Consider the following 121,896-nt stretch of genomic DNA (forward strand, 5'->3'; position numbering starts at 1 on the left):
AATCACACCATAATGGGAGTGGTCGTAAGAATCCCGGTGATGGGAACCTCGGCACGACCAGCTCCTCTGTACCGAGTGGAGAACGTGGGAGTTGTTCGTGGGGGGGTGCATATTCGCTACGGGAAGGTCCCGCCCTATGTCATAGTGAGGGAGCAAGCTGTGACAGGCATTGACCTTTTGGGTTGTCGGAGCCGGGGAGCACAGGTAATCCTGTGTCCCCAGCACATGGGCGCTGAGGCTAGGCCTCAGTGTGGGTTCAGGACTGTTGGGGCACAGCCTATAAACTGCACCATGGAGGCGATGGCGGCAGACCATGTCCCTCCACAGGTGGCGTATATAGGCAGTGGGACGTACTGTGTCACCACAAGTGCCCAGCGGTATCAGCACGGATCACAGCTGTGGTGCCCGATACCGCACAGCAGCTTCTGCTTTAAACCCAGGGCAGAAGTCCATGTGGCACAGCAGCGAATGTTACCCATCCCGGAACCTTCTTCGGTTCACCTCTCGGTACGAGAAAATGTAACTGACTTATTTAACTATGTTGCCCATTTTGGGTATGATATTCCCCCAGTGAATGAAAAAATTAAAAGAGTTGCTGGTGGCGGTCGAGTTGTCGCACAAACACTTCTTCTCCCTGGAACAAAAGACTCTGGATATCGCCAGGGAGATCGAAGAGATCAAGTCTCCAAGTTGGTGGGACCTGGAGTCCTGGATCATAGTTCCAGCATGGGTCCGCATCGTGTCCCATGTTCTGATCATCTGCCAGATGATAATTGTGGTGTATTTGCTATGCATTAATTGCAAATTTAAAAGGCGGAGGAGGATGGCCAAATTACAACAGCTGGTAAATCGAGCCGCCCGACGTCACCGTAACGACACCCCATCACTGTAAAAATGTCTGTACTCTAGTGCAATAGTTTTTGTACATAAGTTGTAATCCCTGCATTTTCAGGGAATGGTCGTGAGGGTACTGTATGGTTTGTGGGATTGATGTAAAGTAAAAGGTGTATAGTGTAAGTTAATGTGCTTCGAGGGCCTAGTTTAGCGATTAAGGGGGCTTTCGGGGTACATAATTTCACCTTCTCACCAGGAGTGTTTACAGCTCTTGAGGCTGGAGGATTGCCCACTAACTTTGTCAATCGACACGGTCCGTGCAAGCCTGGACGTATCGTAGGGGCATGTAAGTTATTGGGGCCAATCCGGACTTGGATAAGGACATGGATATTTTAAAAGACAAATTTGCTGGCTGCAACGGAAAAACCCCCCCAATCCACAGAAAGAATCAAACCCGTCTGGCCTGTGGACTTGGACATCACACAACGGTGTGAACAGGAAAGGCTGAGACGGAGATAACGAGATTCTCTTGGATACACAAAGGAAGGAACCAAGCCTCAGCAGACGGTGGTAAACAGGCCAGCACAAGCACAATCACCATCGGGGATGATAACGATCAGGCTGAGGGATCATGACATCAGCAAACCCCTTATCATCGGAAGCCTATTGTTCATGCCAGATCGAAACTGGGAAACATCAAAAGAACCCCTTTTATCCAGAGGACCACCTGGGGGTTTCAAAGGAGGCTCAGGTATAAAAGTCGAAGTCAAGCCAGAACTCTCTCTCTCTTCCTGCTCTTCCTGCTCTGCTGGACAGCCCGTGAGCCTGCATCGACCTAAGCTGTGAGTATCCTGGTGACCTGGTGAAAATTCCCGAAATAGGATAGAGGTCGAGGGGGAGTAACTTGTGTTAAAGTAAGTTTCACGACGTGCCCGTTAGTTTTCCGTTCATAGTCTTAGTTTAAAGCATAAGTTTAGCCACGTATTGTGTAGTGTTGGTGAGATTCGATTTCTCATTGTTTAATAAAGCCTGTAAATTTTAGACTTGCTTTGAGTCCATCTTGGTTACTGTTTTCTCTCATCGGCACACTCTGGTCAATTCAACCTTTTATCATATCCCACCATAATTCCGAGGTCTAGAACCTAGGGGAATCCCTTTTGTGGAGTAAAGGGAAACGCAAAACCCCTACAACATGCAGCAGCACAGCTGCCAAGAATGTTTATCGCGAGTGACCTTTGTCAAATCCAGGGCCGGATTTACGTATAAGCTTGACAAGCTTAAGCTTAGGGCCTCGAGATCTAGGGGGGCCTCGCAGAGCCGGATTTACCACTAGGCTTCATAGGCTGAAGCCTAGGGCCTCGAAGTATAGGCGGCCTCCGGCCAAGGCAGGGCACCTGCCGTTCAACTCTGGGCGGGCTCCCCCCTCTCTATCTCTCTCTGTCTGTCAATCTCCATCTCCGTACGCCATGCGTATCCGTATCCGGGCCGCCTGGTCTCCGCTCTCCGCTAGCTCCTCATCCACCGGCACGGCAGGCCGACTTGCACATACGTACTGCTACGGCCAGCACATCCTGCCCCTGCACATGCGCACAACCACGGCCAGCGCATCATCGGCCGCCCTGCACATGCGCACAGCCACGGCAACTGGTCGGCAATGGGCACTTTCTCCCTCGCTTTGAATTGTGGGAAATCTGGCCGCCATTGCTATCCAGTCGCCGTCTCGCCGCGACCGTTGAAAACCAACGCAGAATCACTCCATGACCCTGGATCTGGAGTAACTCCCTGGAGTAACTCTTGCTTCTGGTTTCCTGGTTCTCCATAAATATTCCAAATGGAATTTAAAATGGAGGTGGTGGAGGACTGAACTAAAACAGCCTATTGCATTTTATCTGTTTATTTATTGTGTATATATATGGTCTATGGCATATAAACACACTGAACATACCTCCTGTTCTGTATTATGTTCACATATTCTGTTGCACTGCAGCAAGCAAGAATTTGATTGTCCTATCTGGGACACATGGCAATAAAACTCTCTTGACGCTTGACTTGGGCTTAAGCAAAAAAGTGTTCTTGGGGAAAAAAGAGGTATCTTAAATTTAGTTGCGTCTGGTAGGGTAACTATGGTAGGGTGAAGACTATTCCATGCTTTAATTGTGCGGGGGAACGTCATGGAGCAGCCAGCTACTCTGGATAGAAGAAATTGGGTGACGTTTCGGGTAGAGACCCTTCTTTAGACCCCCTCTGGTTGTAGTGTTTTTAGTTTAATTTAAAGATACAGCGTGGAAACAGGCCCTTCGGACCACCAAGTTCACCCGTACACTAGTAGAAAACACGTGCGATCAAAGGGAAAAGGAGCAAACTCCATACAGCCAGCACCCATATTCAGGATCAATTCCGGTTCCCTGGCACTTTTAGGCAGCAACTTTATGGCCAATGTACTGCCCCATAGTCTTGAACTTAATTAAAACATACAGCAGCTGTAAAGGTGGACATAGCGTCACTTGGAGATTTAAGACTGAAAATGGATATTTTCATTTTTTTAGTAACCAAAGTTATCAACGTATATTATTTGTGTGTTGGAAAACAAAATATAGTGGCACAGCTGGTAGACTTGCTGCCTCACATGCCAGAGATCTGTGTTCGATCCTGTCCTCGGGCACTGTCTTTGTTGAATTTGCACATTCTCCCTGCAAGCGTGACGGGAAGAAGAAAGGAAGAGGCGGAGACAGTGGGCTGAGGGAGAGCTGGGAAGGGAAGGAGAAAGCAGGGATTACCTGGAATTAGAGAAGCCAATGTTCATTCCGCTGGGGTGTAAACTACCCAAGCAAATATGAGGTGCTGCTCCTCCAATTTACGGTGGGCCTCACTCTGGCCATGGAGGAGACCCAGGACAGAAAGGTCGGATTCGGAATGGGAAGGGAAGTTGAAGTGTTGAGCCACCGGGAGATCAGCTTAGTTATTACGAACTGAGTGGAGGTGTTGTGCGAAGAGATTGCCAAGCCTGCACTTGGTCTCACTGAGGTTGATCATACGCTGAATAATCCAACCACATTTTTGTTTAGAAATGGAAAGAAATAAAAGAAATTGCATTCATTGCAACGTGTAAAAATAGTTGAGACACTGTATTATAATTTTGGTGCATGTCATTGTGGTATATATCATGTCTTGATTGGCGAATATGTTTAGTTTGTGACTTTATTTGAAGCAGAAATAATATGTGAATGCTTCATTGAGCATAATTCCGACTGGTAACTACGCACTTTGTCCGAGCACATTATCGCACGCGTCATGCAAACCATTTTAAATGACCACCTAAACTGTCATTTGGCAACTTAAAAAGCTGCCAAGTTGCCCGGCTGACAACAGAGAAAAACAAATAAGTGAGAGCCCTGCAAGGTGTATAATATTTTTGACACTGTCATAGGCCTTTCTTACATATGCTGTCACAATGCACTGTAGTCTCTAAACAACCCTTCAGTAATTTTCCTTGCCCTCCATTTCAGAATAATAGTGTTTTAAGCCAATGACACTAGCACTGGCAATAAATAAATGAAGCACAGCTTTCAAGCCCCTTATCTCATTGGCCACGCTCGGCTGCAAATCAATGTCAATCTGGTGGACCATCTTCCTCTAGTCGTGGGGGTGGGGGTTTGGTGTGGGCCTCACAAGTGGACCAGCTTAGGCCCTCTCTTCATCTAAATCCGGCCCTGGTCAAATCCCATGATTCCTTGCATTTTTCGGAATACTGAACTTGCTTATTAAAGGGACAAATATGCTGAGAAATTGCAGACAGCTTCAAGACTAATAGGATTGTCATAGTAGGGGATTTTAACACTCCCAATATAGACTGGGACTGCCACAGTTCTATTGGCTTTAAAATAACTATGGATAGTACAGGGATGGTCCATAAATTAAAGTTCTAAATTGGGCAGAGAGAACTTTAATGGTATTAGACATGAGTGGGTTGTTTAGGGGCAAAGGGATGTTTGGAAAGTAGAATGCTTTTAAAAGTGCAATAGAGAGAGTTCAAGGCATGCAGATTCTTTTGGAGTGAAGGGCAAGTCAGCTAGCTGTAAAGAATCCTGTACGATGAGTGAAATTGTGGCTCCAGTCAGGAAACAGGCCTGGGTCAAAGGTTCAAAGATCAGTTTATTGTCACATGTACCAAAGGAGGCACAGTGAAACTTGAATTACTCAGGTATAGGTAGCGGTGATCATGTGTATTCCTCTAGGAGTATAGGGGATTCAGAAGTATACTTAAGAATGTAATCAGGAGAGCAAAAACCAGACATGCAATAGTTCTAGTAGATAAGATTTAGAAGAATCCGACGGCATTTTATGTAAATAAAGAGAGAAAAAGGTAACTAGAGAGAGAATAGGGTCTTTCAGAAACAAAAGTAGTCTTCTATTTGTGGAGCCGCAGGAGATGGACAATCTCCTCAATTAATATTTCTCCTCTGTTTTACTGTGGAGAAAGACAAAGACTTGTGAACTTGGGAAATTAAATGGAAATATATTGAGGACAGTCCGTATTACAGTTGAGGAAGTGCTGGACATCCTAAGAGATGTGAACATTGATAAATCTACAGGACATGATTAGGTATATCCAGCAACACTGTGTGAAATTTGACAAAATTGCAAGAGTCCTAGCCAAGATAATATAAATCAGTGTTAGACATGGGTAAAGTGCTGGTAGACTAGAGTATGGACATGTTGTACCTCGTTTTAAGAAGGGCTGCAAAGAAAAAACTGGGAACTATAGATTAATAAGCCAATCATCAGTGGTACGAAAGTTATTGGAGAGGATTGTGATGGGTGTTTCCGTAAATCCGGCAATCAGTAGTGAAATTGAAGGTTTCCAAACTTCCAGGACATTTTCCGTTTTTTATGTAATATTCCCATTGCTTCATATCCTGTATTTTAAGTAGTATAGATCATGGTGCATAGCCAAAATAATGAGAAGAAGCAAAAATAAATTTTTAAAAAATGTTACAAAGAAAAATCAGATATGTCCCTGTGTTTTCTTGCCTTTTTTTGTGACATTTTTCAAGTGGGATTTCATCAAATCCTTAGGCTAATTTATACCAGAAAGATTACATTAATTTTGCAATTAAATAACTATAAGCCAAATTCAGATTATGCTTATGATTTTTATTATTTATTACCCGATAAGATGGTTTTCTGATGCCCCAAGTTTTTGCAGCAGAATGTGAGTTGCAGTGTCAATTTAGTCACGTGTTAAATGTGTGAATTAGAACCAGAGTAATGGATTTTATATTTATTGTTTCTTTTTTTATTGTTTATATTCTGTGTTTAAACTATCCATTGAAATACTCAATCTATATCCGGTTTTGGCTTTCTGTGCTGCGGTTTCCGAGAGTACGCCGCCACCTACGGCCGTCATTTTTGGCCACCTCGCTCAGAGCCCCCCTCCGCCGCACGTGTGCCGAGGATTTTTCCCGTCGATGAAAATTGACAGAGATATTAATGTTTTTACAACATTCCCCATTCTCTCTCCTGCCCCCGCTGGAGGGAGGGGGAGGGACTATAAAACCAGGAAGTGGTGTGCCTCAATCAGTCTCTGCAAGTGGTGTGCCTCAATCAGTCTCTGCAAGTGGTGTGCCTCAATCAGAGCTTTGAATGACACTGACAAATGTCTACAGCACTGTGAGTACCCTTAATTTGGTTTGAAAATGAAAATATGGTTAGAGGTAAAAAAGCACTGCCTGCAAATGGTGGTTTGGGTTTGGGTTGAAGTAAAAAGGCACTCTCTCTCCCCCCCTCCCTCTCCTCTCCTCTCCCCCCCCCTCCTCCATCTCCTCCCCCCCCCTCCCTCTCCTCGTCCCCCCTCCCTCTCCTCTCCACCTCTCCTCCTCTCCCCCCCCTCTCCTCTCCCCCCCTCTCCTCTCCCCCCTCTCCTCTCCCCCTCATCGTCTTTCCCCCCCCCTCTCCACTCCGCCCTCTCCTCTCCCCCTCCTCTCCCCCCTCTCCTACCCCCCCTCTCTCATCTCCCCCCCTCTCCTAACCTCCCCTCTCTCCTCTCCCCCCTCTCGTCCTTTCCCCCCCTCTCCTCTCCCCCCTCCCTCTCCTCTCCCCCCCTCCCTCTCCTCTCCCCCCCTCTCCTCTCCCCCCCTCTCCTATCCCCCCTCTCCTCTCCTCTCCCTCTCCCCCTCCTCTCCCCTCTCTACTCCCCCCCATCTCCTCCCGCCCCCTCCTCCCCCCTCTCCTCCAACCCCCCCCTCTCCTCCCCCCATCCCTCCCCCACCGTCCCTCCCCTCCACACATCCCTACCCCCTCCCTGCTCCCCACCTCTCCCCCGCCCCTCATCTCACCCCTCTCAGCCTCCCTCTCTCTCCCCCCCTCTCTCTCCCCCCCCCCTCTCCCCCCCCCTCTCTCTCCCCCCCTCTCTCCCCCCCTCTCTCTCCCCCCCCTCAGCTTCTCCCCTCCCTCTCTCTCCCCCCCCTCTCTCATCCCCCCCCTCTCTCCCCCCCCCTCTCTCTCCCCCCCTCTCTCTCCCCCCCCTCGCTCTCCCCCCCTCCTCCCCCCCCCGTCTCTCTCCCCCCCTCGGCGTCCCCCTCCCCCCTCTTCTACCCCCCCTCTCTCCCCCCCTCCTCTCCCCCCCTCTCCTCCCCCCTCTCTCTCATCTCTCCCCCATCTCTCTCCCCCCCTCTCTCTCCCCCCCTCGCTCTCCCCCCTCGCTCATCCCCCCCTCGCTCTCCCATCCCCCCTCTCTCTCCCGCCCCTCTCATTCTCCCCCCCTCTCTCTCCCCCCCTCTCTCTCCCCCCCCTCGCTCTCCCCCCCCTCGCTCTCCCCCCCCTCGCTCTCCCCCCTCCTCGCTCTCACCCCCCCTCTCTTCTTCCCCCCCCTCTCTCCCTCCGCCCCCTCGCTCTACCCCCCTCGTCTCTCTCCCCCCCCTCTCTCTCCCCCCTCTCTCGCCCTCCCTCCCCCCCTCTCACCCCCCTCTCTCTCCCCCTCTCTCTCCCCTCTCTCCCTCTCTCCTCCCCCTCTCTCTCTCTCTCCTTCCCCCTCTCTCCCCCCCCCTCTCCTTCTCTCCCTCTCCCTCCCCCCCCCTCCCCCCCCCTCTCTCTCTCTCCCCCCCTCTCTCTCTCTCTCCCCCTTCTCCCCTCCATTAGCGTGAGTGCGGGAGGGGGGGGGTAGTTAGTGTGTGATGCTGCCTCCCCCCCCCACAGCCGCACGTTGGGGAACAGACCCAACGGGTCTGCACTTGGTCTAGTAATGAATAGAACTTAAAATCATGAAATCAAAATCTAATTTCCTCATCTATTTTAGCAATGCCTCATTCTGTTGTGTCCCTTCTCCCCCCCCCCCCCCCCCCCCCCCCCCGCTTTGAGTAACGTCGTGAATGCTATTTACAGCGCTATAATGGGTTTTTTTTGCACTCGTTACACGATTATCAAATAATTCAAACAACGTGATTATAATGGCGTGAACAACGGGCCTCGTGGTGGGTTAGGTGCCGACATTTTGTAAGGGAGCATAGAAATTAGTAACTGCCCCATATGTTTATGTTTTATTTAAAAAAAATTCTCGTTTATGTTTTCAAATTTTGAAAATATTAAATTTTGGTCGATTTTGATCACAGATTAGCTCAAAAGGCCAATTTTTAATCCTATGGTATTTCATTATGATTTAAGAACTTTCAAATGTGGTCACCAATGTCACAGGTTGGTACCCTTACAGAAACACCCAAATGCATTTGGGATGATGTGTGTTGATCAGGGATAGTCAGCATGGTTTTGTGCGTGAGAAATTGTGTCTCACAAAATTAATTAAACTTTTCAAGGAAGTAACCAAGAAGGTTTATGAAGGCAATGCTTCAGCAAGGTCATTCATAGGTTTCTACATGGTAGACTGTCCTTAAACAAAAAATATTGTTTTCATAGAACTGGTTAAAATTACAGTTGTGATTCATCCATTCCCTCTGATACACCAATCACACTCCTATCAAATTTGTTCAAGGAGTTTCTGTCAGGCTTAATGTATTGACCTTCCAAAGTTCTTCATGCCCACATTTTACTGATAGCTTCCCCAAACAAGATATAGTCCAGATATTATTTTTTTTTTAATTAGCTGAATTACTGAACATGACTTTGTAGAATCCCTTCTAAATTAAGTGAAGCATCAGACGACTAACTTACCCTGTTCTAAATAGGATGTCTTCTCACTTTCATTTTTAGATAACTCCTCCATGTCACAATATGCTCGAGCCAGTCGCCAGCAGTAACCTGGCGTCAAACTGTACTACAAATAAAAAAAGGCATTTAATAAATTTGTGCACTGTATTTTTACAATAAAGTTTGCAATCAACATTAATCAAGCTTTAGCTGCTGGAGAACAGCACCAACTCTCCCAAAAAATATTATTGGTGAATTAGTTTTTCTTATGAGATTGGCAGACTTTATTACATCCAACCTTCACCAGACAGCAGGTTTCAGTTGTTGACTAGATCTAAGAAAAGCATATGCTTAATTTAAAACTGCCAACAGACTAACCACCTGCATCACACAGGCAGGAATTGAACCAATAATACCCAATATTATATATTTCATACCTTCAAGGTTGGCAGAAGAGCGGCAGGTGAAGGAGTGAGTGCGGGGATTGACTGAGAAGGTAAGCTCTTGGGAGTTTTTTCAGTGTTTTTTTCAGGAGCGGTTGATTTAAAAATCGGTCGGGGCCAGCCTGCAACACATACCTTCAAGGTCAGTAGAGGAGCGGCAGGTGAAGGAGTGAGTGCGGGGATTGGCTGAGAAGGGGAGCGGCCTGTCGGGGAGCGGCCTTGTCGAGGGAAGTGCCTTGTGAGAAAAGTGCAAGTCTTTGGCTCGAGAGTCTTCGGAGAGGAGGCTGAGGGAGGAGACTACACCAAAAGTCGGAAAGGGTGAGACGCAGTGAAGAGATGACAGGTGTAGGAGCCATTCATGTTTAGGCTAGTTACTGTTGGCATATTATATTATTTTGTCTAGATACTTCTAGCAGTATTATTTTGAACGCTTGGGGGTGGGTATTTGATGCATAGATGGGCGTTACATATATCATAGTTGGAGAGGGAATGGCCAGATCAGACAAGCCACGGGAGTTGGAAAGAACACAGTTCTTATCAGATAGTAAGAACGAAAAGCTACAATTTATATAAGAATAAAGATGATCTGGTATGTTCATCTTTTTGTCTGTACAACTACTTCAATAAAGAACTAATTAAGCTGGAAATAACTGGAAGATCCGTTATTTTAATCTGCATAAGATCACTCCCACTTACCCGTGTAGTAATGGCAACAGAAAGTTGGACATTGAAAAAGTTAGATATTGCCATTGCATTAAAGTAAGAACTGGTCTCTAGGAGTGAAACTGGAGCTTGTGAAACCTGGGAACAAAGGATTGTTTTATTTCTCAAGCCTGATGCAGTCATTCTCGATCAATTGGACAAGGTCGCCACCTGCACTAAGCTGAATAACGAAGATTGGAAACTTCAAAGCCAACGCACAGGGAATCGTAAGTACGCACTGTATTAAGCTTTATTGGAAAGGCTAAAAGAACAGCTGAACGTACTGCATTAAGCTGTATTGGAAAACGGCTGCTAAAATGGAGAATTGAAAGTGACCTTGAGAATCACAGCGATAGCTTTTGCTTTGAAATACCAGGTAGTTGTTTTGAACTCCAATCCACAGGCACACGGCTTTACGTCTATACATCTTAAAGGGATAGTGAGCCAGTATGTCTAAAGCTCAGCCACAAGAGGGCGAAGTGGAACAGGATCCTGGAAAAGGAAGAAGGATTATTAAACACACCGACAAAGGTCGGGAATTGTTCATGGAAAGGTGTCAAAAGTCAAGAAACACGATATGTTAAAAAGCTAATACGTTAATTGAAAAGCTGAAGGAGCTCATGAAATCAGATGAGAATGTGAGTGAAGTACAATCTAACCTGGTTCAATTAATCAAGCTCTGCAATGGTCAGAGAAAACCACGAGTCACTGCCCCTGCCTGAAAAGGAGCTTGAAAGGCAAAATCTGTGGTTTCAGGAAAGAACAGAACCTTTTAATGGTTTTATACAAGATGTAGATAGGTGGTTATCTGTAGTTGGACAGCAAACTGCACACTCTATAGTTGTAAGTGCCATACACCAAAGTGTTGTAGAATCAGAAGAAATTGGACCTGAAGAGTGTTTCAAATGTCTCAAAACGAAGATCAAGCCACAAATCTGGTTCTGCATCATGTGCATCTTCAAGGGTCTCTACTGGTATTGAAGTTCAGGCAGACAGTGCTGTTCTCTTGGAACGGGCTACTGCCATGAGAAAAAGGCACAAGCTTGAGGTACAAAAGGAACAATTGAAAATAGAGACTGTTCTGGCAGCAACCAATGCCAAGCTAGAGCTTGAGCTTGAGGCACAAGAGGAACATTTGAAAAGAGAGATGGAACAGTTGGAACTAGAGACTGAGCTGGCGACAACCGATGCAAGGTTTAATGTATTTGATGCCAAAGGGTCAAGAAGTATCTCACGGCAGGAGCTCTTATGTGAGAAAAAGAGCTGCTCAAAGAGAAACATCAGCTAAATTAAATCTACAGGCAGATGAATATTTGCCTGATCAGGTGCAACAGGTTGTAAAACCAAAACAAACAACTCATGAACCACCTGTTAGAACTCATGTTATGACCCACCCTCTCTTCAGAGACGAAATGTACAGACTCATATGAGCAATGGTGTACAGGGGCATGTGAGCACGACTCCCCCTGTACTGAATGATGGAAACCTACGTGAAATCTGGAACTTAATGAAGAAGCAGAATGAGATTATTACTCTTCTGGCTCAACAAAATCTCTCTTCTACTTTACCACCAAGAGACATTCTTATTTATGATGGTGATCCTTTGCAGCATGAAGTTTTCATAACGGCATTTGAGAAAGAAGTGGAAATAAAAACTAATGATAATAGTGATTGCTTGCATTTTCTAGAGCAATACACAAGAGGGCATCCAAAAGACAGTTCACAGTTGCCGACATTTGTCCCCAGCCGAGGGCTATCAAAAGGCAAAAGATTTGCTTAAAGAATATTTTGGTAATGAACATAAGATTGTCAATGCATACCTGGTCACGGCCTTTGCTTGGTCAAGCAAGAGGATATGAAGGAATTGCATGTGTTCATGCTGTTTCTTCGAGGTTGTTGCAATGCTATGGAATATCTCACCTATATGGAGGAAATTAATGTTGCTTCCAATATGAAGACCATCCTTCTAAAACTGCCTTACAAGCTCAGAGACAAGTGGATGGATAAGGCTACAGGATGAACATGGACGTTAAGCTACATTTTCTGATCTGGTGGACTTCATGGAGAAGCAAGTGAGGATATTGTCAGATCCACTTTTTGGAAACATTCAGGATCCTAGACCAATAGCAACTGTCAAAAGTTCTACTTTTGCTAAACCAAGAGAAAGATCAGGACCGAAAGGAAGCAGTTTTGCAACAACTGTAATACCTGTAGAAACAGCAGTGCAAGAAAATCCGACACAGGTGAAACGAGATGTATCTACTACTAAGCGAATCCCGCCTGGAGTGCATACTGTCGTTGTGTCCTTGGGCAAGACACTTCACCCACCTTTGCCTGTGTGTGAATGTGTGTGAGTGATTGGTGGTGGTCGGAGGGGCCATAGGCGCAGATTGGCAGCCACGCTTCCGTCAGTCTGCCCCAGGGCAGCTGTGGCTACAGAAGTAGCTTACCACCACCGAGTGTGACTGAGGAGTGAATGAATAATAATAATAATAATAATAATAACTTTATTTATAAAGCACTTTAAACAACTGCAGTTGCCACAAAGTGCTGTACATGAGAATTCATGGACAAAAAGCTATTACAAACAATTAAAAACCATTAAAAACCGTAAAACGAAGGACTATAAAAAACACACAAAAAATTAAAAGACATTAAAAACACTAAAAACAGGAGCAATGCCTCAGCCAGTGTCGAAAGCCAAAGAATAAAAATATGTTTTTAGGGAGGATTTGAAGATGGACAGTGAGGGGGGGCCTGTCTGATGTGCAGCGGCAAGGTGTTCCAGAGTGCCGGAGCAGCAACAGAAAAGGCTCTATCCCCTCTGAGCTTCCGCTTAGACCTTGGTACCTCAAGGAGCAGCTGATCAGCTGACCTGAGGCACCGGGCAGGAGCATATAGGTGGAGCAGCTCAGAGAGGTAAGGCGGGGCGAGCCCATTCAACGATTTAAAAACAAATAAAAGAATTTTGAAACGAACTCGAAAGTGTACTGGGAGCCAGTGAAGGGAGGCCAAAATTGGCGTAATGTGCTCCCTCTTTCGAGTTCCGGTCAAAAGGCGAGCGGCAGCATTTTGAACAAGCTGGAGACGAGCCAATGAAGCTCGTGCGACTCCAGAGAATAATGCGATGTAAAGCACCTTGAGTATTAGAAAGGCGCTATATAAATCCCATCCATTATTATTATTATTGTTGTTGTGTCCTTGGGCAAGACACTTCACCCACCTTTGCCTGTGTGTGAATGTGTGTGAGTGATTGGTGGTGGTCAGAGGGGCCGTAGGCGCAGATTAGCAGCCACGCTTCCGTCAGTCTGCCCCAGGGCAGCTGTGGCTACAGAAGTAGCTCACCACCACCGAGTGTGACTGAGTGTATGAATAATGCGATGTAAAGCGCCTTGAGTATTCTAGAAAGGCGCTATATAAATCCCATCCATTATTATTATTATTACTAATACTCAAGGTTCGTGTTTGTTTTGTAATAAAAGTGGTCACACATTGGGTCGGTGTCTCCAAATCAGGAAGAAGGGGCACAAAGGAAAGATAAACATCTTAAGAGAGAAGGGAGTCTGCTTTGGGTGTTTGAAGAAAGGGCACATGGCCAAAGAAGGCAAGAGTCGTATGACTTGTAATGTGTGCAACCAAGATCACCCTGCAATACTTCACATTGAACAGAAGGAGAAGAAGTCGGAGCATGCAGAACAGAATGAGAAGCCAATTGTGAGTAATGCTGTTTCCTCATCTGAGATGTGTGGGTATATTGGGGCCGGTGAAGAAACCTGCATCTTCTCCATCATACCAGTACAGGTAACGAGCCACAAGGGGGACACAGTGTTGCAAACATATGCATTTTTGGATCATGGAAGTTCAACTACCTTTTGCACAGAAAGCTTGATGAAGGCTGAACATTACAGGACAAAAGACTAAGATTTTCTTGCATACCATGAATCAAGAAAAGCCTGTGATCAGTCATCATATCTCAGGTTTATAAATATCTAGTCTGGACAAGGACAATTTTACACAACTATCTGATGTGTTCATACATAAGACCATGCCTGTTTCTCATCTAAACATTCCCGGACAGAAAGACCTGAAACAATGGCCTTACTTGAAGGATATCAAGATTGCTGTAATAGATTCTGGCATCGACCTACTCATCGGAACTAATGCTTCGAAGGTATTGGAACCGTGGGAACTGATCAACAGCCAAGGGGATGGACCATTCGCCATAAGGACCTACTGGGGTGGGTCATCTAAGGTCCCCTGCAAAGAGACAATGACAGCAGGGATGAAAATGGTTAACCTGCTGCTGCTGCTGTAAATCGAACATCTATTGTAAACTTAGAGGAGCTACTGGTCAAGCAATACAATCAAGACTTCAGTGAAATAACCAGCAAAGAAACAGGAAATGTCCAGAGAAAAGGTAAAATTCTTGGATATTATGAATTGCTCAGCAAAGATGATTGACGGACATCATTGTCTGGAATAAACTTTCAAATAAGAAAGTGTCAGTTTGCTGAAAAACCGTTGCATTGCAGAGCAGCACATCCAGAGCCTGAAATTTCATGAAGAATATTCATTTTACCTCACAGAAATGATTGATAATGGTAATGCTGAAATGGTACCAGTGGACCAACTGTATCGAAGTGATGGAGAACTCCCTCACCATGGGGTGTATCACTCAAGGAAAGGAACCTTTAGAGTAGTCTTTGACTGTGGGGAAGTCTTCAAAGTATCACTTAACTGCCAACTGATGCAGGGTCCAGACCTTACCAATTCACTCATTGGAGTTCTCATCAGATTCAGACTAGCACCGACCGGTTGCTTTGATTGCTGATATCAAAGCAATGTCTCATCAGGTCAAGGTATCAGAAAAGCATATTGACTATTTCCGATTCCTGTGGTGGCCGCCGGGTGATGTGCAGCAAGATCTTGTTGAATACCGGATGAACATACATCTTTTTGGAGCAGTGTCATCACTAAGTTGTGCAAACATTGCATTAAGGAAGACTGCTGAAGATAACAAAGCTTACTTTTCAGCAGAGATGACAAACACAGTAAAGAACAACTTCTATGTAGATGATAGTTTAAAATCTATGCCTTTGGAACAGGAAGCAGTTCGATTGGCAAGTGACCTGACTTCCCTCTGCCAAATGGGAGGATTCATGCTGTCAAAGTGGATCAGCAACAGCCGTTCTGTATTGGCAACCATTCCACAAGAAAATAGAGCCAAGGAGACCAGGGAATTGGTCTTGGACAAAGACAATCTGCCTATGGAAAGGGTACTGGGATTGCACTGGTGCATTGAAACAGATGTGTTCAAGTTCAGAATTGCGGTACAGAAACGACCATACACAAGACGGGGCATCTTGTCCGTGGTTGGCTCTATAAACGATCCTTTAGGATTTCTAGCACCATATATTCTGCCAGCCAAGCTGATTATGCAGAAGCTCTGTAAGGAAAAACTCAGATGGGATGAGAACATTCCCCAAACCTTCTCTCAGTGACGGACAGGATGGTTAGCAGATCGCAACAAGATGTCGGAATTTAAAGTGGACCGGTGCATGAAGCCTACAAACTTTAGTCAAATCGGATATGTACAGCTGCACCACTTTTCAGACGCAAGCAAAAGTGGTTACGATTCTGTTTCATATCTAAGACTGGAAGATGATAACAAAGAGGTGCATGTTGCATTCATCATGGGAAAAGCCAGAGTGGCACCATTGAAGCAAATGACAATTCCCAGAATGGAGCTTACAGCTGCAGTCCTAGCTGTCAGAGTTGACAATGCTGCAAAAGGAATTACAGATACCACTGGACCAATCCATCTTTTGGACTGATAGCACAACAGTGCTTAAGTACATCAACAACAAAACCAAATGCTTCCAAACATTTGTAGCAGAATATCTCTTTTTTAAGGGATGCTACTGATGTATTACAATGGAGATTGGCACAAAGGAAAATCCTGCAGGTGAAGCCTCTAGAGGATTAACAGCCGACCGCTTCTTAAGCAATACGAGATGGATCAAGGGACCAAAGTTTCTCTGTAAACCAGACAGAGAATGGCCAAAGCTTAACTTGGAATCTGCAATTTCTGCTAATGATCCAGAAATCAAGCAAGATATCACAACGAATGTCATGTGAAGGACCCATTGAACCCCACAGACTCTCTAATCACTTATTTCTCATCATGGAAGAATCTGAAGAATGCGGTAGGTTGGTTTCTTAAAGTAAGGACAACATTTTTGAAGTTGACTCGAAAAAGAAAGGACATTCAGACTTCCATGTGTCGCTTTGAAAAGAATCCTGGCAAACTAAAGGAAAAGGTTGATAAAGAGATGCAAGTCTTTAAAGCAACACTCCCCAGACAGTGTCTATGTCCTGAAGATCTTCTCCAAGCAGAAAACCCAGTCGTCTCTTTCAGTCAAAGATATGTCTGCTCCAAGAAGCCAAAGAAGAAGTCAAAGAAGAAGGAAGAGAAGATTGAAGAATCACCAAAGAAGATTAAATGCCAACACATACTACGTACTTTTGGTTTTGATAATATGTAAAGCTTTTACACCTCCTTTTAATGTTAATTGGTAATTGTTCGTTATATACCTAGAACAATTAGGGGCCGGTGTGTTGGAGGCATTCATGCCTAGGCTAGTTACTGTTGGCATATTATATTATTTTGTCCTGATATTTCTTGCAGTATTATTTTGAACACTTGGGGACGGGTATTTGATGCATAGATGGGCGTTACATATATCATAGTTGGAGAGGAAGTGGCCAGATCAGTCGAGCCACGAGAGTTGGAGAGAACACAGTTCTTACAAGATAGTAAAAATGGAAAGCCACAATTTGTATAAAAATAAAGAGGATCTGGTATTTTCATCTTTTTATCTGTACAACTACTTCAATAAAGAACTAATTAAGCTGGAAATAACGACTGGAAGATCCGTTCTTTTGATCTGCGTAAGATCACTCCCACTCACCCGTAATGGCAATGGAAAGTTGGACATTGAAAAAGTTAGAAATTGCCATTGCAACAGGTGAGCTGATTCACTGTGATGTTTGCAGGATGTAGGAGGTCAGTGATACCCATGGTGCCTCTGGCTGCTACAACTGTGAAAAGTGTGTTGAGGTTCAGCTCCTGAAGGACCGTGTTGGGGCACTGGAGAGGCAACTGGATGACCTCAGGATCATCCGGGAAAACGAGTGTTTCCTGGACAGGACCTACAACGGGATCGTTACACCGAAGATACCGGAAGAGGGAAGGTGGGTGATGATGAGGAAGGGAAGGAAGCTTGGAGTACAGGAGACCCCGGGGGATGTTCCTCTTGAAAACAGGTTCACCTTCTTGGAAGCTGTCGGGACAGAAGACACAGCCATTCTGAGTTAGGGACCGGTCTGCGAGTCAAAACGTGGTGCTGAAGCAAAGCCGAAGAGACAGACATGAAGCAGAGCCGTGGTAATTGGGGACCATCGTGAGAGGTACAGACAGGGGTTTCTGCGGCAACAGGCGGGATTCACGAATGGTGTGTTGCCTCCCAGGTGCCAGGATCCAGGACGTCACGGACCGATCGCAGGGCATCCTCAAGGGTGAAGGTGAGCAGCCGGAAGTGGTAGTGCATGTCGGCACAAATGACTTCGGGAAGAAGAGGAAATAGATTCTGCAGTGTGACCATAGAGAGCTCAGAAGAAGGCTGAAAAGCAGGACCTCCAGGGTGATTATCTCTGGTTTGCTTCCAGTTCCTCGTGCTGGTGAGGGCAGGAACAGGGAGATAGGGGATCTGAATGTGTGGCTGAGGAGCTGGTGCAGGGGGCAGGGATTTAGGTTTTTCGACCGCTGGGATCTGTTTTGGGGTAAGGGTGAATTAGGTTTGCCACTAATACACGGGTGGGTTTAAACTAAATAGTGGGGGGGGGGAAGAGACATATTGGAAATACAAGGAAGGATCTAAAGGGAAAGAGAGTATAGGAAAAGTTAAGAAAGACACCAGAATTAATCGGGTAGAAAGCTCAGGAAGGGATAGGAGAGTATGGCCAAGTGAAATAGGAATCGATGTGAAAGGTGAAGTGAGTAATGGTACAAAAATATTATATATGAATGCACAAAATATAAGAAGTAAAGTGGATGAGCTTCAAGCTCAGTTAGAGATTGGTAGATATGACATTGTGAGAATTACAGAGACATGGCTGCCAGAGGACCAGGGCTGGGAACTGAAGATTCAGGGGTATACGTCCTATCGAAAAGACAGACAGGTGGGCAGAGGGGGTGGGGTAGCTCTGTTGATAAGGAATGAAATTCAGTCCCTTGCGAGGGTTGACATAGAATCAGGAGATATAGAATCAGTATGGATAGAACTGAGGAATTGTAAGGGTAAAACAACCTAATAAGAGTTATCTACAGGCCCCCAAACAGTAGCCCGGATGTAGGGTACAAGTTGAATCAAGAGTTAAAATTGGCACGTTGCAAAGGTAAAGCTACGGTTGTTACGGCAGATTTCAACATGCAGGTAGACTGGGAAAATCAGGTTGGTACTGGACCCCAAGAAAGGGAGTTTGTGGAGTGCCTTCGAGATGGATTCTGAGAGCAGCTTGTACTGGAGCCTGGGTACACAAAATTGCTGGGGAAACTCAGCGGGTGCAGCAGCATCTATGGAGCGAAGGAAATAAATGGAGTACTGGAGCCTACCAGGGAGAAGGCAATTCTGGATTTAGTGTTGTGTAATGAACCGGATTTGATGAGGGAACTCAAGGTAAAGGAGCCATTATGAGGTAGTGACCATAATATGATAAGTTTTAATCTACAATTTGAGTGGGAGAAGGGAAAATTGGATGTGTCAGTATTGCAGTTGAGCAAAGGGGACTATGGAGGCATGAGGGAGGAGCTGGCCAAAGTTGACTGGAAAGATACCCTAGCAGGGATGACGGTGGAACAACAATGGCAGGTATTTGTGGGAATAATACAAAAGGTGTATGATCAGTTAATTCCAAAGAGGTTAAAGATTCTAAGGGGAGTAAGAGGCGACCGTGGCTGACAAGGGAAGTTAAGGACTGTATAAAAATAAAAGAGAAGTATAACATAGCAAAGATGAGCGGAAAGCCAGAGGATTGGGAAACTTTTAAAGAGCAACAGAAGATAACTAAAAAGGCAATAGGAGGAGAAAAATTGAAGTACGAAGGTAAGTTAGCCAAGAATATAAAGGAGGATAGACAATAGACAATAGACAATAGGTGCAGGAGTAGGCCATTCGGCCCTTCGAGCCAGCACCGCCATTCAATGTGATCATGGCTGATCATCCCCAATCAGTACCCCTGTTCCTGCCTTCTCCCCATATCCCCTGACTCCGCTATTTTTAAGAGCCCTATCTAGATCTCTCTTGAAAGCATCCAGAGAACCTGCCTCCACCGCCCTCTGAGGCAGAGAATTCCACAGACTCACCACTCTGTGAGAAAAAGAGAGTAAAAGCTTCTTTAGGGATGTGAAGAGGAAAACATTAGTTAAGGCCAAAGTTGGACCCTTGAAGACAGAAACAGGTGAATTTATTATGGGGAACAAGGAAATGGCAGATGAGTTGAACAGGTACTTTGGATCTGTCTTCATTAAGGATGACACAAACAATTTTCCAGATGTACCAGTGGGCAGAGGAGGAACTGAAGGAAATTCACATTAGGCAGGAAATGGTGTTGAGTAGACTGATGGGAATGAAGAATGATAAATCTCCAGGGCCTGATGGTCTGCATACCAGCATACTTAAGGAAGTGGTTCTAGAAATCGTGGACACGATCTATAGATTCAGGATCAGTTCCTGTAGCTAATGTTATCCCACTTTTAAAGAAAGGCAGGAGAGAGAAAACAGGGAATTATAGACCAGTTAGCCTGACATCGGTTGTGGAGAAGATGCTGGAGTCAATTATAAAAGATGAAATAGCGGCACATTTGGATAGCTGTAACAGGATCGGTCCGAGATAGCATGGATTTACGAAGTGGAAATCATGCTTGACTAATCTTCTGGAAATTTTTGAGGATGTAACTAGGAAAATGGACAAGTGAGAGCCAGTGGATATAGTGTACCTGGACTTTCAGAAAGACTTTGATAAGGTCCCACATAGAAGATTAGTGGGCAAAATTAGAGCACATGGTTTGGGGGTAGGGTACTGACATGGATAGAACATTGGTTGGCAGACAGGAAACAAAGAGCAGGGATTAACGGGCCTCTTTCAGAATGGCAGGCAGTGACTAGTGGGATACCGCAGGCTCAGTGCTTCGACCGCAGCTATTTACAATATATATTAATGATTTAGATGAAGGGATTAAAAGTAACATTAGCGAATTTGCAGATGACACAATGCTGGGTAGCAGTGTGAACTGTGAGGAGGATGCTAAGAGGATATAGGGTGATTTGGACAGGTTGGGTGGGTGGGCTGATGCAAGGCAGATGCAGTTTAATGTGGATAGATGTGAGGTTATCCACTTTGGTGGCAAAAACAGGAAGGCAGATTATTGGTGTGGGCGGCGTGACTCTCGTCAGCAGCGGCCTCTGCAGTCCGTCTGTGTTTTATTATTTTTTGTCTCGTTTTTATGTAGTTTTTGTTATTTTTTTTGTTGGGGTATGTGTGTGGGGGGGTGGGGGTGGTGTGGGGGGGAGGGGGTAACTTTAAAATCTTTCCCCTGCACGGGAGACCCGACCTTTTCTTTGTCGGGTCTCCGTTGTCGTTGGGGCTGCAACGTGGAGCGGCCTCCAACAGGAACGACCTGGGGTTCCGGCTGCGGAGCTGCCGACTACTCACCGTCACGGGGCTGGCCGAGTCCGGAGCGGGTGGAGCTGTGGTGGAGCGCTGCTGCCACCCGACCTCCGGAGTTTCGGAGGCTGCAACTGCGGGTTTGGCGGACGGCGGCACCGGGAACCCGCGGGTCCCTGCTGGGTGACCGCTTTTCGGGGCTTCCGCAACGGCGACTTCTCCCGCCCGAGTTGCGGGGTTGAAGATTACCTGAGCGGGGCCTTACACCATCGCCCCGCGCGGCTTGGAATGGCCGCGGGACTCTGCGAGCGCACGCTCTAACATCAAGACCCGGTGCGCGACCTTGCATCACCCGGCGTGGCTTTAATGGCCGCGGGACAATCGCCATCGCCAGCCGGGGACTTTGATTCTGACTGACATGGGGGGGAGAGTGCAGTGGAGAGATAAGTTTTTTTTGCCTTCCATCACAACGATGTGATGGATGTTTGTGTAAACTGTGTTGTGTCTCGGGTCTTTTTGTTTTGTAATGTATGGCTGCAGAGACGACATTTCGTTTGGACCTCAAGGGGTCCAAATGACAATAAATTGAATTGTATTGTATTGTATTGTATTACCTGAATGGTGTCAATTTGGGAAAAGAAGTACAACGAGATCTGAGGGTCCTTGTTCATCAGTCACTGAAAGTAAGCAGTGGAGTAGAGAGCTGCTCACCCGCTGAGTTCCTCCAGCAATTTTGTGTACCACTGAAAGTAAGCATGCAGGTACAGCAGGCAGTGAAGAAAGCTAATGGCATGTTGACCTTCACAACAAGAGCAGTTGAGCATAGGAGCAAAGAGGTCCTTCTGCAGTTGTACAGGGCCCTAGTGAGACCACACCTGGAGTATTGTGTGCAGTTTTAGTCTCCAAATTTGAGGAAGGACATTCTTGCTATTGTGGGAGTGCATCGTAGGTTCACGAGGTTAATTCCCGGGATGGCGGGACTGTCATATGTTGATAGGATGGAGCGATTGAGCTTGTATACACTGGAATTTAGAAGGATGCGAGGGGATCTTATTGAAACATATGATTAATAAGGGATTGGACACACTAGAGGCATGAAACATGTTCCCAATGTTGGGGGAGTCCAGAACCAGGGGCCACAGTTTAAGATTAAGGGTTAGGCCATTTAGAACGGAGATGAGGAAAAACGTTTTCACCCAGAGTTGTGAATCTGTGGAATTCTCTGGAAGGTAGTGGAAGCCAATTTTCTGGATGCTTTCAAGAGAGAGTTAGATAGAGCTCTTAAAGATAGTGGTGTACTGATTGTGGATGATCAGCCATAATCACAATGAATGGCGGTGCTGGCTCGAAGAGCCAAATGGCCTACTTCTGCATTTATTGTCTATTTTATATTTAGCAATTCATTACCCATAGCATTCGATCAGGTGGAATAGGAATACCTTTTTAAAGTATTACAAACATTTCAAATGGGAGATATATGATAAGCCAACGGCTAGAATACTAATAACATACCATCCCCGAAATTTCAACTATCCAGGGGCAATAGATAGGGATGTGCTTGATCACCCCTTCTATTTGCTCTGGTGATAGAGCCCTTAGCAGAAAATATAAGAATGCACCCTAATATTCACGGTTACAATACTAAAAACTCTAATAATAAAATATCATTATATGCAGATGATGTATTATTATACATTACAAAATCACAAATTAGCATACCAAATTTATTAAATTTAATAGAAGAATTTGGTTCCTTTTCAGGATATAGAATAAATTGGAATAAAAGCGAAATAATGACGATAAAACCTCAAGAGTCAACACATCTTTTAAAATACCCTTTTAGAATTACTACAGAAAGATTTAATTATTAGGGTATTCAAATTACTAGAACATATAAATCTCTATTCAACACAAATTACCTGCCCTTACTTACTAAATTACAAACGTTGATCCAATTTTGGAAAACTCTACCGATGTCCTTAATAGGCAGAATAAATGCCATTAAAATGATTTTTCTTCCACAAATACTGTATTTATTCCAATCAATACCTACATACATACTTAAAAACTTTTTTTTTTTAATTGACTCATACATTACAAATTTCATATGGGACTATAAATTCCATAGAATTCAAAGTAGACATTTATGTAATCCTAAAGAATACGGTGGACTCATAATTTTATGTACTACCATTGGGCAGTGAACATTAAAAATATAATGTACTGGTTGGACAGTTCAACACAACAGGCAGAATGGACAATAATGGAGGAGGATTGCACTCCTTTTAATATAGGAGCGATCCTTTTCTCTCCAATAAAGCTGAAGAACACAATATATAAGAGAAACCTGATGATTCACAGCACAATACGAATTTGGAGACAAATAAAGTCCTCTCTTAAATTAAGAATCCTTTTGCTTCTCTCACCGATAGCTAACAACCCGGCGTTTGAGCCATCGACTATTGACAAAACGTTTACTCTCTGGGAACGATTAGGAATTAAGACTTGTATGAAGTGGGAAAACTTTTACCATTCCAAGATTTACAGCTTAAATATAATTTGGAAAGTAACCAATATTTTAGATACTTACAAACCCGAGATTATTTGAAAAAACACTCACAAGATGATCAAAATTTGAAGTTGGAATCTCTAGAGCAAGGCATGAATAGACAGGTAATTGGATCACTTAAAATCGTATTTTTATAATACTATTTTAAATATAGATATACCTTCGACAGAAGATATAAGAAAAGAATGGGCACAAGAATTGTCTATAGAAATTCCCTAGGACAGATGAGAAGATTATTTGTTATATGTACACAAATGTTCGATTAACGTTAGACATACATTGATCCAATTTAAAATTGTACACAGATTATATTACTCAAAAACAAAACTAAATAAAAATTTACAAATGTCTCTCCCATCTGTGATAAGTGTTTAACGCAAGAGGCAACAACAGCACACTCATTTGTTTCCTGTGCAAAACTTCAGAAATTTTGGAAGGAAATTTTTGAAAGCATTTCAAAAATATTTAAATTAAGACTGGACCCAAATACAGAATTGATTATTTTCGGAGCAATGGAAGCCTGTTCTGAACTAACTATATTTCAAAGATGTTTCCTAAACTATGGTTTGATAACGGCAAAAAAACTTATACTTAAACTCTGGAAAAACGCTCCTATCCCAACGTTCAAAATGTGGATCACAAATATGTCGGAAATATTACATCTCGAGGAAATGAGACTCGTTCTAGCAGGAAAACAAGAACAATTCTTAAGAATATGGTCACCTTTCATTGATCTGTTACAAGTGTAATATGGTGCAACATAACCCTGGAAAGTAATTGTTTTAGAACTAGGTGATGGGTGTGAATCGTTATGAATTAGGCACATTCCCTTTCTTTTTTGTTTAGCTCTACCTTCTTTGGATTCTTACTTATTTCCTTTCTTTTCTTAAGGCCCTCTTCTCTTTGGGGCCTCTGTTTTGTTTTTTTTTAATTAAACTTTTTTTTTCTCACACTTTCAAGCACGCAGTTTACTTAACCATCATCATTCATTTAACGCCAACTACTGCGGACTACACTCCACTACTATCCTCATTCTTCTTTCTCTTTTCTCTTTTTCTATTACTGGTTAAAGTTTTAAAAAAAAGAAGTTGTACATGAAATGTATTATGTTGCATATCATGATTAAGGTGTATGTACATTGCTTCTAATAAAAAATAAATATATATTTTTTTAAAAGCAACTCATTACCCATTATCTCCAAGAGGCAGAATCAGACAAAACCAAGTTTGCTTTTCTGGCAGATTTCATTGATTTGTCGACATTGGCCCAAGATCCATGAACTTCAATATCATAGTTTTATGGAACAAATATAATACTCTTAATTCTATTTGATACAGCCCAACAGATTGCCAATAGAGAATTAAAATTAATGTAATATTGAAAGAAAAAGTGAATGCTATTTCCTGGCAAACTATGTTCTATGGAGGGTACACAAAATTGCTGGAGGAACTCAGCGGGTGCAGCAGCATCTATGGAGCGAAGGAAATAGGCGACGTTTCGGGCCGAAACCCTTCTTCAGACTGAAGTTCTATGTTCTATGGAGTATCTGAGTTCAGCTTATATTTATCAAAAGAAACAAGTTACTGGAAATTTGAAATAAAAACAGAAAGTACTGGAACATTGTCAGCAAGCTTGTCAATGTTATGAAAGTAGAAGGAATTAATGCTTAAAACTGGAAGTTACAGATCAATGGCCTTTATGACAGGGAAAAATAGATAAAGTCAGTAAATAACAAATTTGTTTTTAGGTAGAGCGGGGGGAAGAATTAAAAGCCAAAGTGAATCAGAGCACAATAGAAAAGGAGGAGCAATTGGGAAAGTAACAGACAACAAATTAATCGAGAAAATTGATCAACCAATTGTTGACAATAAAACCATTACAACTCTTGCTACTATGAATGAAATATGAGCTACAGTGGAGAAAGAACAAAGTACATCACAGGAACAGGCCCTTCAGCCCACAATATCTGTGCCGAACATGACACCAAGTAAACTAATGTCCTCTGCCTGCATGTGATTCATACCCCTCCCATCCTTGCATATCGATATGCCTGTCTAAAAGTTCGTTAAATGCCACTATTGTATCTGCTTTCACCGCTGCTCCTGGCAGCATATTCCAGGCACCCCATTTTGTGTAAAACAAACAACCTCACACATTTTCTTTAAGCTATCCCCCTCTGACCTCTTGTCTTTAACATTTCCACCCTGGGAAGAAGGTTCTAACAGTCAATCCTATCTCTGTCTCTCATAATTTCTTATACTTTTATCAGGTCTCCCTTCAACATCCTGAGAAAACAATCCATTCCTGTCCCCCAAATGTGGCAAAACCAAAATTTTATACAGCTGCAACATTACTTCCTGACTCTGCAACATCTCACACTTGCTCAGATTAAACTCCATTTAGTCATAGAGTGATACAGTGTGAAAACAGGCCCTTCGGCCCAACTCGCCCACACTGTTGCAGCTACACTAGTCCCACTTACCTGTGCTTGGTCCATATCCCTTCAAACCTGTCCTATCCTTGTATCTGTCAATAACAGTTTATTAAATGATGGAATAGTCCCAGCCTCAACTACCTCCTCTGGCAGCTTGTTCCATACACCCACCACCCTTTGTGTGAAAAAGTTACCCCTCGGATTCCTATTAAATCACCTTGAACACATGTCCTCATTTGCCATTTCTCCACCTGTGGGTGAGTGGTGGAATATTGCGTTGGGGGAACGGGTGAATGGTGGAAACGGGTTGCGTTGGGGGAACAGGTGAGTGGTGGAATATTGTATTGGGGGAACGGGGCCCAACGGGTCCCACTTGGTCTAGTAGATTATAAAGGCACTGCCCAGGCTCACTGCTCTCCCAGTTTCATCAGTCAGTGTGACACTGGGAAGATGAGCAAGAACAAGGGAGTTGGTGGAGAAAAACTCCTGGTCGAGTCGCCTACAGCTTCCACAAGCTACATCAGCAAGCCTTTATTCACCAGCTACCGCACCGTCCGGTTGACACAGCTGTTGCTGTGGCGCACATTTCAGCCCATGGCCAACAGCACTTTGTTCAGGCAACCACTACTGACAGGTCGTACTCAGCCACCGTGGGGCTCCTTCCCCTCTCATCAGCTGCCACTTATTTCTGTTAGCTTCCCCATCCTCCTCCTCCTTCTCCCCTGCAGTTTCCTCCTCCTTCACTCCCGCATCTTCCACTTTGGACTCCAGGGTAGGAGGAGAAGAAGGCACCGGTGGAAGGGGGAAGTGGCAGAGTGGACAAAGCGATGGGACGAGGTGGCGGTGGAGGGGGAGCAGACAAAACAACAGCTGTTAAGAAAAACGCCAGCTGGTCAGAATGGAGGTAGCCCCAGGGAGACCGTGCACATCCTGTCGGTGGTGGTGGCCTGAAGAAAGTGCTGTCAGCCAGACTGGCAATATGACCCACAACAACAGCCATGTCAACTGGACGGTGCAGCAGCTGCTGAAGAAAGGCTTCCTGGTGCAGACTGTGGTTATTCTGCTGTTTAAATAACTGAAGTCTTACACCATGATAAAGGTCCAAAGACTTCATTAATGTTGCAGCATTGGTAACCATACTAGCACGTTTCTCTAAGAGTGTGGCAACAAGGCAGGGAGGCTACAGTAAAGCTAGTGGGCATAGCTACAAAGTATGACTCATAACATGAGTGACACTGATCTACAAGACCAGTGCCATCGGTACCTACTTTAGAGATACAGCGTGGAAACAGGCCCTTCCGCCAACCGAGACCAGCAATCACCCCGCACACTAGCACTATCCGACGCACTAGATGCAATTTACAATTTTACCGAAGCCAATTAATCTACAAACCTGCACGTCTTGAGTGTGGGAGGAAACCGGAGCACTCGGAGAAAACCCACACAGTCACGGGGATAACACACAAACTCTGTACAGACAGCACCCGTAGTCAGGATCGAACCAGCGTCTCTGGCGCTGTAAGGCAACAACTCTATCAATGCGCTACTGTGCCATCTATTTCTTAAGTAAAACAACACAAAGTGGTGGCTTAACTCAGCAGACTGACTCGGTCTGAAAAAGGGTCCTGACTTGAAACGTCACCTGTCCATGTTCTCCAGAAATGCTGCCTGACCCGCTGAGTTACTCCTGCATTGTATGTTGTTTTGTGTCAATTAACCAGCATCTGCAGTTCTTTGGTTCTACCTAGTTTTAAGTTGGTTCAACGTGTAAAATCTGACGTAACTTTTATGTAAGTTGAGGGGGAGTGTCTGTATATCACAGACAACGGCACAGATCCCTGCAGAACATCAGATCACAGACCTCCAGCCATAATAACTTTCTAGCACTACCCTCTGATTTCAAACTGCCCTTGCACATTAGTATACCCCACAATGATCTTATTGTCCTTCAAGTCCTTTCTCCTTGGTGAATACAGATGCAAATTATTTGTTTAGTCTCTTGCCTACTTTAGTATAAATTCCCTTCTTTATCCTTGAGTAGTCCTACCTTCTCCTTACTTGCCTGCTTGATTTTGAAGTACATTTTAAAAGCCTTGGGATTTTCTTTCATCCAACTTGCCAATTACATTCCATAGGTCCTTATGGCCCTCTATATCCTGCTTCTTTACTGATTGCTTTATATTCCTCAAAGGTGTTGTCTAATTTCATTTTCCTAAACCTTGCATATGCTTCCTTTTTCTTTCTGACCAAATTTACAACCTCTCTGGTCATCCAAGGTTCACTTATCTTGTCCTCCTTATCCTTCTTCCTTGCTGGAACATGCCAGTCCTGAACTCTGAATATCTATCTGAACTCTGAACAGCTGGTCATTAAACAACTCCCACAAGTCCAATGTGAACTCACCAAAGTACTTTCAATAGCTCCTGCCTAATAATGCAGTAATCTGTTTTACCCCAATTTCGTACCACCATCCCACCCCCTCCCCCCTACTAAAGCACCAGTTATCTTTATTCACAGCTATCTTGTGGAGTTGTGACCACTGTCCCCAAAATGCTTCCACTGAAACACCAGTCACCTGGCCAGTCCCATTTCCCAATACAAAGTCCAGTATAGTCTCTCCTCCAGTTGGACTATCCACATACTGTTTCAATAAGCGTTCTTCGATGCAACTTAACAAATTTTGCCCCATCTAAGCCTTTTGCATTAAAGAAGCCCTAGTCAATATTGGGGAGGTTATAGTCAACCACTATATTATTCATAATACTCCTTGGATTGAACTCAACACACGTCAGCCCATCAGTTTCATTCTTCATCTCACTGGCAAGTGGCACTCCTGGCAACCCTGAGATCACAATACCCGAAGTCCTGCTTTTTAACTGTAACACAACTCACTAAATTCTCTGCCGGACTTCATCTCCTTTCCTACTCATTTCATTGGTACCAATAAGGATCATGACCTCTGGGTGCTCACCCTCTCCTCTCAGAATGTCTTGTACTTATTCTAAGATCCTTGACCATTGAGGCAATACACCAAAGATAAATTCAAGACAAATCACTATCCAATTCAAATGCAAAACTGCAAGTTGATGGAAGAAAGAGTTAAAATTGAAATAAATCTCATCATTAATAATGCAACAGAGAACATAGAGATGTTTAAGAAACGGTCACCTGAACAAGATACCAGAGGACTGTATAGGACTGTACAAAAATCAATATGTTCCGTGGATAGAATAGAAAAGAGAAAAACGACTATAATTTAAATGATTTACATAAAACATGCAACAATAATCTAACAAAGCATTCTGTGTATATCCTCCCTTGGGAGCAAAGGCAAAAGATTTGTGGAGAATTGGCATCACCTTCTCTATTTCTAGCACCTTCATCCTACTCACTCATTCTCAAAAATCTTAAGACATGGTGTTATGAGGCTGACCTACCGGACGTGAGCACACAGTTAGCTGCAGACTCCGCCCAGGACAGGAAGGCTCTGCAGGAACGGAAGGGACGTCACGACCGCGGTGCCACAGGTGCTGTCGCCGAGGGAGGACGGACGGAGCCGCGGCTCGAGAGACTCGAGAGACTAACCGAGACTAACAGAGGCAAAGAGGTTTGCCACGCACTGCAAGGGAGCAGTGGACCAGATAGGAAGAGCGGAAGGAATTACCACTAGACAGCCAAACCAGTAGGTAATTTACGGCTGGGGTGAGTACTTTCCCATTTATAGGAGGTAGGATTATATAAATAAGGGGTGTATCAATACAGTAGGGGATTCTTAAATAGGACCAGTTAATTACTTATATAAGATGGGCGGTCAGGAGATGTGCCAATACTGCGAGATGTGGGAATTTGTCGACACCATTGATGTAGAAGATCCCTACAGCTGCAGTAAGTGTTTGAGGCTAGAGGAACTCCAGCTCCGCATTGATGAGCTGGAGACCCAACTTCATACGCTGCGGTACATCAGGGAGGGGGAGTATTACCTGGATGTTTTGTGCCAGGGGATGGTCACACCGACCAGTTTAACTAATTCAGTAGGCAGTGAGCAAGGAAAGGAAGGTGTGGCCATAAGCGAGGCAGGTAGGGGGAACCAGGAGGAGATGCGGCAGGAGCCACAGCCCTTGTCCCTGACGAGCATGACCGAGGCTCTTACTCAATGTAAGGACGGGATCAGGGGCTGTGGGAGGGATGAGCAACCTGGCTGCAGCACCGTGGATCAGGAGGCCATTCAAGAGGGGGGAGTTAGAAGAAATGCCGTAGTGATAGGGGATAGTATTATTCGGGGGGTAGATAAGGTTCTCTGCGGCCAGCAGAACATGTCCCGAAGGCTGTGTTGCCTACCCGGTGCTAGGGTTAAGGATATCTCTGCGATGCTGGAGAGAAATTTGCAGTGGGAGGGGGAGGATCCAGTGGTCGTGGTCCATGTGGGGACCAATGACATAGGAAGGACGAGGAAGGAGGATCTGCTGAAGGAGTTTGAGCAGTTAGGGAATAAATTAAAAAGCAGAACCTCGAGGGTACTGATCTCCGGATTGCTACCTGAGCCACGGGCCAAATCGGCGAGGGTACGTAAAATTAAAAAGCTAAATGCGTGGCTCAAAGACTGGTGTGGGAATAATGGGTTTGGTTTCTTGGGCCACTGGCACCAGTACTGGGACAGGGGGGATCTGTTCTGTAAGGACGGACTTCACCTGAACGGTGCTGGGACTGGGGTCCTGGCAAATCATATAACTAGGGCAGTAGAGAGGTCTTTAAACTAAGTAGCGGGGGGGAGGTATCAAGGGGGGTAATAACGGCAGGGGTAGAGGAAATAGAGCAGGGTATCAGTGGGGAAGCGGTAAGTCAAACTGAGACAGGAGACAGAATGTGTGAAGATAAAGCTCTAGATGTAAAAGGGGCAAAAACGGAAAGGAAGGGTAGTAAAAATCATCTGAAAGTGCTTTATCTAAATGCACGGAGTATTCGTAATAAGATAAATGAATTAACGGTGCAATTAAGTATATATAGTTATGATATCGTGGCCATTACGGAGACATGGCTGCAAGGGGATCAGGACTGGGAGTTAAATATAGAGGGGTACTCGACAATTAGGAAAGATAGACAGGAAAGAAAGGGAGGAGGGGTGGCCCTTTTAATAAGGGAGGGAATAACGGCAATAGAGAGGAAGGATATTGCGTTGAAGGATCAGGATAGTGAAACAGCTTGGGTACAGATAGAGAATAATAAGGGGAAAAAAACACTAGTGGGTGTAATTTATAGACCTCCAAATAGCTGTGACGCTGTTAGTCAGAACATAAATCTGCAAATAGTTGACGCATGTAAAAAGGGAACTGCTGTAATCATGGGGGACTTCAATTTTCATATTAATTGGGCAAACCAAACTGGGCAGAGTAGACTAGAGGAAGAGTTTATAGAATGTATTAGAGACGGGTTCCTAGAACAGTATGTCACAGAACCGACAAGGGGGGAGGCAATCTTGGATCTGGTCCTGTGTAATGAAGCAGGATTAATTAAAAATGTCATAGTTAGGGACTCGTTGGGAACAAGTGACCACAATATGGTCGAATTCCATATTCAAATAGAAGGGGAGCAGGTTGAAACTCAGGCTAGGGTGCTTAGTCTAAATAAGGGGGATTATGAAGGTATGAGGACTGAGCTGATCAAAGTTGACTGGGATAGCAGACTCAAGAATAAGACGGTACATGAGCAGTGGTGTACGTTTAAGGGTATACTGTATAACCTTCAAGAAAAATTTATTCCTATGAAGAAAAAAAGGGGTAAGGGTAAGAACAGTCAGCCATGGCTCAGTAAAACTATAAAGGATAGTATTCGGCTGAAGGCAAGGGCATATAAGGTAGCCAGAGATAGTGGGAGGGTAGAGGATTGGGAAGCATTTAAAGGTCAGCAAAAAATAACTAAGAGATTAATTAAGACGGGGAAAATAGACTATGAAAGGAATTTAGCGAACAACATAAAAACTAATAGTAAGAGTTTTTATAGCTATATAAAAAGAAAAAGGGTGGCTAAGGTGAACGTTGGTCCATTGGAGGGTGAGACTGGAGAGTTGTTGGTGGGGAACATGGAAATGGCAAAGGCATTAAACGAGTATTTTGTATCAGTCTTCACCATAGAAGACACAAAAAATATTCCAACGCTGGATAAACAGGGGGCGGTAGGAATGGAGGAGCTAAATACTATTAAGATCACCAAGGAGGTGGTATTAGGGAAATTAATGAGACTGAAGGAGGATAAATCCCCTGGGCCTGATGGATTACATCCAAGGGTCTTGAGGGAGATAGCGGTGGGGATTGTGGATGCATTGGTGATAATTTTCCAAAACTCCCTGGAGGCAGGAACGGTCCCAGTGGATTGGAAAATGGCCAATGTAACACCTATATTTAAAAAAGGAAGTAAACAGAAGGCGGGTAACTATAGACCGGTTAGTCTAACATCGGTGGTGGGTAAAATGTTAGAGACAATTATTAAAGAAACACTAACGGGGCACTTGGATAGACATGACTTCATCGGACAGAACCAGCATGGTTTTGTGAAGGGGAAGTCCTGTTTAACGAATCTGCTCGAATTCTTTGAGGAAGTAACAACCCGGGTGGATAAAGGGGAACCGGTGGATGTGGTATACTTGGACTTCCAAAAGGCTTTTGACAAGGTGCCACATAAGAGACTATTGCTAAAAATAAAAAATTATGGGATTGGGGGTAATATATTAGCATGGGTAGAGGATTGGCTAACAAATAGGAAGCAGAGAGTGGGGATAAATGGTTCATACTCGGGATGGCAACCGGTAACTAGCGGGGTTCCGCAAGGGTCGGTGCTGGGACCCCAGTTGTTCACAATTTATATAAATGATTTGGAGGAGGGAACCAAGTGTAATATATCAAAATTTGCGGACGATACAAAAATGGGAGGAAAAGTAGGGGATGAGGAGGATAGGAAGAGTCTGCAAAAGGATATAGATAAGCTAGGTGAGTGGGCAACAACTTGGCAGATGAAATTTAATACTAATAAATGTGAAGTCATTCACTTTGGGAAAAAAAATGATAGGGCAAGTTATTTTCTAAATGAGGAGGAGCTGCGTTGTAATGCAACGCAAAGGGATCTAGGGGTATTAGTACATGAATCACTAAAAGTTAGTATGCAGGTGCAGCAAGCAATCAGGAAGGCCAATGGAGTTTTGGCCTTTATTGCTAGGGGGATTGAGTATAAAAACACGGAGGTCTTGCTGCAGCTGTACACAGTATTAGTGAGACCACATTTGGAATACTGTGTACAGTTCTGGGGTCCATACTTAAGAAAGGATGTACTAGCCCTGGAGGCAGTGCAGCGAAGGTTTACAAGATTAATTCCTGCAATGAGGGGATTGACATATGAGGAAAGGTTAAGTAGGCTGGAACTCTACTCTTTGGAGTTTAGAAGAATGAGAGGCGATCTCATTGAAACATATAAGATCGTGAGGGGCCTTGATCGGGTGGATGCACCGAGGATGTTCCCAATGATCGGGGAAACTAGAACTAGAGGACATAGTTGCAGAATAAGGGGGGGCTCTTTTAAAACTGAGATGAGGAAGAACTTCTTCACCCAGAGGGTGGTTAATTTATGGAATTCACTGCCCCAGGGAGCAGTGGAAGCAGAAACTTTAAATATATTTAAGACTAAAATAGATGTTTTTTTAGCTGCCAAGGGGATAAGGGGCTACGGGGAGAGGGCAGGGATATGGACCTAGGTATGGTTAGTATAGTAAGACCTGAGTGATCTCCTGGACAAGTGTCGATCGCCTGGATTGGGGTCGGAGAGGAATTTCCCGGATTTTTTTCCCGAATTGGACCTGGGTTTTTATCCGGTTTTTTGCCTCCCCCGGGAGATCACGAGGTTCTTGGGGTGGAGAGGGGTGATAGCGGTATAAAGGGGAGGGTAGTGTCTTGTGTTCTGTGTCTTGTGTCTACTGTTTGTGGGTAAGTGTGTCTGTTTAGTGTTCAGCCATGAGCGAATGGCGGTGCGGGCTCGACGGACCTGGTGGTCTACTCTCGCACCTACTTTCTATGTTTCTATGTTTCTATGATGTCACTGGCAATCAGGACAATCAGAACCGAGTTATGCATGGTCATTGCACATACCTCTTTGCTTCAGATTATTTAAGATAGATAACAATAACCATTGCAAGTAATTACTATTAGAAACAACACCGTCAGCTAAAGTCTTGGACAGTTTACTGATAAATGGCCACAACCTAGATAAAATAAACTAGGTTATATTATTAGAATAGAAGTGCAATACTGCAATGCCAATATTAACAAAAAAAATCTGCACTTATTGTTATAAAGGGCACAAAAATGAAATTTAGCATTGACTTGTATATTCCTACAATAGCAAACAGCAGTACATTATAATTGAACACAATGCCATCATGAAATCAAAGATGATATAAAACTGCCATTAACTATTATGACCCTTCTAGATAATGTGATCTTTCGTTGCTGATTGTAACTTAATTCAGTTTTCAATACTACAGAGCCTTCCATAATGTTTGGGACAAAGACCCATCATTTATTTATTTGCCTCTGTACACCACAATTTGAGATTTGTAATAGAAAAAAAAATCACATGTGGTTAAAGTGCACATTGTCAGATTTTATTAAAGGCCATTTTTATGCATTTTGGTTTCACCATGTAGAAACTACAGCAGTGTTTATACATAGCCCCCCCCCCCCCCATTTCAGGGCACCATAATGTTCGGAACACATGGCTTCACAGGTTGTTGTAATTACTCCTGTGTGTTTAATTGCCTCCTTAATAGGTATGGGAGAACTCTCAGCACCTAGTCGTTCCACCAGTCTTGCCATCACCTTTGGAAACTTTTATTGCTATTTATCAACACGAGGACCAAAGTTATGCGAATTAAAGTCAAAGAAGCCATTATGACCAAATTTCGTTTGAACTTCATGTGAGATTCAAATGACAAATAAACGGTATTATTATTATTATGAGACTGAGAAACAAGAATACAAATGTTAGAGACATCAGCCAAACCTTAGGCTGACCAAAATCAACTGTTTGGAACATTATTAAGAAGAGAGCACTGGTGAGCTTACTAATTGCAAAGGGACCGACAGGCCAAGAAAGACTTCCACAGCTGATGACAGACGAATTCTCTCTATAATAAAGAAAAATCCCCAAACACCTGTCCAACAGATCAGAGACACTCTTCAGGAGTCAGGTGTGGATTTGTCAATGACCACTGTCCGCAGAAGTGTTCATGAACAGAAACACAGAGGCTACACTGCAAGATGCAAACCACTGGTTAGCCGCAAAAATAGGATGGTCAGGTTACAGTTTGCCAAGAAGTACTTAAAAGAGCAACCGCAGTTCTGGAAAAAGGTCTTGTGGACAGATGAGTCGGATTAACTTATATCAGAGCGATGGCAAGAGCAAAGTATGGAGGAGAGAAGGAACTGCCCAAGATCCAAAGCATACCACCTCATCTGTGAAACACGGTGGTGGCGGTGTTATGGCCTGGACATGTATGGCTGCTGAAGGTATTGGCTCACTTATCTTCATTGATGATACAACTGTTGATGGTCGTAGCATAATGAATTCTGAAGTGTACAGACACATCCTATCTGCTCAAGTTCAAACAAATGCCTCAAAACTCATTAGCAACAAAGCTAAAAAATGGTAAATTCTTGAGTGGCCAAGTCAATCACCCAATCTGAACCCAATTGAGCATGACTTTTATATGCTGAAGAGAAAAGTGAAGGGCACTAGCCCCCAAAACAAGCATAAGCTAAAGATGGCTGCAATATATACCTGGCAGAGCATCATCAGAGAAGACCCTCAGCAACTGGTGATGTCCATGCATTGCAGACTTCAAGCAGTCATTGCATACAAAGGATATGCAACAAAATACTAAACATAATTACTTTCATTTACATGACATTGCTGTGTCCCAAACATTATGATGCCCTGAAATGGGGGGACTATGTGTAAACACTGCTGTCATTTCTACATGGTGATACCAAAATGTGATCTGACAATGAGCACTTTAACCACGTGATTTTTTTCTATCACAATCTCAAATTGTGGAGTACAGAGGCAAATAAATAAATGATGGGTCTTTGTCCCAAACATTATGGAGAGCACTGTATATCCCAACTTTCTGGTCAAAGGAGAAAGTTGGGATTGACCAGTTGAGGAAGAGAATTTACAGACACAGGAAAAAATACTTACAGCAGATTTTTTATTCAATAGCAGCTTAAATCCTTTAGTTTTGTCCTTATTTGCGCCTTCATGCAAATCACTGGCTGCACTTAAAAGTTGAGAGAACTCGTCCAGTTTTTCAGAAGATTTTTGATCACGTGGACTAATTAGAGATTTTTTTTCATCATCATTATCGGAATCCCTAGCTGTAGTATACCTGGAGAGAATGAAAACAAGTTAGAATAAGTAATACCACAATGCTCCCTTTTGTTAATGTTATGACTACTACCTTTTCCCGCAATAGTTTTCAAAATTTGAAACTCAAGTTGCAAGATACTCATAAAAAGGCAGAAGTTAACTGCGTGATGAATCTGTGGAAATCTAGGCTGCGGAGGCAAAGTCAATGGATATATTTAAGGCAGGGATAGATTCTTGATTAGTACGGGTGTCAGAGGTTATGGGGAGAAGGCAGGAAAATGGGGTGAGGAGGGAGAGATAGATCAGCCATGATTGAATGGTGGCATAGACTTGATGAGTCGAATGGCCTAATTCTGCTCCTGGTGATTAGATTAGATTAGATTCCTTTATTGTCATTCAGACCTTTCGTTCTGAACGAAATTATGTTGCCTGCAGTCATACACAGAACCAATAAAAACAAAACATACAATAAACACAAATTAAACATCCACCACAGTGAGTTCACCAAGCACATCCTCACTGTGATGGAGGCAAAGTCTTAGTCTCCGTCTCTTCCCTCCTTGTTCTCCCTCTGCGCTGAGGCGATCGATCCAGGACGGAGATGCCGCCCTCCAGTCCAGCTATCACTTATGATCTTAACTCACTAGCAAACAGCGGAACTCGTGCTATTAACTAATAAGATAATTAAGTCAGGAGGAAATGATCTCCAATTTGGGAAATGATTGTGTCCCAGGCCATGATACTCTGAACCTAGGTGACATATAATGTGTTTTTTGGTGGTGTTTTTTACACTACCTCTGTAAATAGCACGTAATGTAGACATTGTTTAGTAGCTTGGAAGCAGTAGCTGTTTATGCAACAGAGGTGGTCCAATTCAATGGACTGCTTCATCCTGGATTCGACATTGCTTGTGGAGGCAATTTAGTTTTCTATTACACTTTGACATGATCTGTAAATGGAGGAGTCCCTTTGGGGAATCAGGAGGTAATTGCAATCAAACACAGCCTCACACACACTCTAACAGCCACTGTATTTTTGTGGCTGACTTACTTCAAATCTAGATGTTGTATTTTATTTAATGTGGAAATAATTATTTCTTGTCTGATCAACAAACGGTCCCACTATTATCCCAAATATAGTTTTAACGTAATTAATGAAGAGGATTGTGGCTAGAATACCTTGCACTGATTCCTGGAGCTTGGTTTCCAGTAATTACAAACGTAATACAGGTATGACTCCCTCCAGTGAGGATCTTTCCCAATGTTAATGTGGACTCTTTGGTGTCCAACACAACTAAATTCTTTAATATTAAGGGCAGCCACATTAAGGGAAGCCTGTGACTATTGGAGCATCACTAAGATTGGTGCTAGGGCCTTTACTGATTTGGATAGTATGCAGGAGGTATGATTTACAAGTTTGCAGATGACACAAAGATTGGTGGTGTTGTCGATGAAGAGGAGATAGTCTTAGGTTACCGAACATTAATCTGCCATTAAGTTGGGCAGACAATCAGTGGTGAATGATATAATGCATTCTGGGATAAGTGTGTATTTCATGAATGACAAGCCCCTCAGAGGTGTCAAGAAACAAAGATCTCTGAAGGTGGCAGAACAAGATGGCAGCATACTCGTTTTCATTATGCGCTCGCCAAATGTTCGCTGATGATCTCTGGTGAGTCTCTTTCATGGTCGCGAGGAGTTCCTGCATTCTTGGAGCTAGTCACGGCCTATGGTCGCCGCAAATATTTCAACATGTTGAAAAATTTTCTGCGACCCAAAATTGGTCGCCATGGAGAAAATCGATAATCCTGCAGTCGTAGGTGCTGTTGTAGTGGGGTTGCCACGTAGTTATGAGTAGTCGAGGTAGTCGGAGGTAGTTTTAGTTAATCGCTTTTGCTGACCGGTCATTTTCATTGGCTCATTTTGGGGGGGAAAAAACGTAAGCAGGAGTTTTCAGAACCAAGGATAACTGACCGATAATGCTAAATGTCCGCTGAACTTCACAGCTGTGTATCTCTGACAATAAAAGTTGTCAGGCTTCTTAAAATTTGTCTCCATTCCTTCTCCCCCCTTCTCCCCTCTTTTAAAGGACTTAACGTACACTGTGCTAGCCATCTTAATTACAGCGCCAACCTTCCTGTTCATCGCGGTGTGTGTCTGTATCACCTTGGCTTTGTACCGTGTGAATTTCAGACAGTGCTCCTTCGCTTGCCCTGGCCCCTGCCTTTGCGATGTGTTTGCATGTGTGTGTATGTGTGTGTGTGTGTGTGTTCCACTCTGACCGTCGCCGTTCCAGTTCCCGGTTTTTCAGGCGACTGCCAGCAACTTGACAGTCCGCTGCAAAATCGCCTAAGTGGGACAGGCCCATAAGAGTCTGGACGTCATAGTTCAACATTATCAAAGTTTGGTCAGTCCATAACTCCTCTCCCCTCCCTACCCCCCTCCTATCCCTCTATCCCCAACCACAACGCCGGGCGAGGCGGGCGCCGCCTTTCCCTTTCACGATGGAATATTCTCGTCGCAGTGGGCCGTGTCCTCCGGCGGCTGTGGCTAGGCAACACCGGGCGAGGTTGGCGCCGCCGGTGACTGACAGTGGACGCGGCCAATCAGTGCAGAGATTGACAGGAGAGGAGACCAATCTGCATGGCGGTGACTGACAGGAGAGGAGACCAATATGCGCAGGCGCAGTTTTAAAGATTTTTAAACCTGAATATCTTTTAAAATATACTATCGATCGGAACAAAACTTGTTGCACTGCAGCACAGGAGAATGGTGAGTAAGGTGTCAAAAAATCGTAGCGCTATCCTGTACCGTTTTTGCATAAATAGAAAATAATGCAAACCGTAAGATAACAAATTGAGAGTTTTAGTTATATATATATATTTACACACACATTAGACAAAGTGGGACCCGTTGGGCCCCGCCCCCAACGCGGGGGGCGGGGCGGCACATGAGGGCTGGTCCCTGAACGCGGCGTCGGCGCTCACCCATTCGCCCAACGCAATATTCCATCACTCACCAATAACCCAACTGCACAGGCGTGGCTCATTTACCCTCATCCCCAACACTCCCTCCCCCTCCTCTTCACCCTCCCTCCACCTCTCCCTCCCTCTCCTTTCCCCTACATTCAGTCACTCACTACCCTCAGTCACTCCCTCCCACCCTCCATAACCTCTCTCCCCTCCCTACCACCCTTATCCGTTGGGCCCCATTTCCCCAACGTAATATTCCCCCTCACCCGTTTCCCCAACGTAATATTCCACCACTCACCCATTTCCCCAACGCAACCCGTTTCCACCACTCACCCGTTCCCCCAACGCAATGAATCCTTCCCACGTGGGGGGAGGGGGGGGGGGCAGGTCGACGCTTCCTGGAGCCATTGAATGGACTTGACTTTTGGGTCGGCATTGGCGCTCCGTTGAGCTAATCAATCCTTCCCAAGAAAGGGGGGGGGGGGGGGGGCAGTGGCCGCTTCCCGGAGCCAATGATTTGACTCGACTTTTGGGGCAAAAAACTCACTCTCTCCTTACTCCCCTTGAAGTTGGTGATCCCATTGTCTCTCTGTCACCTCTTCCTCCCTCTCCTTTTTCCTACCCTCAGTCACTCCCTCCCTCACATCTCCCCTTTCGCACTCCCCCACTAAAGACAATGTTTAAATAACATTTCTTCTCCTCCCATCCCCCATTCTGTTAACTCTCATAGCTTGTTCAAGTTCACATTCCAGACAAGTGACTGAAAAACGTTCCCCGTATTACCCCCTTGTGTATTGGCAGCAGAGATCACATTGTGATGTCATTTTCGGTTGTCGGAATGTTCACGGTAGCATGTGTAAATGAGATCCCATTGTGATTGGAGGACTGTGAGATGCCATTGTGACATCATCACTGGAAGCTGCTAGAAAAGTCTCACTCTAACAGTCAGTTATTATTAGAGCCAGGATGTTTAGGCACTAAAAAATTCTGAAACAGGCAAGCAAAAAGGCATAATAAAATTACAAAAAAGGCATGACAAAGGCATTGATTGACAGAAAAGGAATAAAAAGGCATTTATTTCCACCATCAAAATATGGTTAATGATAATAGTACAAAGGTATACTACATTAAATGACCAAAGTTGCCTGGTTGCACATAATTACTAGCATTTTTTCAAATTATCTGGTGTTAAACTATGCCGCCTGTCAGACCGAATATGCTTCAGTGGTGAAAACTTATTTCTACCCCAGCTGAGGTCACTGGTGCATACCCGAAACAAGCTACAGCTATATTCATGTCTAAGAAGGAACTGCAGATGGTGGAAAAATCAAAGGTATACAAAAAAGCTGGAGAAACTCAGTGGGTGAGGCAGCATCTATGGAGCAAAAGGAATAGGTGACGTTTTGGGTCGACGCCCTTCTTTCGTCTGAGAAGGGTCTCGACCCGAAACATCACCCATTCCTTCGTTCCATAGATGCTGCCTTACCCGCTGAGTTTCTCCAGTTTTTCTGTCTACCTGCTATATTCATGTCGATATCTTGTGCATTACAACCTTTGAGAACTTTAGCTATGTTTTGTATTTCTTCTAGGGCATTATTATCTAAAATCACTCTATCACATTTTCCTTGTATGTCTTTACCTACATCGTCAGGAATTTTACGAATATCGTCAGTTACTTTGTTGAAAACCTGTAAGTTATTCACTAATGTTTCGCAACGTTTCTCAAGGGAAGTAATAGCTTGTGGGAAGTTTGCAAGATCGCGGAGGAGGGACTTTTTCTGCATGATTTCACTGACGATCCTGACTGCAGCAAAATCTTCTTCAAAACAGTTGACAATTTATTTTATCTTTTCAAAATTTGCAGCACAGCAAAGCACAGCAGAGAGCCATGTACCCCACCTAGTCAAAACGGGCTGAGGAGGTAGCGGAATCTCAGGTGCCATTTCTTTGAACAACTGCACACGTGACGGTACTTTGAGGAAGATTTTCTTGACATTGGAAACTAGGCGATCGACATTTGGAAACAAGCTACGTCTGTGCTTGGCAATTTTATGAAGTCCTTGAGCTAAGCATGTCAAATGCAACATTTTGGGGAATAAAACTTTAAGTCACAAACAGAAGTACATTCTCGTGTTTTATACCTTCTGGCCAAAGTACAGCAAGTGATGTAAACAACTGAGCAATAGTTGAGCTGTTTGACTTCCCCAATACTTCCGATGTCAACAAGTACTCCTTTGATAGTTGACCTGCCTCCAATATACTGATGGCCACATTGGCAACATATCTCCCCACAGCATTGGTTGTCTCGCCTATTGGGATCCATATTTTGTTGCATGCAACTTCATCTCTAATTTTCTGCACAACAATGTTGAAGTTGCTGTCAACATAATGTTTCCATAATGATGACTCGCTTGGTATATGTTCCTCTGTGTATTTCTCTAAAAAAACTCTGAGAGATTTGGTTTCCAATTTCCACAGTGGAATTCCAGCATCAATGAATGCCTTGCACAAATCACTCGAAAACTCAAATTTGCGACTGGAGCCAGCAGTAAATGTAGTGAGGCCACTAGCTTGGGTATTTCGCTTGGCTAGTCCACACCCCAGCAGTATCAGCATTGACCTCTAATTTTAGATAACCCTCGTCTTCTCCCTCCTCCCCCTGCCCAGCTCTCCTTCCAGTCCAACTATCTCCGCCTCTTCCTTTCCTTTTCCCGACCCCCCCTCCCACATCAGTCTGAAGAAGGGTCTCAACCCGAAACGTCGCCTATTCCTTCTCTCCTTAGATGCCGCCACACCCGCTGAGTTTCTCCAGCATTTTATGTCTACCTTCGATTTTTCCAGCATCTGCAGTTCTTTCTTAAATAAATCTTGGAGAAAACTGAACCAGTGGGCAGCGGCACAAATGAATGAATGACCGACGGTGGCGCCCCCGGTTTCGCCCCGGTGGTGGAAGTTTTCTTGTAAGTTATACTATGTTAACACGTTAATAATAACATTAATATTAACGTGTTAACATAGAAAATGTCATTGTAATCACGGTACAACTAGAGAAAATAGCATGACCTTTTAGCAAAACGGCAAAAAAAGGCGGATTCGGCACTGGATCGTGAAAAAGGCATTCCCGGTGAAATCATCAAAAAAGGCATGAAAAGGCACTTATGGCATAATCCTAGCTCTAGTTATTATTCTCAAAGTTTACTTTTTTAAACCTTTAAATATCAATAACTTGTGAAATCCAATTCAGCTGTAAACTGTGAAATCCAATAACCTATTGTGACTAGATGAATAAAAATATAATTATTGATTATTGATTATCATTCCTTCAAGTTCGGGAGCGGCAGGAGGGGGCTCGGTGATTGGCTAAGGAATTCAATTTGAAAATTGGTTAATTGGTTAAGTGGCAAATTGGGCAATTTGTCATCCAATATAAGCAAGGTTTGCTGTCGGGGAGCGCCTTGTCGAGGGAAGTGCCTTGTGAGAAAAGTGCGAGTCTTTGGCTCAAGAGTCTTCGGCGAGGAGGGTGAGGAGAGACTACGCAAAAAGCTGGCGGTGAACACATGACGGGTAAGATGAGTCAGTGTGATGCTTGCAGGATGTGGGAGGCTAGGGACACCGATGTCATGCCAAGGATACAAGAAGAATGAAGGTGTGTGACTGAGAGAAAGGGGAGCCACCGTGGAGTGCAGGAGACCCAGGTAGCTGTGCCTAATGAAAACAGGTACGCCCTCGGGAGCTGTTGGGGGAGACGACGCTTCCAGTCCGAGCGGCGGACAGGTCGGTGGCTCCAATCCTAGAGATGAGACTCGACGGCAAAACCGACGTCGGACAGAGGCATAGTGGTGGGTGACTTCATTGTCCGAGGTGCGGACTGGAGATTCTGTGGCGGCAGGCGAGACTCGAGGATGGTCTGTTGCCTCCCTAGTGCCAGGGTTCCAGATGTCACAAACCGAATTCGAGAGGGAAGGTGAACAGCTGGCAGTAGTTGTGTACATAGGCACAAACGATATCGGGAAGAGGAAGGAAGTTCTGCAACGTGAGTTTAGAGAGTTAGGAAGAAGAATGAAAAGCAGAACTTCTAGGGTGGTTATCTCAGGATTGCTTCCAGTACCTCGTCCTAGTGAGGGCAGGAACAGGGAGATAGGGGATCTGAATGTGTGGCTGGGGGTCTGGTCCAGGGAGCAAGGATTTAGATTTATAGACCACTGGGATCTCTTCTGGGGTGGGGTGACCTGTACAAATAGGACGAGTTACACCTTAACTGGAGGGGGACCGACGTTCTGGCAGGCAGGTGTGCTAGGGCTACACGTGTGAGTTTAAACTAAATAGTGTGGGGGGGGGAAGGATTGATCAATTGGGAGTATAAAGATGGAGCTAAAGGGGAAGTGAGTACAGGAAAAGTTACAAAAGACACCCGAATTAATAGGAAGGAAACTTCCAGAAGGGATAAGAGAGTAAGGTCAGGGCCAATTGTGAGCGGTGTGAGAGGGGAGGTGAATACCGATGTCAAAGTGTTGTATATGAATGCGCAAAGTATAACAAAGTGGATGAGCTTGAGGTTCAGTTTGAAATTGGCAAGTATGATGTTGTGGGAATTACAGAGACATGGCTGCAAGAGGGCCAGGGCTGGGAACTGAATATTCAAGGGTATACCTCCTATCGAAAAGACAGACAGGTGGGCAGAGGGGGTGGGATAGCTCTGTTGGTGAGAAATGAAATTCAGTCCCTTACAAGGGGTGACATTGAAACAGTAGATGTTGAGTCAGTATGGATAGAACTAAGGAATTGTAAGGGTACAAAGACCCTAATGGGACTTATCCACAGGCCCCCAAACAGTAGCCTTGATATAGGGTGCAAGTTGAATCAAGAGTTAAAATTGGCATATCGTAAAGGTAATGCCACGGTTGTTATGGGAGATATCAACATGCAGGTAGACTGGGAAAATCAGGTTGGTACTGGATCACAAGAAAGGGAGTTTGTCGAGTGCCTCCGTGATGGAGCAGCTTGTATTGGAACCTACCAGGGAAAAGGCAATTCTGGATTTATGTTGTGTAATGAACCGGATTTGATAAGGGAACTTCAGGTTAAGGAGCCATTAGGAGACAGGGACCAAAAATATGGTATGTTTTAATCTACAATTTGAGAGGGAGATGGGTAAATCGGATGTGTCAGTGTTACAGTTGAACAAAGGGGACTATGGAGCCATGAGGGAGCAGCTGGCCAAAGTTGACTGGAAAGATACCCTAGCAGGGATGACAGTGGAATAACAATGGCAGGTATTTCTGGGAATAATACAGAAGGTGCAGGATCAGTTCATTCCAAAGAGGAAGAAAGATTCCAAGGGAAGTAAGGGGCGACCGTGGCTGACAAGGAAAAATAAAAAAAGTACAACCTAGCAAAGATGCAAGAGGATTGGGTAATGTTTAAGGAGCAACTGAAGATAACTAAAAAGGCAATACGGGGAGAAAAGGTGAGGTACGAAGGTAAGCTAGCCAAAAATATAAAGGAGGATAGTAAAAGCTTCTTCAGGTATGTAAAGAGGAAAAAATTAGTTAAGACCAAAGTTGGACCCTTGAAGGCTGAAAAAGGTGAATTTATTATGGGGAACAAGGAAATGGCAGATGAGGTGAACTTTGGATCCATCTTCACTAAGGAGGACACAAACAATCTTCCTGATGTGCTAGTGGCCAGAGGATCTGGGTTGACGTAGGAAATGAAGAAAATCCACATTAGGCAGGAAATGGTGTGGGTAGACTGATGGGACTGAAGGCTGATAAATCCCCAGGGCCTGATGGTCTGCATCCCAGGGCACTTAAGGAAGTGGCTCTAGAAATCGTGGACGGTTATCATTTTTCAATGTCCTATAGATTCAGGATTAGCTCCTGTGGATTGGAGGGTAGCTAATGTTGTCCCACTTTTTAAGAAAGCGAGAGAGGGAAAACAGGGAATTATAGACCAGTCAGCCTGACATCGGTGGTGGGGAAGATGCTGGAGTTAATCATAAAAGATGAAATAGCGGCACATTTGGATCGCAGTAACAGGATCGGTCCGAGTCAGCATGGATTTACAAAGGGGAAATCATGCTTGACTAATCTTCTGGAATTTTTTGAGGATGTAACTAGGAAAATGGACAAGCGAGAGTCAGTGGAAGTCGTGTATCTGGACTTTCAGAAAGCATTTGATAAGGTCCCACATAGGAGATTAGTCGGAAAATTAGGGCACATGGTTTTGTGGGTAGAGTGCTGACATGGATAGAAAACTGGTTGGCAGACAGGAAACAAAGAGTAGGGATTAACGGGTCACTTTCAAAATGGCAGGTAGTGACTAGTGGTGCTGGGACCGCAGCTAATTACAATATACATCAATCATTTAGATGAAGGGATTCAAAGTAACATTAGCAAATTTGCAAATGACACAAAGTTGGGTGGCAGTGTGAACTGTGAGGAGGATGCTATGAGAATGCAGGGTGACTTGGACAGGTTGGATGAGTGGGCAGATGCAGTTTAATGTGGATAAATGTGAGGTTATCCACTTCGGTAGCAAAAACAGGAAGGCAAATTATTATCTAAATGGTGTCAAGTTGGGAAAAGGGGAAGTACAACGGGATCTGGGAGGTCCTTGTTCATCAGTCAATGAAAGTAAGCATGCAGGTACAGCAGACAGTGAAGAAAGCGAAGAGCATGTTGGCCTTCATATCAAGAGGAGTTGAGTCCTGAGCATAGGTTTACAAGGTTAATTCCCGGGATGGCGGGGTTGTCATATGATGTGAGAATGGGCTTGTATACTCTGGAGCTTAGAAGGATGAGAAGGGATCTGATTGAAACATATAAGATTATTAAGGGTTTGGACATGCTAGAGGCAGGAAACATGTTCCCGATGTTGGGGGAGTCCAGAACCAGGGGCCACAGTTTGAGAATAAGGGGTAAGCCATTTGGAACGGAGATGAGGAAACACTTTTTCACACAGAGAGTTGTGAGTCTGTGGAATTCTCTGCCTCAGAGGGCGGTGGAGGCCGGTTCTCTGGATACTTTCAAGAGAGAGGTAGATAGGGCTCTTAAAGATAGCGGAGTCAGGGATTATGGGGAGAAGGCAGGAACGGGATACTGAGTGGGGATGATCAGCCATGATCACATTGAATGGCGGTGCTGGCTCGAAGGGCCGAATGGCCTACTCCTGCACCTATTGTCTATTGTCTCTATAGTCCATTATTTTGAGACATCTCTTACAAGAACAACATGATAGCTGTTTTTCCACCTTTATTTGTTCTTAGGTTGGATTAAAAATAAATAGGACTGTGAACAGAGCTTATGAATTCTATTTCCATTCCTATATGCTACATATACATTACCATTTACATTTACCACTAGCTTCTAATTAATATTAGCAACCTATAATTAGGTTGTTGTAGACTCCACATGTTTCTTCCTGAATCATGAGGAAAAATCGGCCTCATATTTTCCCATAAAACTAAGAAATATTGTACTCGTGTAGTCTTCTCTGGATGAGTATGTACATGAATTGATGTCAAACGGCAACATTTGAACAAAATTATTTTGTTCTCCTTCGGTGTGGCGCTGCGCTCTGAGAATAAAGCTGGCAAAACATTCTTTCTCTGGTCGCAGTTGGAAACAGTAGCTATTGAACACACACCCATAAACAATATGGATAATTGTAAACGACATCTGCTCCGCCGCATTGACGAAGTTTCATACAATAAATCTGAAAAGGTACATAGGGTGGGTATTGATTAATTCGAAACAGATTAAAAAAATAATCTAACTTCATTAATTCACTCAGGGTGTATTATGATGTGCTCCACTGAATGAAGTGTACAGCAAAACTTGCACTTCCAGAGTGGTCCATCGTGTAGTTTCTTCAGCGGACCACAAATTTATTTTAAGAGCAAAATATAAGATGCTGGAGAACTCAACATGTCAGGCTGGATCTATGGAGGGTTCGAAGAAGGGTCTCGACCCAAAACATCACCTATTCCTTCTCTTCAGAGATGCTGCCTGATCCGCTGGGTTCAGCATTTTGTGTCTATTTATGGAGGGAATGGCTAGGCGACGTTTAGGGTCGGGTCCCTCCTTTAGGCCTTTTTTAAGGGGTTCAGAAAGATCAAAAATGTCACGTATTTAAGTATGTTGTTACGAATATAACTAGTAGTGAGAGAGAAAATTCCATGAGCCATAGTTGCCATACATACCCAAAAGTAGAAATGTAGAAAGTTACAGTGTGTAAAAATTATTATATTATGAGCTTTCAACCAATCAAACGCCAAATTCAAAATTCGATCTATATTTTGTATATTCTCTAGAAAGACATCCTACAATAAATGATCGGAAGGGCGTGATTTTCAGTCAGGACGTCTGTATCATTCAGTCAGTGAGCTGTAGATGTACATGACGGTAATCGCGAGGCAGCATATCAAGATGGCGCAAAAAATTACCCATGACTTACTACGGCTTTTTTGCCGAGTGGAGTATCTTGCTCCACACTATGATCTTTGTTCATAACTGCCAGTTTCTCTCTGTCTCTATCAATCCTTCCCACGTGGGGGGAGGGGGGGGGAGAAATCTCACTCTCTCCTTACTCCCCTTGAAGCTGCTGATCCCATTGTCTCTGTCATCTCTCCCTCCCTCTCCTTTTCCCTACCCTCAGTCACTCCCTCCCTCACCTCTTTCCTTTCACACTCCCCCACTAAAGACAATGTTTAAATATCATTTTGTCTCCTCGCATCCCCACTCTGTCAACTCTCATAGCGTGTGGCTGAAATCCCTTGCTAATTAAGAATCTGTCAATCTCCATCTTAAAACTACCCAATGACGCCATTCACAGCCGTCTGTGGCAATGAATTCCACAGATTCACCACCCTCTAAATAAATTCTTCCTCATCTTCTTTCTAAACAAAGTTTCTTTTATTCTGAGGCTATGCCCTCTGTTCCTAGACTCTCCTACTGGTGGAAACATATTTTCCTCATCCACTCTATCCAGGCCTTTCACTATTTGGTAAGTATCAATGATCCCCCCCCCCCCCCCCAAATGAACCTTATGGGAATCTTGCACCAGCACTCTCAAGTCCCTTTGAAACTCTGATTTCTGTATCCTCTCCCCATTTAATATAGGCCTTTATCCCTTCCAAAATGCATGACCATACTTTGCTATGCTGAATTCCATCTGCCACTTCTTTGCCCACTCTCTCAACCTGTCCAAGTCCTTCTGCAACGTCCCTGTTTTCTCTACACAACCTGCCCTTCCACCTATCTTTATATAATCTGCAAACCTGGTCACAAAGCCTTCAATTCCCTCATCCAAATCATTGATATACAACGTGAAGAGTAGCAGCTGCAAAAACACCCCCTGCAGAGCATCGCTAATCACTGAGTCAACTTGAAAAAGCGCCCTTTACTCGCATTCTTTGCTTTCTTCAGCCAACCTTCTATTCATGCTAATACCTTCCCTCTAATACCATGGGTTCTCATCTTCTTTAGCAGATTCATGTGTGGCAGCTTAACAAAGGTCTTCTGAGAATCCAGGTAAACAACATCCACTGACTCATTTGTCTATATTGCTATTTACTTCCTCAAAGTTCTCAAAAAGGTTGTTGCTAATTCTTACCGATTGTGGTCTGCCAATAAGGAAGTCCATAATCCAGTTACAAAGCAATGAGCTGAGACCATTGAGATTGCTGATTAGTTTGGAGGGGATGATGGCATTTAACACCAACCTAAAGTCGATGAACAACCTGACATGCATTTTCCATTTGTCTAGTGCAGATATCGAATCTCCAGTTGATCTATTGTGGCTATAAGTGAACTATAGTGGGCATGTCTTTACCAAGGCAGAAGCAGGTAGGTGTCATAACCATCTTTTCGAAGCCCTTCATCGCCACCGTTCGGTAGTCATTGAAGCTTGTCACTTTACTCTTCTTGGGCACTGGTATTTATTGATGCCTTTTTAAAGCAGTTGGGAACCTAGGATCTTAGTAATGAGAGGTTGAAGATGTGACTAATATTTTTTTACATATTGCTAGGGCAATGTGATTTAAGGAAGCAAATTAATATTCTCCCTTTTGAAGCAAGTGTATAAAGCATTGAGCTCATCCTGGAATGATGCCTCAGCATTGTTTGAGATACCACCTGGTTTTGCCTTGTAGGAAGTGATGGTATGTAGCTGCTAATCATCCATCTCATCCTCCAGTTTGGAACAAAAGTGTCTCTTTCCTTTTCCAATGGCCTTGATAGGTTACACCTCGACTTCCTATATGACCCTGTATCACCAGACTTGATTGTCAGAGATCAGGTCCTCAGTAGATTACGAACTTTCTGGTTCATGCAAAGCTTTTGGTTGGAGTACACTATGATGGTCTTGGTGAAAACTCCACACAATTTCTACTGAAGTCAGTAGAAACCGTGGTGTTTTCATTCAGGTCCATTGGAGTTGTTGAACATCGTTCAATCTACCGACAAAATTCTCATGGACTTGCTCCTCTGCCATCCCTGACTAGTTCTGTGCGATCATCACTGCTGAAACTGTGCTTTATAGTCACTGTCTATATGGGGGAAGGAGGAGCACTATCAGGTGGTCTGATTTTCCAAAACGAGGGCAAGTGAAGGAGCAATAGGTTCCTTTGATGGTGCAGTAGCAGTGGTTGAGAGTATTTGATTCCCAGGTACTGCAGAATATGCGCAGGTGGTAGGATGGGACCTAAAAAACAGCCTTGTTGTTCTCGGCTTTGATGGGAAAGGCAACGGGGTACACTGGCTGGTGTTAGTTGACAATGGTGTGCAGCTCCTCCAGTGCTAGCTGAACATCTGCCAGGGGCAGGATGTAGATGACAATGATGAAGATGGCAGTGTGTTTTCTTGGGAGGTAGAAGAAAAGGTATTTCACCATTAGATGTTCCAGATGCACAGAGCAAGAATTGGATGACTGCTATGTCTGAGCACTGCAGAGTTTACCATGAAGCAGATGTTTCATGTTCCCGATGACGCCACCTGGTCTATGTGATGGATCTAGAAACCTTCAGGCTGGAAGACTCAATTTTGAGCGATGGGATCGAGCCATGTCTCTGGAGTACACAGCATTCCCTCATGTCCCCCTGGGAAAGCAAACTGGCCCCAAGTCCTCTATGTTATTATCTAAGAACTACACATTGACAAAACATAAAAATTATAAGCCCCCATTTAAACCATCCATTAATACATTCTTGAACTTATGCACCTTGCCTCTTCACGATCAGGGGTTGATGTGGGAAATTCTGGAAATAAGTAAAATTGGGGGAGTTTGTAATATCTTTAACCCCAAGACCTTACATATTGGAGAAGCATGATGGGAAGAGTCCACCATAATGACATAAAGGCCTGTTTCAGAGAAGCAGTTTATATGTTTGGGAAGTATTAGATTACGTGACATAGCCAGCTGGAGTAAAGATAGAAATAGGTCATATATTAGTCTGAAATAAAACTGATAATCAGATAAAAAGTAATCTTTACCACCCATTTGCATGACAAATGGGAGAATAGCTTTCTAATTAAGAGAGAACATGTCGATCATTGATGAATTATTTCAAAATGTAAAATCCGCATGTAACCATTGTGTCACGAGAATATCAAAAGGTTATGGGTGCTTTGAATCATTGAAACTCTTTGGATTCTCTCAGAATGTTTCCCAGTACCTGTATATACTGTTGCATACTGTGAATAAACCAATTTGTTTGAGAAACTCACCGCTGTTCTACAAGATTGTCTTTATGTGCTGAACCACTCTAAGCCAAACAATTCTCTCCAACAGAGGCCAATAGATAGAATTGAACATTAAGTTATTTTGTTCTTAATGGCACACAAAACATTCACCTGCCTACCTATTTGTTATTATATTAAAATGCTGCATGTAATGATTTCACCCATAATCATTTCTGAACCATATTTTTCTTTATTTTTCCAGTAATTCCAATGATGTGGTATATTTAATTCCTAATGGCCATTTTTGCATTCATATCTTACGGTGGCTTTTATGTCATATTTTCCAAGTTGAATTTGTACTTGAATCTCATTTCTATTTTCCTTATAGAATGCCAACAATTTTCAAATTATAGAATCACCCATATTACTCTCCCTACCTCCTTCCCACATTTCATAACCTCCTTTTCCCAGATGTCATGCCCAGCATTCTAGCTAACCTTTTGATACCCTTTATCCTTATCAACTCATGGTTTTGTTTTTAGCTCCTGCAAATCATCATTCTTCACAGCTGGTTCCTCTTACTCTGTACACTATTGGTGTAACTACTAGATTGTTGTAAAAACCCATCTAATTATGACCTAGAAAAACACAAAATAACGTAAATATCTGTGGTACAACTGAACAGAATATTAATCAAGAAATAAGAAAAATTCCTGGCAAAGGATTTTTTAATAATTGCAAGGAACTTTAACCCTAAAACAATTTAGAGGAACATTCATTGAATTAACTTTGAAGAGCTTTCTAGAACAAAGTGTCATTAAATCAGATGAGGATTAGACCGACCTGGACTTTACCTTGGTTAGTCAGATGAGAATAATCGCTGAGATTTCCACAGGATAAGTACTAACTACATGAAGGAACTTTTATATTGTTTGAAAGAAATAGACATAGCAGAAATTAAACTTGTTCTTAAATAAACCTGGTTTACTGGTTATTGTAGTGGTACCAAGCGTGATAAACAAACAGTAGCTTTATTCAGACATTACATGGTTGGTGTTGATGCAAGTTTGGTCCTCTAGCATACTAAGTCATTACTGCTGCTGCTGAGCGAGGGTGTTGACTCGAGCTCAGCTACCTGTCGACTCATGATCTCAAGGTGAGATCTGCTTATGTAGCAAGACACTCCCCTTAACCCATGACGTCACGTGATAGCCCTCGTAACCACTGATGAGGGTTCGACCGTAAGTGGTCTGGCCATCACCTGACGCCACATGACCCCCCCCCCCCCCCCCCATCACCGGAGGAAGGACAACAAGCAGGCCAATTAAACGCGGCAGCCAAAACTCGTAAATGCACAGGTGAAAAGGATGGAACGCGCTCACTTTCCACCAGAAGGTGTGCAAGCAAGGTTGAGGGCAGCTCCTGCTGTAGGTCGGGTGCACCCCGGCCGTGGGACGGTGGGGCCCGCTGTGCGCAGTCGCCTTCCCGGCTGTATGCTGAGGGGTGCAAGGAGACCAATGCAAAAGCCGCAGGATGGACGAGACACAGTCGCATCTCATCGACCAGCAGGGAATCGTGTCCCGAAAAATACGGCAACCAGCAACGCTGGGAGACATCGGCAACAATGCAAACCAAATAAAATACAACAGAGAAATAAGAATAAACTAATAGCCAAACGCGGCGAGGTCATTACAGTGTAAAAAAGTGAAAAGAAACAATCAACAGTGAGCAAACAAGTGCAAAGTGGTAAGAAACTGTAATTTCAAATTGTCCAGTTTCTGATGTGAAGCTGTGCTGGAAGCTGGTAAACTGGAGGTTGCAGTGACACCATCCGACCTGAAGTGGCGCTGTTGACAGCGGTCAGGCTGCAGACGGCATCCGGCCGGAAGGTGGCGCTATTGACGCCGGTCAGGCTGCAGTGACACTATTCAACCTGAGGTGGCACTGTTGACAGCAGTCAGACTGCAGAGTGGCATCTGGTCGGACGGTGGCGCTGTTGACGGCGGTCAGAGCAGGTCGAGGCCCATCGCTTCCGGCCATGTGGTAGTAGGCCGCGGCGGCAATTTTGGCTGCTGACCGAGGCTGCCTTTACTGGCGGCCAACTGAGGCAATTCCCGGATGCGTGCAGGAGGGGGGGCTACATCGACGGGCCTCGACCCACCGTTGCAGGTAGGAACACCACCCATCGTCACCAGTTTCGTCTGAGACTGGCTGCGCTGCCGCGCCCTCGGCGGAGACTCGAAGCTGCTGGGGAATCCGTCGCGGTACCGCCAACTCACGACCAGCCGAGTATCCACCCCGCTGCTGGGCCGACCACAACCTGACTGGATGGGCAACCAGCGGCCGTGGATCATCGAAATCCGCCCCGATGAGCAGTAGGACATCTTTGGGCAGCCGCCCCAGGTAGGCCCGCTCGATTGGGTGGCTAGGCCTGAGCAGCGGACGGCATGGCAATGGACGGGCCCGCTCTCTCCCCGCTCCCGGGGTTGGGTGGCTGTGATGCTGGGGGCGTGGGGCTGCTAAACTCGCAGGTCCTGGAGCAGCTGGTGGGGGAGCGGCGGCTGGTGGGGGGAGCAAATGCTGGTGGGAAAGCGACGGCTGGTGGGAAAGCGACGGCTGGTGGGAGAGCGACGTCAGCCTAGGCCTCTCATCCCCGGTATGCAGCAGCTGGTGGGGGAGCGGCAGCAGCTGCGGCCTCTCAGCTCCATTGGTCGGCTCCGGTCGGGTCATGCACGGGAGATTGGAGGCCGTCAAACAAGGCCCGGACCGCGCCCATCGACCTGGGTGGCCTGCGGCTGCTGAGACCAGTCAAAGGAGCGCGTTGAGGCGGTCATCAGCAGCATACATTACGGTAGGGCCGGGTTGGCGGCAGTGTCGTTCAGCAGGGCTGGGCTGTCAGCTGCAGACATCAGGTCTCCCAAGGCTGCGTGTTCTGGGAGAAATCCAAAATTCCAATTTGGATTGTCGCGGGTCACCGATGTAGCAGTACCAAACGTGGTGAACAACAAACAGTTGCTTTATTCAGATATAACATGGTTGGTGTACATGCAAGTTTGGTCCTCTAACATACTAAGTCATTGCTGCTGCTGCTGAGCGAGGGTGTTGACTCGAGCTCAGCTACCTGTCGACTCAAGGTAAGATCTGCTTATGTAGCAGGACACTCCCCTTAACCCATGACGTCACGTGAAAGCCCTCGTAACCACTTACGAGGGTTCGACCGTAAGTGGTCTGACCATCAGCTGACGCCACATTATAAGAATTGTGTTAGGCTCGGTACATTGGGAAATTAGATTAAAATATTTCCCAGCAGAAAATATTTAAATTCTCAACTAACTTGCATATCATTATGAAACAAGATCTCAAAATCTTTGAGATTCTGGGAATCTCAAGACCTCTGAGAGAAATGAGCCATCCGAGTCCAACTGAAGAGTGTAATGATTGGACTGGAGTGAAAAGAGGTTTCTAATGTTGCCAAGAGAACATAATAACCTAAAGATGGAGAGTTTTAGCTGCAACAGATGACAAAAAATATGACATGATATTTGAGATAAATACTTTAGAACATTTGCAAATAAAAATCAATTGCTCCATTGACTATAAAGAAAAGAAAAAAATCAAAATTAAATGTCAAGTAAAAGAAACTATATAATGAGCTGGCTGAGATAGTAACTTCATTGCATCTATCTTCAATCCAGAAGACAATGTGAAGATGAAATGATAGAGAAACAATGATTGAATTACACGAGGGACATAAAGATAAATATTGGAAAATGTAAAGAGAGATTAAAAAGACTAATTTCCCGGACCTGACAGCTTGCATCCCAGAGATCTAAGTGTTACAAAGAATGCAATCTATATTACTAAAGGTCTGATCTTGACCACTTCCTGTTGTTCCTTATATTGATTTTAGAAAAGACGCTGCCACTTACGGCTGTGATTTTTGGCCATCTTACTCAGAGTCCCCCTCCGCTGTGCAGGACAAGATAATTTTTCCCATTGATGAAAAATAAGAACTATTAGTGTTTAAAAAATGTTGAGATTGTCTCTCCTGAAGGCCATGCCCCTTCCGGAGGGACTATAAAACCCGGAAGTGTTGAGTGCCTCAGTCAGTCTCTGCAAGATGGGGGAGCGAGAGGGTCACGTCTCAGTCTCAGCTGTGAATAACACTGGACACATGTCTACTAAACTGTGAGTGTGGTTTTACTGCCCTTGAGTGCCCTTAATGTGGTTTGAAAATGAAAATGTGGTTGTTTTGAAATAAAGCAAAGCAAATGGTGGTGGTTGGTTTGAAATAAAGCACTGCAAATGGTTGTTGGTGGTGGTTGGTTCGAAATGGCAAATGATTAAAAGTCTAAACTTGACAACTTCCTGTTTGCACTGTATAATAATTTTAGATAAAACGCTACCAATTACGGCTGTAATTTTTGGCCATCTTACTCAGTCCCCCTCTGCTCATCAAGTGCAGAGGATTCTTCCCATCAATGAAAAATAAAAGTGTTATTAGTATTTAAAAAATGTTGAGAATCTCTCTCCTGTCAATCACGCCATGAAGGCCACGCCCTTTCCGGTGGGAGGGGGAGGGATTATAAACCCAGAAGTGTGGGTGTGGCTCAGTCTCTGCAAGATGGGGGAGGGAGAGGTCACGACTGTCTGAGCTGTGAATCAACTGAACGCACTGAATGTGGTTTTATGGTGGTTTCACCCTGAATGAAATGGTATGAAACTGCATTTGAATGTGGTGGCCTTGCACTCTGCATGAAATGGTATGAAACTGCATTTTAATTTGGTGGCCTTGCACCCTGCTTGAAGTGGTACGAAACAGCACTTGAATTTGGTGGCCTTGCACCCTGCTTGAAGTGTTACGAAACAGCACTTGAATTTGGTGGCCTTGCACCCTGCTTGAAGTGTTACGAAACTGCACTTGAATTTGGTGGCCTTGCACCCTGCTTGAAGTGGTATGAAACTGCACTTGAATTTGGTGGCCTTGCTCCCTGCTTGAAATGGCATGAAACTGCACTTGTACTTGGTGGCCTTGTACCATGCTTGAAGTGGCAATAAGCTGCACTTGCATTTGGTGGACCTGCACCCTGCTTGAAGTGGTAGGAAACTGCACTTGAATTTGATGGCCTTGCACCCTGCTTGAAGTGGTATGAAACTGCACTTGAATTTGGAGGCTTTGCATCCTGCTTGAAATTGAATTTCAAGGAATAGCCGTGAGTCAACTGCCAGCCCACCAGCCGTGAGTGAGCTGCCACCATATCAGGCTTGAGTGACTGAGCTGCCACCCCAAGAATCCATTTGGCCCACAATGTCCATAATAGCCCTCTGGAAACCAGTCCCTTCAGCCCACAACACCGATACTAGTGCTCCAGAAGCCCCCCCGGCCAACAATATTGGAATATTGCGTTGGGGGACCAGCCCTCCCGTGTGAACATGGAACCCAACGGGTCCCACTTAGTCTAGTAATCTTCTAAAACTCTGACACAAGGAATTGAAGATGTTGGAATCTTGAGCAAAACACAAAATCCTGCAGTGACACAGCAGGTCTGTGGAGGGAATAAATAGCCGATGTTTCCGGTCAGGACCCCTCTTCAGACTACGATGACTCTTTTGCAGTATGAAGAACGGTCCTGACATGAAACATCACCTATCGATTCCGTCCATGACTTGCTGAGTTACTCCAGCATTTGGTATTCTGATCATTTAAAATTCCCCAGCTGTTGAAACATTTGCTATTAAAAAAAATAGCATAACATAGATGATAGGTTAAAAAAAATTCCCCACTGACTCATTGGCACTTCATCTCCAAAGTGCTTAAAAGCATAATTAAGCAAGATAATTTGATTAAGCTATACTGCAGACATCTTTGGAAAGAGAGACCATAGAATTTGTAAAATGAATAACTTTAAGATGCAATGCAGGGTGGGTAAAGGGGAATAAAGAGATATTTAAATATTGATAATTCAAAATTAGGCGTGAAATTGGCAAACTGTAACCTGGTCATCTATTTTTGCGACTACCAGTGGTTTGCATCTTGCAGTGTAGCCTCTATTTCTGTGCATGAAGTCTTCAGTGGACAGTGATTATTGACAAATCCACACCTGACTCCTGAAGAGTGTTTCTGATCTGTCGGACAGGTGTTTGGGGATTTTCTTTTATTGTAGGGAGAATTCTTCTGTCATCAGCTGTGGAGGTCTTCCTTGGCCTGCCAGTCCCTTTGTGATTAGTAAGCTCACCAGTGCTCTCTTTCTTCTTAATCATGTTCCAAACAGTTGATGTTGGTCAGCCTAAGGTGCTGATGTCTCCAGCAGTTTTATTCTTGTTTCTCAGTCTGATAATGTCTTCTTTGACTCTCATTGGCACAACTTTGGTCCTCATGTTGATAAACAGCAATAAGTTTCCAAGGTGATAGAAATGCTGGAGGAAAGATTAGATGCTGAGTGCTCTCTTATACCTGCATTAAGGAGGCAATTAGACACACCTGAGCAATTACAAACGCCTGTGTAGCCATGGGTCCAAACATATGGTGCCCTGAAATGGGGGGACAATGTATAAAGACAGATATAATTTCTACATGGTGAAACCAAAATGTATACAAATGGTCTTTATTAAAATCTGACAATGTGTACGTTAACCGCATGTGATATTTTCTATTACATATCTCAAATTGTGGAGTACAGAGGCAAATAAATAAATGAGTCTTTGTCCCCAACATAATGGATGTTTGTGCCTTTAAGTGCCTGCATTATAGGTCATGTACCTCAAAGCCTTTCCAAATGCCTACTAAATGTAATTGCATCCGCGTCCACCACCTCTTCTAGCAGCTTATTCCAGATAACGCAACTCACCGCTGGAAAAACATATCCCTCATTTCCCTTTTAAAATTCACCCCCCCATCTTAAATCTTTGTACTCCAAATCTAGACTCCCATGGCCAAGGAAAAAGATTTTGATGATCTATTTAGTGGCCCTCATTATTTTATGGAACTCCAGAAAGTCACTCCAATGTTCCAGTAAGAATAAACCCAACATATCCAATCTCTGATATAACTACAGCCCTCTAGGTAATATCATGATGAATCACTTCTGTATTCTCTTTAGCAATCATATTCTTCCTGTAATGAGACAACCAGAACTGTACACAATACTCAATGTGCTATCTAACAATGTTATGCAAAGCTATCACATGACATCCCTACTCTTGCAGTCACTGCCTCAGCCCATGAAGGCAAACATACTAAATATATTTATAACTACCATGTCCCACCTGGGTCATCACTTTCAGAGAGCTGGGGACTTACAAACTCAACATTTCTATACGTCAATTACTTAATACCAGAATTTTCTGCCCAAATTGCATTACCTCAACTTGTCTGGATTAAATTCCATCAGCCACCGGTCCAACCAATTTTCCAACTGGACTATGTCCCCGTAATATCCATAGATAATCTTATTCGCTATCCAGGAACAGCAATTTTCATGTGTCTGTAAGCTCACTGATCTCAGCATTTTGAATCTGTAGTTTAGATCAATACATATTAATTCTAAATGAGATCCAATCAAGATCAAAAATTAATTAAGAGCTATACTAATCTGTACCTAATTAACTGACCAGTACAACCTTTGTCGTCTCAGCCAATTACATTTCCGATTTATGGAAACTTCAGGTTATGGACAGTTCTTGAAACCCTGTCGCAACTCAGGGAGTGTCTATACTTCAAAAGAACATTCCTCCAGATCAGGAAAAGTGATCAGGTTAATTCTCTGTGGTCCAGATTTTGTGTGATCTGGCACCAATCAAATCCCAACAGGCGAAATGCCAGACTAAAATATTTCAACCTACACTGTAAACAAAGGTCTCAGCAATGATCCCTATGGTCCACCATTTGTTACAAACTTCAGTCAAAGTCCCTAATCACCACTACCCTGTGTCTCCTGCCACCAAGCCAATTTTGGATACAGTTTGCCAACATGCCTCAGATCCCTTGTGCCTTAAATCATTGGACAAAACGTTAAATTTGTATATTTCAAGCTATACAAACCGCAGGCACTGGAAGCAAGTTACAACAACACCTTCCTGTTCCACAAACCATTCCCATTCTGGCCAAATTCTCAACTTCAGACTATCCAACTTCACACCCTGCATTAGCAAAATAAAATGATTTATGTATCTTTGTTGCCAGGAATGATCTAGGTCTTGGATAACAATAAACACTCCCTCTTCAAATGAACTCAGTGGTGTCTCTAAAAAGGAGGGCAAAGAAGTTTGAGCGTGCTAATAATTAAACTCAGTTTTTGTTTAACAATTTAAGTTCCAAGCTAAATATAAAATAAACTAAAGTTTACTTCTCTTCATCATCAAATTTCTTCATTGACCAAATGCTCAACTTCACGCTGCTTAAGATAATTTTCTTCTTTGCAGTATGTACATGTGAATATAAACAGTCAAGGACCTGCAGAATCAACGTTTATGGCATGGAATCGGACAAATCTGACCAATATTCAGTGCCCGAACAACCAAAATCCTAGTCATACTTTTTCTTTTAAGTGGACGACATCCTGCTTCAAATGTATCTATTCAGTCCTTAAAAGAAACGGACAAACCAAGTTTCAGGTTGAGACCTTTCCTCAGAGAACGGAGGAGGTGGGGAGTAAGCTGGCGGGGGTAGGGAGGCTTTCCATGTCTGAAGAAGGATTCTGATGTAGTGAGACCAGGCAGGTTGAGCAAAATTTTATTAATAAAAACACAAACAAAAACTCATAACGCCGCATACCTAGTCGAGCTATTACAGCTCCTGTCGATGCAAGGAGCGCTGATTACTAAAGACTCTCTAAAAGCCCGCGAATGAATCCACACGGTCACTTGACCGTGCCGCCCAATGATGAGGGTTCTGACTTCCTAGCCCCACCACTAGGTGCCATTACACGACCCCCCCCCCCCCCAGAACCCGAGGAAAGAAAACGAGCGAGAGTCCGAATCAGGCGGCCAGACCGTGTGGAGACAGGGGGAACTGGCACAACAGGCACAACCGGCAAAAGCGGGATGGCCAGCGGACGACCTTTATGACGGGGTTCGGCCACCAACACCAGGCTGTCGACATCCAGGTGGGCGGGCTTCAGGTGGGCCACCGAAACGACCTCCTGCCCGCCCCCGACATCCAAAACAAAAGTCGCAACGTCGGGTTGCAACACCCGGAAGGCGACCCCCATAGGGATGCTGCAGCGGAGTCCGGTGCGAGGCTCTGCGGAGGAAAACAAAGTGGCAGTCCCTGAAGGCAGGCGGAACATAGGATGGAGTGACACCGTGACGAGGTCAGGACAGGGGCCAGCCCACCCACTTTCTCACTGAGGTGCGCCAGCACTGACGAAGGAGATTCCAGCTACCCATGCCGCTAGAAGAAAATTGCCGGGTACCTTCAGTGGGGAGCCGTAAACCAACGCAGCAGTCGCCCGGAAGGAAGGGTGGGCTAAACCATGGATGGAGTCGAAAATACGACATCGCTAAACTGTAGGTACGATGGGTCATGGCTGCGCGGTTGAGACATCGCAAAGGACCGTAATGCTCGAGGGCCCGAGCGGGACATCCTACAACACCAAACCCGAAACAGCAGTGCGATAGGGAAGCATCTCGTCCCCATCCCGTTGCATAGCAGCCAGTCCAGAATAGTCAATACCCGGGGCTACGATCAGCATGGCATGAATAGGGCGAGATAAGGCATCAGCAACCTGGTTGAGGTTACCCGCTTCGTGCTGGACACTGGTGGAGAACTCTGAGATAAAATCCAGGTGCCGTTGTTGGCGAGCGGACAGGAGTCGGACTCCTTTGCGAACGCGAAAGTGAGGGGCTTTGTGGTTGGTGAAAGCCGTGAAGGGTCTGCCCTCCAGGAAATATCGGAAGAGCTGAAACACCAAATAAAGGGCCAGGAGCTGTAGATCAGTGCATGCTCCTTTAACATAGTGACCTCACCACTACTAACCACTCCCCATTATCTTCAGTATAATTGTAGCCTCCCCACCTCTCGCTCGCTCTCTAGCTCCAGTGACAGACCACGGACAGCTAGGGCACAGTGTGTGTATTATAACAATGTTTGTAATAAACTAGTAGTGAAGACATCGCGTGTTTGACGAGTCTTTACATGGTGTCACAAAGTTGAACCTTGCACCTCCTGTCTATCGAGTTTTTGTTTTTTTGTTTGCTTTTCTCCCAGTTCCATTTTTTCGCTGTTGTTCACCCTTTATTTACCATGGCGAACTCGTGTCGTAAACCTGACATGCTGGTGTTTGACTCAGACATCGTGCACCGGTGGACTGTCTTCAAGCGCGACTTCGAGCATTACATCGCGATCGCTCATCCTAATGCCACCCCTGCGGTGGAGGCACATCTGCTCCTCAACCTGGCTGGCCCGGAGGCCATGGAACGTTATGAATCGTTCGAGTACGGCGTTGGTGAGGATGCTCGGGACCCGGTATGTCTTATGGCTAAATTCACCGCGCTCTGTGACATTCCCACTAATTGCATCATAGAGCGGTTTAATTTTTTCACCAGGCGCCAGAACCCCGGGGAGCACATCGACTCCTTCATTGCCTCGTTGCATCACCTGGCTCGGCGTTGCTGCCTGGACGCGGTGACCCCCGACCAAATGATCAGGGATGTCCTAGTTCACGGTCTCCAGGACGAGAAGCTACGGGCAGAGCTCTTGAGGAAGCCCGATCTGACTTTAAACGAGGCTTTGCATGCCTCTCGCATGGCTGCTGCTGTCGCCTCCGTATCTCCACCTGCGGCTCAGGACATTCACTATGCCGGTGCTGCTGGACGCCGGCGGAACGATGGCCCGCCACGCCAGTGTAGCGCTCCCGCACCCGCGAGGGACAGCCCGCGTCGTTGCCCCAACTGCAACTTCGCCAATCATCAATTTAATGTTTGCCCTGCGCTGGGGAAAACTTGCAATTTCTGCAGAAAGCTCAATCACTTCTCTGCAGCATGTCGCTCTCGTGGCAGGCCTGTCCCTGCTCCAAGAAGGAGTCTAAACAACCTTACTGAGACTGATAGCGCTCATGGTTCCCAGTACCATTCAGACGAACTCCCTGATTCAGATAACAGTTCCTCCCATGATGAATCGAGTATTTTTTCACTCTTGGGTGCACCTGCTTTGATAGCTGATCCCTCAGTGCGTGTTACTGTGAATGGAACGACCTTTCCTGCGAAGGTCGACACGGGGGCGTTTGCCAATGTTATGTCAGTGAGCCTCTTCGAGCGGATAAGATCTGGTGAGAAGGTTACTCCCGACGGCTCCAGTCTTCATGCCTATGGGGGGGGAGTGCTCGTACCAGTCGGGAAGGCAACCCTTATCTGTACGGTCCTGGAGACCTCTCGGCCCCTCACTTTCCTCCTGCTGAACTCTGAGAATGTTACTCTGTTGGGCGCTCGTGCGTGCCAGGACCTCGGTTTGGTTTCCTTCCACCGCGGTATCCACCTGGTGCAGGCCCACATGGACCCCATGAGCGAGTACCCTGATCGTTTTGATGATGTGTTGGGTGAACTACCCTGCAATTACAAAATCGTTGTGGACCCGGTGGTCGATCTGGTAATCCGCCCGGCTCACCGCGTCTCCTTTGCCATGAAGGACAGGGTGGAGTCAACTCTGCGCCACATGGTGGCCATGGGCATTCTCAAGGAGGTGAGTGATCCCACCCGGTGGGTCTCCACCATGGTTGTTGCTGCGAAGAAGGACAAGAGTGAGATTCGAATCTGTATAAACCCCAAGGACCTGAACCTTGCCATCAAGCGCCCGCACTACCGCATGCGAACGGTGGAGGACGTCGCTGCACAGGTTGGCCCAGCCACTGTCTTCTCTGTCCTCGATGCCAAGAGCTCTTTCTGGCAGATTCCGCTGGATGAACGTTCCTCCTTCCTGACTACCTTCAGCACACCTTTCGGCAGGTTCCGTTTCCTCCGCATGCCTTTCGGGATCAATTCTGCCAGCGAGGTTTTCCAGCGCACCATGGAGCAGCTGTTTGCCGGTCTGCCGTGTGCTATCATAGTCGATGACATCCTGATGTACGGGAGGGACGTCGCTGAGCACGACCTCCACCTCCGTCAAGTCTTGGATAGGGCTCGTGAGGTCAACCTCAAACTTAACCCCAAGAAGTGCCGTTTCCGCGTCCCGGAGGTCACGTACGTGGGCCACGTCTTCATGGCTTCACAGAAGACAGCTGCGGTCTCGGAGATGCCCGCTCCAGCCGACGTGCCCAGCCTGCAGCGCTTTCTGGGCATGGTGAACTACCCGGGGAAATTCATTCCCGACCTCAGCGAGCTGAGTGCACCTCTGAGAGAAATGACCAAGAAGGACACTGCCTGGGTTTGGTTCCCGCACCATCAGACGGCTTTCGAAGCCCTGAAATCCCAGCTGGTTTGCACCCCTACTCTCAAGTTCTTCGACTTGAAGCGCCCCATCGTCCTCACCTGCGATGCCTCGAAGTTCGGTCTCTGTGCCGCCTGCCTGCAGCTCTACGACGGCCTGCAGCTGCCTGTCTCCTACGCTTCCCGCACCATGACCCCTGCTGAGCAGCGTTACGCTCAGATCGAGAAGGAGCTCCTTGCCGTGGTGTTTGCGTGCTCGAAGTTCAAGGATTACATTCTGGGCAACACCTTCACTATTGAGACCGACCACCAGCCGCTGGTCACGATCCTGAATAAGCCGATCCATGTTGCCTCTTCCCGTTTGCAGCGTATGATGCTGCAGCTCCAGCGCTTCACGTTTCAAATCGTGTACCGCAAGGGCAAGGACATGTTTGTGGCCGACACGCTGTCCCGCGCACCGCTGACGTCCACTGCCCGACACCCATACGAATCGTCTGACCTGATGGTGTTAAACGTTAATATTGTGCCTTCCCAGCAGATGCAGTCCCTGATTAAGCACACTGCCAAGGATCCTGCCCTGCAACAGCTTGCGGACGTCATCCGTCGTGGCTGGCCTGACCATCACTCATCCTTGCCGGATGGTGCTGCGCCCTACTTCCTAGTCCGGGATGAACTTGTGCTGCACGACGGCGTGGTGGTGAAGGGCCACAAGTTTGTGGTGCCTGCTGCGTTGCGGGACCACTATTTCCATACTGCCCACAGCGGCCATCCCGGGGCCGAGGCCACTCTGTCCCAGGCACAGAGCCAGTTTTATTGGCCCGGCATGGCACAGGACATCCGAGAGAGGGTCTCCGCCTGCTCAACCTGCAATAGCCTCGCTCCCCATCAGCAAAGCCAGCCTCTCCTGCAACAGCCTGCCCCCGACCTGCCGTGGATGTCGGTCGCCACTGACATTTTTGAGTGGTGTGGCAAGCATTTCCTGGTCCTTGTGGACTCCTACTCCAGCTGGTTCAAGGTGGATTAGCTGCCCTCCCTCACATCTGCTGCTGTCATCGGGAAGCTGCGCCGCCACTTTGCGACCTTTGGCTCTCCTGTGACTTTGCAGTCTGACAACGGTGGCCAGTTCTCGAGTGCGGAGTTCAGCGCCTTCGCTGCCTCCTAGAACTTTCGCCACCTCACCAGCAGCCCTGAGTACCCGCAGAGCAACGGCCTTGCTGAGCGCGCCGTCCGCAGTGCCAAGGAGCTGCTGGAGCATTGTAGACTCTCGCGGTCGGATTTTTACCTGGCCCTACTCAACCTCCGCAATATTTCCCGTGACCCTGCCCTGGGCTCGCCTGCTCAGCGGCTCATGTCCCGCACCACACGCCCTCCGATCCCTGTCTCCTCAGCCCTGCTGCTGTCCAGGAGCGCATCGCCCAGAAACAGGCTATCCAGAAGCGCTCCCATGACAAGTCCTGCCGTCCCCTTCCGCGTCTTTTCCCGAATCAGGTGGTCCGGACGCAGTCCGCCTCCGGACACTACCGGCTGGCTGTTGTCGTCGGCTCTGCGGGCTCTCCGCGGTCTTACCTAGTTGACTACGAGGGTACCATCAACCGCCGGTCCCGCCAGCATTTGCTGCTGGTCGACGAGCCCGCTCCGCCTCCTGCAGCCCATTTTGCCCCTCCGGTTGCTTCCTCTCTGCCCACCACTCCTCGCATGCCCAGGACTCTGCCTTCTCAACTCTTTGTGCCCCGTTCTCCCACTGCTCCTCCTGGTCCCCCCTCGCCTGACTCGCCCGCTCGCGTGCCCGCAGCGGTGCCCGTTTCTCCTCCCCGGTCTCCTCGTCCTCCCTCTCCTGCGCGTTCTCCTGCCCGTTCCCCTGTCACCGCTCCTTCTCTTGTCCCTGCTCTTCCTGCGGAGGAGGGGGAGGGCGGGCTGCGTACCCGCTCCGGGCGGTTGGTCAAGCCGCCTGTACGTTACGGGGAGCTTGCTTGAATGTTTTAACTGTTTCCTGCCGGTGTACGCGCGGGTTTGTTTCTAGCGTATGAGTCGTGGTCGCGCTGTTACTATTGTAATGCTTTGTTTTCCAAGGGGAAGGATGTAGATCAGTGCATGCTCCTTTAACATAGTGACCTCACCACTACTAACCACTCCCCATTATCTTCAGTATAATTGTAGCCTCCCCACCTCTCGCTCTCTCTCTAGCTCCAGTGACAGACCACGGACAGCTAGGGCACAGTGTGTGTATTATAACAATGTTTGTAATAAACTAGTAGTGAAGACATCGCGTGTTTGACGAGTCTTTACAGGAGCTAGCGGTCAAAAACACTGTCCGCGTCAGGCCGTGGTGATGCATGCTGGTAGGTCTCGGGATGAACGAGGAGCTGGCCCTTGACGTCAACCAGTAGGGAATAGGCCCGTAAGAAATCGACGTCTTGCAATGGCTGGAAGACGTCTGCGATGGTAAACAGCCATGTGTAATGGCGGGAGCCGAAGACTAAAGGAGCGGTGAGAGTGCCATATGTTCAGATGGGGCTGCCGTTGACGGTGGCGGTCAGGGTGGGGCCTCGCTTACCAGAATGGGTATCGACCCCAGACGGAGGTACGATGCTGCACTCGGCCCCGGTGTCCACGAGGAATCTGAGCCCGAAATGGCGGTCCCGGACGTAGAGGCAATGTTTCTGGCCGACCACGATAGCCTCTACTGGCGAAAGGCTGAGGCATTTCCCGGATGTGTGCAGGGAGCACGGCATCGGCGGGCCTCCGCACCCCAGCGTTGGTGGTAGTAACACCACTGGCATTTACAGTGATCCATGGCGGTCGGTTGCGGCGAGGCGTTGTCGGTTGATGGTGGAACGGACCGTCGAGGTCGTTGCGGAGGTCGTGGCGGAGCCGTGGACACCCGGCTGATGGAAGCACCGTCCTGCTGCTTGGCGAGCCACAACTCGTCCGCCCGCTCGGCGAGTTGCAGGGGGTCGGTGAAGTCGCACCCGGCGAGGAGCAGGCAGATGTTGACGGGCATCTGCTACAGGAAAGCCTGCTCGAAAAGGAAACAAGGCTGGTGACCATCCATCAATGACAGCATCTCGCTCATCAGCACCAACGGCTTGCGGTCACCGAGGTCGTCCATGTGCAGGAGCCTGGCTGCACGATCGCGGCGGCTGAGCCCGATAGTATGCAGCAGCAGCGCCTTGAGGCCCTCATATTTGTTGTTGGCAGGCGGATTTTGGAGCTAAGGGAGCAATCGGGTGGCGGTTTCCTGATTGAGCGTGCCGACCACGTAGAAATACTTATTGGAATCCGCGACGATTTGCCGGATTTGGAACTGAGCCTCGATTTTTTTGGAACCACACGAGGATGGACTGTCTAGAAAATGGGCAGTTTAAGTGAAACCGCGTTCTACTGGGCGGGTTGGCGTCGAGGTTTTCGGCGGCGTTCATTTTCGGACCCGAAAAACGTTCGTATCTTCGGGGTCACCAATGTAGTGAGACCAGGCAGGTTGAGCAAAATTATTTCATTAACAAAAACACAAACAAAAACTCGTAACATTGCGTACCTAGTCTAGCTAACGATTACAGCTCCTGTCGATGTGAGGAGCGCTAATTACTAAAGACTCTCTAAAAGCCCGCGAACAAACCCCTACGGTCACGTGACAGTGCCGACCAATGACGAGGGTTCCGACTTCCCAGCCCCACCACTAGGTGCCGCTACACTGACCAGAAACAGCATCTGAAACAACCTGAAACACAAATACTGCCTAGCCCACTGAATTCCTCCAGCACTTTGTGTTTTGCTCAAGTTTCTAGCATCTGCAGGCCCTCATGTATCCTAATTTCTGGTTTTAGACTTTGCTTTTAATTATGCTTGTGTAAATCCATTGGGGTTTTTTTTCTCTGTAATTATCAATCATTCTACATCCAATTAACATTACTTTTTTAAATGCACTATAACCATTAAGTAATTCATGGGACCTCATTCTTATTATATTATGATTTCCACCTGTAAAAGTTGGATGAAACTGGATTTTCAGTTTACCCAACTCCTATGTAAAATTAGTACTAGGGATCTGACATAGGTTTTAAAAAATCACACACAAAAAATACAATTTCCATTCATATAAGCGGATTCTTTGCAAGGTATCCAAAGTCCGTATTATTACCCTTTGGCAAACTGGAGACCTACCCCACATTTAACAAAGCAGGACATTAAGTGCTCATGTTTAAAATGAATCTCAACTGAATCTCAGAACAGAGCAGGTTCAAACTGGAGTATAAGAAATCAGTGGTGCATTATTGTCACGTGTGCACTGCACAGTGAAATTCTTTTTGCATCGATCACACATGCACGAGTCGCCATATTTTGGCGCCATTTACAAAAAGTCCAAAGTCCATGCGCTCGATGTACTGGAGCGGCTTCAGATCCAGGTAAGCCCCAGGCTTGCAGCAGAGCCTCATCTGTCGCCCTCAACCAGCTCAGCACACAAACCAATGTCCTTTTTCGCGCCCGACCGCTTTTGAGTCTCGGGCACATTTCCAGCAATCGACCTTGAAGACGCACTCCTCACATCCGTCGCGCAAACAGATCCCTCCTCGAATCTCCTGTCTTTGGGACCAAGAGCAACCTTCAGAACTTCCTCCCTGGGTCTCCTGGGCAGCCCTGGAGCCTTCTGCCACTGCGCGGCAACCTGAGAGCCTTCTGCCACCGTGTGGCATAAATCATACTTTTCTATGAATTTTCTGCATTCCATCTCCTGTAGATATTGACACAGTAGATAGGCTTGCATAGAAGTTTGCCAAGTATCTTGCCAAAGCTGAGACTGATCATGTCAGCATTTGATTCAAAGATCATTGGCCTATGTTCACAACTGGCTGGATTTCTGCTATCAATTGTTCCATACACCAAAATGTTTTAATTAACCAAGAGCAGTCATCTCTGCTCAGGCCAGATATTGAACCTCGGGATCACAACCCGAGTTTGCAACATACCTCCACATTAGCTCAATCTTGAGCAGTCTTAACAAGCTAGGCATGGAGAAGATGTTTCCATATTTCTTAATGATATAAAAGGAGCCTCCTTGTTGATGCTGGCACTCATAACAATCCCATATCCAGAAAATTTTCTTCTAACTTATTTTCACCACATTCCTATCATATACCCCCCCCCCCCCCCCCCAAAGGAAGAATGTGCAAATTCAACACAGTCAGCACTGGAGGTCAGGATTGAACCATGTTGCTGGAGCTGTAAAAAGGAAGTCTAGTAGTTGTTCCACTGCATCGTACATGTGGGGCAATCTCAAACCAGCTCACCATTTTACAAAAAAGATTGTCCATTTAAAATGGACAGGAGGTAATTTTTTTGCAATTCATTCCCAAGAGGTATCATTCACTCTCTGGAGTTTGAGTGTCTTTGAATCACTCTTTCTCAAATGGGAAGTCTTTGAATAGTTTTAAAACAGGATAGATTAACATCAACAAAGGGGTATGAAAGGTTACTGGGTAGCAGACAGGTGTTGAGGTTACAATCAGATCAGCCATAATCTTATTAAATGCCATGTAGACAAATGGATGATTTTAACACTGGATTCATATGCTCTGCTGCAGAAAACATCTGGAATTTTACAACGGCTTTCTTACAACAATGCAAGAGGCTAGCATTACCACTATAACTATGACTGAAAAGTTATCACAAGTGTAAATTGCTTCTTGGACAATCTGACCAGCATGAAAGTTAAGGCAACCAAAGAGGTAAAGGTGTAGTATATCCATAAATGCCTTAAATGCCTGTGTACCCAAGCCAATTGGTCTAGATCTAATACCAAAAACCAACGATTGTAGCAAGAGGCAGACCATTCAAATATACAGTATTTGGTCTGCAAAACAGATCAAGGGTGCAATATTACATCCAGTACTCTAACAAAGAACACTAGAGCTTTGTATTGTACCTATTAAATCAAAGATCAGTAACTTTCATGGATGCATACGAGCTGATGATTCCTACCTTCTTGCTTAATCAAGATCTTTCCTTTGTAATTTCCCGTCTCTGCCAATCATCACCACCATCGCCACTTCAAATATATTTTCTCAAACCTTTTCCCTTACATCGTTTATATCCACATATTTTTTCCAAGTTAAATTTCAAACATTTCTGGTTATAATGAAAGTAATTGACCTGAATACTACCTTCCTTGCCCCAGAGTTTTTTTAACACTTGTTAAAAACATTCCGAGGATCTGGAGCAGAAAACTTCTGGCTTAATCACCTGCCCACGTGATTCCTGGTCAAAAGATTAAATACAGCCTATTTCTTTTGAAGTTTAATTCTCTATCTGTAATGAGTTTTGCGCGAACAGTCCATGCCTGATAGCGCTGTGGCCGGTAGCGCTGTTTAAAGCCTGTAGTGCTGTGGCCGGTAGCACTGTGTTTAAAGCCCGATAACACTGTGGCCGACAGCGCTTTGTTTAAAACTTCACGCGCCAAGCCAGTAGCGCTTTGTTCAAACCTGTGTGTATTACCTCACGCGCCGTCTGCGGCTGCTAGCACTTTGCTTCCAAGGGGGGGAAGAAGGGCCTCGCTCAGATGCAGGCTCCTGCCATCGGTTGCAGTTTGAATTTGGAAGTGACGCTATTGGCCAGGAATTAACAACGGTTATTTCAACGATTTGTGCCTGCATAAATGCAGGCACCGGGAAGCCATGAGTTAGTTCTTTTACGAGAGGGGTTCAACACTGGGCTGGGTCGCGAACAGCACCGTGGACGTAGGCAGAGAGAGAGGGAGGTGTGCTGCTGTTAAACAGACCCCACGCATAGAGACATATTGTTTTTGTTCCCTCTTGACAATAAATCTGTTTGTAACTAAATGGACGAGTGAGCCTTTGTCTGTTCTACTTGTCAGATCCTTGAACCTGTTCCCTTTTAATACTATCTCAATACCAACATGTGCTACGCAATAACTTATTTCAAGCTCTTTCAATTTCCATCTACTTTTTCTTGCAATAAGAATAATTTCTACTATTAGGTACCAGAAATCAACGTTTTCACTATTTAACTATTGCATTTTCTTCATGTTTCGCTCACTCTTTCCTTGTTACCCCATCCTCAAGGCTCCTTTACCTCTTTCCAAGAACTTTCCAACACTAATCTCATGTCCCTCTATTTCATTAACATCCAGAAATCTACTGATTTTGCCTTGAATACATTTAACAACTAACCTTCCACAGCTCGCTGAGGTAAAAAATTCCAAAGATTCACTCCCATCTTGGTGACAAAATTCCTTCTTAACTGTCCTGAGTGACCAACCCCTTATTTTGAGTTTGAGTTTGTGATCCCTGGTTCAAGATATTCCAAGCAGAAGAAACATCATCTCCACATGTACCTTGTCAAATCACATAAGAAACGGGTGGAAATACTCAGCAAATCAGGCAAAGTCTGCTGCAAAATAAAGTTAATATAAAAAGTCAATGAACACATTCTCATGAATGGTCAGTAAACGTTATGATATGCAAAACTTCTAATATTTATGTTGTACTAGACCAAGTGGGACCCGTTGGGCAGGGGCAGAAATCGCTGTCAAAACATGGGGGGGGGGGGACACAATTGATTGGTGGGGACACACACACACACACACACACACAGCTTCTGAGGCTTCAGCCGTGGGCCCTGCTGATGGTAACATCGGGAGCTGACACGTTTAAGAAAGAACTGCAGATGCTGGAAAAATCGAAGGTAGACAAAAATGCTCGAGAAACTCAGCGGGTGAGACAGCATTTATGGAGCGAAGGAATAGGTGACGTTTCGGATCGAGAATCAGCCCAGTTGTGGGGCCTTTCATCGCCTGGCGCGGCTAAAAATCGGCCAGCGGGGGCTTTGAGATCGGGAGCATGGATGCAGCAGTTCGATTTTAATCCGCACCGGGCTATGTAATGCCTAAAACATAAATATTAGGGGGGCGGGGGGAGAGATAATGATGTTAATGGAGACATTTAACAAGTGCTTAGCCGTGACACCCCCACTGTCTAATAGAATTTTTTTCACTGAATTTCTAAATCCGGATTACAAAACATGGGGGGGGGGGGGGGGGGGGGATTGTCCCCGGGCCGTCGGGCCCCATTCCCCCAATGCAATATTCCACCACTCACCCGTTCCCCCAACACAACCCGCTTCCACCACTCATCCGTTCCCCCAATGCAACCCGTTCCCCCAACGCAATATTCCACTCACCAATAACCCCCAACTGCGCAGGCGCAGCTCATTTCCCCTCATCCTCCAACACTTGCTCCCCCTCCTCTTCACCTTCCCTCTTCTCTCCCCTTTCCTCCTCCTCTCCCTAGCTCACCTATCCCTACCTCTCCTTTCCCCTACCCTCAGTCACTCCATACCCTCAGTCACTCCCTACCTTCAGTCACTCCCTCCCTCCATAACCCCTACCCCCTGACTAGTTAGGCCCCGTTCCCCCAACGCAATATTCCACCACTCACCCGTTCCCCCAATGCAACCCGTTTCCACCACTCACCCGTTCCCCCAATGCAATATTCCACTACTCCCCTATAGCCCACAACTCCACAGGCGTGGCTCATTGCCCCTCATCCCCCAACACCCTCCCCTTCCTCTTCACCCTCCCTCTTCTCTCCTCCTCCCCTCCCTCCCACACCTCTCCCTCCCTCCTATCCTCAAGTCACTTCCTCCCACACTCCATAACCCCTCTCCATTCCTTACCCCCCTCTTTTCCCTCTATCTGTTTAAATAACTTTAAACAACAATCCTCTCCACATTCCCTCCCCCATTCCCTCCCTCTCCTTACAACAACGTAACAAATATCTCATTGCACTGGCTTTGTTAACATTGTAACAGTGGAGCATTGCTGACGGGCAGTTTATGTAAATGAGATCCATTGTGACATCACTGCTGTAACAGCTACTGTAACTTCAACTGATTTTTTTTCTCAAACTGGATTTTGTAAAGTTAAAAATGTGAATAACTTGTACAATATAACATCAATCTGAATGAAAGTTGATACAACACACCACAGGACAGTGGTGAGTAAGGTGGCCCAATTGTAGTGTTATCCTGTACCGTTGTGATGTAATTCATGGCATCAGAACATGAATCACAGACAGACACACAGAGAGGTAGCCTTACAAACAAACAAGATGAGAGTTTTTGTAATATACTATACCAAGTGCAGACCCGTTGGGTCTGCTCCCCCAACGCACCCGTCCCCTACCCGTAGCCCCCACGGGAGGCATGTGTGGCGGAGAGGGCGCGGGAGGGGAGCAGAGAGGGAGCGGCAGGGGGCAGTGAGGGAGGGGGGTAGAGTTTGAGCGGGGCAGGGGGGCACGTTGTCACAGGGGAGAGCCGTTTACCAAACGCAATACCCCGTCGCCCCCGGCAGGGCCAGAGTATGGGGGGGGGGGGAGGTGACGTCACTCGCAGCACGAGCAAGAAGACAGCTTTTTTTTCTCCATTTTTTTCAGATTTTTGAACATTTTCATTAATAACTCGAGAAATAAAGCATTACATTTTCAGATAAGGCGATTTTGGACTCCAGGGGGAAAATCTCTACCGGAATATGTAAACATTTTACAATTTTTTCAAGAAGATGTGATTAAACACAAACACACCCACAAATAAATAAATACATATACAAGATCACACTATTAATAGGTATATGATATATTAGACCAAGTGGGACCACTTGGGCCCGTTCCCCCAATGCTTTATTCCATCACTCAAATGTTCCCCTAACGCAACCCGTTCCTCCAATGCAATATTCCACCTCACCCATGGCCCCCAACTGCGCATACGCGCCTCATTTCCCCCATCCCCAAAACTCCTTCCCCCTCCTCTCTTCTCTCCCCTCTCCTCCCCTCTCCTCCTCCCCTCCTCACTCCCTCCCTTACCTCTCCCCTACCCTCAGTCACTCCCTAACCTCCCTCCATAACCCCTCTCCCTCCCTACCCCCCTGACCTGTTGGGCCCCGTTCCCTCAAGGCAATATTTCACCACTCACCCGTTCCCCCAACACAACCATTTTCTACCACTCACCCGTTCCCCCAACGCAACCCGATCCCCCAATACAATATTCCACCACTCACCCATAGCCCCCAACTGCGCAGGCGCAGCTCATTTCCCCTCATCCCCCAACACTTCCTCCCGCTCCTCTTCTCTCCCCTCTCCTCCTCCACTCCCTCTACCTCCTTTCCCCTACCGTCATTCCCTCCCTCCATAACCCCTCTCCCCTCCCTACCTCCTTCCTCTTCCTGCTACTCCACTCTTCACCTCTCCCCAATCCCACTCCGCCTCTAAACACAATGTTTAAATAACATTTCTCCTCCTCCCCTCACTCTCCTTCCAACAATGTAACAAATCTCTCATTTCACTGGGTGGAACACTGTTGACGGCAGTTTATGTAAATTAGATCCCAATGTGACATCATAGCTGCTAACTGTCAGTGCAGATGGAAGACATTTTTCTCAAAGTGGGATGGCAGTTTATGTAAATGAGATCCCATTGTGACGTCATAGCTGCTAACTGCCAATGCTGATGGAAGAAAATTTTCTCAAAGTGGGATTTTGTAATGTCAAAAATGTAAAATATACCATCAATCAGAAGAAAACTTGATATAATACACCACAGGACATGTGTGAGTAAGGTGGTCCAAAAATTGTAGCACTATCATGTACCATTTTGGCATAATTCAGGGCATGACGACCACACAGACAGACACGCATGCCGACAGACACGCACGCACGCAGACTCACTAAAAACAAGATGAGAGTTTTAGTAATATATTAGACCAAGTGCAGACCCGTTGGGTCTGCTCCCCCAACGCAGCCGTTCCATACCCGTAGCCCCCACGGGAGACGTGGTCCTCCAACACAAGCCGTTCAAGACTCAGCAGTGCGGCTGTTTTTAAATGGCGTCTTTGAGGCGAGATGCGGGCGCCAGCAGCCGTTATGGTCTCTGGCCAGCAGGAGGCGACAAAATGAGTGAGTGGGGGGGGGGGGGGGGGGGGGGGGGGGGAGAAGGATTTTATTAAAAATGTGTACACAAACACAACGAGATTTAATCAGGAGTGGATACTTGGAATGAAAAGTGAAATCTCTACAGAAATGGAAAAAATCTGGGCGTAGCAACGAATCAAAGGCTGGCACCCACAAGTCAGGCAGAAACACAGCCAGCCAGCAGCCACAGAGTTTTAATATTCTATAGATATAGATAGATGGACTAAAAGGAGCCAATAACATAAGTGAGTGATTTTGTATTTCTCAGTTCATTAACGAGACACATGGATGGTACAACTTGATCAGCTGGGAAAGAGGGCTGAGAAATGGTTAAGGGAGTTTAATGCAGATATGTGTGAGGTGTTGCATTTTGCGAAGTCAAACCAGAGCAGGACCTTCAGTGAATGGCAGAGGCCCTAGGAAGTGTTGTAAGGCAGAGGAATCTCGGGATGTTTAAATAAAGATGAGGAGAAAAGATGAGATACAAAGGTAAGCTAGCCAAGAATATAAAGGAAGATAGCAAAAGCTTCTTTAGGTATGTGGAGAGGAAAAAACTAGTTAAGGCCAAAGTTGGACCCTTGAAGAATGAAAAGGGAGAATTTATTATGGGGAACAAGGAAATGGCAGAGGAGTTGAACAGGTACTTTGGATCCATCTTCACTAAGGAGGGCACAAACAATCTTCCTAATGTACAAGTGGCCAGAGGATCTTGGGTGGCAGAGGAACTGAAGGAGATTCACATTAGGCAGGAAATGGTGCTGGGTAGACTGATGGAACTGAAGACTGATAAATCCCCAAGGCCTGATGGTCTGCATCCCAGGGTACTTAAGGAAGTGACTCTAGAATTTGTGGACGCATTGGCGAACATTTTCCAATTTTCTATAGATTCAGGATCAGTTCCTGTAGATTGGAGGGTAGCTTATGTTGTCCTGCTCTTTAAGGGCAGCAGAGAGAAAACAGGGAATTAGAGACCATTGGTGGTGGGGAAGATGCTGGACTCAATAATAAAAGATCAAAAAGCAGCACATTTGGATAGCAGTAGCAGGATCGGTCCGAGTCAGCATGGATTTACGAAGGGACAATCATGTTTGTTGAATCTTCTGGAATTTTTTGAGGATATAACCAGGATAATGGCCAAGGGAGAGCCAGTGGATGTAGTGTACCTGGACTTTCAGAAAGCATTTGATAAGGTCCCACATAAATTAGTGGGCAAAATTAGGGCACATTGTATTGGGGGTAGGGTGCTGACATGGATAGAAATTTGGTTAGCAGACAGGAAACAAAGGATAAGAATTAACAGGTCCCTTTCAGAATGGTAGGCAGTGACTAGTGGGGTACCGCACGAATCGGTGCTGGGAACGCAGCTATTTACAATATATATTAATGATTTGGATAAAGGGATTAAAAGTAACATTGCAGATGACACAAAACTGGGTGGCAGTGTGAACTGTGAGGAGGATGCAGGGTGATTTGGACAGGTTGGGTGAGTGGGCAGATGCATGGCAGATGTGGATAAATGTGAGGTTATCCACTGGTGGCAAAAACAGGAAGGCAGATTATTATCTAAATGCTGTCATGTTGGGAAAAGGGGAAGTGCAACGGGATCTGGGAGTCCTTGTTCATCAGTCACCGAAAGTAAGCATGCAGGTACAGCAGGCAATGAAGAAAGCGAATGGCATGTTTGCCTTCATAACAAGAGGAGTTGAGTATTGGAGCAAAGAATTCCTCCTACAGTTGTACAGGGCCCTAGTGAGACTACACCTGGAGTAGTGTGTGTAGTATGTCTCCAAACTTGAGAAAGGACATTCTTGCTATTGAGGGAGTACACAAGGTTAATTCCCGGGATGGCAGGACTGTCATATGTTGATAGATTGGAGTGGCTGGGCTTGTATACTCTGGAATTTAGAAGGATGAGGGGATCTTATAGAAACATATAAGATTATTAAGGGTTTGGACAAGCTGGGGGCAGGAAACATGTTCCCAATGTTGGGGGAGTACAGAACCAGGGGCCATAGTTTAAGAATAAGTGGTAAGAAATTTAGAACGGAGATGAGAAAAATCTTTTTCACACAGTTGTGAGTGTGTGGAATTCTCTGCCTCAGAGGGCGGTGGAGGCTGGTTCTCTGGATGCTTTCAAGAGAGTTAGATAAAGCTCTTATGGATAGTGGAGTTAAGGGATATTGAGAGAGGGCAGGAATGGAGTCCTGATTGTGGATGATCAGCCATGATCACATTGAATGTCGGTGCTGTCTCGAAGGGCCGAATGGCCTACTCCTGCACCTATTGTCCATTGAATGCACATATATAGTTCTCCGAAAGAGGCGGTTGTCAAGAAAGCTTTCAGTACATTGGCCTTCATCAGTCAGAGCATCAGGTATAAAAGTTGGGATGGTATGTTACAGTTGTACAACACAGTGGTGAGGAAGCATTTGGAGTATTGTATTCCATTTTTGTCACCCTGTAATATGAAGAATGTAATTAAGCTGCAAAGAGTGCACAGACAATTTGTGAGGATGGTGCTATGACTCATGGGCCTGAGCTATAGTGCAAAGTTGTTCTGGCTTGTACTTTATTCCTTGGATTGCAGTAGACTGAGGGGGTGATTATATAGAAGTCTATAAAATTATGAGGGGAATAGATAGGGTGAGTGAACAGAATATCTTACTCAGAGTAGGGAAATTAATGACCACATGAAATAGGTTTAAGGTAAGAGGGAAGGATTTAATAGGAACACAAGGGCATCTTTTTCTTCCACACAGTGGATGGTGGGTGTATGTAATGAGCTGCCAGAGCATATAGTTGAGGCAGATACGATAACAAAATTTACAAGATATTTGGACAGGTGCACGGATAGGAAAGGTTTAGGGGAATAGTGGGTCAAGCATGGGTAGATGGAACTAGCGAAGACAGGGCATCTGGGTTGGACATGGGCAAGTTGGGCCAAAGAGCCGGTTTTCATGCTGAATGACTATCTTTGATCACATTTCAGTGTAAAACTTTACTCACCCTCCTTCACTCTCGGTTTCAGCATTGCTTTTAGTCCCAGTGCTGGCTGTGAAATAGATGGAGTTTGATTCAACTGAATTACTTCTTTCTCTCCGAGGTCCTGTTTTCTTCTTCCCTGCTACTTTATGGCTTCGCTCTAAATTTGACCTTTGTTAAACAGAACTGAACTTAGTACATATTTTATTTTTCACATGAAGTTTCTACATATGGGTAATGAGATCCTACGTAGAACTAGAAAGGGAATACCTTATTGTATTCCAGCAAGTCTGAAATCCCAAATGAAAATTCAGTCATTCTTTAAGAACAAGAACCCAATGGGAATTTTGTTAGAAGTAATTTTCATTTACAGTGCATTCAGAAAGTATTCAGACCTTCACTTTTCCACATTTTGTTACTTTACAGACTTATTCTAAAATTAATCTCTTTTTTTTATCATCAATCTATACACAATACCCCATAATAAAAGCAAAAACAGGTGTTTAGAAATTCTTGCAAAGTAATTAAAAATAAATAACTGAAATATCACATTTACATAAGTATTCAGACCCTTTACTCAGTACTTTGTTGAGGCACTTTTGGCTACGATTACAGTCTCAAGTCTTCTTGGGAAAGACGCTACAAGCTTGGCACACCTGTATTTGGGTAATTTCTCCCATTCTTCTCTGCAGATCCTCTCAAGCTCTGTCAGGTTGGATGGGGAGCGTTGATGCACAGCTATTTTCAGGTCCCTCCAGAGATGTTCGATCAGGTTCAAGTCCTTGTCTGGCTGGGCCACTCAAGGTAATTCACCGACTTATCACAAAGCCACTCCTGCGATGTCTAGGCTGTGTCGGTCATTGGTGAACCTCCGCCCCAGTCTGAGGTCCAGAACGCTCTGAAGCAGGTTTTCATCAAGCATCTCTGTGTACTTTGCTCCGTTTATCTTTTCCTCGATCCTGACTAGTCTCCCAGTTCCTGCCGCTGAAAAACATCCGCACAACATGATGCTGCCACCACCACGCTTCACCGTAGGTTTGGTATTAGAAACATAGAAACATAGAAATTAGGTGCAGGAGTAGGCCATTCGGCCCTTCGAGCCTGCACCGCCATTCAATATGATCATGGCTGATCATCCAACTCAGTATCCCGTACCTGCCTTCTCTCCATACCCTCTGATCCCCCTAGCAACAAAGGCCACATCTAACTCCCTCTTAAATATAGCCAATGAACTGGCCTCGACTACCCTCTGTGGCAGAGAGTTCCAGAAATTCACCACTCTCTGTGTGAAAAAAGTTCTTCTCATCTCGGTTTTAAAGGATTTCCCCCATATCCTTAAGCTGTGACCCCTTGCCCTGGATTGTATTGTTCAGGTGATGAGCGGTGCCTGGTTTTCTCCAGAGGTGACGCTTGGCATTCAGGCCAAAAAGTTCAATCTTGGTTTCATCAGACCAGAGAATCTTGTTTCTCATGGTCTGAGAGTCCTTTAGGTGCCTTTTGGCAAACTTCAAAGTGGGCTGTCATGTGCCTTTTACTGAGGAGTGTCTTCCGTCTGGCCACTCTATCATAAAGGCCTGATTGGTGGAGTGCAGCAGATATAGTTGTCCTTCTGGAAGGTTCTCCCATCTCCACAAAGGAACACTGGAGCTCTGTCATAGTGACCATCGGGTTCTTGGTCACCTCCCTGACCAAGGCCCTTCTCCCCCGATTGCTCAGTTTGGCCGGGCAGCCAGCTCTATGAAGTGTCCTGGTGGTTCCAAAGTTCTTCCATTTAAGAATGACGGAGGCCACTGTGCTCCTCGGGTCCTGCAATGCAGCAGAAATTGTTTTATACCCTTCCCTAGATCTGCGTCTCGACACAATCCTGTCTCGGAGGTCTACGGCCAATTCCTTTGTCTTCATGGCTTGGTTTTTGCTCTGACATGCACTGTCAACTGTGGGACCTTATATAAACAGATGTGTGCCTTTCCAAATCATGTACAATCAATTTAATTTACCACTGGTGGACTCCAATCAAGTTGTAGAAACATCTCAAGGATAATCAATGTAAACAGGATGCACCAGAGCTCAATTTTGAGTATCATAGCAAAGGGTCTGAATACTTATTTAAATGTGATATTTCAGTTATTTATTTTTAATTACTTTGCAAAAATTTCCAAACAGATGTTTCGCTTCTTCATTCTGGGGTATTGTGTGTAGATTGATGATTAAAAAAATGATTTTAATCCATTTTAAAATAAGTCTGTAGCGTAACAAAATGTGGAAAAGGTGAAGGGGTCTGAATACTTTCTGAATGTAATTAAACTATAGTACTGAAGAGTTCAACTCTCTTCCTTAAACCTAGCTTAAAGTTATGGAAAAGGTAGTCAAACAAAATTAAACTGCATAACACTCACCAACCTCATTTTATTTTGAATTGCAAATTATTTAGTATTTCATGTTGGAACTATCTGTCTAAATACACCAAGCACATTTCTATCAAACATTAGATAGAGGTCATGTATTATTCCTATTTTGAGACAACAAAACATTGTGACATTGTGACCAGAGATTTAAAACATTCTTAATTTTCCTTTGTTTGAACATTGCCAATCTCCTTGGTTTGAAATAGATAAACAAGCTAAAACTGCCCATTTATCAAAACACTATAAAAATGTTCTGGATATAGGTCAAGGCACAGAATATACCTCAGTAACAATTACAAAAATGGCTGACATCAGCAGTCAGTTAAATGCTTCATATGCTTAAAATATGATCTACAATGAAACCAGTTCAATTTAAAATGTATCAAACTAACCTAGACACTAAAAATGAACTAGACACTGGATATAAACATTGGGAGAAGAGGTGGGGACATGTTGACAGAAAGGTGCAGGACCAGGCAGTTGGACTTTAAAAACGTAAAAATTCATATTGGTACTCCACTATCAGTTTAGAGGACTGAAAAATCTTGGCAACTCTTTTGACAGCAGTGGCTGTATTCAGCAATCAGAAACGGATTTGTAGTGCACTTGGATTACAATTTGCACATCAATGTCATACGAGTGAAATAAATGTTATCCCCAAGATACAGAGCATAACACTGCTTGGAACATTCTTTCCCTACTGTTTCCAGGCAGATCCCAAATCGCTTTCTCTTAACTTCTACAATCTGGATCCAATCTCCAGTTCAAAACTCAAGGGAGCCTTTTGCTGGCAATATGTGAAAAATGCAGCTGCACAAACCAGAAGCCAGCAGAATCCTTCACCCGAATTAACTCTTGAAAGCAAGGTTTGGGATTTTTTTGAAAAATGTTTTATTTGAATTATCTACCGAATTATACACTTCCTTTCGATTTATTTATTAAGATGCTGAATAATGAACTAGGATAATTAATATTCTAGCTAGGAGGAACTGAGGGAACCAAGTATTAGTCAGCAAATAGCAGTGAACTTGCTGAGCTTCAAAGCTTAAAAATCCCTTGAATTTAATCATTTATATCTCAGGGTTATGACAGATATAGATTGGTTGCTGTGGTTATTATCAGACAAAGTTCCATAGAATCTGCAATTATTCCTGTGGAATTCGAGGATAGTAAACTTGAATTAAGAGGTGGAGTGGGGGGGGGGGAGAAGTAGAGAACGATCAACCTCTTAGCCCCTAACAGCAGTGGTGGGGAATAAGCTGTAATCTATAATGAAGAAAGTAATGACAAAAAATAATCATAAAATTGTGCAAGCAGTGGACTTGTGAAAGAAATATCATTTATTTCCAATTAAACAAATTTTCTGGAGTTCTTTGAGGATGTGACTAATAGAATAGATAATGGGGAACCAATGGATGTAGTGTATTATAATATTTGGAAAACTTGCTGCAAGGTCTCAAAGAGGAGATTGTTTAGAAGATTAGACATTTGGACCATGTGAGAAGAGGCTTCAGACAGAAAGCAAAGAGTGGGAATAAACTGATCTTTCTCAGGTTGCTAGGATGTGATGAGTGATGAAATTGTATTTTTCAGTATGCAAATGAAAATAAACTTGATTGTACTGTAAATATAGAAAAAGTAAAGGAAGTATAAACAAACTAAGTGAGTGGGCATGAATATAACTGTTGAAATATAATATGGAAAATGTGACATTATCCACTTTGATACTCATAACAGGATATTTGTCAGAGTTTTGTTTAGTTTATAACTGCCGTGTGTACCAAAAGCTTTTAGTTGCATACTATCTAGTCTAAGAAAAGACTATGCAGGGTTACGATCAAGCCGTCCACAATGTACAGATAAAGAATATAGGGTACAACACTTAGTGCAAGATAAAGTCTGATTAAAGATAGTCAAAGGTCTCCATTGAGGTAGATGGAAAGTTGGGATTGCATTCTGGCTAGTGCGAGGACAGTTCATTTGCCTCATAACAATTGGGAAGAGACTGTCTCTGAATCTGGAGGTATGAGTTTTTTAATTTTCTGTACCACTTGCCCGGTAGGAGTGTGGAGAAGAATGTGTGACCAGGGGGATTATGCTGGTGGCCTTGCTGAGGCTAGTCTAGTCCTAGACTCTCCCATTTGTGGAAACATTCTCTCCACATCCGCTCTATCTGAGTCTTTCACTATTCAGTGCGTTTAAGTACTGAGTAATGAGATCTCCGCCTCGTTCTTCTAAACTCCAGTGAGTATAAGCCCAGTGCTGTCAAAAGCTCATCATAAGTTAACCCACTCATTCCTGGGATCATTCTTGTAAACCTCCTCTGGTCCCTCTCCAGGGCTAGCACATCCTTCCTCAGATATGGTGCTCAAAATTGCTCTTAACATTCCAAATGCAGCCTGACCAGCTCAGCATAACATCCTTGTTTTTGTAATCTAGCCCTCTAGAAATAAATGCTAACATTGCGTTTGCCTTCTTTACCGATTTGACTTGCAGATTTACTTTTTGGGAATCCTGCTCCAGCAGCTCCGATTTCTATATTCTCTCCCCATTTAGAAAATATTCTATGCCTTTATTCCTACTAGCAAAATGCATGACTCCACACTTTGCTGCACTAGATTCCATCTGCCACTTCTCTGCTCACTCTCCCAACCTGTCAAGAGTTTTATTGTCATGTGTCCCAGATAGAACTATGAAATTCTTACCTACTGCAGCACAACAGAATATGTGCAACTCCTTCTGCAGAGTCCCTGCTTTATCTACACTACCTGCCCCTCCACTTATTTTCGTATCATCCGAAAACTTGGCCACAAAGTCTTCAATCCCTTCATCCAAATCATTAATATACATGAAGAGTAGCAGCCCCAACACCAACCCCTGGAAACTCTGCTTGTCACTAGCAACCTATCAGAAAAAGCCCCCTTTATTGACACTCTTTGCCTTCAGCTATCCAGCCAACGTGCTATCCAAGCTAGTATCTGCCCTTTGATACCAGGGGTTCACATCTTCCTTAGCAGCCTCATGGTTTTGTGATCTCCCCTTCACAAAACCATGCTGACTTTGGCTAATTTTATCATGAACTTCTAAGTACCCTGTAACCTCATCCTTTATAATGGACTAAAATCTTACCAACCATTGAAGTCAGACTAACCGGCCTACAGTTCCCACTGCTTTGTTCCCTTCTTGTACAGCAGGGTTATATTGGCAATTTTCCAATATGCCAATATTGCATCCTAGCGGCATGAACATTGACTTCTCCAATTTCCGGTAGCCCTTGCTGTCTCCTCCCCTTCTCAGCTCTCCCTCAGCCATCTGGCTCCTCCTCTTCCTTTCTCCTTTCATCTCCCCACCGCCCCCCCCCCCTCCCCCCCCACCGTACATCAGTCTGAAGAAGGGTTTCGGCCCGAAACGTTGCCTATTTCCTTCGCTCCATAGATGCTGCTGCACCCGCTGAGTTTCTCCAGCACTTTTGGCTCCAGTGATTCTTGAAATATCATTATTAATGCTGCCACAATCTCTGGGAGCCATGGTCTGGGCCCACAGCACTCTGTAATTTCTTGCAATCTTGAATGGCACTGTTCCTAAACCATGCTGTGGTACATCCAATTTTCTAAAGTGCAACTGTAGAAGTTGGTGGCAATTGTTGTGGACATACCAAACATCCTAAGCCATCTAAGCAAGTAACTGAAGACAAAGATGAAACTGCAGCAAATATACTTTTCCCAAGTTGCAGTGCCACTTTCCATAGGGAAGTATAATGTACCATGATCTTCACAATGCGATAACTCCAAAAGAAACTGAACTGGAGCCATAAACATTATGCAGCTGCAAGGTCAGAGGCTGGGAATCCTGTGGCGCATAACTCATCTCCTAACTTGTCATTGGCTATCCAGCATCTACAATGCTCAATTCAGGAGTGTGATGGAATATTCTCCACTTGTCTGGAAAGATGCAGCTTCAACAACACTCAAGGTCAACAACATGTAGGTCATAACAGTCCACTTGATAGGCACTTCATTCACAACCGTTCATTCACTCCACCATTGATGTAGTTCAGCAGGAAGATTACACCATCTGCAGAATACACTACAGCAATTCATAAATAATCCTTAGATATGACCTTTCAAACCTACAACCTCTACCAGATAGGTCATGGGCAGCAAAAACATGGGGACACCACCACTTGGCAGTTGGCCTCTAGGCTACACACAATACTGATCAATATTCATTCACCATTGCTTGGTCAAAATCCCCTTTGGCATGTGGGTATACCCAAAGGCTGCAGTAATTCAAGAAGGCCGCTCACCACCAACGAGAGATGGGCAATTAAATGAAAGTCAAATTGGTTAAGCGTGGATGAGGCATCTCTCCAATCCTCTCAAGCTTCACTGCTTCAATATTGTACCTCACGTCCAATGCTTCCTACCAAAGTGGAGCTGAACCACAGGCCAAAGGAAAAACTGGAAAGCGTTTAATTTTTGTCACCGTCATTTTTTCAATTCTGGCCAAATTGAAGATGCCAGGCTTCTACGCTACTAGGCCATTTGGTCAATTTAAATGTGCCTTCTGCAAAAATGGGACAAGCTACAGAATGGTGCCAACTTGTCTAGAGCCTAGATAAGAGTTGCAGGAAGAGAATGGAACATCTGCAGATTCTGACAATTAGGTGTAAATTGCATAGAACATATTGAGTGATTGCAAACCAGACATATACATTGTAAATATTGTTGCAACGCTTTACTTTGCTAGATGTTGATTGTGTTAAGTGTTGAGCCTTGTCTGGGTTTCTTGAATATCCAGGCACATGTTGCATAATTCATCTCTGTTAACTTGCATCTAGAAACTTCGTCAGATACAATGTATTAGTCACTGTATTATTGGGTTAGGGAAATGTCTATCATGTACTGTGTTAATCGATATCTGTTATTGGACTGTATAGAGACCACCCCCACGTGGTTCGGCCCCTCAAGATTTTGGGGACCTATAAAAAGACCACTCCCATGAGGTCCTGTGTCGATCTTCTGGGAGAATGCTTAGGACTGCGTGACCTTCTGGAGTGTCTCTGCTTGCACGAGGCTAGGAGGGCTTGGCCAGGCAGATACAAGGATCGAACCCGCGGTGGTTAGGTATAGTAGTGGGAACTGTTATTGCGTTTTTCCAAAATAAAGTTTAGATGCGCATGTGCTTGACTCAGTATTTTATTGACTGAAACTAGACTGGAGGGAAGCTTAGAACAAGCTATTTACAATTCCAGAAACAAAAATCACGCTAATCTCACTGAGCTACAGTTTGCAGACAACGTATGCATTTATATACACTTTGAATTTGAGCTTCAAGTCATCATTAACTCCTTCAATGAAGTATACACATAAATGGGCTTTACACAAAACATTTGTAAGAGAAAGATCTTCTATCAAACTGTCACTGCTCCTGAACACCACATTCCACGGAAAAAGATCCATGATGATATCCTGGAAAATAAAGATCATTTTCAATACCTCATGAGTTATCCATGAAATACCAATACTGGCTCTAGTGTATCACACAACCTTTGGGCACCTACAGAAAATATTATTCAAAGTTCAAGACCGCAAACCAACACAAAGCTCATAGCATGCCAGACAACAATAAATTTGACCTACTGTATCTGCATGCTTCAAAGACATAGTCCACCAACAGTAAAACCTCAAAGAATGGAGGGGTATGGTCAACACTGTCTTCATCAAGATACAGAGACAGTATTTGTGACCTTCAAGTCTCTGGTGTAAATAGACAAGGTTTCAAGAGCATAGGGACATGAAGCACAATTAACAGGTAGATCACGAGCTTTTGCCAGGTTCTATGATCTTATCATCAATCAACTGCAGACAGTGCAGATCCAGGGAGTTCAAGGTGAATTTCATCATATTTTTGCTTTCACCGAGAGGAAGCTCGCAAGAAACGTGTTGTTCAAGTTTCCTATGGTTTTGCCAAGAATCTTCATTAGCAGATGTCAGTGAGATAGGGTGGTGGGTGGAAGAGAGGGGACGAGCTGTTAAAGGTCTTCTGTCTTGCAGAGTCCCTACAAAGTCCATCTGCTTGCATGCTTCACTGAACAAATTAATAAATTAATTTTGGCTAGGAGCTTGCTTCAGAATGTGAGAAATTGGAAGCATTATCTGCATACTGCAGCTCATCTACTAAGACGAAGGTGACCTTGGCTCTGAATTAGTCGCAATAGTTCCCCATTCATTTAAGATCATCTCCAATCCCATGGTAAATTTGTTGAAGGTGAGGTAGAATATTGCAATGAGAAAGATTGAGAAAAGTGTTAGGGCACTAATGCAGCCTTATTTTTCATGGGTCTTCACCGACACCTGCCACTGTACATCATAGCTTGCATAAAATGGAAATGAATTTCTGTGCAGTCAAAATTAAGGAAGTTGCTCATAGTCTCTCCGTATTGATGGAATCAAAGGCTCTTTTCCTTTAATATATGATGGGCTTTCCAATCCAGGAACAACTTGGGTTGGTTAATTAGTTCCTTTATCAGCTGGTAATTATCATTCTCGTCGGTTTCAAATAGGACAGGTTTCAGGGTAGCTCTGTTGACTGGGAATTTGGCAGGTTGACACTAAGGCACTATCTGTGCCCGCGTGGCTCCATCCCTTCCTCATCTTGTTTCGCCTATTGTCTACTAGATGTTGCACATCACCGTCTCGTTTCTATATATTGGCTATCTTCCATCTGCACTCTGAGAACTGATGTATGGCCTTGATCCGAAATGCCAACCATTTCTTTGCCTCCACAGATACTGCTTGGCGCCCTAAATTCTTACATCAGTTTATTTTGAGGTACAAGTATTTGTTTACTGTCTCTATCGTTTTCTTATACTCCATTATTTTTCACGTCATTGTTTATAAAGGACCTGCAATTACTCTTCCTAATTCTTACTTTTTACTTAAAAATTGAAGATGTTACCATCTCTTCTATACCACGTTATTTTACTGTCACATTCTATTTTCCTTAAGTACTATACTTTCAATCAAAACTATAAAACTTTTCCTTATTCTCTAAACCCCATTTAATATTATATGCAGTTGCATCAGTGTTCTTGTGAGTATTTTATTCCTTATAGTACACATTGTAAATTATGAATTCTTTCATTCAAATGGATTTTAATATTTTATTGACTGTTATTTCTTTTAAGCTATTTTCCCCCGATCGACCTTGGCCAGCGCAACTTTTTTATCCAAATTAATTTACTTTCTTCACATTCATTACCATATGTTCAAATATAACAAATCACTTTCAAACAATGTAAAATTCTATTATCTTTCAAGAATTCGTTTTCTTGAAAGATTCTTACATCAGAAAGCTATTAAATAGTACTACCTCGATTCAAAAACTAAGGTGAAACAATATGTTTATTTGTTCATTCTTCAATACATTAAAGAACAATGTTGAATGTATTCTTTTATTATGGTAACAACCTATTTACATTCATATTTTACATTACTTCAACTTAAATACAACATTTCTGAATTACCTACAACTCAAACCATTGAGTAAAATGTATCCATCATCAGAATTCTCATGTAACTATAAGATTGTTATAATCCAGGGAGAATTATAAAACAAAAACAAAAAAAGATTACCTGACATCTTCAACAATCTGATCTGACATCCCATTCAGGCATTCCCGAAGTTCAATCATCTCTCCTTTTAGTTCTCTCACACATTGAAGTATAACATCTAACTGCTCCCATATTTCAAGTTGCTGTGCTTTCAGTGTTTCATAGTTGCTATTATTATCTGCTGCTTTTGTTCGATTTTCCTTCTTCACTGAACAAAGAAAAAGGAAATGGTTGAATAATGGTAAATGTGACTGTAGATGGGTTATGCATGCAACCTATAATGTAGTTACCTCATCACCACTAACCACGCCCCATCATATTAGTATAACTGTAGTATCCTCCCTTTGTTCCTCCCACTAGGTCCCAGTACGCCTGAAGGCTGGATGCAGTCAGTGCTGGGACGTGTGTGCCATGTGCTATATTAAACTCTCAGTAAAGGTTACAGTGTGTCAGTAATCAATCCTTTACATGGTGTCAGAAGTTTAAACTCGCGTTTCCCGTTTATCGGTTATTATTTATTTTGTCCCCGTTAGTGCCCAGTGTTGGGTTTCCCTTGACATGGCATCCTCATGCCGAAAGCCATCTCCCCTTGTCTTCGACGCTGACATTGCGGAGCGATGGTCGACTTTCGTGATGGACTACACTCACTACGTCAATATTGCGCACCGGTACGACCCAGCCGCGGTCAAAGCATCACTCCTACTCAACCTGGCCGGTCCCGACGCAATGAAGAGAGCTCAAGCCTTTGTCTACGAACCAGCAGTCCTGGATGACAACGACCAGCCGGTCGAGCCAGCTGAATCGGCCGACGACCCGGTATGTCTTTTGCGCAAGTTCGCGGAGATATGCGACCTGCCCTCCAACCGTATACTGGAGCGGGCCAGGTTCTTCTCACGCAAGCAACAGCCGGATGAACCTGTTGAGTGCTTCATCGCCGACCTGCGGCACCTTGCCCAGCGGTGCCGATTTGAAACCATGCGCGACCAGCTCACCAGGGACATTCTCGTCACTGGCATGATTGATCAGAAGCTACGTGCCGACCTGCTGCAACGGCCTGACCTAACCCTGACTCAGGCAATGCATGCGTGCCGCATTGCCGAAGTGGTCACCCCTCCGCATGGGCAGAGGGGGTCTGACAGCCGAGCCATAAATCTAACTGGTGTTGCTGGACAACGACGTATGAGGGACAACTTTCGCCCTCCACCGCGGCCCGTTCGTACATCCCGGGTCCCGAGATCTCAAAAGTGTCCAAACTGCAATTACGTGCACTCCACAGAGTCACAGTGCCCAGCCCTCGGGAAGACCTGCAATTTCTGTGGGAGAATTAACCATTTTGCAGCTGCCTGCCGGTCCCGTGGGAAAGTGCCCTCAGCTCCCAGACAACTCCTAAAGAACCTTCTGCAAGTTGATAGCGAGATGGATTCTCAGTCCTCTGTTGACGCTGCCCCCGACTCTGAGCTCAGCTATTCCACGGGAGATGTAAGTATTTACACTCTCCTCCACAGCCGATCTCGCCTCCCCGATCCTTCTGTGAACATAACTGTAAACAATAAGTCCTTCTCTGCTAAGCTGGACACGGGGGCGAAAGTGAACGTAATGTCAACAAAGCTGTTCCACATGATAAGGAATAATGAGCTGCTGATTGCAGACCGCTCTGTTTTGCGTGCCTATGGGGGAGAGGAACTAACACCTGTGGGGAGGGCGACCTTCCACTGCGTGCTGCAGAAATCTTCCCAGGACCTGTCTTTCTTTATTCTGGACAGTGACTGTGTGACGTTGCTGAGCAACCAGGCATGCCAGGATCTTGGTCTGGTGTCTTTTGACCGTACGGTCCACGAGGTGCAAGCTGTGATGGATCCACTATCCGAGTACCCAGACCTGTTTGATGACAAGTTGGGGAAGCTGCCGTTGGTGTACAAGATCGTGACTGACCCATCTGTGGTGCCTGTGATCCGTCCACCCCATAGAGTGTCGTTCGCCATGAAGGGCAAGGTGGAGAGTATGCTGAAAGACATGGTCAACATGGGAGTGCTGGAGGCTGTCAGCGATCCAACCGAATGGGTCTCCACCATGGTCGCCACGTTGAAGAAAGGAAAAAATGAGATACGGGTATGCATCAACCCCAAGGACTTGAATATGGCGATTAAACGGCCCCACTACCCCATGAGGACTGTCGAAGATGTTGCCGCCCAGGTGGGACAAGCCACAGTGTTCTCCGTCCTCGATGCCAGAAGTTCATTTTGGCAGATACCCCTGGACAAACGCTCCACGGACCTGACCACGTTCAGCACGCCCTTCGGCAGGTTTAAGTTTTTGCGGATGCCGTTCGGCATCAACTCCGCCAGCGAGGTATTTCAGCGTTCAATGGAACAATTGTTTGCAGGTCTGCCCTGCGCGATCATTGTGGACGACATTCTGGTCTATGGGAGGGATGTGGCCGAACATGACCGCAACCTCCGACGGATTTTGGACCGTGCTCGGCAGATAAATTTGAAGCTTAATCGGTCAAAGTGCAAGTTCCGGGTGCCTGAGGTCACATATGTTGGCCACATTTTCACGGCCCAAGGGTTGAAGCCGGACCCGCAAAAGACCAGCGCCATCTCAGAGCTGCCCGCCCCGACAGACGTTGTCAGTCTGCAGCGTTTCCTGGGTATGGTGAACTACCTGGGGAAGTTTATCCCCGACCTCAGCGAGTTGAGCGCACCCCTGATACAACTCACAAAAAAGGACATTGCCTGGGCATGGTTTCCACACCACCAGCAGGCGTTTGATCTGCTAAAGACGAGGCTGGTCAGCACACCTACCCTGAAGTTCTTTGATCTACTGCGTCCGATCGTGGTCACTTGCGACGCCTCTCGATTTGGACTGGGTGCTGCCTGCCTGCAACCCCACGCTGGTGACTCGCTGCTAATAATAATAATAATAATAATAATAATATATCTTTTATTGTCATTGCACGTCAGTGCAACGAGATTTAGTGTGCAGCTCCACTGATGTACAAGAAAGGTAAATAAATACAATACATAAATAAACAAGCTGAATTGATTGACGTGACCATCTGAGGGAGACTGTCCAAAGGGGGTGGGTGGGGGGGCACTCATTAGGGCCGGTTCAGAGCCGCTATAGCTCTTGGGATGAAACTGTTCCTGAGTCTGGAGGTTCGGGCGTAGAAGGCCTTGTAACGTCTGCCGGAGGGAAGTAGTTGAAACAGACCGTGGCAGGGGTGTGATGAGTCCTTATGGATGCTGAGGGCCTTCCTGAGGCACCGCGTGTGGTAGATGCCCTCCAAGGCTGGTAGCTCTGTCCCGATGATCCTCTGCGCTCTGTTGACGACGCGCTGAAGAGCTCTCCTCTCCGCCTCCGTGCAGCTGAGATACCACAGAGATGCCATACGTTAGTATGCTCTCTGTGGTGCAGCGGTAGAACGTTGTCAGCAGCTGTTGGGGCAGACCAGTCTTTTTTAATGTCCTCAGGAAGAACAGTCGTTGCTGTGCCTTCTTGACCAGCGCGGCGGTGTTTGTGGACCATGTGAGGTCTTCTGAAATGTGAGTGCCCAGAAACTTAAAGCTGGACACTCTCTCCACACTTTCCCCATAAATGGAGATTGGGGCGTATTCTCCAGAATGGGACCTCCTGAAGTCAATAATCAGCTCCTTGGTCTTGGAGGTGTTTAGTGCCAAGTTGTTATTGGCGCACCAGTCCGCCAGGTTCTGCACCTCCGCTCTGTATTTTGTTTCATCACCGTTGGTGATCAGCCCAATCACTGTTGTGTCGTCTGCAAACTTCACGATGGTGTTGGTGTCGAATGCAGGGACACAGTCGTGAGTGAAGAGGGAGTAGAGCATGGGGCTTAGTACACAACCCTGTGGTGTGCCGGTGCTCAGGGTGATGGTGGATGACAGGTGCGGGCCCAGTCTCACTGCCTGCGGTCGCTCCGTGAGAAAGTTCAGGATCCAAGCGCATATCGGTGAGCTGAGGCCTAGCTGGTGGAGTTTGGTGGTGAGCTTGGTGGGGATGACCGTATTGAATGCAGAGCTATAGTCAATGAAGAGCATCCTCACATACGTGCCCTGTCTGTCCAGGTGAGTCAGGACAGTGTGAAGGGCCAGAGAGATGGCATCCTCTGTCGATCTATTTGCCCTGTATGCAAATTGATGGGAGTCCAGTGAGGCAGGGATGCTGGATTTAATATGGGAGAGGACCATGGGAGCTGCCCATCTCCTATGCCTCCAGGACCATGACGGACACAGAGCAGCGCTATGCGCAGATAGAGAAGGAGCTGCTGGCGGTGGTTTTCGCGTGTTCGAAGTTTAAGGACTTCCTATTTGGCACCAGGTTCACCGTTGAGACGGATCACCAGCCACTGGTAACGATACTGAACAAGCCTATACACTGCGCTCCTGCCAGGCTACAGCGGATGATGCTGCAGCTACAACGCTTTGACTTTAAAATCATATATAAGAGGGGCACCGAGATGCATGTGGCTGATGCACTGTCCCGGGCCCCCCGGGCCTCCTGCGACCAGCACCCCTTCGAGCAGTCGGACTTACAGGTACTGAACGTTAACTTCGTCCCTTCTCAGCAACTACAGTGCTTGGTTGCACATACCGCAAACGACCCCGACCTGCAGCAGCTTGCTGCTGTCATCAAGCGCGGGTGGCCCACCAAACGGAATTTGTTGCCTGCCAGCGTCCACCCCTATTTTTTGGTCCGCGATGAGTTGGTCCTCCGGGACGGCATTATTATCAAAGGACACAAAGTGGTCGTCCCTGCCTCGCTGCATGGCTTGTATTTTGACGCCGCCCACATGGGGCATCCCGGGGCAGATGCCACTATCTCGCATGCCCAGGAACAGTACTACTGGCCGGCCATGGCTAAGTACATCCAGGCCAGGGTGGATTCCTGTCCGGACTGTAACTCTCTTGCCCCGCATCAGCAAAGACAGCCGCTTTTACAGCAGCCTGCCCCTGACATGCCCTGGTCTTCTCTGGCTGCCGATATTTTCGACTGGCGTGGGAGGCAATACCTTGTGCTAGTAGACTCTTACTCGAATTGGTTCGAGGTGGACCTCCTCCCTGCCATCACCTCCGAGATGGTGATCAGCAAGCTTCGCCGTCACTTTGCCACGTTTGGTTCCCCTGTCCGGCTGCAGACAGACAACGGACGCCAGTTCACCAGCGCCGAATTTCGAGCGTTTGCTGCAAAGTGGAACTTTAATCATTTCACCAGCAGCCCGGAGTACCCGCAGAGCAATGGTCTAGCTGAACGGGCGGTCCGCAGCGCTAAGCACCTGCTTGAACAAACCCGCATCTCGAACGGGGATTTCTATCAGGGTCTCCTGAACCTTCGGAACATTTCCAGAGACAGTACCATGGGATCCCCTGCCCAGCGACTCATGTCCCATGTTGTCCGCCCTCCGATGCCTATTGCCCAGCAGTCCCTGATGCCCAAAGTCCTGCAGCCTGCTGATGTTCAGCAACGTATTGCCCAGAAGCACGAGATCCAGCGCCGCTCGCATGACAAATCCTGCCGCCCTCTTTCGCCACTGATGCCTGGACAGGTCGTCCGTTTGCAGACGTCCACCGGCTACTCCCGACTTGCCACCGTCGTCGGGTTTGACAGCGCGCCACGGTCCTACCTCGTGGATTTTGAAGGGACTGTATACCGACGCAGCCGCCAGCACCTGTTGGCGGTTAACGAGCCCAAACCACCTCCTGCGATTCCGTATACCCCTCCATCGCGTGTCGAGCCTTCCTCCACTAACGTACCCTCTGCTCCCTGCATGCCACGGTCGGTCCTTTCGCCTCGGGTACCCCCCCCTGCTCCTCCCGGTTTTGCTCCCCAGGCTCTGTTGTCCCCTGCAAGGTCTTCTCTTTCTCCCACTTCTGCTCATTCTACCCCTTCTGTTTCACCTGGCTCACCTGTGCCTCTCCGTTCCCCCTCCAAGATGGGTTCTCCACCCACCTTCTCTCCCCCTCCTGTTTCTGTTCCTGTCCCTCCTCCTATTCTTTCGGGTGGGGAGGGTGAAGGTGCTGTGCGCACTCGCTCGGGTCGGATTGTAAAACCTCCGGCTCGCTACGGAGAGTATGCTTAGCTTTGCAGGTTCTGTATAACAAACCTGCCATTGTTGTACCTTGTTTAAATTGTAAGGGGAAGGATGTAGATGGGTTATGCATGCAACCTATAATGTAGTTACCTCATCACCACTAACCACGCCCCATCATATTAGTATAACTGTAGTATCCTCCCTTTGTTCCTCCCACTAGGTCCCAGTACGCCTGAAGGCTGGATGCAGTCAGTGCTGGGACGTGTATGCCATGTGCTATATTAAACTCTCAGTAAAGGTTACAGTGTGTCAGTAATCACTCCTTTACAGTGACATTCATCTTCTGACCAATTAAATTTCAGAAGAAACGGACGGGACAGCGGCGCTGTGGCAGAATTGCTGCCTTGCAGCGCCAGAGACCCAGGTTCGATCCAGACTACGGGTGCTGTTTGTACGGAGTTTGTACGTTCGCCAAGTGAATAAGTGAGTTTTCTCCAGGCACTCTGCCTCAGAGGGCGGTGGAGGCAGGTTCCCTGGATGCTTTCAAGAGAGAGCTAGATAGGGCTCTTAAAAATAGCGGAGTCAGGGGATATGAGGTGAAGGCAGGAACGGGGGTACTGATTGGGGATGATCAGCCATGATCACATTGAATGGCTCGAAGGGCCAAATGGCCTACTCCTGCACCTATTGTCCAGTTTCCTCCCACACTACAAAGACATGTAAGTTAATTGGCTTTGGTAAAATTATAAATATTCCATAATGTGTAGGATAGTGGTAGTGTATGGGGAGGTCGCTGGTCGGCCTCCGGACTCAGTGGGCCAAAGGGCCCTTTTGAGCTGTATCTCTAAAGTCTAAAATAAAGTCTAAATTAAGATATAGATTTCACTTCATAACAAAAAATTTAAGTATGACAGTGATTTTCACCTCTTAAAAAATTCTCAAGTGCCAATGCTTTTGAGCATCGTAGACATAATTTCCTAAGAGCAGTTCTCAGACCCATTGTTATTAAATATTTTCTATATTGAAATGGGCTTTCATTATAAAATTAAAATTTACTGCTGCAATTATTTCAGAAGACCCCACATAAAGGACTGTGTGCAAGTGAGTTAGTTATTAATTGATTGGTGTCATATTTAAGCTTTCCTGTTGTAAAAAGCCAATTGTAATGCATGATGGGATTTGGACAACTCCCATCATAACAAGGGTTTTTTTTCTTAAGTTGAATAATTCACAGCTCTCTTACAATGGGTTTTTTATGTAAGTTGAATAGTTCGCAGCTCACAAGTTTTTTAATGTAAGTTGAAGAGGTTAATCAGATACGAAGGGGCCAGAGGATGCCATTGGGATGACTGGCTTTTGGCAAAGAGTGAAAAACAGCTCCATATTCGGGGGTGGCTGATGGTTTCATGTACATTACATCATGCAATTGGTGTTATGTCTGTAGGTATATAAACTCGGGTTTTCTGGTATTTCTTTGCGTGTGTGCTGCTGGAGATTCAGACGTAAAACTGTTGCCTCTGGGTCTCTAGGTCCACACCCGTCAGACGTTAAATTAAAGCTTTGTATGGTCTTAAGAATTTGTACTTTGTCTATCTTTTTAAGTGAACTTTTACATTGGCATAGTCTCGCAGGTTTCACTGGGACCACCACCGGATGACTGAGCAGAGGTTACCAGGACTGGAAAGGGAGAAATATGAGCTCTATCGGTCCATTGTAACCGACTCCTAGACACTCCTGGAAAACCTCTGTTTCTTTGTCAGAAGTTGGTCTGTTCCCAGCTGAGGTTCTTAGAGATAGACAAAGGTAAGACCAATTGTGAATTGTGTATGCATTTTTACGTATGTATTTTGTGTATATATTTTTAAGAAGGAATTGTGTATGTATTTTAAGAAGGAATTGAGCTTTCTCTCTTTCACTCTCTCTCTATTGTTTTCCTCTCTTCCTCTACAAAGGGCTCGTCGGCCTTGTTGAGACACCCGTGGTTTGTCGGGTTGAGAAACAGGAGATGAGGTTTGCGCCTGCCTTGTTGAGACATCCGAGGATTTGTCGGGTTGAGAAATAAGGGGCTCTCTCTCTCTCAATGATTAAGACGTCTGCCAAGTCGAGACACTGGGGTCTCGATTAACGAGTCTGCCTAGTTGAGATATTTGGGACGGTGTTTTTTAAGGGATAAGGAGTTTGCCAAGTGAGAAACTTGGGTCTCGATTAGCGAGTCTGCCTGGTTGAGAAATTTGGGACGGTGTTTATTTTAAGAATTGAGAAATCTGCTTTTTCTCTCTCTTTCTCTTTCTCTTTCTCTCCCTCTATCTATCTATCGGGTATACTCTGGATAACATTGAAGGAGGAACCCCAGTCCAACATGTGTTATTTGAATTCTAAGTATAATAAGAAATTTAGAATATTAAGTTACAAGCTGACCAAACGGTTAGAAAATGAGAAAAGGTGGAGGGATCCCTTTTCCTGACAAAGCAAAATAGGGGACATTGGCTGGGAAATTCGGACAGAATTAAGCATTTCCTGACTAAAGGCAGATGAAGAAGAGGAAGGGAGTAAGGACTGAGGCAGAAGAAGAGAAACAGTATTAAATTCAACATTGAGAGTTAAAACAAACCTGCCTTCAAGATTTGAATACCTTGCGTTGCTGAGCCTAGGATAAGAATGTGGGTCTTTTTCTGTGGAATTTGAGACCTTATTGGGTGTGGCCAGACTTTGAAAAAGGTGAATCTGATTGGTCGCCACCTCAGTGGGTGTGGCCAGAGTTTGAATGACGGGAAATCTGACCAATCATGATCTGGCTCGTGTCCAATCACAGCGTCCAGGATCCTGGCTGACAGGGAATTGGACCATCCTACCCTGCTGCCTATCATTGTGAAGATTTATGGTAGAAGGAAAAAATGCTGTAACGAGTTTTATTTCCAACTTAATTTTCAAGAAGGTTTTAACAATTTAAAGACTTTATAACCACAATTGAGACCTCAGTCCTCCCAGAGCAATGCCTGAGCTAATAAAACACAGTGGCTTGTAAAATCTGTCTTGTAAATTTTTTGAAACCGAGATTCTGGTGAGTAAAAAAGGTTTTGTCAGAAAACGGGAAAGTAGATTACAAAGAGACGTCTTTGAAGTAAATATAGTATGAACTGCTTTTGTAAATGGCTTTTGTACATTCTTTTGTGTATGTGTATGTCTCTTTAAGAAACTGAAATGCATGGGGTCCCTTGGTGTAAATAGTTGTTTTTTTTTTTAAATTCTTGTTGCTACGATAAAAACGAATCAGGTTTGAAGTCTTTGATACCTGTGTTACACTTTGAAGTTATGTGGAATGTATGTTTTTGGATCATGACTTAAGAGAAAAATGTGCAAATGTGTTATTTATTATAAATGTTTAAAGAGCTTTGTGTTTGATACAATAGTTGTACATGTCCCTTTAAGAAATGGCAATTGTCTGGGGGCTTTAACATCGATCACCTCGAAGCAGCAGTTTGACTGTTTTTACAGCATTTTTTTTCCACTGATAAGGATTCCACTGAGGATTCCAATGCGGTCCAGTGCTGTCAATGGCACACTCAGATTCTTCAGATTTGGAGTATTTAAATCAAATACCTTTCTTGCATGGCTAACTTTTGTGGTTTTAAATACTGAGTTTTGTGTAGGTCTATTGTGGAATTTATTTTGATGTGCAAATTTTGTGTTGTGAGAATTTAATTGTTTTGTGGCTTTCTCCAGTGGAACAAATAAGGGAGAGAGAGAGAGATAGGACTTGTGCCTTCCATCACAGTAAGGAGGTGCCTGGAGATTCACTGTGCTGGATGTTGTGTGGAACTGTGTGTTTTGTTTTTGCTGTTATGACTGCAGGGAACGAAAAATTGTTCAAACTTTTGTTTGTTTGAATGACAATAAAATGAATTCAGCAGAGATTTTATATGACCATCCACTGGGGGCGACATGGAACCAGAATACTCCGAAGGCTGTTCACTTTCATCACATGACAATGGAAATGACTAATTATATTTTATCGTTAACCAGGGCATTGAAGGATGTACAATAGAACCACTATCTCTAAAATTGAACCTGGTACTTGTGTAATAATCAGGAATTGGATGAGGAAGAGGACAGGACATTCGGTGGGAAAGACATTACCAGGTCCTTCGAACAACCCCTACCGCAGAGAAGGTGGAGGGGAGACATGCGTGGGTTCACTTTCACCACTGTAAGATTGTCAGTATAGTGCCTAAAAGATAAAACGTTAACTTCTTTCTTTTAAGAAATCCCTTTCTAGGATAGATTACGATGGACATGTCGCTATTGTTCGCCTATCTTGGGACATTGATAGCCATCAGATCTGCGAGAAACTGAGTAAGTCGATGTAATGCAATGTGATGGCGATGGTGGCATTGGCAGATTTGCAGGTGACGCAGGGCTGGGTGACTGCGAGCTGTGGGAAGGATGCTATGAACTGAGGGTGACCACAGACCACTGGTGGTGCGACTCAAGTGTGGAAGTTACACCTACAGGCCCTCAGTGATTAACTAATTATGTATACACAGCAATTAACCCATGCCTTGCCAGGTCTGCATTTTAAGGTATGAGAAGTGCAGAGACCACTGCCAGTTGAACACAGGGACGAGTTCATACTGTCAGACTACATACTGATAAGGCATTGGGACGGAAGGAATTGAAACTGTGTTGAACAGAACTGTACCAAGTGGTATCAACAACATCAACCGCCAAGAAGATTGAAGATAACCACGTTGGATTCATCTGAGTGACTGTAAATGGTTCAGATAACCAAGAAGGACAATGGGGCTATTGACCCTACTTTATTCTGGGGTTGGCCCTACTCTGTTTTCGCAATACTACAGTGTCTAGTAGTTGCCGAGTGATCAAGCCACTGGTAAATGGGACCCGTAGATATGGGGGACATATATGATAATTTTAAAGGATGGTACACACCCCCGTTTAAACCAGGGTGGAGGGTGAATGAAATTAAGGCTGGGAAAATACCACGGTTGAGAATAATAAGCGATCCTCGTATACCATTAAATACCTCATGGTATTGTAACTACCCAGAGAAAGGGGGTACTTGTGCTATTATCGGGCACGAATGCTGCACTTACATCCCTGATTAATACATCAGGCACTTACATCCCTGATTAATCTTCTAACATTACAGATTTAGCAGCACATATTACTGCAGAAATAAAGACGATTACAGAGATAGGGGAGGAAATGCATAACTTTAATAAAGGTGGAGAATGGTGGCCATTTAGCATGTTTGGAAGAATATGAGGAATGATAATACATTATGGATCTATTGTAGGGACGACAGATGGCACAATGGGCTAAGTGTTCGGCTGGCAACCGGAAGGTAGCCGGTTCGAATCCCGCTTGGAGTGCATACTGTCGTTGTGTCCTTGAGCAAGACACTTCACCCACCTTTGCCTGTGTGTGAGTGATTGGTGGTGGTCGGAGGGGCCGTAGGCGCAGATTGGCAGCCACGCTTCCGTCAGTCTGCCCCAGGGCAGCTGTGGCTACAGAAGTAGCTTACCACCACCGAGTGTGACTGAGGAGTGAATGAATAATGCGATGTAAAGCGCCTTGAGTATTAGAAAGGCGCTATATAAATCCCATCCATTATTATTATTATTACTGCTGATCATCATATTAATGTATGTACTGAAATATCCGAATCCTCTACTATGTACTAACCAAACTCTATACTTGTTATCAGGTTCTGATAAAAAGGAAGGAATGAGTTAGTTAATTGATTGTTGTCATATTTAAGCTTTCCTGTTGTAAAAAGCCAATTGTAATGCATGATGGGATTTGGACAACTCCCATCATGACAAGGGTTTTTTTTCTTAAGTTGAATAATTCACATTGACTGGCTTTTGGCATAGAGCGAAAAACAACTCCATATTTGGAGGTGGCTGATGGTTTCATGTACATTACATCATGCAATTGGTATTATGTCTGTAGGTATTTAAACTCGGGTTTTCTGGTATTTCTTTGTGTGTGTGCTGCTGGAGATTCAGATGTTCAGATGGAGACAAGGCAGGGATGGGTACTGAGTTGGATGATCAGCCATGATCATATCGAATGGCGGTGCAGGCTCGAAGGGCCGAATGGCCTACTCCGGCACCTATTTTCTATGTTTCTATGTAAAACTGTTGCCTCTGGGTCTCTAGGTCCACACCAGTCAGACGTTAAATTAAAGCTTTGTGTGGTCTTAAGAATTTGTACTTCTTTTTAAGTGAACTTTTACACAAGTTTGATCCTAGCACATTTCTGATTTTGTTTTGCTAGTGATTGCATCTGTAAGTAAGTTTATTGGCCAAGTATTCACATACAAGGAATTTGCCTTGGTGCTCCGCCCACAAGTAACAACATGACATACAGTGACAGTTACGAATGAATCAGAAAATACTAAACATTAATAATAATAAAACATTAATGATAAAACACCATTGATCAAGCATGTGAACCAACAAAATACCAGATCAAAGGGAGGCTACAGATTTTTGTCTGTTGAGTAGAGCAAATACTCGTGGATAAAAACTGTTTTTATGTCTGGCTCTGGCAGCTTTGGCAATCCGGAGTCGCCTTCCAGAGGGAAGTGATTCAAAGAGTTTGTGGCCAGGGTGAGAGGGGTCAAAGATGATCTTGCTCGCTCGCTTCCTGGCCCTTGCAGTGCACAGTTCATCAATGGAGGGAAGGTTGCAGCCAATAACCTTCTCTGCTGATCGGACGATTCTCTGCAGCCTCCAGATGTCGTGCTTGGTGGCTGAGCCAAACCAGACCATGATGGAGAAGGTGAGAACAGACTCTACGAAGGCCGTGTAGAATTGGACCATCATTGCCTGTGGCAGATTGTGCTTCCTCAGCTGCCGTAGGAAGTACATCCTCTGTTGTGCCTTTTTGACTGTGGAGTCATTGGGCCCCCTCCCCCCCCACTTAAGATCCTTGGAGATGATGGTTCCCAGGAACTTAAAAGACTCCGCAGATGTGACTGTGGTGTTGTTGATGGTGAGTGAGGTGAGGGGAGGGGGAGCTCTACTAAAGTCTATCTGGGCCAATAATTAACAAGATACCATGTTTTCCTATTTATTTGCATGTGGATGCTGTGGATAAAATAAGTAGTTAACTCCTAACCCTGACTGCTTTTGAAGAGGTATCTTACAACTTTTGATGAAGTATCCCAATAGCAATTGGAAAGGGAGTTCCAGGACTATTTTGCTCCATTGAACATGAATATAATTATCTTTCCAGGGAAAATTTGCAAGTGATGCTAATCACATGTTCTATGTGTGAACAACTTCACCCGAGTAACACAAACAATACAAAGGTTGATCCAATACAACCTTGGTCCAAATGTAGACCAATGAAATGAATTCCAAAGGCAAGGCATGATTGACTGCTCTTGACATTAGGCCAACAGTGGTCAGCATGTAGCATTGAAAAGCCCTTGTAAAATTGAAGTCAACGCACGGAGGAAATTCTCCAATGGCTGGAGTTATATTTGATAGTTATGGTTGTTGCAGGTCAATCAATACCAGGGCACTGTTGCAAGGGTTCCTCAGTGAAGTGCCCTGAGCTCAAACTCCTTCAACTGCATAATCAATGATTATCTCCACTTTTGACTTTGTGATAGAAGGATGTTCAACTCCAATGTCAATTCCAGTCGCATCTCCAAGTCAAGTCAAGTTTATTTGTCACATACACATATAAGATGTGCAGTGAAATGAAAGTGGCAATGCCTGCGGATTGTGCAACAACTACAGAACAGAATGGAACCGAATCAGTATTTAAATGTGAGAAATAAAACAATTTAAAAAATCACAACATAACAGTAAATTAGTCACTGGTGAGGTAAGAGTTTTCAGTCCTGATGGCCTGTGGGAAGAAACTCACTCGTCTGAAGAAGGGTTTCGGCCCGAAACGTCGCCTATTTCCTTCGCTCCATAGATGCTGCTGCACCCGCTGAATTTCCCCAGCAATTTTGTGTACCAACTCACTCATCTTCTCTGTTTCCACAGCATAACAGCAGAGGCGTTTGCCTGACGGTAGCAGCTGGAACAGTCCGTTGCTTGGGTGGTAGGGGTTCCCCATAATGTTGCTGGCTCTGGATCTGCACCTTCGGATGTATAGGTTCTGCAGGGGGGCGAATGTAGTTCCCATAGTGCGTTCAGCCGACCGCACTACTTTCTGCCTGGGCAGAACAGTTCCCAAACCAGATTATGAAGTTGTCGGACAAGATGCTTTCTACAGCCCCAGAGTAGAAGCACTGAAGGATCCTCAGAGACCCTGAATTTCCTCAGCTGCCTGAGGTGGTAAAGGCACTGGCTTGCCTTACTCACCAATGCGGCAGCGTGTGTTGTCCATGTCAGATCCTCTGTGATGTGGACGCCCAGGTATTTAAAGCAGCTCACCCTATCCACAGTAGCCCCATTTATCTCCAGTGGCGTGTACTTCCTCGGATGTTGTGCCCTTTTAAAGTCCACAATCAACTCCTTAGTTTTTATGACATTTAAGAGGCTGTTGTCCTGACGCCAGAGTGCCAGATCAGCCACCTCCTCCCGGTAGGCCTTCTCATTATTATCGGAGATCAGGCCCACCACCACAGTGTCATCAGCAAACTTGATTATGGAGTTGGAGCTGAACCTGGCCACGCAGTCATGTGTCTACAGGGAGTACAGTAGGGGGCTGAGGACGCAACCCTGGGGGGATCCTGTGTTCAGGGCGAGGGTGTTTGATGTATGTCTTCCCATCTTGACTACCTGTGGCCTGGCGGTGAGAAAGTCCAAGACCCAGGCACACAGGGGAGTGTTAAGCCCCAGTTCCAGCAGCTTCTCAGCAAGTCTGGTGGGGACTATCGTATTGAAGGCTGAACTGAAATCAAGACCAGCATCTCCTCACATAGCACCCCTTCTGGCTATCAAGGTGAGAGAGAGCGGCGTGCAGAATCTGGGAGACCGCATCGTTCGTGGATCTGTTCGGACAGTATGCGAACTGTAGCTGATCCATGTTGCGAGGGAGGATGTGGTTCTTGATCAGCCTCTCGAAGCATTTCATGACCACCGAGGTGAGGACCACCAGTCGGCAGTCATTCAAACAAGCTGGAGAGGCATTCTTTGGTACAGGTACAATGATGGATCTTTTGAAGCAGGCAGGGACCACGGACTTGGCCAGGGAGAGGTTGAATATTATGGTGAGCACTGGAGCTAGCTGAGTAGCACAAGACTCAAGTACTCGCCCAGATATACCATCTGGGCCTACAGCTTTCCTCGTGTTCACACGCGTCAGAGCCCTCCTCACGTCATGCTCGGACAACGAGAATGTGTGCACATCCCCAGCGTCCCTAGCCAGCACGCTGACGGTGTTGTTGTTAGCCGGCGAGCTAGGTTGCCAGTCTCGAATCATGCGTGAAAAGAGTTCAGGTCGTCAGCTAGGGAGGTGCCGGCACTTCCGGTTGAGGGGGGGCTGCTTCGGTAGTTAGTTATAGTCCGTAGCCCCTGCCAAAGGCGTCTGGTGTCCTGCTACTCCATCTGCGACTCCATCCTGTCCCTGTACTTCCTTTTTTGCATCCTTCACTGCCCTTCGCAGTCAGTAGGACTCTAACTTGTAGTCGTCCATATTTCCGGATGCCAGGCCAGAGTTGTAAGCATCGGTGCGAGCATTCAAGGCAACACGAATGGACCTGTCCACCCAGGGTTTTTGATTAGGAAAGATGCTGACCCTTACCGTGGGGACGATGTTATCGGCTATTGTTGCAATGAAGTCCGTGACCGCTTCCGCGAACTCACTGACGTCAATGGAACTTGCTTGGAACATATTCCAGTCGACATTGCTCAGTGCATCTTGCAGCATGGCCTCTGACTGGTCGGATCACCGCTTCACGTCCCTCGTCACTGCCGCTTCCCGTACTATTCGTTATTTATACTCCAGCAGCATGAAAATGGCAGCCTGGTTAGATTTTCCAAAAGGAGGGAGAGAAACGGCCTTGTAGCCTTTCCTGAACGGCGTGTAGCAGCGGTCCAAAGTTCTTTCCTCCCTGGTGGCACACGTGATGTGTTGGCAGAAGTTAGGCATGACCTTTTTGAGATTGACTTATTAAAATCTCCAGCCACCACCATAGCTGCATCGGGGTTCTTGTTTTGGTGTCGACATAGCACATCGTGTAGGGCCGATAGTGCCACTTCGGTGTCCGCATGCAGTGGAATGTAGACGGCTCCACAGCAAATGAAGCGATCTGTGCTCGCATGCAGTAAAATCCAATAATCCCTGATAAGAGGGAAGTAGCATTTGTGTCAGATAAGTACTAACTAAAATCATCCTCAACAAGAATGAGTCTAGTTATCTACACTTAGCGTTCAACGGTATTAGCAAGGTCAGGGCTCGGTTCTGTGCATGACCAATGACTGAACATTCAACCACACCAACCGCAAATACCACGGCAATTTATGGAGATCAGAGGAGGGAATCTTATAACAAGCAACATCCCAACTGAATGCTCCAAAAAGTTTATTTTATCCACAGGGCATGTCAGAAGTGTGACAAAAATTATCCTATTGTCTGGATGAGCGCAATTTTAATAGCACTCAGGAAACTTAAAACGTTCCAATCCAGGACAAAGATCACTCCACTATTCAGTGCACAAAGTGTTCATTCCTTTCATTAAGTTAAACCACAGTTGCAGTTTGTACCATGCAAAAAATGCACTGATGTTATTTGTCCAAGCTATTCAGATAGCACCTCCCAATCTTAGGCCTTTACAACCAAAAGGACATGGGACATAGATGCACAAACCTAGAACGGTACAGCACAGGAACAAGCCCTTTGGCCCACAATATCCATGCCGAACATGTCAAGTTAAACTAATCTCCTCTGACTGCACATGATCCATATCCCTCCATTCCCAGTATATGCATGTGCCTACCGAGAAGGCTCCACTCATGATATTTTCAATGACGTAAACTCAATGCCCTGACTAATGAAGAAAAGGAATACCACCAATGTCTGGTCCCCTTAAAGTCACCTACCATCCTAGTTTGAAAATATATGCTACTCCATCATCATTGCCGGGTCTAAATCCTGACCAAGCATTGGTGAAAAAACCCTCAATTTAAAAAAATCTACAGGGGTTCAAGGTAGTGACTCATTACCACCTTCTAAAGAACAGTAAATAATGCACAATAAATGCTTGTATATACAGTGGCTTGCAAAAGCATTCATACCCCTTGAACTTTTCCACATTTTGTCAATTACGACCACAAACGTAAATGTCTTTTATTGGGATTTTATGTGATAGACCAACACAAAGTGGCGCATAATTGTGAAGTGGAAGGAAAATGATATATGGTTTTCAAATTTTTTTACAAATAAAAAACTGAAGTGTGGCGTGCAAAAGTATTCAGCCCCCTTTACTCTGATACCCCTAAATAAAATCCAGTGCAACCAATTGCCTTCAGAAGTCACCTAATTAGTAAATAGAGTCCACTTGTGTGTAATCTAATCTCAGTATAAATACAGCTGTTCTGTGAAGGCCTCAGAGGTTTGTTAGAGAACATTAGTGAACAAACAGCATCATGAAGCCCAAGGAACACACCAGACAGGTCGGGGATAAAGTTGTGGAGAAGTTTAAAGCAGGGTTAGGTTATAAAAAAATATCCCAAGCTTTGAACATCTCACGGAGCACTGTTCAATCCATCATCCGAAAATGGAAAGAGTATGGCACAACTGCAAACCTACCAAGACATGGCCGTCCACCTAAACTGACAGGCCGGGCAAGGAGAGCATTGATCAGAGAAGCAGCCAAGAGGCCCATGGTAACTCTGGAGGAGCTGCAGAGATCCACTGCTCAGGTGGGAGAATCTGTCCACAGGACAACTATTAGTCGTGCACTCCACAAATCGAGCCTTTATGGAAGAGTGGCAAGAAGAAAGCCATTGTTGAAAAAAAGCCATAAGAAATTCCGTTTGCAGTTTGCCACAAGCCATGTGGGGGACACAGCAAAAATGTGGAAGAAGGTGCTCTGGTCAGATGAGACCAAAATTGAAGTTTTTGGCCTAAATGCAAAACGCTATGTGTGGCGGAAAACTAACACTGCAAATCATCCTGAACACACCATCCCCACTGTGAAACATGGTGGTGGCAGCATCATGCTGTGGGGATGCTTTTCTTTGGCAGGGACAGGGAAGCTGGTCAGAGTTGATGGGAAGATGGATGGAGCCAAATACAGGCAATCTTGGAAGAAAACCTGTTAGAGTCTGCAAAAGACTTGAGACTGGGGTGGAGGTTCACCTTCCAGCAGGACAACGACCCTAAACATACAGCCAGAGCTACAATGGAATGGTTTAGATCAAAGCATATTCATGTGTTAGAATGGCCCAGTCAAAGTCCAGACCTAAATCCAATTGAGAATCTCTGGCAAGACTTGAAAATTGCTGTTCACAGACACTCTCCATCCAATCTGACTGAGCTTGAGCTATTTTGCAAAGAAGAATGGGCAAGAATTTCAGTCTCTAGATGTGCAAAGCTGGTAGAGACATACCTCAAAAGACTTGCAGCTGTAATTGCAGCGAAAGGTGGTTCTACAAAGTATTGACTCAGGTGGGGCTGAATACCTTTGCACGCCACACTTTTCAGTTATTAAATTTGTAAAAAAATTTGAAAACCATGTATCATTTTCCACTTCACAATTATGCACCACTTTGTGTTGGTCTATCACATAAAATCCCAATAAAATACATTTACGTTTGTGGTTGTAACGTGACAAAATGTGGAAAAGTTCAAGGGTATGAAAACTTTTGCAAGCCACTGTAGGCACATACAGATTAAAACAAGAATAGGAATTGGACTTCTTATTTTACATATGATTATTGGCTTGAAGTTAAGAACAGCTATTTTTAATTTGTTTGGGAATTCAATTATTTTGTTCAAATCAAAGTTGTGCCAAGTTCTGTAACTGAACGGTTGGGCCTGAATCCAACATGAACAGCTGGGGCAATAATTGCCTGGAATTGATTGTCTTGGAACAAGCTATAATCCACATGGCCAGGTAAACTCCAGAGCTGTAGATATAATAAAGAGCAAAGACAGGATACAACAATAAATAGTAAGATTAAACGAGAACGTACCAGTTTGAAGTTTGATCTTTATTTTATGAGGAGTAACGTTGAGGGATTACATGAAGAGCCCGCCAGGACGCACGCATGTCAATCTTCAAAGCAGCGGTGTGAAATCACAGATAACAGTAAGTGAGCTGAACATAGTAAGATTAGAGAAATAGGATACCAGTTGAACTTTATGATCGAGGGTTGGGCGTGGAGGGCACGTAATCCCTCAACGTTACTCTTCATAAAATAAAGATCAAACTTCAAACTGGTAAGTTCTCGTTTAATCTTACTATTTTACTTCGGAGTCACGCGAGTGACTACGTGAAGATTTTAAAGCTCTGTGATTTCATGCCGTGGAAACGAGTCCAGGCGTCATACACTGCATCAGTAGGCTAATGATGAGTGAACATTAATAATGCATTCAGACATGACATAGATATAGACATGTTGATGCTATTAATGAACAATAGTGGCAATAGTAACCTCCCTCAACCGGGAGGAAGTATGAAACAGACCTAACATAGAGTTAGCAAATACCCCGGATCTGGCAATGGGTTTATTCTGAATATTTGAACAGATCGTTAGTTTGACCATCCTGCAGCCACTAGGATGTGGTCCATAACCCTGCTGCTGAGATATAGCGGTCCTGGTGCAGTGAGACTCAAAATGTCAATGTTCACTCCGGTATATGCCAGACCCATTTAACCCCCTGGAGGTTTGTAGCGATTCCTTATAACGAGGTTTTATGTAACTAACAATATTGCTATTCAGTCTATAAGGCTCTTAGGGACCTTGACATACTGGTGTAGATGCGTGATCACACGCAACCCAAGGTCCATGGGATATGCAACATCTAGTTTGGTCTTATGTCCCTGTCCCTATGCTTAACTAATCATAAACAAAACATGTTTATTAGAGCCCGCAGATATGATCATCCTATCCAGTGTAGCAATGACTGGACCCGTAGCGCTGTACTTAGTGCCATGGCATAACCACTAGTAAGTGAGTTTGACCAAGGACAGGGATGTTGCTGGTGCCCGTTGGCGAAGTGACGTAGCACAATGTTAACAACCCATATCTCTGCGTCCCTAGGCTTGGGAGGTTTAAAGTTGACGATACCCTTCATAATCTAGATGTCAGAGGGTGAGACCGGACAGAGTGGTTATTGTTCCCCGCAGCCAAATGATGAGGAGGTACTTCAGGCACAGTAAATGGAACTTTAACTTAATGTTATAATCCCATAAAACTGAATTTCAAGGTATCAGTCATCCGTGCCGAGTTAAACGTAAAGAAGCATAAACAATACTTCCCATCTCCTATGAGGAATGCTGCTATTTGGTGCTATCCCTGCAATCTGCAGTGAGCACTCCCAATGCTTTTGGTTTGACAGCCCGAGCCACAGGAACGGTCTCTCAGAGTCTGTAAGTCAATGAATTGATTATATCATGCAGAGGATGGTTTCAACAACATCACAACTGAACCAGCATCTTTTTTGTATTCAGAAATAACCATGTAAGGTTTTATGCTCATTCCCCACATCAGCGGGAACCATGGGTATATAACCCAGGCAGGCACTATGAAAATGCCGGAAGCGGGAATCTTGCTGAATTTTGCAAGACCCGTCTTATGAGGCCAAATGGAGGTAGACATAAAAGAACATTCCTCTCTAGTGTAGCGAGAATGCACCCTTCGCCACTGATATGCCTCGTATTTTGCAACTGGTGATTGAGCCTGGATCGTTAGTGTTCCATCGATCCACAATGTCATTAAATGCTTTGTGATCGCACATTCATTCTGTGTTGTCATTGATTTTGCATGATAATACACCATTGCTAAATGCGGTAAGATAAAACTATCACCGGATACTTTGATTTGATTGTACCCTTGTGATTAACACATACCAACACCAAAGTGTATCACCTTAGACTTGTGCATGCAGATTATGCATATTCACACACCCTTTAATGCACAGAATGCACCTGGTGTCCATTGGCAGTTGATACCATGACTGAACAATTGATAACTCATGCTAATCCCATCTGCCTCCGTAACTAGAGATGGTATTAGTAAATTTCACATCTTTGAGCAATAGCATCAGTTTGGAAATGAGTGACGATTTACGGATGAGAGGTTTAGTGGAGCAACGCTAAATACTGTCCGTCCACCATTGTGACTTTGATAGTTTCAGCTGGGAATAGCAGAGGTCTAATCTTTGTATCCGAGCGGAATCCCAGACAAATAAATGGATTAATAGTATCCCAATAATCAATAGTTTCAGTTGGTATCAACTTAATTTAAATTTAACTGGACGGGTGAGAAACCCAATTTCTCAAATATAGCTATGTGGCTGATAAGGCAAATTTAGTAAAATGCAGTATGTTCAATATCATCCAGATTGGCCATAACACTTATTTGTTAGCTCTGTGCAGCCGAAGCACTGATTGTAGTGATTTGGTCAATAATCTGGGAACTGAAGTTAGCCCATTTTGCCACGCTCTGAGTGTATCATTGCCTCATCCAGTTAAATTTCAAATATCTCCGAACCCTGGGAGCAGAAATGATTACATGGAAGTTATTCAGAAATGTCTATACTGCACATGCGGGTTGAGGCTGTTGACAATGATCAGTCCACATCTCCCATAATTGTGAGCCTGCCTTGAAAGGCAACTCCAACCATACCTGTTGTGCAGTATAAAATAATCTTATGTTATCCCAAACCAGTATAAATATTCAAACCAGTTTAAATATTACCAACTTGTATCCGTGACAGGAGACATCATCGATGTGGCTCCATACCTTTATCCGAATGGAAGGACTTATGCAACCCGACCCAGGAGCTGCCTTAACCATGTGTGCATGATTTTTGCACCTGCTCCTGGGAGGTAGAGGAGCTCGAGTACGGGGTTGGCGCATCTTCCAGGAAGGCCGTTCTGGGCCTAAAAAAGACCTTTGTCCCGGTTGTACGGCCTTCAAGCTTTCACCAGATTCAGTGGTTTGCTGGTGGGTGCGTAGGGGTGCTGCCGTCGGAGATGTCAGGTCTTGCGTGATGATGTGGCCTTCATGAGCCCAACGGCCCTCGTCGAGCTTCTTGACTTGTTTCAACAGATTGCCCAAATGGCAGTATACCCCAGATAGCTGTTCACCGCAGGGACACTGAGAGAAACACAGTTCCCTGGTGCTGGGTATTTGGTAGTTGTCATTCACATCCTGCTCCTGCTGCTGGTTGTGTTGTTCCTGCACCCCCAGCACACTTGTGGTATCTTCAGCCAAACCACTGTCTTCAGAGTCAGCCCAGAAGTGACTCCTAATGCTCCCCTCTGTCGAGGGAGATGCATTATGCAGCCCTCAATAAGGTGCTGCCATGGGTATCCTAGGACCCCATGGTGACTAGACTACATGAGCATGTCACATTGTAGCATCTGCTCCATCAACCGCTCCATGCGGGATATGCGATCAGTCGCCCCCGTCGGCAGTGAGTCTTCACAGCCCGACTCGTCCGAGTCTTCGGGCCTGTCCGACTTCTGCTTGGCCTTCCCGCCAGTCTATGGTGTCGATTCTGACTGTGCAGGTGCCAGGTCGGAGACTGCTGATCGAATAGCGATCCAGGTGCAGCCTACCGCTGCTGACTGCCCGCACTTCCGCGGTCCTCCGCAGTCAGTCTGGATGCAGTCCATTTGGACTTAGTCCATGGTTCCTTTCCTGTAACATATTCTCACAAAAATAGCACAAAACGACCTTAGAGTAAAGAATTTACCTGTATGTCCTGGTTTAAATCTTCTGCTGCGGGGGCAACGCTCCTCCTGAGCCTGGTCTCGTGGTCGTAGTTATTGCAGCCGGGATTCCCTCTGTGGTCCTTGTAGAAGGGCTTTCATTGTCGGGTTTTTTCTCCCCCGAGCTTTGATTCCTGTTGCTATAACCTGGATTTCCTCCGCGGTCCCTTATAGCAGGGCTTCGCCGCGATGTTTGCCAGTCGGGGCTCCCCCCCCCGAGCTGGGTATCCCCGCAGTAACTGCAGCCGGGATATCCCCGCGGTCCCTATAAAAGGGATAGCCGCGATATTCATAGTCGGGGGGTTTCCCCGCTGTGTTTAGTACAGGTGCCACCGGCACCAATATGAAGTCGCTGGTTTTACTGCCAGCGGCTCGAAAGGCGACACTGCCGCCCGCTACCCGTATTCCGCTGTCTTCCGAACGGGTTCTCCAGGCACTAACATAAGGCCACTGGCTCCACCACCATCGGCTCGAAAGGCGAATTCACCACCGCCCGCTACCCGAATTCTTCCGAGCGGGTTCTCCACCAATATGAAGCCGTTGCTTCAAAGGTGAATTCACCGCCGCCTGCTACCCGCATTCCGCGGTCTTCCGAGCGCCTTGGTCCGTGGGCGGGATTCTCCGAGGTCATGCCCGGGATTCCCTGAAATTCGTGACTGGGGTCCCCCCTCTGTCCCGACTTCGCCCCGGACATTTAGCAGGGCCTCTAAGTAGAGGTTCCTGCAAGAAGATATAAAACCTGAACAAGTTTTTTAAAAACTTACCTTCAGGTCTGCCGCTGGCAGGAGCATCGCGTCCACCCTGCCAACCGTAACGCAATGCGATAAACGATATGACACACATGCGTCCTGGCGGGCTCTTCACGTAGTCACTCACGTGACTCCAAAGTAAAATTAAGCACATCATCCACACTACAGCCAGGAGTTATCAGCATTGATTGCCTTTTCTAGATCATTTAGTCTCAATTGTTTTGAGATATGTTTTGATGTGAATCCAATTCTCTAAATTTATGAGATGTTGGAGATGAAAGAATCCAGCCAAGGGCAATAACCCAGTTGGCATTTTTGGCTGAAGATAGTTACATCTGATACTCACTGGCTGCTTTGCCATCTTTGAGGAATATCCCCAACTTACTTCCTAATAGGACGTGACCAGATTGCAATCGTAGATGTGGCATATTCATATAGAATGTGTAGGAAAGAACTGCAGATGCTGGTTTACATCGAAGATAGACACAAAATGCTGGAGTAACTCAGCGGGACAAGCAGCATCTCTGGAATGAAGGAATTGGTGATGTTTCAGGTTGAAAAAGGGTCTCGACCCGAAACGTCACCCATTCCTTCTCTCCTGAGATGCTGCCTGTCCCGCTGAGTTACTTCAGCATTTTGTGTCTATCTTCATATGGAATGGCTTTGCTCAATGTAAACAAGCCTTAGAAAAGACCATGCTTATTTACTTGCACATCTTTCACCAAAAATATATCATCAGTAATGTGCAAGGAATTGTAAGTTACTGAAATTTTACAATCACGGAGCAAATCCGAAGGGTTAAAACAGTCACTTAGGTTTGTTAACCATATTGCATAATTTGCATTCAGTCATCACTTGTCCATTACTAATTATTAATGATCTGTAAGAAACTGCTGAGTAGAACCGGCCAATTGATGGAAAATTTCCTCCCGAGTCAATAATTTATTGGTCACATATAGGTTGTTTTTCAACAGCTGATCAAATTACTGTAATCACAAAGATCATCAATAATGAATTTTGTCTGAAGTGACACAAAAGAACTTGCTCAGAGCACAAAACAATTCAGTGCATTATATCCACCTTTCATTGTATAGATAAATCAACAAAATAAATGCCAATGGTATAAAGTCTGCTGAGCAGAATGTGCCTGTGAATGGGGATGAATGGAACTTCCCCTTTTACTGCCACACTCAAGTCCTACATTGCTTTTTTGCTAATGGAATTGATCATCTCAAATTATCCAGCCAGTTATCAATGAAATGTTTAACTAAAATGAGAACTGGAGAGGATATCAAGATCCTAATCGGGAGATTAATCAGGATCCTGATTAATTTAGGCCAAATCCACTTCATGCATGGATGTTCCAACAAACAACAAACAAACCACCTAAGCAACCTAACAAAAAAGGCCTTTCACCAGTTTGCAGTTTCGTGGAGGAAGAAGAAAGAATCTTACTAACAACATTTTTCTTCAAACAAAACGTGGTCAAATGAAGGAAGATTATCATATCCACTCATCACTCATTGTGACATTGGATCAGGGCTCAAGTCATGAGGGTACTGACAGAAACTAAATCTCAAGCTACCGACTGACCCACTACTTTATAACCATTGGATTCTTAATCCTAACAGATTTACAACATAATATTCAAGAGCACCAACACAGTTCTGAATCTTCTTAGCCATGTATTTGGCTGGTAAAAAAAATAGTTGCTGGGTATCATTTATTTACAGAAGTGTTCTTTAGATCTTACTGAATTGGCTAACCCAATGTTGAAAATTCCAATCTCTGATTATACCTCTACTTCAAACTGAGGTTGAAGAACTCATGACAATTATGACGGTCAATATAATAGTCACCACTCTCCAGGAGGCGACAATTTTCCATAAAACAAAGCTGCACCTAAAAAAAAATGCTGTCTGTCCCGCTGAGTTACTCCAGCATTTTGTGACTACCCAAGCTATTTTTATGCATTGCGCAGCGAATGCAATGTTATGGTAGTTTGATGCGGAGGGGGCAAAGGAGGAAGGTGGGTTAACTGCATAAACCCAACGGGTAGAGTTTGCTGAAAAGGACATTGATGGCACATTAAGTAACACCGACAATAACCCATCCAACTTCATCGCTCACCTTCGTTACATCGTGGTCTTGAGCATTTTGGGTCCAGATCATGCAAGGAAAATACACGTCTATTGCCGGAGGTCCTCTTCCCCCACCCTTTCTTGTACGCCAGGTACATTAGTCCGAAGCCAGCGGCCGCTGCCAAGCCCAACCCCACGTTCACCCGGGACTCGCATGTGATAAGCTCCTCTCGCATTATGTTGCAAGGCTTGGCTCGGTTGCCGATAATTGTCCTACATCATGCAGGTACGGCGGTGGCCATCAACTTGCTTCGCTGGCTCTGCACCTGTGCTCGCGCTGAGAGCCGAGCCGAGCCCCGCCCCTCACGTGACAACGGCCCAGGTAACCGCAGCCTCACGAGCCCCTAACGGTCGCTCTCGCGCCGGCTAGGCACCGACTGTCAGCTGCGACAGCGACCTCATCTCTCGAACAGCCCCCCCACCCCCTCCCGAAGCTCGTAACCAGGGCTACTCCATCCACAGGTAGTTGTTTTGATCTCCTCTAATCGTTATTGGCGTGTCCTCGGATCACCCTCCCCCTCACTCCTGTCATCGCTGAGTGTTGTCCGCCAGCTCAAACGTGGCTTCGTCAGAGAAACGGAGCGGCCACCTTTGTGCTGCCGAATAAAGAGTCCCACCCGCAACCCCCACCCCCCGGAACAGCCGGGCCTCCGACATAGAGTTCCGCGTCGCACCGCCCTTGCGCATGTTGTCAAGTCACACTTAGATAACCTGGCATATTTTGGGCGGGCCGAAAACATTACTATTTTACTCATTTGACATTACTAAACATAGTCCACGTGCTGATTTATTGAACATAAACACTGGATGCTGGACATGCTCAGCATCTGTGGTAAAAGAAACTGAATTTATTACTTTCTTTCCACAGGTACTGTCCAATTTGCTGAGTGTTTCACCTTCCCTTCTCAGCTCCAATTTTGGGAAAACGACTGTAATCATCCAGCTTACCTACACCCCTCACAATTTTATAAATCCATGTAAAATCACCCCAGCCTCATTTGCCTGATGAAAAGTCCCAGCATCATACGGGAGGGCTGGTCACCCAACGCAATATTCCACCTCTCCACCTATTCCAACATTGCTGGCCAGTGGGGGGGAGGGGGGGGGGGGCTTTCTGTTGCGCTAGTATGGGTGTTATGGGCCAAAGGGACTGGTATCCAGAGGGCTAGTATGGACATTGTGGTCCGAATGGATTCTTGGGCTGGCAGCTCAGTCACTGAGGCCTGGCAGTACAGTCACTCAGACCTGGCAGGCTGGCAGCTGTGAAACTGCCAGAAATTCTGCCTAAAACTGGTGGCAGACTGTGAGAGAGAAGGGGGTGAGGGTGAACTGAATGGACTATTGGGCTGGCAGTTCAGTGAGTCATGGCTGGTGGGCTGGCAGTTCACTTACTCATGGCTGGTGGGCTGGCAGTGCGATCATGGCTGGTGGGCTGGCAGTTCAGTCACTTACAGCAGGTAGGCTGGCAGTTCACTTACTCATGGCTGGTGGGCTAGCTGTGCAGTCACTCACGGCTGGTGGGCTGGCAGTTCACTTACTCAGGGCTGATGGGCTGGCAGTGCAGTTCATTCAGTCACCGCTCCTGTTGATAAAAAAAAAGACAATTTTAATATACAGAGATTGAGCAGTCAAATTTTAACAAAGAAAATCTGAGAATTTATCTCAAAAGTCATCATTCAACGAAACACGCTTTTAATGACAACATTCTTGGTCTGTTCCATGAAAACGTTGACATTTCCCTTCATCTTTCCTCGGCTAAGAGACACATATAGTTTTCCATGCTGAAATACCGGTTTGTCGAGGTACATCAACACCTTCTGCATTGTTTGTCCTTGTGCTTTATGGATCGTAATAGCAAAACTTGATTGAATGGGGAATTGGGTCTGCTGAAGGGGAATATCTTTACCTGTTAAATTGAGTGCATACTCTGTTCTCTGCTCAGCATTCAGCAGAGGCCCATTCTCCTCAACAAATTGCTGTTGTTCAGTTCTATCGTATTGCAATTCCTGCAGCAATTCTGGATTGTCATCATCAAGGTGCATCCTTCCATTTCTTGGTTGTGGCAAATTAAAGAATTCCATTCTTTTGTTGTAATTCTCAATCCTCTGGCCTCACTGAAGAATTTGTGCAAAACATTTTTTTGAGGCGGGGGCTGTCGGGGTGGGGTGGGGTGTGGCAAACGTCCTGCAGCCGAGGGAGGGGGACGGCTTCAGGCGGGGGCTCTCGTGGTCAGCTTCAGGAGGGGGAGCATCCTATAGCCAGGCGGAGGGCAGTGTCTTGAGGTGGGGGATGTGGGTGGGGGGGGCGACCTACTCATGGCCTCTGGACTCACTGACTGCCTTGGGATTATCTCATGGTCTCTGGACCGACCGACTGACTGATTCACTCATGGCCCCTGGACTGACAGACTGAATCACGGCTTGTGGACTGACTGACTTATGCCCAACTTCTGGAGTCACATCCGACTTTTGTAATCTGGAAACTGGAACATCCACATTGAGGAACAGCTTCTTCCTGAGCCATCAGGCTATTAAACATAACGAATAAGCTCTGAACTACGAAAGACTATATTCTTTGTACTATTTGTTATTTGTTGATCACACACACACCCTCCACCTCACACAGACACTCACACAAACACTCACACAAACAGACACTCACACACACATACACTCTCACACACACACTCTCACACACACACTCTCACACACACACACACACACACACACTCACACACAGACACTCACACACACAGACGCACACACACACAGACTCACACACACACAGACTCACACACACACAGACTCACACACACAGATTCACACACACACACACTATCACACACACACTCTCACACACACACATATATAGGTAGGTTGCACGGCAGTTGGGTCACGACCCGTGACCCATACTGTTGCTACGCTACGCCAACTGGAGTACACGCGATGAACTGCAGGTAAGCACTTACCATTGTTTCCATCATAGCGGGCCCATTAAAACCCGCCGAAATGGTCAATTTTTGCACTAAATAATTATGGAAATCGGGATAAGCGTGAGAGACATTTATCCTACTTCAGAATTCCAAAAGTGAGGAGAAATGATGGTAGATAGAAGCGAGAGCTGAAGGGACTACAACAGCTAAAGTGCTTGGCAGACATTGGCCGTACAGATATCGAGATTGTAAACATTGGATTATTGCGTTTGCTCACTGCATTTCATCAACATTATTTGTGTTTTTTCTTGATTCCTTTGGCATCTAAAAAGTTTCAGAAGTGATAAATCTGGCTGTAAAATGTTAAAATCACCCATGGTTCTCAAGTGGGTTTTTTCATCAAAAAAGAAAACACCTCTGAAGCTAAATTTATCATTAAAAAATCGCAAACCATACGTGGGTTTTAAATTACATTTTACTCAGATGCAGGCCAAGGAATGGCAAAATTGTTAGTTGTTAATTGGACATAATCAACCTCAGGATATTGACAATATCCTATTGAAAGGGAGTGGGTGTTTAAGCTGTCAGGACATTTTATTATTAGCCAAAATATACATCTCAATAGCATAATGATAGAAAAGTTACTTTTCCACACACCACTCGTAAATCTGGAGATTTATTTAATGATAAATTTAGCTTCAGAAGCGTTTTCATTTTGCATGTAAAAACCCACTTCAGAACGATGGCCGATTTTAAAATTTTACAGCCAGATTTATCACTTCTGAAACTTTTTAGAAACCAAAACCATTTTGGTGTTTTTTAACAGGTAAAAAAGTACATGTTTTGTGTATTAACAACATATACCGGAAGCTGAGATGTCCTCCAGATGGATTGAGCGGCTCTGTGCGTCAAGCCCTTTTACCCAGTGACCTTACGTGCAACCTCCCTACATACACACACACACAGACTCTCAGCCACCCACTCCCACACACACACATACACACACTCACTCACACAGGCACACACACAGACACACGCACAGACACACACATGCACAGACTCACACACACTCACAGACTCACACACACAACAAATACTAAAATGCCAAGTAACTTCAGAACGTGGTAAACTTACAGTGTGTAAACCGAATGATTCAAACGTTTAAAGCCTCCGGTAGAGGCTGCTGCTGCTGAAGCAAAAACATGCTTTAAATAGCGTCCAACAAACACTCACCATAGACAGAGCAGTCAGCTCACTTGAATTATTCAACTACGTCTTCACTCTGTGCCTTCTGCAGTTAGCGCCATCTTGCCACGAACCGGAAATGACGCACTCAGCAGCATCTTGCCGCTAACCGGAATTGACGTCATCGCGCCATCTTGCCACGAAGCAGAAGTCACGGAATGAGCGCCAATTTTGCAATTAAAGACAGTCCTGATCTAATAAAATGTTTATGCACGCCTTATCCATCCGAAAACTGTTGCAACCATTTTTAAAGCCAAGAGAAACAAATTTGCAAACTCTTTACAACCAATACATTTTCTGAAAACATTTTTTTAAAGCCAAGAGAATCAAATTTGCAAATTTTTTACAACCAATACATTTTCTGAAAAAAACACACAGACACACACACACTCACTCACACACTCACAACCAATACTAAAATGCCAAGTAACTTCAGAACGTGGTAAACATACAGTGTGTAAACCAAATGATTCAAACGTTTAAAGCCTCCTGTAGAGGCTGCTGCTGAAGCAAAAACATGCTTTAAATAACGTCCAACAAACACACTTACCAAAGACAGAGCAGCAGCTCTCTTGAATTATTCAACGACGCCTTCACTCTGTGTCTTCTGCCATCTTGCCGCTAACCGGAAATGACGTCATCGGCGCTATCTTGTCACTAAGCAGAAGTCACGGAATGAGCGCCAATTTTGCAATTAAACACAGTCCTGATCTAATAAAATGTTCATTCACACTTTATCCATCCGAAAACTGTTGCAACCATTAGCAACAAATTTGCAAACTCTTTACAACCAATACGTTTTCTGAAAACATTTTTTTAAAAGCCAAGAGTGAGTGGGCGGGCGGGTGGGGGGGAGGAGGGGCGTGATTTCACAAGTTGCATGGGCAGCGAGAAAACTTCTTCAGCGAGTGGGCGCCGCTAACCTCGCGATCTGTAGAACAAAGATCCTATAGCGAAGCGGAGCTGTAGGATCTTTGCTGCAGAATGTTCTTGTTCTTTCTGTGCCTTTTAAAGAACGGGGGGGGGGGAGCGTGGAGTAATGTACCTCGTGGAAAACTGCGCATGCGCATTGACAGCAGCAGCATTAATCCACAGTGGCGGGGAGGAGGGGCGGGGCCAGGAGGCAGGTAGGCTTCGATTGGTGGGCATGTGAACATTGTGACGTCAGCAGCTGGCAAGCGGCGATTTTTTTTTTTAAGTGAGTTTTGTGAACAACTTTATTCAAAATCAGGGGAAATAATTGACCGAATTAAGAGAGGAGTTGATTTCTGAAATCAGGTTAAATCCCTACCGAAATATGTAAAAATCTCCAAGTTTTTGCATCTGGTTTTCGAGGAAATACGTTTCAAAGGCAAAATGACACACACCCACACACAAAGATTCACACGGATGTTATCGAGAATGGAGGGCTTGAGTTATAAGAGAGATTGGATAGACAGCGACTTTTCCTCAGGCGAATGAGGCTGAGGATGATTTTAATTGGATTTATAAAATCGTGAGGGGTGTAGGTAAAGTGGATGGTTACAGTTGTTTTCCCAGGATTGGAACTGAGAAGGAATGGTGAGAAGGGAAATATTAATAGCGGAGCCGACGGGCAATCTTTTTCATGCAGAGGGTGGTGGTAGTATGAAACGAGCTGCCTTAGGAAACTGCAAAGGTTGATAAAATGTTTAAAAGACATTTGGTTAAGTACGTGGATAGAAGAGGTTTACAGGTCTATGAGCATAACACAAGCAAATGGGACTAGCCACTCTGACAGTGGAGAAGGCCCAGGACAGAAAGGTCAGTGAAGGGTCAGTATGGGAATGTGAAGGAGAGTTAAAATGTTTGGTGACCAGGAGGTGGACTGAGCGTAGGCGTTCAGCAAAATGATCGCCCAATCTCTGCTTGGTCTCACCGATATATGGGAGTCCACTCTCCACCCCTCTCCTGCGCTTGTCGTCCTGCTAGTTCCATTGTTTGCATCCTTATATCCTTGGTTATCACCTCTTCCACAGCCAACAATGGATCATCGTGGCATCAGTGCTGGCTCTGAACCTTTCTGAACCTTTTCATACCTCTAGTTTCCCTCTCCCCATCTCACACTGAAGAAGGGTCTCAATCCGAAACGTTACCTATTCCTTTTCTCCATAGATGTTGCCTGACCCACTGAGCTACTCCAGCTTTTTGTGTCTATCAAAGAGAAATCATGGTTAGTATGGATGAGTTGGGAAGAGGAGCCGCTTTCTGTGCTATAAGACTCTACAAGAAATTGATGCATTTGACCTCCTGTGCTTCCTATGCCATTCAATTAAGGCCATTATTGCCTCTTTCCTGCACAACCCCATATCTCTTAATTCCGTTAATATGTAGGAATCTATCAATCTGCTTTGAATACATCAAGTGACTGAGCTTTCACATCCTTTTTGAATGGAGAATTCCAATGATTCATATTGTGCATGTGATCCATGGATCTAAATACCCGAGTCTGCCATGTTAATTCCCTTAAGAACTTTGTATACTTCTTTACATTCAAGCAAGTATAAGCCTAGCCTTCTTAACTTCTCTTTGTTTGAGCAATCTCCTATCCCAGGAATCAATTTGGAGTGCCAATGTTGTGCATCACTTTCCTTAGACAGGGAGACATAATGTTCCTAATTTTCCAGATATGAAGGCTCGATGTAATTGCAACAGGTCTCTAATCTTTGATGTATTCATAATTAATACGTTGCCAGACTCAAGCAAGGCTTCCATTTTACATCAATACATCTGACAACAATAAACTTGAACCCTAAACCTAAACCCGAAATCCTATACATAAAGGCTAAACCACTGGGTGTTAATGTTCTCTGGTTTGTTTTAGGTGGGGGGTGGGCCGGTGGAAACTTTTTTCAATCTCTTACTTTGCTGGAGATGCGATTGCTTTCCAGATCGTATCTCTGGTCGCTCTGCGACCTAACATCATGGAGCTGGCGGCCTTGCTCGAGACTGACTTTGAGCCCCACCGCGGGGCCGTGGACTTACCATCGGAGCCTGCGATACCTTCCCTGGGATTTCAACATCAGGGAACTCGCAGTCTCGGGTAGTCTCGCAGTCGGGTAGCTCCAAAGTCGCCAGAGGTTCGACTAGCCCCGACCCGTGTTCCGATTGCCCGGCGCAGTGGAACTGAAATCCCCCCGACGCGGGAGCTTGATCGCCCCGACGTGGAGGGCCCGAACACCAGCTATGGGAGCCAAGATCGTCACGTCAATGGAAGGCTCATGGCCCCCAACCACGGGAGAACAAAGAAGAGAAAAGATTGAACTTTTGTTTCGCCTTCCATCACAGTGAAGAATGTGGAGGAGTCACTGGTGGATGTTTATGTTAAAATGTATTTTGTGTGATTTGTTGCTTTTTATTGGTATGACTGTTTGGCAAATCAAATTCCTCGTATGTTGCAAAACATACTTGGCTAACAAAGTATGATTATGAATTTTGCATGATAACAAAGGCAGGAGGTGGGGTAGGAGGGGTGTTTATTTTCTACGTCCATTTATATGAGCTATAAATTGAGGTTTTCTGTATTTTTTAATGAGATTTCATGCTTACTATTATATTTATTGGGATTATTTGCATAACATGGTGTTGTGAACTTATGCAATATTATCAAGAAATCTACAAATCATTGAAATTCCCAAAATGTAGACATCATAAAATGTGCTCTAATCAGTCACTGTGACAGTTATAAAAAAAAGTTTTCATTAAATATTTTATTTCCAAAAAGTAACCTCATCAAACTTGGCTTAATTTCACTTTCAAAACAGAATGCTGGTGATATAGGGATGTCCACCATCAACTTCATCATTTGCTAGCTCGAGTAACTGCTGCACTCATCACCTTTCTAGCTATTCTTAATGATTGTTCTAAAATCATGTGTGTGCAGGAATGAGTCGAAATTTCCAGTTGGTTGTAAGTCTAAATAAATAGTCTCTGATGCATGGCACTGTTAACTGAGCCAAGATCACAAACTAATTTCCTATCATTTTCCACAATTCATGATACGTGCCATTTTAAATCACCACTGGACTCACTTTTGAAACCAATTACCTATTTTTCTAAGAATTACATTGCTTCCCTGGATTTCAACCAGAGACACTTTCATTTTTTGGGTTGCTTTTGCATTTTGTTTTTCTGGCTTGATGCAGTGTTATTGTTTTTTCAATTTAATGAGTGGCTGATTCAAGCATCTGCTTTCAATAGAATCATTTGGCAGGTTTCACCAAATTATCCCATCCTTCTGCATATTCCCACTAGCTCCCACACATTAGAAATACAAATTTTCCAATCAAGAACATTTGGATTTTTCATGGGCTTGTAGGCAACAGAGAACAGAGAAAATAGTTGATGCCAGACCATCAAATTGTGTTTCACCAGCCTCTGAGGTTTAAGACATGACGGGGACAAGGAAGTTATTGAATTTTAGTTTAGTTTTTATTTGTTTATTGTTGACAATTTAGGCTTTGTTGGCAAACCTAAGACTTATTGCCCATTGATTATTGTCCAGGCTGTATCAGTGTGGATATCTTCACTGAATAGCCGTGTTCTTTGTCGTAATTTTGAATGGCTCCATGAAGTCGACCCTCTGTGCTATGATTGTTATAACTATTAATGATTTGGGTGTGAATGTAGGAGATGCAATT

General features: G+C 45.0%; 1 protein-coding gene across 1 annotated transcript; it reads right to left on the reverse strand.

The window, feature by feature from the left end:
• Positions 1–34,198: 34,198 nt before the first annotated feature.
• LOC116977291 (regulator of microtubule dynamics protein 3-like) lies at positions 34,199–113,455 on the reverse strand. The gene is made up of 5 exons (XM_033027788.1): positions 113,051–113,455; positions 87,265–87,451; positions 77,247–77,393; positions 36,086–36,272; positions 34,199–34,219 (listed from the first exon to the last, which is right to left on the reverse strand). Exons 1-5 carry the CDS (start codon positions 113,235–113,237, stop codon positions 34,199–34,201), a joined length of 729 nt encoding a protein of 242 aa, XP_032883679.1. The 5' UTR covers positions 113,238–113,455.
• Positions 113,456–121,896: the final 8,441 nt, after the last annotated feature.

Source organism: Amblyraja radiata, chromosome 9, assembly GCF_010909765.2.
Source record: "Amblyraja radiata isolate CabotCenter1 chromosome 9, sAmbRad1.1.pri, whole genome shotgun sequence".
NCBI lineage: Eukaryota > Metazoa > Chordata > Chondrichthyes > Rajiformes > Rajidae > Amblyraja > Amblyraja radiata.

Excerpts from the sequence above, each read along its gene's own strand:
- LOC116977291 (XM_033027788.1), bottom strand. The coding sequence starts at position 113,237 with ATGCGAGAGGAGCTTATCACATGCGAGTCCCGGGTGAACGTGGGGTTG. Across the intron at positions 36,273-77,246 it reads GAAACCGAGAGTGAAGGAGG|GTATACTACAGCTAGGGATT; the intron begins GTGAGTAAAGTT and ends CATTCTCTCCAG. Across the intron at positions 34,220-36,085 it reads TATTGAATAAAAAATCTGCT|GAATATACAAGTCAATGCTA; the intron begins GTAAGTATTTTT and ends TTGCTATTGTAG.